The sequence below is a fragment of the Trachypithecus francoisi genome, unplaced genomic scaffold, assembly GCF_009764315.1.
Source record: "Trachypithecus francoisi isolate TF-2019V2 unplaced genomic scaffold, Tfra_2.0 Lachesis_group5, whole genome shotgun sequence".
Classification (NCBI taxonomy): domain Eukaryota; kingdom Metazoa; phylum Chordata; class Mammalia; order Primates; family Cercopithecidae; genus Trachypithecus; species Trachypithecus francoisi.
Window position 1 is genome coordinate 118,021,874 of NW_022681470.1, and position 144,179 is coordinate 118,166,052.

Genomic DNA, 144,179 nt, shown 5'->3' on the forward strand with positions numbered 1-144,179 from the left:
TCTTTTAATATATCACTTTTCCTACTGTTTTCTTGAGTGTCATTTTTATTGGCACTCATAAATGATTTTTTTCTAAATCTTTATGATTTCTTACCAAAAAATTGTGAGTTGCATCTGTTATATCTAGATTTTTTTATATCTACCTTTGTGTGTGTGTGTGAGGAAAGTTGCAAGAGCAAACAAAACAGAAGAAAAATTGAGATTCATTTAAACTAGCCCTAGTAAGACCCTGAAATTTTTTCCAATCACTTTCAAAATAAAAGAAGGAATTTACTTTGATATATTCATAAAAATAGTGTTCTAAAACCCTTGATTAAAATGACTAGAGGTTTTTCTATCTTTTCCAGAAACAATCTCATCTTTCTAAAATGGAAAGTGATCTCTTTAAAGATTTGGCTTATTGAAAATCAGTGTCATTTTGGAAGCTATCATATTGATCTAGCATTTATGTGCACTTTTTAATAAGCTGATTGATAGTAATGATACTAATAATCATAATGATGAGCTCACTTTGAACAGGTACTGAGCTAATGCCCCAACCATTCTCTGTGACTAGTCACACTCTATGATTGTAAAGTTTGTTGGTTCAGTTTGACTTATAAATGAAAGTCTAAGTATACATAGTAATGATTTTCAACACAAAGAGTTATTTTCCCTTCTAAGAATAGAGAAATAACTCAGTAATTTCACAGGCAGAATTAGATCTGTAGATAAAATGAAATATCCAAAGGATGAAACTATTATTACAATTTGGTTTTACAAAGTTCTAAAAACATAGTAAAAATGAATTTCAAATTTATTATATACAGATGAATGTGGCATCATTTTCCCAATACTATATTAAGAATTCTTCATTGACTTACTAGGAGTATAGCTCACCAAAGAATTTACTGCTGTTATGGCTTACAAATCCTGAAAACACAATGGGTTATTACCAAAGTACTTGACTTCCCCATGATTTTTATGACCTGAGAAATCAAGGTAAACCAGAAGTTAATTACATTTGGGAAGAAATAGAAAAAAAATAAGAGAAACATCTCTATTCCAGGGCCACATCTTCATTAAAAATGTTCTCCTTTTTAAAAATAGATATATTTTTTCTCTTATTTGTCTCTTTTATTATTATCTCAATTCATTTTACAAATAACTATCGATCTCTTCATAAGACATTCTGGATAATGTCCTGAGACTAAGGATTCAATAAAGAACAGATATTTCCCACAGTACTATGCTGAGTGCTAAGAAGTACAGAGAGTGCTAACAATAATCAGGGGACTTGATCTAATACTGAATAAATATTCATACAGGATCAGCATTTGAATTAATGTTTGAATGATGAACAGGAGTTAATTAGGAGAAGAAGTAAAAAAACGACATTCCAAGTAGAAAGAGAAGAATGTCTCTTGCACTGAAATTAAAGAACTAAAAAGATCTTGTTGAGATGCAGTAACTAAAAGATTATCATGGTTAGAGATCAGAAATTAGAAAGGAGAATTGAGTGAGTTAAGACCTCAAGTACAGGGTTACAAGTCTTGTTAAAAATTTTGGCTTTTTATCCTAAGGTAAGCGATGGTGGTCTTCTGATTTGAAAAGATCACTCTGATTCCATGGTAGATAATGGAATGGTTGGAGAAAGGACTGAAGTGGATGCTGATGCTGCAGTCAACCCCTCAATAACCAGCATAACTGCATGTAAGCTATTCTAAAAGTTAAAATTTCAACTAATAGACATGCTTGATGTTTTATTCTCTGAGAAAAGCTCTGTAACCTCTTGTACAAAAAGAAAAAAAAAAAAAATGCCCTTGCAGGAAAGCTGATATCCCACTATAAAACCCCTTTCAAATATCCTTTTTGAAGCTTGCAAACTTATGTCACTAATGTTTATCTTTTCACTCCTGCTGGAGGTAAAGATATATGTTTACCACTACCTGTTTACCAAGGGCACTCTCCTCTACTCCTCTGCTAACCATTGAAAATTCTTAAAGTGGTTCTCTGGTTACTCTCTTACAAAAATGAAAGAATATAATTCTGACATATTAAGAAACTAATATGACGTGGTCCCAGTTCCTGGCTTGTAATTACATTCTTTGCTTACATTCTGCAATGCATTTGTTATAAACAATAAAGCCTGGCTTTAAATTAAGAGTCAGTAGTCTTTTTACCATATTGCTGGAGGGAAAATAGGAGATTTTGGTCATTTAAGAAAAGGATTACTAGATAGAAGTAGAAAGAGAAAAGAACCCTGTAACCTCAGAACGTTGGGAGGTCGAGGAGGGCGGATCATGAGGTCAGGAGATCCAGACCATTCTAGCGAACACGGTGAAACCCCGTCTCTACTAAAAATACACACACACACAAAAATTAGCCAGGCATGGTGGCGGGCGCCTGTAGTCCCAGCTTCTCAGGAGGCTGAGGCAGGAGAATGGTGTGAACCCGGGAGGCGGAGCTTGCAGTGAGCCGAGATCGCGCCCCTGCACTCCAGCCTGGGCGACAGAGCGAGACTCCGTCTCAAAAAAAATAAATAAAAAAAGAAAGAGAAAAGAACATAGTGAAGAAATAGTTAGAAGGCAACAATCTAAAGTATTCAGTGCTTGATTTTTCCTGGGAAATGTAAGAGAAGAGGGTTTCAAACGTGCGCACCAGATTTCTGAACTGCAGGACTGAATAAATGGTAATACTAGTTCCTGAGTTCGGGAGTACTTATAAAAACAGGAGCTAACCATGCTAAGAACTGAGTTAAGAGCATTCCAAAAAAGTGCAGAAACACATACAAAGAGTCCACAACATAAAATAAAAATACAGGGCATATTCAATAAAATGACCAAAGACCAGACTACCTAAGGCTATGGGATTGTCAAGGGAAACGAATAGAACTGAGGCTGGAGAGCTAGGTTCATGTCGATAAGGTTTTGTAGGCTACCATGAGTAGTTAGAATTATTCTGAATGCAATAAAAATTTAACAGTTTTAAGCACTAACATTTTAGTTGGATTTAAATTGTATGAATATAATGTTGTGGTCTTTAGTAAAATGAAGGGAGAGAGTAAAATAATGGATATAGGAGATCAGTTGTAGGGTCCTTTTGGAATGCAAGGAAGAGACCATTGTGATCCAGATAGAGGAATGACAAGGATACAAAAGAAGTGCAATAAATCAAGATATATTTTGGAGATACAATTAATAGTCCATGCTAAGGTTTATATGAAGAGATAATGTTGTTGAGCTAAAAAGAGAGAAGTCAGAAAATATCCTAGGTTTCTAAGCAGTAAGAAAATAATGTAGCAAAAGTTTTATGCAAGGAAAAATGTGAAGGTTCCATTTTGAATATGTTAATTGTGAGATGTCTGTGGAACACGGAAATGGTGATAACAAGCATCTGATGGAAATATGAGACTGAAGTGCAAATTCTGAATTGAAGATACCTAGGTATTCACTGAAAATATTTGGTTAAAATCCATGGAAATGAATCCAATCACCTAGAGAAGAGAAGACAGAGAAAGAAGATAAATAGATAAAAGTTAGGACTTAGATGGAACAGAATAAGATGATCCAGTTAAAAAAAAAAAAAAAAACTGGAAAATTCCAATCAGTGAGACAGAAGGAAACCAGGAGAGTAGAATACCACCAACAAAGGAAGATAGAAAGAGAAAGTGACCCACCATCTTGAATACTGCTGTGAACTGGTTTAAGGTGAGGATAGAGAATATTGGACTGGTAACATAAATGTCATTCATGATGTTGATAAGAGCATATTGAATGAAATAATAACGGTGGAAACTGGACAGTAGAGAGATGCATAATCATTGAGGCTGAGGATGTGGAGACAGTGTGATAAAAAGAGATATTTAATTAGGAGAGGGAGCAAGGAAATGAGCAAAGAAATATACCCCGAAGAATATCTGAGGGCTGTCATTGATGTTTTCAGTTGGAAGACTGTAATACATGTAATCTAGGATGACTAATGCAGAAGAAAGGGAAAGACTGCTAAATCAAAAGAGGGAGGATAATCCAAAGTCCTCCAAAAGATAAAAATGGAATGGTATCATTAACATAAGCAGAGAAAATGGTCTTTCTTAGAATGAGGTGTACTTTCTTCATTATAATAGGAGAAAAAGAGGAAAATGCTAGGGGAAAATGCAGGACAGCTCTCCAAGTGGCAATGGACCAACCCAGTTTTTCCCCTTCTCTCACTTGTGCTTCTCAAGAATAGCTGTAGAATGAGCTGGCAATGCAACATCCTGATATAAGGCTCAGACTCTCTTACTGTGTCTCTTAGAACAGCATTTCCTTAAGTGCTTTAGCCCAGTGTATCATGTGATGCCTGGGTTATAAAACACAGGGCAGGCTTCTTTCAAGGGTTCCTCAGCTGTGGTACAAATAGGGCATATGCAAATGAGACTTCACCACTCTGGACAAACTGTGTGAGTCTTGGGAGGCTGGCTCCTCATGAACCCCAGGCTTCTGTGTCCCTTGATGCCTATCCATGAGCAATAAACCTGCTTCATGCAACTTTTTGCGTGCATGTTCTAAATCACTGGACTCATTCAAGTAGTAGAAACTGCAGTCCAAGATGCAGTGAACCAAAGTGGTACCAATGCATAGTGAATCTGCTTTGTGGCAGGAACACTTTATAGGTGAAAAGAATAGACAGTTTCTGAGTTGTGGCCTCTATGTTCTCATTTAAGTGTAAACAAAACAACTGAGAGTTATAAGGAAACCTAGGTGAGAGCTCTAATGAATTCCATATTTAAAGTCAAGATGAAGAAGAATGAATAGGTAGAGAATTGGGAAGAAAACCCAGACTACAAGATGTCGTGAAAGCCCTAAATAAATATCCATATTGTAGAATAAGAAAAAGAACAAAAAGTCATAAACACCAAGTCTAAGCAGTTAGAAAAAAAAAAATGAAAAAGAAGAAAGAATATAAAGTAGGAGAAGATTCCAGTGAGTTCAATAGAATTAAGAACTGTAGATTGTATAATTTAGGTTTCTTCTATAGTTTAATGTTATTAACATGAAAAGTACTTGCATATTATAAAAACCATACAACCAGGCTAACTTTGCATGGGAATCAACATTAAACCAGCAATTCCTAACTAACTGATAAAAACACTCTTTGGAAGAATTACAGAATGACAGAAATTAAAGGTAGACAGCTGGGTAAATGATGCTAATGACAACAAACATATTGGTTAAGATGCCTTTCTTAGTTCATATGTTAAATAAGTTAAAGTCAGTCTTCTGAAGCATAATGATGTGCTGACTGTAATTATCTTCTAAATATTCAATAATTAAGTGGGATTTTAATACTATTGAGCTTTTTTCTGAATTTTTCAAGTTGATTACTTATTGGAGCTTTGACTAAAAATTAATGAAATATAAATATTACTGTATATGTAAGAAAAGAAACACACTTGGCTATTGTTTTGAGGATACGCATTTAATTTTAAATTTTATAATTTTGATTCAACATGAATTGCAATAAATGGATCTTCAGCAGAGTTACTAATAGAAAATTGAGCTTTGCCATCATTAGAAACGTAGATTTTAATGCCTGTGCAATTGCCATCAATTTTATCTCCAGAAATGACATCACAGTATGTGCCAGCAGGAAGACCAGTTTGCAAAGTTGAAGAAAATGACCTGGAATAAAATATTTGAGATTTAACTTCAATACAATGAAACGCAGGAATACAAACTAACACAAATAAACAGCATAACTTTATGTTGTAGAACCCTAAGCAGACAAGGTCTCATTAAGAAGAAAACCCATATGCCTCTCTAGTAGGTGTAAATAGCTTTCTCAGGATCAAAGTGAACCTGACAGCAAACTAAGCAAGTCCCTGGTCAGTAGTGAAAATATTACCAGAAAATCAAAGTTGAAGAATATCAGTGAAGATTGGCAGGAACGGTCACACTTTGATAAAAGTGCTACCTTAGTAAAATCAAATTTGTTCTCAACTGAACTTAATACCAACTACTTTTAACAATTTAAAGGGTACTATTTTTAACCTCATTTTTTTCCCCATGAGGTTAAAAAGAATTTGGGGTGTACATACAAACAATCTAGCATTTCTATGAATAAGTGATAGTTTGAAATATAAATCTTTTTCACAAAAATTTATTTTGGTATTCTCATCCACAAAAGAAAGAAATTAAAGAACTAGACATGGGCTTTTTTGGCAGGAAAGAGATCGACTTGACTTATATATTTATTCATTTTTCATCAGTGAAATATAAGTTATATTAGAATGAGCTAAGTGTGAGTATCAGTTGGCCTTGGACAGAGACAATTCAACTGTTTGCAAGGAAGTCTTCTGAGCTATATGTTAGGGAATCATTTATACCACAGGCAAAGGATATAAGAATCACAGATGAAAGGCCAATAATGAGAAGTTTCAGAACTAAAACTCAAATCTCCTGAAGCAAATCATTAACCACAAGATATATATTATTTATATATATGCTTTAAAAATGTGATTTGTCACAAGGAGACAGAGAAGTGAAGAAAGTATACCAAAAAAATGGTAGAGCAGTCCTTGAGAAAAACAGTTAGAAATAAAGGTATTTTAATACCGAGGCAGCATTTTTCCATGATTAAAAAAGCAGGACTACAAGACATGTTCTTTTAATGATTTCACAATCCTTATATTAATTACTTTGTGTATTTTGTGGCATGTGTAGGTGAGCATATGCATGTTAATTCTATATATGTATAAGATACTGCAAGGGTACACAGAAAGGACTCTGCTTACAACAGAAAGCCCTGATGAAAAGAGGACAACAAAGGAGTAACCATCATCATTTTGCTTCTGCCCATTTTTGATCGCTATTGTCTTCTGGCTCCACCGACTAAATGATTTTTCAGATACGATAAAAAGTAAATGAACAGAAAAAAAAGGATGAATCAAGAACATACTGATAGAAAATATTATTTTTTAATTGATATTTACTTACCAGTCATCATTGTTGAAAACAATGAATCCTTTGTCTCCTCTTCCAAAAGCTACTTGGTTGCTCCCATTATCATACCAGTTTGTAAAAGGCTGACCATCCACTACATTGCGGAAAGCAACCATGTTCCTAAAAACACAGTAACATAAAAAAGTTGATATTCTTAAACTTCAACTGTTTTAAATAAAATGCTAAAGAAAGTTTCCTATTAGAGGACATGTCAAAATAAATATTCTCACCTTATTTGGCGCCATCGATGTTCACAGACCCAGTCATTGCCACAAGTAGTGTCTGGATTAATAGTAACTTCTTTAATTACTCCATTATCATTTGGTGGCCCAACCCAATCATTAACATCCTTAATTAGGGGAGGAAAATCAAATTTTAACATACATGTATTTACCTTTTCCTTCTCTTTTACACCAAACCCAACCTATCCTGTTACTTGTGTCTCTGCAGTCAGTGACTTGATCTAGAATCCAATGCCTTCATTAATTTTTATAGCCCTTTACTTGGTCTTCATCATCTCTCTATGCTCAGGTTCTTTTCTGCCATATTAAAAACAAAGGTAACAAATTTTTATACTCTGGTTTTCATTCCAAGGACCTGCAAAGGCTTCTTTGCTCTGTCACCCAGGCTGGAGTACAGTGTCATGATCATAGCTCACTGCAGCCTTGATCTCCCAGGCTCAAGGGATCCTCCCATCTCAGCCTCCCAAGTAGCTAAGACTGTTGGTGTGCACTACCACACCCAGCTCATTTTTTTTAATTTTCAGTACAGACGAGGTCTTGCTAGCTTGCTCAGATTTGTCTTGAACTCCTCAGGTCAGGTGATCTCGCCTGGCCTCGCAAAGTGCTGGGATTACAGCTGTGAGCCACTGCACCTGGCCTGCAAGGGCTTCTTAACATCACTATAAGCCATGCAATGTCATTGAAATGGGCAGGGCATTAGTACCAGAAACACCAAGATTAAAACATGCTCTATTACCAGTAGCTAAGAAAACTTAATCAATATGCATAATTCACTGTGTCTCAGTTTTGTCATTTGTAAAATGGGAATATTGTTTTTCTTTGCTCTAAAAATTAAGTAGTATATCTGAAAATGCCCTGAACGTGACATGTGCTAAATAAATCTTAGAGTCCTTCATGCTTCTTTTTAGATAAATGTACAAAACAATACATCTGAACATTTTTTATTAATTGACCACACTTTTAATATTATGTTTTTTGGATTGGCACTTTAAAAAATACAAATTAAAAAAAAAAATACAGTAACACTAGGACGGTTTTCAGTGTTAACCTTAGAATCATGTCATATGGTGAAAAGTGAACAAAACTAAGAATTTTTAGCATGCAGCAGTCCTGGCAAAGTGGAAACGTTATAGTAATAGGAAAAATAAAAATACTCTCTGACTCTTAACATCAGAAATAAGATCATTAGTAGAAATTATAAGAAGTTGGCTCGATATAAAAGTACACCTTCTAAATATTAAAGCTGTTTAACAATAGAATCAGTTGCCGTACAAAGTAGCGGACTTCTCAAACTGAAAGGCATCTAAAAGAAGCTAGCTAGATATCAGTGTGACTCATAGGAAGGAGGAATTTCTGCTTTAGACATAAAGTCTCTGATGCTGTTTCTGAACCCTTTAGTTTAAAAGAAAACCTTCTACTAGCTTTCCAAATATCTTTACATTCTTATTTCTCTGTTCATTTTTGAAACTACTCATCAGATTAATTTCTTTACCATACTCCCAAAAGTTTTTCTCATTCTTACCTTTCTTGGAATGCTCATATAATTTCCTTCCTCTTATAGGACACTTTGCCTATTTAACTTAGCTCAAATGACTCATTTCTTTGTATTCCATATAACATTTTAAAAGTACTTAACAAACATTTATGTTGTTCTCACTACGGGCAGATGATGTTTTAAGTTCTCTACAAGTGTTGGCATATATAATCTTGCTATCAACCCTGAGGTAGATATGTATTAGAAATACACATTTTACTCCCTGTATCTAGCTCTTATTTTTAAGTGTTTTCTTTTTTCCTGTTGGCTAGGGGGATGTTTGTCATATTTCTGAAATAGCTTGCATACTCTTTTTCAATGAGGAATATAAATTTTACTCCTTTAATATAATCTGCCTAAAATCAGAGCCCTGTATCAGGTTTACACATAATTAAATATTTGTTGAATAAATACATAATTAACAGTTGTCATATTAAGTTAGAACAAGATTGCCTCCTTTTTCTTGAGAAAAGGATATTTTGAACAACTCTAAAACTTACGTTTCCATTTTGAATATTTCTTGGCCAACGGTAGCTTGACATTACTCGTGTAAATCCATAAGGATGAGCAAGCATAAATCCAACTGCCATTTTATACAGCCTGAAAGTTACATAATTATATTATCATAGAATATCAGAATATTCTTACCATCATTAAAAGATGTGTTAAAAAAATAGAGAACTTTGTTTTCTACCTGGCGTCCCAGAAGGTAAGAATAGAGGCTCCTCCAGCCCCATGTCCTCGTTGATTGTCATGGTTATCCACAAAGACAAGTGCTCTGTCAGAAGGCATGAAACCCCAACCTTCTCCCCAGTTTCTATTTTTGAAAAATAAGATATAATTGATGTACCATTTCACAATTGTTTTACAGTAATTTAACTGTGCATCTCTTTCTGCAGGGCATGGCATCTGAAGATTAATTCTCTCTCTAATTAAATGGTTAGTCTGCAAGATATATATTTACACACACATATATATATACACACACACCATACACACTCACGTGTGTAATCTACATATATAGTCCATATTTGTATATACATGTATGGAATACTTATATTTATATTACAATACAAGATTTTTATTATTAAAAAAAGGTCTTTTAAAGGTTTCAGCACATTATAATTTAGAGGAACTCCAGAAGGATCAATATCCATATCACATTATACAGAATGTCAAACTAGATTAAAATAAGGCTTCAATACTGTATTGTTATCATATAAATATTTTAATATTTTAAATTAGTATAGGTAAATTCTATGGTATAGACACTTTGTACATACTTTATAAATGACGGGATTATTTTAATAATAACCCGGCTTTAAAAGATTATATGCAAACATCAAGTCAAATCTAGTATATTCATCTCATACTTAGATGAAAATTCCTAGGGAATGTTTAGGGTTCTGAGGCATACTGTCTTGTGACAGACACTCTAAATACAAAAGATGATTGATTTGAGTTTAGGGCACTAGAATACTTATCATTAAAAATTGACTCCTTGATAGTTGTCTGAATAAGAATGTTCCAGAAGATAACTCACACTAGGGTAGTCTGATTAATAGATCTATGAAATAATTCAGGGGAAAAGTTGTATTTATTTACTTTAAGTAAGACATCTTCTCTCCATCCCACTTGCGAATAACTGTGCCGAGTTTTGCACCATACTTGAATTCTGTCACCCGGCCATTTCCAAAGTAGTCACTGCTTTTAATTGGCTCACCACCCAGATCAATTACCTAGTAGAAATTTAGGAAAAAATAACATTTTTCATAAGGTCTTTAAAGCATTTTAACCAATAAGTTAATATTCTATAACAAATAGCTTAAGCTATTTGTTATTTGTTTTTATCTTGTTTTGTTTTGTTTTTCAGAGACAGGGTCTTGCTATATCGTCCAGGATGGTCCCAAACTCCTGGCCTCAAGCAATCCTGCCACAACCTCCCAAAGTGCTGTGATTCATGAAATCACAGCACGAGCCACCGCACCCAGTGCTATTTGTTATATAAAATGCTCAAAAGGGTTTTTTCTTATTCTTATTATCTCAACAGGTAATATTCTTATATTCTTTTTTTGATTAAGTATACACTACAATATTGAAAGAAACATAATGTCAAAGTTACCTGTTGTCCTGTGAGAATACTTATCTAATTTTTAGTCTTGTACATCAATGATAATAACAGCTCATACTAATACATTTACTATCTGACTGACATTTCTTGATAAATATAAACTCATTTCATTTCCAAAGAAAATAAAGACATAACTATTATCAGTATCCTACATTCTGTGTACCTCCATAAAACCTGTTGTGATAAAGAATTAGATATGCTGTATCTGAAGAAGAGGAGGTTAAAGAACAGTGTTTTATGTAAATGACTCAGTCCTTATCCTACAGAAATTCCATTTTTAATTGAATCTGCCATTAATTTTCTAATGAATAAGATGATATTTTATATGCATATACGTATTGAATGTACCTCCTGGTAAATGAAAGGTTTACTTCCTTGAGGAAACCAGTTACTGTTGAGATTATGCAGTTTGTCCAAAATTGCCTTTATGTCTCCAGGCCACATGTGCTTGGAAGCATCAAGTCTGAACCCTGCAACACCCATGTCAATGAGATTGTTCATATATTCGGCAATCTTGGAACGCACATAATCCTTCTCCAGTGCAAGATCAAGAAGACCAACCAGACGACAATCTCTGACCTGTTGAGGTAAAAACATTATGACCGATTCATAAAACCTCACTTTTCACCTGAGAATCCATTTGCTTATTCATGTATTCAGTAATTCCTCAATAGATATTTTATAGGGACTTCCTTGCATTGGGCACTGGGGATGCTCACATTCTACTATACATGTATCTTTGAAATATTTTCTAGTAGAAAATAGAGAATTTAGGAAATAAAGTTGATGAGCTTTTGAATTGGTTGGAAGATTTTTAAAAGTGAGCTTTTTAAAATTGTGCATTGATTAAAACTCAAATTAATATTTAAAAGTTTTTAAATATGGATTTGAGTTTCTTAAAGTAGTCAAATTTGTTAACCTGTGTCCCTAAGAGATCTAAATTAGTATTTAAACTGAAGTTCAATTGGCTACATGTCTATAATAAAAGGCATATGCCATTCTTTATTCAGATCACTGTCTTAAAAAAAATTACCTGAGTAGCATCATTATAGTTCTCGATATCTCCACTTGAAGTTTGACATTTACCATCATTAAAATCCCATCCAGAATATGGGACTGCTGGAAAGTCCCTACTTCCAGGGTTGAAATAACTTCCACAAGTACTGCTTGTTCCTGCACTCACACCATTACCACACATATGATTAATTACAGCATCCACATAAATACGAACCTAGAAAGCAAAGTTTCTACTTCAGTGTGACTTACAGAGAGGTAGACATTTAAAGTATTATTGATTAAAGTATATAGTGTGTTAATAAAACTCCAAAATATTTCATTATATCTTCTAACTATTTTTCTACAAGATCAAAAGTCAACTGTGAAAGGAAAGTAATGTGAACTAAACACCTATATTCATTCTAGACACTTGGTCAAATATTTATAGTAATGATAAATTGAGAGAACCAGAAACTACCGTAAATAGGAGGAAATGCAAAAAGCCCATTTTGGGGAGACAAAACTCAGATGAGACTGGAAAGGTTACTATTTTGGAAATGTCAGTGGGTCACCAGGAGAAAGCCTGTACTCCTACTTAGCAGTTGAAGACAAATAAGGTAGATATTAGTCTCAAATTATGCTGCTCGTTAAATAGAGAAGCGAGCTATTCACCACGAAAAACCCAGGAATTACTGATGGAAACACAAGTTACCTAAAAATGATAGTAAATATTGTAACTGAAATTATAATTTCTAACCAGAAAAATCTTTCCAGGAAATATGGTTATAAGGGTTAAAATTTGATGTTTTGCTTTAGAAGTAAATTCTGCTCTAAACTTTAACTTATCTCTTTAGTAGATAGAGAACATATACAAAAATATTTACAAAAGTTGAACATAAGACAATATTTAATTTTAAGTTTTAAAGCATGAAGTAAAATTAAAAAAAAATATAAAACATGGAAAACTTTCCGCTCAAAAGGAGCAGGAAAGAAGAGAGAAATCATTTTCCTATCTGTTATTTTTAAAGGAAACTAGAATTCACTTACCCCAACATTGTTACATCTAGTCACCATGTTTCTAAATTCATCTTCATTTCCAGATCTTGTGCATAATTTATAGCTAACTGGTTGGTATCTTTCCCACCAAGGTCTTGAAGGGTTGTAAATTGCAGCATTTTCATTTGGTGGAGAGACCTACAAATTAAACAGTCTTAATAAGCACCAAATTGTGTCTTACTGTATATCATTGGATGTTCTAGAAACTAATCAATAATATAAAAATATTCTTGAATCTTTGTATATGCAGCTATCTTTTGAAAATATTAACAGCACATTGGAGAATTCTCATTGAAGAAAGATTATCTCAGAAACAAAATATAAAGTTGCCAAAAATACTACATTGTTTTTTCCTCAGAAAACTGTTTTACTTAGAATACTTACCTGGGAAGTAAAATGTTGCCCAAGTTTCACAGATCAGATGAGAACACTATTTACTATAAGCACAGTGAATCCTGCAATTTATACTATGAATAATACCCACCTGAACCCCTCCAAATCCCTTGGGAGCTAAATATCGCTCACATTCAAGAGCAATATCCACCCATCGCCATTCAAACAGATGAACGATAGATGTCCGTCCTTCTTGTGTATTTGGGGAATACTGAGCCCAGCAGAACCCAATGGTTAAAAGCAACAGAAAGAACTTCATTTTGCTGTGAAGTTGTCAGTGTCCTTTCCAGAAACTATTTATATTCCTGTAAGAAGCACATTTTACAAAGTAAATATTAGCATCAATAAATACTGGAGGGCAAACTGTCTATTCATAATCTGAAAAGGTTTATCAATAATAATTTTAACAGGTGAAGAACATTAAAAAGTCTCTCATGGAAAGAACTTAAATGACCTTTTAGAAACTAATGTTTCTTTTTTTTTTTTTTTTTGCTTATGTCAGCACTTTTATTTTTCCTTACACAATGACATGTTGCTGTGGCCAAATGTTCTCACATAACAGTAGAAAACCAAAATTTGTTGTCATCTCTTTAAAGATCGAGAATTGTGTACAAAAAACTTTACATAAATTAAAAGGAGGAATACATTTACAAGTATAAATGTGAACTGCTTCCAACTGAAGGCAAGTAACAGCCCACAGGGTTCTGGCAGACAACATAAGCTAAGAAAGGAAACTGGGTCCGATGGCTTGGACTTTCCAACCCTGACAGATTGACAGGACAGAAGCAACTGGTTCAGGAGTCCTTGTCAGCTTCTAGATAAATTCCAGAACACTCAGTCCTGACACATTAATAACCTGCACAGATCAGAGACTGCTGGCCATGCAGACTCACCAAGCCACAGACTTGTCTTCCACAAGCACGTTTTTAGCCATGAAGTGACCAAGCCACATGTACTAAAGATTCAAATCCAACATATGTACAGATACCAAGGGGAACAGTTAACTTGAATGCAAGGTCAAAATCAGCAACCAGTTCTACAGTCCAGTGCTGATATCAGATACAAGCTTCAAGGACAACTTATTTTCCAAGGTTTATTCCAGTTTGGTGAGGCTAGCATGAGGTGTATGCATTTGCCAGGGGCAAATTTATACTTCTGAATTAACCCATGCAGCAAATTCTAGGCATCTGCTCACAGTCGATTTAGAAGCATTTGTGGTGGACGATGGAGGGGGCCAACTCGTTGTACCACTTCTTGCTAGTCCACATCTGCTTGAAGGTGGACAGTGAGGCCAGGATGGAGCCACTGATCCACACCGAGTACTTGTGCTCTGGGGGCGCGATCATCCTTGATCTTCATGGTGCTGGGTGTGAGGGTGATTTCCTTCTGCATCCTGTCAGTGATTCCTGGGCACACGGTGCCACTGGACAGCACCATGCTGGCCTACACGTCTTTGCAGATGTCCACGTCACACTTCATGATGGAGTTGAAGGTGGACTGAGTGGATGCCACAGGATTCCATGCCCAGGAAGTAAGCCTGGAACAACACCTCCGGACAGCGGAACCTCGTTGCCGATGGTGATGACCTGGCCATCAGGCAGCTCATCTCTCTTCTACTGAGAGGAGGAGGAGGATGCGGCAGTGGCCATCTCCTGCTCAAAGTCCAGTGCGACATAGCACAGCTTCTCCTTGATGTAGTGCCTGATCTCCCGCTCAGCAGTGGTGGTGAAACTATAGTTGCCCCTGGTGAGGATCTTCATGAGGTAGTTGGTCAGGTCCTGGCCAGCCAGGTCCAGATGCAGGATGGTGTGGGGGAGGGCGTAGCCCTCATAAATGGGCACCGTGTGGGTGACCCCATCTCCAGAGCCCATGACAATGCCAGTGGTGCAAATAGAGGCGTAGAGGGACAGCATAGCCTGGATGGCCACGTAAATGGCCGGGGTGTTGAAGGTCTCAAACATGATCTGAATAATCTCTCTGTTGGCCTTGGGGTTCAGGGGGGCCCTGGTCAGCAGCACCGGGTGCTCCTCCAGGGCCAAGTGCAGCTCCTTGTAGGTGTGATGCCAGATCTTCTCCATGTCATCCCAGTTGGTGACAATGCCATGCTTAATGGGTTACTTCAGGGTCAGGATGCTGCGCTTGCTCATGGCCATGTCACCCACATAGGAGTCCTTCTGGCCGATGCCCACTGTCACACCCTGGTGCCGGGGGCACCAACGATGGAGGGAAACACGGCTGGGATGTGTCGTCCCCAGCAAAGCCAGCTTTGCACATGCCGGAGCCATTGTCAATCACCAGCACCGTGATCTCTTCTTCCATTGCGACTGGTGGAGGAGTGGGACAGCAGAGTGGCGGGACAACATGGTGCGTGGGCTGACAGAGGTGACTGAGACCCTGTTTTTTTCTTACTGATACAATCTTAACCTTTACAAACCTCTGGCAGTGTGTACACATACACGCACACACATACACATATAACATAAATAAGGACAGTAAATATGTTTACACACATAAGGACTATATTTTTATATACATACACACACATATCTATACAGTCCTTGTGTATGTGGGCGTGTGTGTGTGTATATATATGTATATATATGTATGGTTTGGCTGTGTCCCCACCCAAATCTCATCTTGAATGTGGTTCCCATAATCCCCATGTGTTATGAGAGGGACCTGGTGGGAGGTCATTGAAATTGAATCATGGGGGCAGTTATCCCATACTGCTGTTTTCATGATAGTGAGTGAGTTCTCCCAAGACCTGATGGTTGCATAAGGGGCTTTTCCCCCTTTTGCTCAGAATTTCTCCTTCCTGCCATCAAGTGAAGAAGGATGTGTTTGTGTTTGCTTCCCCTTCCATCATGATTGTACATTTCCTGAGGCTTCCCCAGCCATGTGGAACTGTGAGTCAATCGAATCTTTTTCCTTTATATATTACTCAGTCTTGGACACTTCTTTATAGCAACATGAGAACAAACATATATATATATATATATACACCACAGTATATACTGTATATATATATAACAGTACATATATATATCACTGTCCACATATATAAATATATACTGTCCACATATATAAATTCTTTATATGTGTGTGTATATATATAAATCCTAATTAAATAAGGACTGTATTTTATTTCTGATATCTGTCACTAATGGAAAATAACAATTGAAACCAACTGAATTCTCAAAATATTGCTTTATCTGTATATTTTCAAATTTTTGTCTTGCTTCCATTTCAAACAGAAATATTACGTGATATTTCCATTTTTAAAATCAGCCCTGTTTCCCATCCTTAATTCAAATTTTTGGTTATTTAAATTTCTGCATTAAGATTTAAGAAAACATTTAAAATCTGAAAGCCTATGAATTGGAGAAACTAACTTTTTTCCCCTCGAGCAAGTCATGTGCTTAATATAGTGCATATAGTAGTAGGATTTGTGTTGGTGGTGGTTTTCTCCCTGTAGGCAAATATTTATTGCACCTGATGAAATGCTAAATAAATAAATTTGCATACCTTTTCCTTCTTAATGTAAGTGAAATGCTATGAAAGGGAGTAATAGTACAGGTAGGAAAAACTTCATCCATCCATTCAACAAGTGTTAACTGTGTGTCTGCTTTTTGCTAAGCACTGTAGGTGATGTTCAGGAGACAATGATAAAAAAGACAGGTTTCTGTTCTCAGAGAGTTTACATTCTAGTGGAAAGAAAATGTATTAGTAAATAACAGTAATAGCAACAGTACTAATAGTGATGATAAAAATAATTTCAGATAGCAATAAGAACTAGTATAAAATCATAAAATAGGGAGTGACTTTTCCGTCAGCATATTTTAGACTGGATGGTAAGGGAAGACACCCCTTAAAAGAGTGACTTTATGATGTGATTTAAATGATTAGAAGTGTCCAGTCATTTAGAGATCAGAGAAAGAGCGATAGAGGAAAGAGCAAGAGTAATGTCCCAAGAAAGGAAAAAGCTAATACATGAGACACATTAAAAAGAAATCAGTGTGGCTACAGCACATGTGATAAAGGGTGAGATAAAACGAGATGAGATCAGAGAGGTAGGCCAGATCATGCAGAACCTTGTAGAACATGAAGAAGGAGACAGCTGTTAAGGCTGTAACATGGGGAACTGAAAGACTAATAGACTTTAAAAAGAAAATCACCCTTGCTTCTGGGAAGAAACCAGATTATAGGAGGATAAGAGTGGAAAGAGGTAGATGTTAGAAGACTTTTACAGTGGCCCAGGAAAGAGGTGAGTGGCTTGCACTAGGGCATAGACAAGGTCTATTTCAGAGGTAAACAGGCAGTAGATTTATGAATAGGTTAGAGCTGAAAGATGAGGAAAAAATATTAAATATATAGGTATTTGGGGGTGATACCATTTTTTAACATGAGAAGAAATGAGGAAGTACCAGCTCTGGTGAAGAGTATCAAGAGAGCTGTGGATTTTAACTATTCCACTCTCGATCCTGATGCTCCCCTTTGGTCCTTCCCCCAGCCAATCCTGTGAACTCTATTCATTGCAAAACTAGAAGTTCCTCACATTTTATATGCAATGTCATACCTCCATGACTTTCCTACTGGTTTTCTTTCCCATATCATCCCCTTCCACATCCAACTTAATGTGGAAGCAACTAATTTTCCTTCCACATTAAGTTGAAACCACAACTTTATGAAGCTTACCTTTATATTACCAAGCACAGTTAGCTTCTCTGCTGTATGAAAGCTTTTTAATTTATATGACATTAAGCTATATTTGACTTCTATTGTAACTATATTATAAATAATTAACAATTTACTTGTCATTCTGGATCAAGCTTCTTGAAGGCAGACTTCATATCCAGTATTTCCAAATCCTAGTAAAATGATTGACATTGTCTTATGTGCTCAATAAATGGCTATAACATGAAAACTCTAGGTTCCAGGTATTGTGCAAAACATTGGCATAGCATGGGTTATGTCCTCACTGATTTTTTAAAAATCAATGAACTCTATATTAGAAATTGTTTAATACACACGACTCTAATCCCAGCAAAAGTGTTGTACACATGATGGAACTAAGGCCCAAAGAGATTGAGTAAATTGTCCAGGCTCATGTGGTAAGTTACAAAGACAGGATTTGATAATAAGTCTTATTGCAAGTCAACATTCTCTGTATTACACTAATGTTTCTCCTAGAATTCTAGAGTTGTGATGTCTAATGTGGTAGCCACTAGAAACAACTGGCCACTAACCAGTTGAAATATATGTAGTTTGAACAGAGATGAGTAACAGGTGTAAAACACACTCTGGATAATGTGAAAATAAAATGTAAAAAAATGTATATTTTTATGATGATTACATGTTGAAATAACATATTGTGACACATTAGGTTAAATAAAATTTACCATTAACATTAATTTCCCTAGTGTCTTTTTGTTTCTTTTAATGCAGTTGGTAAAAAATGTTAAATTACATATATGATTTACATTCTATTTCTTAGACAGAGCTGTTCAAGAAGTTATGTTCAGTTAGAGAAGGGATATATCCATACACAAAAACAAACAATAAAGTGAAAGATATGAACATAATTTTAAGAGGGTTACGAGTAAAGTGCTTCAGGATTTAATTGATAGGAAAAGTTCTTTCTGACAGATGGGAATAAGGGGAGACAAAATTGACTTGAAGAACGGGTTTGACATCAATGAAAAGAGATAGGTAAAATTACTTTTAAGTAAGAAAAATATGTAGAAGAGCAAGGAGAACGGCAAGAAGTCAATACAGTGTTTTAGAAATTTAAGTCAAGTGTGAGGGAGCCATGGCAGTTAAATTTGGAAAGGTATATTAGGGACACTCAAAATCAGGGAGAAGAAAAAAAATACTTTCCTCAGAAGGTTTTTTGGTTGTTTTAACAGGAAAGTAGTAATAAAAACTTTTAATTATATCAGATGGGCTAGAAAACAAAGAGATAGGAACATTAGTAAGCAGAGCAGTGATGGAAATCTGAACTTGGATTATAGCAGTAAGAATGAAAATTAGGGAAGTGTGATAGATTGTTATATTAAAGGGCATCCAATGAATGAAACTTCCCAGTATCCATACCTATATGGAGTCTCTTTCTAAATAGACTATGGAATTAGCTTGATATTTATTTTATCCAATGAGATATCAGCAAACAAGACAGAAGCAAAGTTTGACTGGGGTTTGCAGAAGGGAGTTTGATCTCTTGAAACTCTGAGATCATACATTGTGCTGTGAGCATAATTGGGATGAAAGATCACTTGAAGTCTAGTTGTCCCTAGTCATTCCAACAATCTGAGTTGACTCATCAGCTAATAGTTGAGTGATATGCCAGGAAAAAACATGGTATATATAGTCAGCCCTCCATATCCATGGGTTCCACATCGCCAGATTCAACCGCGGAAGAACATATTTTTAAAGAAGGATAGTTGTATCTGTGCTGAACATATAGATTTTCCTGTCATCATTCCCTAAACAATGTAACTGTCTGCATAGTATTCATATTACAGTAGATATAACATCTCTAGCAATATAGAGATGGTTTAAAGCATACAGGAGGATGTGCATAGTTTACATGCAAATACTATGTTATTTTATATAAGGCACCTAAGCATCTGTAGATTTTGGTATCCATGGGAGGTCCTGGAACCAATACCCCACAGATACTGGAGAGATGACTGTACAGGGCTTGGTACTATCTGTGGTTTCAGGCATCTTCTGGGGGTCTTGGAATATATACCCCTGGAATGGGGGGGAAATGTTTATGTAAAACAGACAGGGGAGATACAACAGACTTGGTAGAGACTGTACAGAAAATGGTGGTTAATCAGATATAAGAGAATAGCGAATATAAAGAGTGAAATGGGGACTCCGTGATTTAAAGTTTGGGTGAGTGTTAGAAAGGCCATGTCTTTATGACTGATGGTGCAATCTAAAGGCAGATTTGGTTTAGAGAAACCGATTAACTAATATGGGGACATACTGACGTAGAGGTACCACTTTCAAAACATATGGGTATATAAAAACAATAAAAAAAGATATGAAGAAAGAAGCAGAGAATTGGGAGTTTTCAACAAGCAATGATTGTCTGAGAAATGGAACACTAAATACTTAACTGATTTAGCACAGACACTGAATGAAACAGATGCTATCCCTAATCAACTACTATATAGAGGGCAGTACACACTGGCTGAATTATCAGGCCTGGAGAGTTGTATCCTTGAGGGCTGACAAAATACCAAAAAAGATGTTGGGTGAAGCCACCATCTTTACAAATGATGGGTTATAGGGAGGAGGAAGGGAGAATAAAGAGGTGCCTTCAAAGTAGCAAAGGGAGTTTTATTACCTGAGATGATTTTTAAAAAAACAAATAGGGAAGGAAAATTTGCAGGGAGTACAAGATACTAACTGGATACGGGTATCAGAATCTAAATAGAAAACTGACTAGATAGTGATACAGGGCTGATGGTGTGAAGAGTTGACAGTTAGAGAAGAGGGGCACCATTTGAACTTTATGCTTGACTCAAGGTTCCAAATGTGAAAATGTAATTGTTAGGAGTTAAGACAAACTATAAATCCTGACTTTTCCATTTATAACCTCTGTGATGCTGGAAAATAACCTCTCTAAATGTATCTATGAACTAGAAAAAGTAATATTTACCTGATAGAGTTATTGTGATTAAACAAATGCTGCAAATAAAGCTGTTATCCCATTGCATGGATACGGCAAAAGCTCAATATGGTTGATAGTTACTTTTGTATTGGTATTTTTACCTGGTCCTATTAAAAATCCTATCAACTCATACTGTCTTCCTGCTTTCACTCTACTAACACGTGGCCCTTCTGTCTTCCCATTCTACTTTTCTGAACTTCTAATGTTTTCTACTTCTCAGAATTATTTTCATTTCTACTAAAAGAATGGGCAGAGATGAAAAGGAATCACCAATATTTTATTCCTGCAATTTTTTCCTTCCTTCCCTCACACTATTCCCTCACTATTCAATAAGCAATAGCTTATTGGCTTAGGATTTCTGGCATATCCACGTTAGTTTTGAAATATACTTTTCATCTATGCCACATTAATAAACTCTGTTCTTGTAATAACAAATCAGCATTTTTCACAATGCATTTGGAATGTTGGTAAAATAAGGGATAATTTACAGACATAATTTAGGGAATTAGCACTATATGAAAGGTAGAGTTAAACACACATATAATAAGCTTCTAGTAAGATCAGGCATTGTCATATATTTTCTCATTCAATCTTAATTTTAACCTCAAACTAGCAATCTGAAGTGCTATATACCCCATAGGAGAAGCATTACAACAGTTAAAGTATATTTATGCCTTCTGAAATAAAAATCTGCACAAACAATTCTTGGCATCTTTGGCATCAAAAACACCAGCACCAAAAATAAGGATTTAAAATAGTTGTTATATCTACTTTCTGGAATAGTTATTCTAAAAGAGTTATCCTTAGAGAAGCTATCCAGTTATTAGTAACATACAGCATTATTGCCCATATTTTGTACTTCCTAGAATGCTCTACAAAGAGAAAACTTCCCTTTACTCTAAAGCTCTAATGGTTACTATAATGTGCCAAATGACATATCTTGGGAATTCCCTGAGAATATGAAATAGGACATTTGATAATATCCTGACAACAAAGCAATAGTCACTAAAGATTATGTGTATTTGGAGTGTCAAAACATATCCTCTCTTCTCATCTGGGCTCATATAAAAAAAAAAAAATATATCCAGTGTCAAGAACTAACTCAAAATTAGCCAGTTTCTGAGGGTCTCAAAAGTATTTTTTCAATCAATATCATATATGAGGTATTTATTTGACATCCATAATATACATGGCATTATAGGGAAACGGTTCTAGTGTAAATGCAGTATTCCTCTTAACACATCAAGTACCATAAATTTAATCCTTTAGCTTAAAGTTTACCTAAATCACACCAAAGCCATGACTTAAATAAAATGAAAGAGCTCTATTAAAATGTCAAGCAGAAAGTAGCAACTTCCAAATAACTTGTCTTTCTAGAGCTTCCTTTCTACTTATATAAGTATCAGTTATTTACAAGTTCTTTCCCCCAGCCAAAGTAGCCTCACATTTGTACCAGATACTATAGTTTTTAACATGCAAATGAATTAACACTGACAAAAAAAAGGACAAGTTATCTATTAATGTCACTCATAGTTCTTGGCCTAGATGCCTTATAAATATCTTTGGAAGTAATTTAATGTGATTAAAAATTACAACTGAAATACTTTAATGTCACATTTATGAACTTGATCAAGTTAGTTGTTTCTCTTACTAAAAAATAAAAAGTCTGAATTCCTCTGAGTTTTGCAATAAATTATGTACGATTTTCTTAAAATAGTAAACCTTCAACCACCAGCCCTTCCACCAACAGTTTTCTATTTTTCTTCTGAAAATAAAATAACAAAGAAAATAAACCTGAACTCAGGATAAATTGCATGTGAAGGTTAGAGGAAAGAAAGCACAGATAATCAAGTTTGCCTAACAGATCTATGAAATCAGAGACACCTTTTGAGCCAAGGTTAAGACACACTTTCAATATAAATAGTACATTTTGTACAGCACAGCACTGAAACATGATTTGTCAACAAACTGAAAATAGATTGTGAAACTCTATATCAAATCATGTGACAGAAACCACTTATTTCAAGACAAAAAGTTGGCAGAGCACTTACATGATACTCAAAAAAACATTAAAATAACTTACTACTTTAACTTCTTTCAATCAGCAATCTCCCAAACCCACAGTTCAGTGTTTTTACAATCATAAAATAACAAAATCTCACAGTTCTGGTTTTGCTTTTTCTTCAGTTGGAAAAAAAAAAAAAATGCTGACTTTAGAATTTTATAGATTTTCTATAACCTCTTACTTTCAATATGTGGCCCTACCGTCCTACTCCAATTCTCCAAATCAGATTTCTACAAGCAGTCTTCTCTGAACTCCAGTATTGCAACAGGTTGGTCACTACACTCGTTTCCTAAGCAAACCACTGTGTTCTCTCCTCTGCTCAATTTGCTGCCCTGCCACCTCTTCTTACTACACTACATCTCATCTGCTTTCTTTTTGTCTTCGTTCCTTTTTCTACAATACCCTCTCCCAATCTCTAATTTTTTTCCCTGAACCATTTATATTTATACCAATATATAGGAAATATATAGAGAATAAACATATATGGAATAAAATAACCTTAATAAAATAATCTTAAAAATAAAAAAATATATAAAATAAAATAACCTCCTTAATAAAATAACCTTAAAGACCAGATTGACATAGGACTGGGTTAAATTAGTTAAATGAGACTAGAATGTAAGCAAAGTCACAAAATCAAAAATTTAACTCTTCGAGATCAGCCTGGCCAACACAGTGAAACCTGTCTCTACTAAAAGTACAAAAATTAGCTGGGCATGGTAGCTGGCACCTGTAATCCCAACTACTCAGGAGGCAAAGGCAGGAGAATTGCTTGAACCCAGGAGGTGGAGGTTGCAGTGAGCCGAGATTGCGCCATGGCACTCCAGCCTGCTCAACAAGAGCGAGACTCTGTCTCAAAACAAACAAACAAACAAACAAAATTTAACTCCATGCGTCACCATCTACTAGATGCTTCACCATGAACATTTTTTTTCTATATGAACTTTAGAAAAAAATTAAAGTCTATGGATTTCATACTAGGTCCTCAACTAGAAAATGAGGATATTGTTGAGATATATATATATATATATATAAAATAACCACTAACAACATATAGTTACTATGTGCCATTTCCATACATTACCACTTTTACTTCTCACACATGCATACCCTACATGATAGAAATATGATTATCCCCATTTTTAAAATGAGAAAACAGAAACACTAAAAATTTATTATGGCCAAATTGTAGTACATGTTGGGACTGAATTTCAAAGCCAAGAAGCTTAACTCCACAGTGAGCTCTTACCTACTAATCAGTATTATATTCCCTTTCACTGGATTGTTAGAAAAATCAAATAAAATATTATGTGAAAATATTTTAAAATCTGAGTTCTGCTTAATCAGATTAATTTTTAAAAGATTAACAGTAGTAAAAATTCTTCAAAAATAATGTCTTGGAAGATTAAAAATACAGGAGTAATTTCAAAAATAAAAATGACTGTAAACTGGAATAGAACAGTGTCCAAGTATTCTAAGGTCACATTATTTGTCTTTGGCAGTGGACATAGGCATTAACTTTGGACTTTGAGAATATGCATGGGTATAACCAGTGCTAATCATTAACAAAACAGAAAGTGTGCCTAATTCCTGTGGTATAGGGTAAAAAAAAAAAAAAAAAAAAAAAAAAAAAACAGGTTAATAAAAATAATTTAAAAGAAGGGAAGAATACAAAAAATGAGTGAATAAAGTGAATATAGCAAACATAACAATAATTATATCCAATGTAAATTGATTGTTTCTGCTAAATGCATTTTCAGACAGATTTTTTTAAAAACAGAGATACAAAAAAGGTAAAGGTAAAGCTAGAACCAAATAACCAATGTAAATTCTAACCAAAGGAAAGAGAGTGTAGCTTTATTAGTATTGCACAAAGATCTAAGGCAAAATTAATGCCAAAATAAAATGGTTGTAGATTCATAATTAAAAATGTTTGACTCTCTGACTAGAAATTCAACAAATATGTGTTTACTTGCTTTATAACATGTTTAAAATTGCTAAAACAAAAAAATTGACAGTACAATAATCAAGAAGTCCACCATTATGAGAGAGTTTTAACAAAACCATATTAAGAACAAGCAGATTTGAACAAGTTTTAATTAACCTGACCAAATGCACATATGGAGAACACATTATTTTTTTAATTGTCTCTATATAGTCAGAAGTTGAGTCTTTTAAAGGATTGAAATAAAACAGAATATTCTAATTGGACTAAGATCATATAGCATGCTCTTGTTAATATGAAAATTTATTTCCAAGTATTTTGCTGTTATAAGAAGTGTTATAATGAACATCTGTATACATGTTTACACATGGGTAATTCTGTAGGCTAAATGTATGTGAAACTTGAAGCATATTTTTATGTGTTCATATTATGCAAAATTGCCCTTACAAAGGTATCAACTTTTACTCTCTAGCAGCAAATATTATAGTACCTTTTGCAACACTCCCACCAAAAATTAGTATTATCATAGCTCTAATTTTTGCCTAATAGATTAAAAATGATTTGTGTTTTTCCCAATTACTAGCAAGGCTGAACATCATTTCACATTTTTTTTTTTTGCCTATTGAGTTTTCTTTTGAAATTTGCTTCTTCCTTTTCCCATCTAGTTTTGCTTTATTATTTTTTTCTTATTGAATGTTTGGAGTTCTTATGTTATCATTTGTCATGTATTGCAAATATATTGTCCTAATAGATCACTGTTTTTTGAAGTCTTTCCATTGCAAAATTAAGTAATCATGGATGCTGGTAAGAATTAGGACAGTGCCAAGGTATGCCTGCATTATTATTTTTTGTACAACTACAGTCATGCATTGCTTAATGACAGGAGTATGTTCTGAAGAGTAAGTCTTTAGGTAATTAAGCCACTGTGCAAATGCCACAGATTGGACTTCCATAAACCTACATGGCATAGCCTATTCCTCCTAGGCTACAAACCCGTAAAGCATGTTATTGCACTGGATACTATAGGCAACTGTAACACAATGTACTGGTGTATCTAAATATATTTAAACATAGGAAACTTCCGATAAAAATGTGGCATAATAAACTTAACTGGATCACCATTATATATACAGTGCATGACTGTATTTACCATGCAAAAGGTTTTAATTTTTAAAGTGATTATTTGTTTAACTACAGTGGTTCCTCATCCCTCCATATCCATGAGGAATTGGTTCCAGGACTCCCCATGGATACTTAAAGCAACAACTGCTTGAGTCCTTCATATAAAATACAGTATTTGCATGTAACTTTTACATCATCTCAGATTACTTATAATAACTAATGCAACGTAAATGCTATGTCAAAAGTTGTTATATTATGTTGTTTAGAAAATGACAAAAAAAAAGTCAATACATGTTCAGTACAGATGCAACCATCCTTTTTCTTGTCTTATCCTTAGATCTTGTTTAATAAGATTAAAGACCAAGTGGTAAGGAAGATGGGAAAAGAGACAGAGGAACAATGTATTAATTACAACTTTTTTTTTTTTTTTTTTAGCTGAGGTCTCCCTATGTCACCCAAGCTGGAGTGCAGAGATGCAGTCGTGGTTCGCTGCAGCCTCAAACTCCTGGGCTTAAGTGATCCTCCCTCCTCAGTCTCCCAAGTTGTTGGGATTACAAGCATGACCTATTATGCCCCGCAATGGTATTTTTGTTGTTGTTTACAAAGTTAAATGCCATTATTTTTTATATTGAAATATCTTTTAATACTTTTTTTTTGAAATATTACTGATTACTTAGAACCCAAAGTCTGGAAACCATTGAACAAATTTATTCCAATAGTCTCTTTCACTGTTAACATTCTCTGATCCTATGTTTATTCTTCTCTTGGCTTTCTACATCCTAATGGAAATATGAAAATCAAAGAGCTTAAGGAAATTTTGTGGCTGTATCAATCAGGACAGAATAGGTTATTCTGCAGTAATAAAAGAAACTAAAATTTTTCAGTGGCTTACAATAACCAAGTTTCTCATGTTCAACTAGGATCAACAAAGGCATTCTTATTAGTCCTTTTGTAATGTCACAAAAACTTCATTTTGACACACGCTTTAGCAGTCGGGAAGTCCCCAAAGTAAAACATTATTTCCGCTCACATTTCACAGCCGAAGCAAATCACATGGACATTCCCAAATTCAACAGGATGGGAGTATTTCATTTGCAGGGAGGATCACTAATATTTGTGAAAAATAGTACACTGCATATATGAGATCAGAAATAAACAGGAAAAATAAAAGAATTTTCATTGGAGTGAACATTTGAAAAACAAGAAATGCGAGTTTAAATATATATATTTTAAAAGAAAAATACAATATATACAGAGCTTCCCACACTCAACCTCAGTCTCTTACACCTCCATCTTTTCCTTCGACAGCAAGACATTCAATTTCTTCTGAGTTTATATGATCATTTCTATGCATGTTTTTGTGACTTACGTCATCTAACGTTTCCTTAAACAACATATAACGGTCTTTTAAGTAGTTACCTTTTTCTAAGCTTTGAAAACTTTCATAAAATTGCTCACATCATCTTAAACTTTTGGATATCCAAAGATCCTGGTATATAAATACCATATTAAGTCCTATTTTATAATTTACAAAAAAATTAAAATAAATTTTATGTAATATATATATATATATATTTTGAATCCTCCTCCATCACCCAGGCTGGAGTCCAGTGGCACAATTTTGGCTCATGGCAACCTCCCCCTCCAGGTTCAAATGATTCTCCTGCCTCAGCCTGCGGAGTAGCTGGGACCACAGACATGAGCCACCATGCCCAGAAATTTTTTTTGTATTTTCGGTAGAGACAGGGTCCCACTGTGTTGGCCAGGCTGGTTTCAAACTCCTGACTTGACGTTGATCTGCCTGCGTGGGCTTCCCAAAGTGCTGGGATTACAGGCGTGAGCCACTGTGCCTGGCGACCTTTTTCATTTCTAATTGATACCTTTTAAATGGATACAACCGCCTCAAGTCTGTATACATTAGTCATAGATGTTCTAGTCTTATTTGATTTCCTATCTTTTTCTTCATTGCTTAGGCCTTGTACATGTTGGGTACAGGGTATATCTTTCCTGATGCTTTTTCAATGTTTTGTTTGTGTGTGTTTTAAGATTTCCTATTAGCTTTTATGTGGACGCTCTAATACCATTTGTTTTCAGAAAATATAGAGCGGGATATTTAGCAGCTTAAGCACTAGGGGTGAGAACTTTCTATTCCTCTTGAAAACCATCAGTTCTACCCCGTAAGTGTCTGACCCAGGGGGTTAGCTCACGTATCTACTGAATGATCCTACTGAGGTCATTATTTTTTAGTATGCATTACTAAAGATAATTAAATGTAATAAAGCATCTTACAGTTGACACATTAAAGAACTTTCGATTACTCACAAAAGGAAGTGCTGTCTTCTCACAGGGTAGTAAAGATAAACTGATTACTACAAGCACACAGCACAGTTCTTGTTGAGATTTCAAAATTCATTTACATAACCTTTCAGTCTCCTAGGTTCTCAATTTCTTGAATTTATCTCCTTCCATCATCACCTTGCCTCTAAGCTACTCCCATCTTCACATCCTAAAACTTACAATCACTAAGTACTATACTCTAATATTTTCAATTTCAGTCACCCCATTCTTATTTAAATCTCCCAAATTTCTAGTTCCTACCTCAAGAACTCCAATGCATCTTCAACCACACTGCAATCTACAATTGATCATACGATTTTCCATTGTCTCAACCTTATTTTCTCACTTCAATCCTTAACTCAGATTACCTTCCATATCCCTCTTTTATAGTCATTTTCTTAAATATAACAACATCTCATGACTGACTGTCTTACTCACCTAGGGAAATCTCAACTTTAAACTGAATTCTACTTATTCAGTGACAGCACCTATGCTGAACTCAACTGGTGAAAAACACAAAACCACGTTGACTGATACCACTTAAATAAACCACAGACTGCCTAAGAGTTTGTTTACTTTCCTGCATTCCTGGCTATCCATTTTACATCTCCTTGTCCTTCCTTAATCCTTCATGACTTCCTCCCTCTTTATGACCTTGTTTCCTAGTTCACTGAGCAAATATAACAAAAATTTGACATGCTACTCCTATCTACTGAACAACAAACATCTAGAACTCTATAATCTGCCCTTTATCCTACTGTTACTAATGAGCTGTTTGTGTGCCTACCTTTAAAACTAACCCTTCTATTTGTATACCAGATCTATGATTTCAGCAATATCCCTCTCTTTCCTGCATTGTTTTTTTCTCTCTACTGAATCAGTCCCATTAGCATACAAACCTGCTATATTATCGATCTTAAAATAAACAGTGTTTGGATATTACATTACCCTCCATTAACAACCCATTTCTCACATCCCCTTGAAAGCAAGACTCCTTAAGAGTTGTCTTCAATACTCACTATGTTAAATTCCTCACCAACATTCTCTTGAATACCTCCTCTTACTCCTGACATCCACCAAGTTTGTCAACATCAAGGTCCCAAATGTTGCTCTACCCAATGCTTAATCCTAAGAACTCATCTTTCCTAACTCATCAAGAGAGCTAATATATTTGATCACTCCTTCCTATTTGAGATACTTTCTTCATTTAGCTTCTAGTTATTCCTCCTTAGTCTTCTTTAACAGTTCTTTAACTATTTGATATCTCACCATTTGGATGCTCAGGGTTCACTGCTCCATCCTTCTAATCCCTATCTCTAATGTTCTTACTTTCTCTACCTCACAATGCTGTAAAAGGTAAGAAGCTATGATTCACAACAGCATTTTTACAGAAGAGCTGAGTCTTTTTGGGCAGTGCCTCTAAGGTACAGGTGTAATCACAGACTCAGGAAAGTATCTGTAAGAATAAATCAAATTAAAAAAAGAATGTTTTCCTACGTATATACAGCTGAAACTAATTTCATTAAAGGAACAGAATAATTGTACATGGGAAACATTTTCACCTTTGAGTGATGTTCTGACAGATGAAAGATTTGGGGGTACAAAAATGGAAGACTGTATTACGGCAAGGATACAAATTTTCTAAACTGGGATAAATCGCCCGCTTCCGAAAAACCAAAAGCCCAATAAAACTCAAAGCCAGACAAATATAAAATAATTACAAAAAACAAGATTGCAATAAAAAAAAAGTGAAAGCACGCTGGTATCCAGGTAATTACAAATACTGCCTTTTAATTTTTAAAGGCAGTATTTGTAATCATAAAAAAATTATAAATTTTATATATTTTTATAATACTATGTTTTCCTAGATGTGTTAAACCAGATAAAAAATACAAACACCATTTTATTGGAAAGAAACCAATTTATTATATTTGAGGAAAGACATTAAAATACATGTAATATATTTCCAATTCACTGATTTAAAGGCATATCAATTTAATTTTTAAATACACTTTCAAAGCTGTTACGCACAGTTCCATAGTCCAGGTGGTCAATTTCTTCCTCTCAAAGTTGGAAAGCACTTGAAGGACACACCAGATTCAAAAGAAACCTAAAACATCACAAAAGCCCATTAAAAATAATAAGTATAACACAGTTCATTAGTTTAAAAATAACTGAAAGCTGAACCATTTATATTTAGAAAATTAGTGAATCATGTCAGTATAACAAAATTTATCTAAATAACAGCTTATAAAGAAACTGATTTATAACATTTACAAAATCATTTTAACTGTGCCTATAGAAAAATAGTTACAATTTCAATATCTATAGGTTTTATACTTTTAAGATGATAATAACCAAGTTTTGAATTGTTTTCATAGAACTAATAATAGTAGCAGATTTTTCAACAAAGAAACACGGAGGCTCCAACCCTCTATTCTCCTAGTGATTAATATAAGGTTGGATGGCTAGGTTGCTACCAGGTACCTAACCATTTTACTCTAACAAAGCAGTGTCTAAAATGGCCAGTTCTTAGAATTACTAGGAAAATCTTTTCAAATCAGATTCTTATACTCCATTCCCAGAGATGCAGATGTATTGGTTCTAGGGTAGAGTATAGGTATTTTATGCATTAAAAACTCTTCTTTGGTGGTTCTCAACCTTGGTTGTACATTAAAATCTGTTTGAGAGGTTTATTCTAACATCTGTGCTACACTCCCAATACCTTCAATCAAAATTCTGACCAAGAGAACCAGGCATTAAGTTTTTTTTTTTTTTTTTAGGAGGGAGAGGGTCTCACTCTGTCACCAGGCTAGAATGCAGTGGTGTGATCATGGCTCACTGCAACCTCAACCTCTGGGGCTCAAGTGATCCTCCTGCCTTAGCCTCCCAAGTCGCTGAGACCAGAGATGGAAGCCACCACACTCGGCTACTTTTTGTAGGGACAGGGTCTCCCTACATTGCCCAGGCTGGTCTCAAACTCCTGGGCTCAAGTGATTCTCCCACTTTGGACTTGCAAAGTGCCGGGATTACAAGTATGAACCACTGTACCCTTTTAAAATTAGTATTTCATTCAAGTTCCAGATCACTGTAATGTGCAGCCAAGACTGAGAACCACTGTTCTTGGCGATTATGGTCATCAGTCAGTTGGGAAACCACTATTCCTATATAACTGCCAAGACTGTTTTTCACTTAATGCACTACCCTTAGTCAGCATTATGTGTTCTCCCCTCTATTACACTTTTCTTCTCTTGTTTAGAAAAAGAAAGGGGAAAGAAGAAAGATACTTCTATTGCTATCTATGTCAAAAGAGACTCACTTAAGACTTTAAATGAGTGGTCTGCTACTCTTTAGAATTTACATAGTAATCCAGACATCTTAATTTTCAATATAAGTACTTTTTAAAAGAAAAACATGTCCCTTGCCCAATTAAATTTTAAACACATTATAAATACCTAAACCAGATACATTATACAACAGAAATCATGCTATTGAATTAGGTTTAGGAAATATACAAATAGAAGAAACAAGACTGTATTCTGAGTTAAAGTAAATGAACACATTCTCTAAGTAAGTTGACCTGATTCACTAACTTTCCCTCAAAAAATTATATAACCTAAAGGACAGCACAGAAAATTCCACAACAAATCTAAAAACACATAAAAGATTTGTTCAATCTATACAAATAATTTTAGAAATATTTCATTTGAATAAAGTGTAAAAAAGTATTGCTTAACCTGGATCAACAGGTGGGGGAAGGACAAACATTTCTAAGAAAAAAACAAAAAAACACTGCCCCAAAAAGGATACGACAAGAAAGGATACACTTTGCATGACAGTATTACAGCAGTATTTACGCAGGAATGCTTCTAAAGAAGAACAGCAGAATGCAGTTTAATTTTTTTTTTCTTATTTTTCAGCACCAGATTTACAAATAAATGATTTTTTAAAAATACAGACTGAAATCCATCTTTTCTCTAAAGTGTTTATAGGACTTGTGACTACCCAGTATAGACATACAACACAATTCAAATATTCAAGCCATCTCAGAGGGACTAAACATTAAACAAAATTTTCTCTTATTTGCTCATATTTGTCAATTAAACACCAATTGTGATTGTGACCAATTTACTTCATGTTCTTTTAGTTAACAGAGGAAGAAAAATTTAAATAAAAAACAAAGGAATATATTTCCACTTATTTCTTGAACAATGTAGCAAATATTAACATTTAAAATATTTAATTCTACCATATTTAATCATCAAATTAAGTATGCACTAAAATTACTTGTTTTAAAGACAAAAAAGATGTAAGTCCACAAACATACATTGTTGTGAAGTGTGTTAATAATTTTATATACTCAGCACTGTAGAAATTTTTTTTTTTTTTGGTTGGATTCTTGCTCTGTCGCCAGGGTGGAGTGCAGTGGCGTGATCCCGGCTCACTGCAACCTCCGCCTCCCAGGTTCAAGAGATTCTCCTGCTTCAGCAGCCCACGTAGCTGAGACTACAGGTATGCACCACCACACCCAGCTAATTTTTTTATTTTTAGTAGAGACGCGGTTTCACCATTTTGGCCAGGATGGTCTTGATCTCTGGACCTTGTGATCTGCCCACCTCCACTTCCCAAATTGCTGAAATTACAGGGGTGAGCCACCACCCTCAGCCAGAATTATTTTTAATAACAGTTTGACCTTTTTTTTTTTAACTTTTATTTTAACATTTACTTTAGGTTAATTTTAAGAGTTAGAAAATGTATCTGTAAGTGTTTATTCAAGGAGTTTTCAAGCTGTGGTCTCTGGATCAGATGCCTCATGATTACCTGAAAAATCATTAATTTTGTAAATTTTCAGGTGCCAACAAGGGTGACCAACTTGTCCTGGCTTGCCAGATACATTCCCCATTTCAGCACTAAATGTCTGGCATCCTGGAAATCCCCTCATTAAAAGGAAAGTGTGGTATAACTAGCTTCCCTAGGTCCCCACATCAGACCTACCAAATCAAAAACTCTTTCAGGGAAGGAAGGAACCTACATATTTGTGTTTTATTAAGCTCTCCAAGTGATTATGATACATACTAGAGTTTAAGAACTATTGATTTACTATAGGCAGAAAAAGTTAAAAAAAGAGTAACTGGCATACTCCCTTTAAAAGATTCATTCTCCAAACTTAATTTTTAAGTATAAATGGGTATTAATCTGTAGTTACAGTTTTGAAGTTTAATGGGACTTAACTGCACAGATAGATATTTCCTTAAAAAATACATAAGAGATACCCAAATTACTACTCTATCAAACTTTTATTCTTAATTGTATCTAAATAATTAGTCTTGTCTTTTTATTACATTTTATTCACACTTACCTTTATTAATTTTTAACTCTTTTTCCTTCCTTAGGATCTTGTTTTGGTCTAGCAGATCGAGCAAACTGCTAATAATTTAAAATTAAGGTTTCCTTCATGAATATGCAAGTAATCTTTTCTAAATAATTCTCAAAAACGTTCTAATGTATGCTAAGAGTATGGTTTTTTAATTTACCTTGACTGTCTCCTGACTCCATGACTTGAGAGGAAATTAATAATTAACTTTTCCTTTATAGTCATTATTTTTTATACCTGGGCCTTTGTTTCTTTACCTATCTTGCTGATTTCTAGTTTGCAAACTGCATTGATTACTAAAAGCAAGATGGTTAATCAATGATATACTCTGGTTATTAAAATTCTCATGTAGAAATATAAATTACAATAAAATGATAAAATGAATTAGTTCTTTTATGACTCCAAATGTACTTCTGGATACTCTAGTCTCTTTGCATAACTGTGTACTTTTGAGCTGCATAAGTGAAACATTTAAAACTTGGCTGAAATTGAACAACTTCATGCGGCTGAAGCTCCTTTACTAAAAATCTAAATAACACTGTCATTTGACTCAGTAAGGTGGGTTTAACTGTAACTGAATGAATATCTACTGCTAGAATGCCAATTGTGGAAATTTCTTAAGGGTAACACGAAAATTAATTTCAGTTATACCCTTCTAAAAATTAGTTTTGAAATAGATGGATTTAAAGGATACAACCACCATGGGTTTTCCAAAAAGCACATATCCATTAGCTTCCTTTAAGGCTTTTGCTGCTGCTTTTTCATTAGGAAGTCCAATGAAAGCTTGTCCTTTCATACGACCTTCTTTCATCAAACGTATATCAAACCTAGAAGGAAGAAAACAGCTTTGATTCAAAGAATGTTAGTTTCAATGATGTGAATGAAAATGTGTTGAACAATTTAAAATGTTGCTATTTCAAATAAAAGTGACTAAAACATTTGATAGGCACATCAATTATTCAGTTTTCTAAAAACGTATTTCATGTTCTTGCACTAAAACTGATTCTACAAGTAGGTAGTATTTGTTTAAGATGTATTTTTAATTATTCTCAACTATCATAAAAGTATGTGATTTAAAAATTATACTACTAGTAATTAGAAAAGCAAACTTCCCTTTTTTTTTTTTTTTTTTTTTTGAGACGGAGTCTCGCTCTGTCACCCAGGCTGGAGTGCAGTGGTGCAATCTCGGCTCACTGCAAGCTCCGCCTCCTGGGTTCATGCCATTCTCCTGCCTCAGCCTCCGGAGTACCTGGACTACAGGTGCCCGCCACCACGTTCGGCTAATTTTTTGTATTTTTCGTAGAGACGGGGCTTCACTGTGTTAGCCAGGATGGTCTCTATCTCCTGACCTTGTGATCTACCTGCCTCGGCCTCCCAAAGCACTAGGATGACAGGCATGAACCATGATGCCCGGCTGCAATCTTCTTAAATTATTATTTATCTCAATTTTTTTTTTTTTTTTTTTTTTTTTTTTTTTGAGACGGAGTCTCGCTCTGTCGCCCAGGCTGGAGTGCAGTGGCCGGATCTCAGCTCACTGCAAGCTCCGCCTCCCGGGTTTATGCCATTCTCCTGCCTCAGCCTCCCGAGTAGCTGGGACTACAGGCGCCCGCCACCTCGCCCAGCTAGTTTTTTTTTTGTATTTTTAGTAGAGACGGGGTTTCACCGTGTTACCCAGGATGGTCTCGATCTTCTGACCTCGTGATCCACCCGTCTCAGCCTCCCAAAGTGCTGGGATTACAGGCTTGAGCCACCGCGCCCGGCCTTATCTCAATTTTTTAAGTGCCTTACAATCTAGCACCACCTGCTCAAGTGATTAAAAAGAAACAAAACAAAACAAAACAAAAAACACTATATAACCAAGAATGGAAAAATAGAAAGGATTAACAGCCAGTTATAAACAATTATAGAATTCATTATATTACTATGTTTTTTTTAATTTATCTATTTATTTATTTATTTTTTGAGACAGAGTCCTGCTCGGTTGCCCAGGTTGGAATGCAGTGGCATAATCTTGGCTCACTGCAACCTCCACCTCCTGGGTTTAAGTGATTCTCCTTCCTCAGCCCCCCAGGTAGCTGGGATTACAGGCGTCTGCCACCACACCTGGCTAATTTTTATATTTTTAGTAGAGATAGGGTTTCATTATGTAGACCAGGCTGGTCTCAACTCCTGACCTCAAGTGATCCCACCCACTTTAGCCTCCCAATGTGCTGGGATTACAGGCGTGAGCCACCACGCCTGGCCTAGAGTTCATTATATTATTATAAGCAATTACAGAACTTCCAAGTAGAAAGGAACCTCAATGATTATCTACTCAAAACCATAATTTTACAGGTGATGTCTAGAGACAGTGAGAGACTTCAAAGCAGATAGCTAAGATCTAAAGTCAGAAACACAAACCAAATTTTTAACTTCCTAATACAGTGATCCATTCCATAGTGTATTCATTTTTTTGAAATTTTTGAAAGAAAATGAGTCAAACGCTACTTAGAAAAATCAGATTGTAATTTACAACTGAAATATTACCTAATATTTAGTCTATGAGACTACCAAAATAATACAACATAAAAAACTATAAAAAAATGCAGTAAATTATTATTTTTTTCTTATAATCATGACTCAAAGATGGCAACAAAGAAAAAGACCTAGCGTTTTGCATGACCAGCAAAAGAAAAAATATTTTGGCATCCTGATAAGAGGTATTTGTCCCTAATGAATATAGAGAATTGTAAAACATGGTTTCATTTGTGTATACCTATCTAAAAAAACACATAGGACAGATAAGATTTTTAAAGTATTGACATCACTTGAAGACTAAAACAAAACTTAGTTACAGTCACTTCTTTATTTTATCTGCACTCAAAAGCCTCTTACCTTATCCTTTCTACTTCTTCTTACTTTTAATTTATATGACAGGGAGTCTTTCATACTTTAGAATTAACAAATACAGTATTGTAAAGAATGAAATTCTAACTCCAAACATTAGCTGATACGGTTTTGCCCTGTGTCCCCAAATCTCATTTGAAAAATCTCATTTGATTTGTAACTCCTACATTCCCATGTGTCATGGGAGGAATGCTGTTACAGGTGACTAAATTATATGGATGGGTCTTTCTTGTGTTCTCGTGATAGTAAATGAGCCTCACAATGTTTGATGGTTTTAAAATAAAAGGAGACTGGTGGCATTTTGCCCCTGACCTAGAGATTTATGGAATTTTGAACTTGAGAGAGATGATTTAGGGTATCTGTTGGAAGAAATCTCTACGCAGCAAAGCATTCAAGAGGTGACTTGGGTGCTATTAAAGGCATTTAGTTTTAAAAGTAAACACCATAAAAGTTCAGAAATTTTGCAGTCTGACAATGCAACAGAAAAGAGAAGAAATTCAAGCTAGCTCTAGAAATCTGCATAAGTAATGATGAGCCCGATGTTAATCCCCAAGAAAATGATGAAAATGTCTCCAGGGCATGTTAGAGGTCTCATGGGAGCCCCTCCCATCACCTGAGGCCTAGGAAGGAAAAGTGATTTCTAGGGCCGGGCCCAGGGTACCTGTGGTGTGTGCAGCCTATAGGGACTTGGTGCTCTGCCTCCTAGACACTGCAGCTGTGGCTGAAAGGGGCCACCATAGAGCTTGGGTGGTAGCTTCAGAGGGTGCAAACCTCAAGCCTTGGCAGCTCCCACATGGTGATGAGCCTGGCAGTGCAGAGATGTCAAGAACTGGGGTTTTGGAGCCTCCACCTGGATTTCAGAGGATATATGGAAATGCCTGGATGTCCAGGCAGAAGTTTGCTGCAGGGATAGGGCCCTCATGAGCTAGGGCAGCGCAGAAGGAAAATGTGGGGTTGGGGTCCCCACACAGAGTTGCTACTAGGGCACCACCTAGAGGAGCTGTGGTAAGAGGGCCACTGTCCTCCAGACCCCAGAATGGTAGATCCACTGACAGCTTGCACCATTCACCTGGAAAAGCTGCAGACACTCAATGCCAGCCCATGAAAGCAACTGGGAGGGAGGCTGTACTCTGCAAAGTCACAGGAGTGGAGCTGCCATGGGAACCCAACTCTTGCATCAGCATGACCCGAATATGAGACACGGAATCAAAGGAGATCCTTGGAGCTTTAAGATTTGATTTCCCCGCTGGATTCTGGACTTGCATAAGGGCTGTAGACCCTCTGGTTTGGATGATTTTTCCAGGGCCCATAGCACCCTTGTTTTGGCCAATTTCTCCCATTTGGAATGGCTGTATTTACACAATGCCTGTACCCTCATTGTATCTAGGAAGTAAGTAACTTGCTTTCAATTTTACAGGCTCCTAGGCAAAAGGGACTTGCCTTGTTTCCAATGAGACTTTGGACTGTGGGCTTTTGAATTAATGCTGAAATGAGTTGAGACTTTGGGGGACTGTTGGGAAGGCAGGATTTGTTTTGAAATGTGAGGACATTGAGATTTGGGAGGGGTGAGGGGCAGAATGATATGGTTTGACTCTGTGTCCCCACCCGAATCTCATCTTGAATTGTAACTCCCACAATTCCCATGTGTAGTGGGAGGAACTCTGTGGGAGGTGACTGAATTATAGGAATGGGTCTTTCTTGCACTGTTCTCATGGTAGTGAAGGAGTCTCAAGATCTGATGGTTTAAAAAAAAAAAGGGAGTTTGCCTGCACAAGCTGTCTTTCTTTTTGCCTGCTACCAGCCACGTAAAATGTGAGACTTGCTCCTCCTTGCCTTCTGCCATGATTGTGAGGCTTCCCTGGCTTCGTGCAACTGTGAGTTTTCCATTAAACCTCTTTCCTTTGTAAATTGCCCATTCTCAGGTATGTCTTTATCAGTAGTGTGAAAAGAGACTAACACATTAGCTTTTATAACATTTATAAATCACAACCCTCTCTTTTGCTTTCACAAAACTGGAAGCCTTGCTCAATGAAGTTCTTTTAAAAGATGACAATTTACTGTCAGAGTAAGAATCTAAAAAGTTTTGCCTCACTGCTATACATTCCTGGATGATTCATTGAAAGAATCGTTTGCAAAGCACAGTCTTTGGATCAGAAGCTTCAGCATCATCCAGGAGCTTTTCAGAAACACAAATTCATGAGTCCTACCCATGAAACCTAGAAAATCAGACTCTCTGCAGGTGGGCCTATAAAACTGTTTTTCCAGGCTCTCCAGGTGATTCTTGTGCAATGTTAAAGTCTGAGAACCATGTATTTAGAGAGAAGATTAAGGTCAGAATGTATCACAGGCCTGTTTCTACAAAGAGTTTTATTAGAACACAGCCATGAATATTCATTCAGGTTTTATGGCTGCCTTCATAATACAACTACAAAACTGAGTAGTTCCAACAGACACAGTATGGTCTGCAACAAAATAAAAATACTAAATTTTTACTATCTGCCCATTTACGGAAAAAGTTTGCTAACTCCTAGTCTAGACATCTTAAAAGATCAATAGTGCAACAGCATAGACCAACTTTTTCATACAATTTTTATCTCTAAAAGGAAAATGATGGAATTAAAATAGTAAATTTGTAACAGATAAAAACAAAACATAATTTAAGATTATATTTTACTGTCACTTACATGATCCGCTGTGTTTCTGATGAAAAGTCAACATATCTTCCAAAAATATATTTAAGGTCCTAGAATTTCAGTAAGAAGACAAATAACAAAGCCAGGGGAAAAAAACTGTTAATAAATAAATAAATACATCAATATATCAATAGAAGAGGTCATACTGGACTAAGGTGGGCTTTAATCTAATATGACTGGTGGCCTTTCAAAAGGGAAAATTTGGACACAGATACTCACAAAGGGAGTACGCTATGTACAAAGGCAGAAATTGTGATGACGCTGCCACAAGCCAAGGAAGGTGAAAGATCGCCAGCTTCTGCATACCAGCAGAAGCTATGGGAGAGGCACAGAACAGATCTTTCACTCAAAGCCCTGAGAATGAACCAATCCTGCCACACTTTTGACTTCAGTTTGCCTCCAGAACTGTGAGACAACACATCTCTGTTCTTTCAGCCACTTAGCCCTAGGAAATTAATACATACCCCAAACTCTGCCTCAGTATTTACTGCCAGAGAAGCCAAGCTATGAGAATATTATTTTAACAAAAAATTAACCTGGAAATACTAAACAACAATTTATCATGCCCTGAAGCACAGTAAAAAACAAAAAACAAAAAAAAACAAAAAACACATTTTTTTTTTTTTTTTTTGAGACGGAGTCTCGCTCTGTCGCCCGGGCTGGAGTGCAGTGGCCAGATCTCAGCTCACTGCAAGCTCCGCCTCCCGGGTTTACGCCATTCTCCTGCCTCAGCCTCCCGAGTAGCTGGGACTACAGGCGCCCACCACCTTGCCCAGCTAGTTTTTTGTATTTTTTAGTAGAGACGGGGTTTCACCATGTTGGCCAGGATGGTCTCGATCTCCTGACCTCGTGATCCGCCTGCCTCGGCCTCCCAAAGTGCTGGGATTACAGGTGTGAGCCACCGCGCCCGGCCAAAACACATTCTTAAAGGTAGTTTCACACAGACTTTAACACATCAAGTATAAAATCTTCAAATTATTTTCATTTACATGAAAAAAAATCAATTTATACCTACCTTTTCTTGAACATGTTTAGCTAAATTCTTTACATAAATTCTACAGTTTGGTTCACCAGGTTCATAACTTCTGAAAACTGAAAGTGTTTCCATTTCTTATTAAAAAACAAAAAAACAAAGATATAAAATTAAAATATTTTAACCAAGTTTTTAAATATAATTATCATATTCAAATATAACTGTTAAATAGACAAATTAAGCTTTATGAAAATGTTAAAACCATAAAATTAGTAACAATGTTACAAATGGGTTTAAATATACTCACTGAAAATCTGAATTGATTATATAAAAAACTTTTTTATATATAAAACTTTTAAGTTTTTATACATATAAAAAACTTTTGTTTAAAAAATTTCAGACTTCTAGAGTAAGTAAAATTTGTCCAATAAAATATCTACTATTAAAACTCCATTAAGATGAGTCATGTTATAAAAAAAGGGTGAAGTATATATGCTAATTGATTTGGGTAATTATTTTGCTTAAAGTGAATTTCCCAAACCATCAGCCACCTGCATATTTAAATGCAAGAATGAAGTAAGCACAATATCAGGCATCTCGGACAAACCATGGCCTAAGAACCCCTGTATAGCTCCTCTCCTTTAATGTCAGTAGTCTGTTCTAGAAAATTAGATAGATGTTTTGTGTAAAAATCCTAGCTGGAAGTCTATTTCCCATTACTGTAGGAAAAATTATGTACTACACATCAATCTAAAGCCTCTAAATATTTTCTGACAATATACTAAAACAGTAAAAGTCTTTGAGAGGTAGAAAACTATCGTGTTAGGATATAAAATCCTAAAATCATAGATTTCTAATCACCATTTTTTAAAAATAATCGCTTTGTATGTATGTCAGACACAGTATTTGTGACAGTCTATTGGCTGCATTTGGAAAATATAACCCCAGACTTGTAGGACACACTGACTTACTTTAAATGACACATAAAAGTTTTAGGAATGAAAACAAAAATTTTTCCCAAATACAGACTGGAAACACTGTATGGAAAGAAACGTTCCTTCCACTATAAAGTATGAGTATTTAAAAAAAAAACAGAAGAAGTGATTACAAACATTAATCGGAGAGATGTTCTAAAGTATGTGCCTTAAGGTAAATGGCATGACAGATTTGTTTTGTTTCTGTAAAGTCAAAGATATGTAAAATGGAATATGTGCTTAGTTTATTTCGTGATATTACCTTCTCTAGAAATTCTGCCCTTTTCCAATTCCCTTCTGGAAATACATTCCGATGGCATTTCATCAGAGTCTTCTTTAATCTCCTCTGTGATGTCCAAATTAGGTTTGGGGAAGATTTTTCCAAATCCTATATTGGATGCATCAACTTCAGTAGCAGGTAAATCTAAGAGTTCAATGTTAACATTAACCATAAGAATCTCTCCTTTAAAAACAGTTTCTGCCCCCTCCCCCCATTTTATATTTAATAATATATCTTTAGGCATTAAAATTCTTTGGTGTTTCTCAATATACTGAAAGAAGCATATGTAAACATTTTCTTTTTTTTTTTTTTGAGACGGAGTCTCGCTCTGTCGCCCAAAGTGGAGTGCAGTGGCTACCGCCATTCTCCTGCCTCAGCCTCCCGAGTAGCTGGGACTACAGGCGCCCGCTACCTCGCCTGGCTAGTTTTTTGTATTTTTTAGTAGAGACGGGGTTTCACCGTGTTAGCCAGGATGGTCTCGATCTCCTGACCTTGTGATCCACCCGTCTCGGCCTCCCAAAGTGCTGGGATTACAGGCTTGAGCCACCACGCCCGGCCAGTAAACATTTTCTATAAAGGTTCAAATAGTAAAAAAATTGTGTTAAAGGGTGACTAGCCATGAGATAAGAAAAATTTATAAAAAGAAAAATGTTAAATAAACGCACAAAAAAGGTGCTACCTGAAAACGCACTACATTCACACTCACCATCCAACACAGGAATGAAAACTAGTCACAGTTTTTCACTCACTATGTTTGCAATACTTACTAGAATTCTATCCTATATTCACACAAGTGTTCAAAGATATATATACAAAGACATATTCCACTATTTTCTGTAATAGTAAAAGAAGGGAAACAACTTCAACTTCTATGATAAAAGCATGATAAAATACTGACAAAATTATATTACGGTCTATTATACAGCCAAAAAATGTAAAGTATATGATTATATTTTGACATAGTAAGCTACCCCAAACTAGATTGCAAACTTCAAAAAAGAGACCATGGCAAACTTGTCCATGGAGGCTGCTAGATAACAAACTTTCAACAAGTCACTACTGAGCGAATGATAAATACCATCAAAACATAATGTTCATTTAAAAAATAAGATAGAAATGTGTCCATACATGTACAGGATAAGGTCTGGAAAGATACACACACACACACACACACACACACACACACACACGAAGGATACACACACACACACACACACACACACACGTACGTATATACACATAACAAAGAGCTAACGGTATTTGCCTCTAGGTAGTAGGACAGAAGAGAGTGAGGTTTGAGGTGTTAACTTTTTAACAATTTTACTTTGTTTTGGTTACATTCCGATCAACTGGGATTATTTCAGAAATTTCAAAATAAAGACTTAAAAGAACAAAGGAACACCATTATAATATCAAATTCGTGATTAAAACAAGCAAAAAAAATCTGTAATTTCAATACTTTTTTTTAAACTTAAGAATAGCTTTCTTGGCAACAATCGTCCATATCTTTTGGATTAAAAATATATACATTTACATTAAATCTACAACTCACAAAACAGTCACATTGCTTGTTTTCTGACCAATAATATTAGTATAATTACACTAATAAAACCATAGGCCACCACATGAAACAAGCAATGAAAAAGTCAATAAAATATACTCCATTATATTTTTAGTGTAAATATCAGCAAAAAGCACTAAATTTCATTCTAGAGGTCATTACTAGCAAAGGGTAACAGTGACAATCTCGCCATTTACCATCAATTTCTGTTATATAAAAAAGTTGAAAGTGGATATTATTCCATGATTTTGAGGAAACACTAATTGCATATTTTAAATAATGTTGACAAATACTAAAATACAACACATTATATGTAAAACTTAATTCTAACACAAAAAGTTGATTTCAGCATGTGAAGTAACTAGAATATCCTTACCATGATTCTTTTCCTCACAATTTTGTTCCTTCTCTAAATCTTTCTTAAATGCAGCTGGCATGTCAGTAGATATATGGAATTCAATTCTTTTATTACCTACAGGTTGTGGTTGGTCAAATACATCCGAAGGTAACAGCACTGGATGTAAGCTGCTATTTAAAAACAATCATAGCATTAGTTTGTAATTGCAAATAAAATCCTGAGTAAAATATTATTTCAAGTTTACTTTAAATTGTAAAAGTTAACACTGACAAAGGATTCACTACACTTTTTATATTGAATAAAGTGAGTGACTTAGATTTATTAGTTTAATAAACTTTAATGCTCTCATATAGTTGACTAAGAAATTATTAGTTTACACATAAAAAGACTGAGGTTCAGCAATGTTAATAATTTGTATAAGGTCATTCTGGAAATGACAGAAATTTGATGACTATTGATTCTAAACCCCAGGATATTTACCAATATGCAAAATAGTACATTCTATGTTTGATATTTTAAACATATAGATAACACCAGATTTTGATGACTTAAAATTGTCAATAGTCACATTAAAACCATGAAAAGAAACAGACGAAATATTGATAACTTATTATTTCTCATTATATCCAAAATATTATTTCCACATATAATCAATATAAAAAGTTATCAAGATATTTTACGTTATGTCTTCATACAATTTTAATGTGGCTCACATTAATTTCTATTGTTCAGTGTCACTATAGAGATTCAAAGGGAAAAAAAGGTAAAATAATTCAAACATGTATAAAACAAGTATCATTTTACTGACAACTTCAGGACTATAATAAAATGTGCAAAACACAATGGAAAGGTAACATATCTACTAACATTCTTGGATAACTATGGCTTGACCCTTATCCCAAATCTGCAAATTCCTTAGGAAGTTTATTACAAGATAAAGTAGTGCAAAAGGAATTCTTAATTTTTAAAAATATCAATGGCATTCCAATGGCTTCTTCAATAAATTCAAACTTCACAGCCTAACATTCAGGGGAGGTTTCAAATCTTTCTAGCTTTCTCTTTCATCATTTCTATTCCTAGTCAATAAATTTTCTTACCTCTGGAAGCTTTCCTTTTATTTTTCCATTCACATGGGTTACAGTTTCCCTGCCTAATTTTTGTCTCTCCTCCTTAAAGGGCCAGCTCAAATGTCTCCTCTCTCTTACAACCTTTCCAAATTTCTCAACTGGCTGTGGCTCGTCTTTTCTCACAACCTTTTAGTTCTTAGTTTATATTTCCTATGTCATGTATTATAAATGCTAATGCAATAATCATCTGTACATCTGGCTTATTATCCTTAAGACTATTAACTCACTGTTTGAAAAGACAGCATTAAACTTTTGAAGCATGCTTTAAACTACACACAATATTTAGCAGAGAACCTTACCATGCATTCAACAAATACTTAAAGGCACTCTGGTGGGTCCTGTGTGCCAAGAAAAGATATGTGAATTTTTATCTGCTGGGTACTTTTTAAATAAAAAATGTCTGATATCAGGTGATGGAGTTAAGAGAAACTAAATAACTGTATATAAACACACTCACGTTTATATTAGTGACATTTTTCACTAATATATTACACTAGTGACAGTAATGTCACTAACAAAACTGTAAATGTACAAGGAGAAAGAGAAAAGAAATGGTAAAAGGAAAGTAAATGAATTTTGTTTTGGATAATATCCTAAGTGCCTATAAGATATTCTGAGTCTGCAGACAGGAAGCTGGAATAAAATACATTAAGGCTTAGGACAGAGAAGAGAGTACTGGTCAACTGTGAGAGAACTATGAATATTTATAAATTTGGCAACTAGGAAGCCAGTGGTAAACCAAGAACACTGAAAGGAAACAAATGCCAGCTTGAAGAATGATGTGAATTAACCAAGTAAACAAAGTACATACAAACAATCCTCATTTCATAGTTCAAATAAAATTACCTGTGTGAAGGACACAAAGGTGTATTCAACATATCCTTTATTTTTCTCTTTTTTCTCACATGGCGCTGCTTTATTGTTTTAGGTCTTTTGGGCTGAAGATTTGCTAGTTCCATTAATTTGTTCATTCTACAATGAGGAGAGGAATGATAAACAAAATTTCCTTTCTAGAAGCATAGCTATTTACCACTGTTTCTATTAAAGTTAAATTTGTTATTTTGGTGTATAATTTAAATTTTAAAATGTTTTACTTATATAAAATATATAGGACACCATCAATTAAGAGATAATCAATTTGATAAAAGCTCAAATACTAAATTACCTTGCTCAGCTTTCATCTTACTTGGAAAAAATTAAAAATAGACTTAATTACATGTTATCAATTTTTAAAATGTATGTCTCATCATAAGCAGTTGCCCAAATAAAATGGCTGAACTTCATGCCAAACAGTTGAACAAGATACAATAATAAAATTGATATAATATTAATGTTCTTAAATGATTTTTATTCATATTCTAATTATTAAACAGAGCCCGGACTGAAATATGTCATTTAAAAGCTTTTTGTGCATAACTGTTGCAAATCAATCATCCTATAAATAAAGTAACTTAAATTACTTGAGAACAGTTTTCAAATACTGTACTATGCTCTGAAGTAGTTTCAGGAAGTGATAACACCTTGTACATAGCTTTTCTCCATTAAGAGTATGAATATTTAATATTAAAGACAGATCTTGTCTAGGCATTTCTGTATCATCTACAGAGCAGGAACTTGGAAACCGCTAGTCCCAGCTCTACTTCTCAGGGTTATATTTATAAAATTTGAAAGCAAAATAAATATATGCACATAACAAAACACAAAAGAGAGGAAGGAGGGTATTGTTCAAATAAGCTTTAAACCTTTTTCCCTGAGGAAAAATGAAAACATATGCTATAAATTTTTAAACCCTTTTAAAAAACCATGGTTTACCAAAAACTTATGAAAAAATTGAGTTATTCAAAGTATATGTCTACATTTATAAATTGCTGACCCGAAGTACACCAAGCCTCTACAAGAGTGCTAGATATATATTCAGTAATCAATAATTATTTGCTGAATAAGTGAATAGTACAGGTTGAGCACTCCTTATCCAAAATGGTTAGAACCAGAAGTACATCGGTTTTGTAATATTTGCATATACATGAGATCTCTTGGGGATGAGACACAACTTTAAACACAAAATTCATTTACGTTTCATATACAACTTATACACAAAAGACTGAAGATAATTTTATATAATATTCCTAATAATTTTGTACATGAAATAAAGTTTGTGTACATGGAAACATCAGAAAGCAAAAGTGTTGGCTGGACATGGTGGCTCACACTTATAATCCCAGCACTTTGGGAGGACGAGGAGGGCGGGTCACTTGAGTCCAGGATTTTGAGACCAGCCTGTGCAACATGGTGAAACCCTATCACTACAAAAATATGAAAAATATTAACCAGGTGTGGTAGCACATGCTTGTAGTCCCAGCTACTGGGACTGATGCGGGCAGACTGCTTGAGCCCGGGAGGTTGAGCATGCAGTAGGCCATGATTACATCACTGAACTCCAGTTAGGGCAAAAGAGTAAGACCCTGCCTTAAAAAGAAAAAAGAAAGGAAGAAAACAAGCAAAGGTGTCACTAAGCCAGCCATATGTGGTATCATACTGGCACTCAAAAAATTTCAGAGTTTGAAGCATTCTGGATTTCAGATTTAGTTTAGAGGTACTCAGCCTGTACCATTTTTGTTTTGTTTAGGTCTTGTTACATTTCCTGAAGATAACAGAGAAGCATGAAACTAGAGCTTGGTACATGCAAAGGCTATGTTCTCTCTCAGGACTCAGAATTACTGGCAGAATTCCACACTACATCCTTTAATGGAAACCTAAGTAAACAAACAAAAAAGGGTTTGGCCAGTTTATTATAGCATTTCTAATTACTATCATTATTTTTATAAAGAAAGTGAAGTTCACAGAGGTTAAGTAATTAAACCAGAGTTAACACTCTATACTATTCTTTTTCTTTTAGCAACAAGTTAAAGTAATCATCTATCAGGAACTGCCAGCTTCCCTAAACGTCTCTGTCCAAGACAGATACTGTAATCACTCCCATTTTGTAATTTCAGCCCCACCTATGCCTTGATTTTAACTCTTCCCTTACAAAGAGAATACACTGCACATTGTGCCACTACTTAGGGGACACTGACTCAGTCAAATTGCAATTATTTGTGTATGCTGCTCAGAGTCTCTGCTTGGGTTCTGCGTCATGCCAACCACTCACTCCTCCTATATACCACTTCTTCTGTGCATAGTCACCTAAGATTTCAATCATTTTACCATCAGAGTCCTGCAGATAGGGGTTGACAAACTACAGCTCAATGACCAAATCCAGCTAGCTGCCTGATTTTATAAATAAAGTCTACTTGGAATAAGGCCATATCAACTCATTACGTATACTATCCATGGATGCTTTCCTACTCCAAGGGTAGAACTGAGTAGCCACAACAGAGACCACGTGTCTCACAAAGTCAAAAATATTTACTCTTTGGACCTATAAAGAAACCGTTTGGCAACTCTTGCTCTAAGTCAGGCTGTGGATTATATACATGAACATTATTAACAATGTACTATTGTTTGTCAGAATCCTTAAATAAAATACGAAGATTGTCAAGAACTATCAATAAAAAGAATAATTCATCTGCAGTAGTTACTATGAATAGTTTTGTATAAAATCCTAAAGAATTGCTCTAGAAATTATTCTGAGGTAAATAAAGTCCGGAAGAATAAGCATCTGTCAAAACATGAACACAATCGAAGCTCATTTGCAGTAGTTATGTTCTAAGGTTACCATAAACACTAAATCACTGTCCCTAGGAAAATTCAGGATTAGGTTCCTGGAAGCCTTTGTTTACAACATCTTGTCATCTGATCAATACATTACCTTGTTTAATATATGTTTATGTCTAAGAACACCTTACTTAACATACACTATTGAATCATTAGCATTGAACTCACAGTCAATACCACCATAACTCTGGCCTGAAGGAAAACCATGTATTTTCTCCATCAGGCATGACGTAACCTACTTGAGCTCAGGAACACTAAAGAGCACTTCAACACCATGCTCGAGGGCCATTTTAAACACAAGAGTCACAACAAAAAAACTCAAAAATGTAAAAAAAGGTAGTGCTGAATAGACCATGAAGAGGATACTTGTTTGTAGTATGAGAACTGAAACAAAAGGCTCTTAGAGGGTGTCTTTATTTGACTTCATCTGGGAACCTGTGTGCTGACTGACTCAAATTTTTCACCACATGGCTCAATGTCCATTTCCATCAAAAATTTTAAAAAGCACATAAAGGTCAGGCTTGGTGGTACATGCCTGTAATCCCAGCACTTTGGGAGGCTGAGGTAGGCGGATCACCTGAGGTGGGAGTTCGAGACCAGCCTGACCAACATGGAGAAACCCCATCTCTACGAAAAACACAAAAATTTATCCAGGCATGGTGGCACATGCCTGTAATCCCAGCTACTCGGGAGGCTGAGGCAGGAAAATCGCTTCAACCTGGGAGGTGGAAGTTGGGGTAAGCTGAGATCACGCCATTGCACTCCAGCCTGGGCAATAAGAGCAAAACTCCGTGTCAAAAGAAAAAATAAGAATAATAATAATAAATAAAAAGCACATCAATTATTGATTTTGGAGTCACAAATAAATTTTAGCACAATTCGCAAATACAGAATCCACAAATAACAAGGCTTGAACGTAGTTTATAATACCATAATCATCAATCTAAAAAATTATGCATAATCCAAAAATTTTCACTTAGGTCTTGGTATCTATTCTCAGGTCTTAATTTATAGCTGCTATATATACTTGAGGTGTTGGGGGGCTGAGGACAAATTCTAATCACCCAAAACTATGAAGAATTATAAACACAAAATCTAGGGAGAGCAACAGTCTCTTTCTTACATTCTATGTTTCTTGGAAACTAAACAAATATTTCATGTTACAAACCTCTGTCGGTCCTCATCATCAGTGCTTTCATATTCTGATTCTACACTAGATAATTCCTCATCCTCGTCTGGCAAAGGAGGTTCCTCAGGTGGCTGAGGAGATGTGGGTGGAAGAGGTGCATGCAACGGCATATAGTCTTCATACTAATTAAAAGAATAAAACAAAAATACTATGGCAGTCTAAAATATTTATAGAACAAACTCCATTTGAATACTTCATTCTCATTTCTATCACATTTTTTAACACATTCTACACATATTGAGGGAACACCCTGTATGGCAGGATCACTAGCTGATCACAAAATGTGCCTCTTCTTCCTTCACCCTCAGCTGAACTAAATTTTCAAAGCTCCTTTGTAGTTATAATTTTCCCTTGTAACTGAGTTATAGCCAATGAAATGAGACAATCAGAAACTCCCACATATAATTTTTTCTTCCTGATCTGCAGACTGTGTAGCAATGTCTTCATCAACCTGGGAAGGCACATGGTCAAAACAATTCAGGTGTTTTTCATGGCTCAGTAGACCAAAATATCCCTCTGCTCTACTTTTGGAAAGGATGTGACATGACAAAAATCATTTTTATTGTATTAAATGACTAAGAATTTATTTGTTAACAGCAGTTAGTATAATCTTAATTAATTCTCCAGTAATATATCAAGCACTGAGTAGGTGTTGGGGTTACAAAAACAAACAAACAAACAAAAACAACAAACAAATCCTAAAGTTAATAGTACATACATTAGAAAAGCAGCAAATCTCAAACCAAATTCTCTTCTATTCATATATGAACACTCAATGTATTAATAATTTTGCATTGCTATTATTTATAAATATACTAAGAGTACTATAGCAAAATAATAACTAAAATTATTCAAGAGCAGGTATAGCCTACTTCTAAATTACTGACAGATTTGCATAGTCAAGTCTAATAAAAATACCAGCACCCTTTTTCGTCTTTTGCAAACAAAGCTCTATTTGTGACAAAACCAGAACAACGAAATCTTTAGGTAATCTAGTTAAGCGTAACTACCTTATAGGATGGCACAATGTTTTGGCTCAAAAAACTTAACAATGCTGGAAGAAATGATAGTCTTTATTGCCAAAAGCATTTCTTTCATATTCTGGCTTTTCCTCACTTAAAGTTCTCAGTTATTCTATTATCATCATATTACTTTATATCTGTTCCTTATTTTCAATGTACATCAGAGGTTGCTACAACACCTGTATAATTCAGCCTCAATAATCCCATTCGGGAAAAGAAATTTTAACTTGAAAATTCTAAGAGCTGTCTTACCATGGGAGGTCGCGCAGTAATTGGTCCAAAAGGTGTGGGCAAATTCATTTTATTCATAAGATGAAGGACCTTAAAATGGTAAAACATTTAAATTCACATATAAATTGATTCAACTCACATCTTGTATTTTACGTACTAAGAAACTTTGCAATAACACTATTTATTAATTGAGTGTAAAGGAAGACCTGCCCATCTCTTGACTTTATGATCTCTGCATAAGGTAAAACAAGGCATTGGTGTATCTCAGATTAATCTTCCTAAAATGTCAATTCTACATGTTCAATTAGTCCCGTTGCTAAGAATGTAATATTCTTGCAATATAAAACCTATTTGAAATGATTTTGTATCTTTACCCCAATTATTGTAAAATTATAAAACAGAGAAATACATTAAAATACATCTATACTTTGTACTTCAAAAAAATATGTTATTACTGCCAATATTTTTAAGCAATTGCTCAGGGGTCTGAATCTCTATTTAATGGTGTATTCTAAATAGAGAATTATCACAAATTACATTTCCCAAACTAGCTTCTGTTTATTAGTATCCACTTATACTATACCTTATAAAAGTCTTTACTTGAAAGTAGTAAATATTTAATTACATTTAAAGTACTGTATCACTAGCTGTCTAGAATTAGTCTGATTACTTTTATGAGAATCAGCATGAAAAATAAAATATCAAGCTATATAAACAAGTCCTTTAAGGAAACATTTTATTCTACTTACCTGTACATAGAACTTAGGCACACTTGCCAAGGCATTTACTATGTTTGCAAGGATTGTGCTAGAAGGTGGTGGGTACATATACTTGAGGCATGAATTTAAAGGAAAAGTCAGCCTATAAAATAAAAAAACATTTAAGATGCTTATGTTTTAATAATTTCATATCACTAACTCATTTTAGGTAACCTGGTAACAAACACACTGCTCAAATGATGCAGTACTATTAGATTTACCTTGTTCCTAAAAGATCCAAAGTACATTTAAAAAGAAAAATAAGCTACTGTTTCTTGGCAGAGGTTTACCTTGTATCTCTCAACATTTCAAGAGATGCTTTCTCTGCACTGAATTCAGTGACAAACTCGTAACTCAAAATGTGATTCAACATATTAAAAATATACATGACAATAAATATCTTTGTTTTTAAAATTATCTTAAATTATCTTATTTGCAATAAGGTATCTGTATATAACACGATATACAATAAGCAATAACATCTGTATATCACAATATATAATAAGATATCTGTATATCACAATACACAATAAGCAAAAAGCAGTAAGACATCTGTATATCTGTATATCTGTATACAACACAGAACAAAAGCAAAAGAAAAGCAAATAAAAACGCTAACCCATGGTTTGGTGCAATTCCATTTTCCACTGTTAAATAACCAAGTTCTTTTTTTTCTTTATCATCTTCGACAGGGTCGTCAGACCTGGGACATACAGAATCAAAGTTAATCTTACCTTTCCAAAGAGTGAAAAACTGCACACACAAAAGATAAATTACCTTTTCAAACATGTCATTATAAAACAGTTTGACTAAAAAAAAAAAAAAAAACTTTCAAGTACTTCTCAAGCAAACACCTATAAATGGGAAGGGAACTAAAATTAACCTTCACTGAATCCCTTCTGTATTATTATTACTACAGAAGTGCTGTAATAATAAAATTATTATTCAGCACTACACATTTCCATTTACTCTTCATAGCAAGACTATGAAGATGGCAAAATTGTCACTGACCAAAAATAAAACTAAAGTTTACATGGTATAAAATGGTGGTAATCAAATGTCATTAATGTGTGTCATAATCAGTTGGAGAGTTTATTAAAACTCATAGACTTCTAGAGCATTTTCCCATCCCTTCCATCCCTCAATGAAGTTTCTGATTCAGTAAGACAGGGTTAAAAAAGCTCAAGGTTCTGTAGTTTGATCAAGTTTACAGATGATACAGCTGATCTAGGGACCAAACTCTGAGAACTACTAGTGTAAAGCAAATTTGTCAAGGTGTACTACAAAAAGTCACAGCTGGAAACCAAATGCCAGTCTTGATCTTATCACACTGTGTTATCTCTGATACAAAGACATTATACTAGTTATTTTCCCTCCATTGAAGGTTGAAGATGAATTCATTTCAGCCCACTCCCTTCCCATTTCACACTGATTAAACTGTAATATTAAATCTGGTTCCTAATGTACAATTAGGGGCAAAAATAAAGATACTGTTTTACTGTGCTAGATTTAATGGAAAAATCTGTCACTACTCTTCCAATTACTTACTGGCTAGTCTGAAACCAATACAATAACTATATAACTGATTAAAAAAAAAAAAAAAAAACTTCAAAAATGTTACAAAATGTATTATCTACATACCTTTTTTTTTTTTCAGAGCCTGAAGTGGGACATGGGGAGTGAACTCGATCTTGTTCTTTTGCAAATTCAACGACCAAAGTATGACCTAAAAGTTTCAGCTGATGGAGTCTTGTCAATGCCTGGAGTTAAAAGAACAAGAGTAAACATTTCACAATTGTACTAAAAATGATCTGTTAGAGACCAATGTTTACACTGTGGGCGGCAAGCCACCCAGGTGCCGAGGCAAGAGACTGGGGACATGAGCCGTTCCCGTATAATAAAATACATAAAACAACAAGAGCTATAGTAGATCTAGATCACAGATATGATTATATATGAATGTCATTAATCATTAGTTTGTAGCAATTACTCTTTATTCCAATATTATAATAATCCTTGCTCTACAATTATAACCTAGGAAAAACCGGCCATACAGAGATAGGAGCTGAAGGGACACAGTGAGAAGTGACCAGAAGACAAGTGTGAGCCCTCTGTCACACCCAGACAGGGCCACTAGAGGGCTCCTTGGTCTAGCAGTAACACCAGCATCTGGGAAGATGCCTGTTGCCAAGCGGACTGCGGTCTAGTGGTAGTGTCGGTGCCAAGGAAAAACATCGGCTACTTAGCGGACCAGGAAAGGGAGTCTCCCTTTCCCTGGGGGAGTTTAGAGAAGACTCTACTCCTCCACCTCTTGTGGAGGGCCTGACATCAGTCAGGCCTGCCCGCAGTTATTCAAAGGCCTGTCTCCCTCTGATGCTGTGCTTCAGTGGTCACGCTCCTAGTCCACTTTCATATTCCATCCTGTACACCTGGCTCTGCCTTTTAGATAGCAGTAGCAAAATCAGTGAAAGTACTAAAAGTCTCTGATATGCAGAAATAATGGCATAAGTGCTCTCTCTCTCTCTCTCTCTGCCTAGGCTGCCAGGCAGGGAAGGATTCCCTGTCCAATGGACACGCGACCCATGTGACCTCACCTACCATTGGAGATGGCTCACACTCCTCACCCTGCCCCTTTGTCTTGTATCCAATAAATATCAGCACAGCCTGGCATTTGGGGCCACTACTGGTCTCCGCGTTTTGGTGGTGGTAGTCCCCCAGGCCCAGCTATCCTTTACCTCTGTCTTATGTCTTTATTTCTACAGTCTCTCATCTAAACACATGGGGAGAAAAACCCACCGACCCTGTGGGGCTGGTCCCTACGTATACTTTTTTTTTTTTTGCCAATGCTGTAAACATTTCCTTGACTATTTCCTAATTTATTTTTAAACTCAGGCTATCAAGCCTTTAGTACTTATTAAAGGACTACTTCCTACAACTGAGGAAAATAAAAATCTGGCTAAATCCCACTTTATGCCAGCTCTGCTTATACCCAGGCAGCTGAAAATGGCTGAAAACAAGCTAACAAATTTCCCTGGCCTTACTTTCAATTTATAACAGCACCACAAATTGTAGGGTGACCTTTAATGATACCACAAAATTACTTACTACAATCGTAGTCTATTTTTCCCATCTATAAGAGAATATTTTGTACTTTCTCCTTGTTCCTTAACCTCACAATATTTTTCTGGCATTCCGTTAGCCTAGCACCTGGTTTTCTACTTTGAGACAACTGAAGTGATGACATGAGACTATCAGATTTCCACTATAACTCCCCATCTACCAGCATATGCACGCCAAAATTCTATGTTCTATCTGTTATAATCTATTAACTATCCACATTCCTATCTAAATCCAGCTGCCTGACTTATATACTAAATTCCATCCTCTCATCTACTCAAGGGTCTTTATTTAGCTATGCTCTGGAAATGTGTGTGGTGGGGGGTCTGGGGGGTGCTCTTATTTAAACTGTTAATTTTCTGTCCTCTATTGGATTATCCGTATCAGTACGAAAACATGCTCCTATTTCTCCCATCCTAAATTTGCATTATTAGTTTTGCAGTAAAACTCTGTAGAAGTTATATAAACCCTCTACCTACAACTCCTCTCTGCCTATTCAGTTTCAAAACTATTTCAATCAGGTTAATGCTTTAATAAGTTTAATGAGACTGCTTATCACAGACAACAAATTTTGTATTGTTGGGCTAATGATCAACTCCTAGTCTTCACTTGATTGCATTTAACATAGTTAATCACTTCTTCCTTGATACATGTCATTCACTTGGCTTCAAGACTTCATACGTTCTTACAATTTTCTTCCTAGCTCACTGGTTTCTACTCCTCCATCTCTTTGACTTGTGCCTTCTCTCACATTCTTAATGTTGGAATGCTCCAGAGCTCTCGTCCTGGTCTTCCTCTCTATCTCAACATATTATCTTCATGATTTAATCCAGCATCTGCAGTTTAAATCTATATGCTAATGATTCACTAATTTATAATTTCAGTGCAGACTTCTGTCCTGAAGTCAAGGAACACATATTCAAATAATAGATAGTGCCCCATAGGTTTCTAACAAAAGTTTCAAAATCAACATTTCAGAAACTAAACCGCTTAATCTCTCCCCCAGACAAAAATGTGCTCCACCAGGAGCCATCTCTGTTTCAGATGATGGCAAGTCCATTCTTCCAGTTATTCAGGTCAAAAATCTTGTAATCATCCTTAATGCTTCTTTCCCTCATTCCATATCCAAGGCATTAAGAAATCCTGTTTGCCTATACCATAAAGCCAAAGTCATCAAAACAGCATGGTACTGGTATAAAAATAGGCACACAGACCAATGGAACAGAATACAGAACCCAGAAATAAACTCAAATACTTACAGGAAACTGATCTTCCACAAAGCAAACAAAAACATAAAGTGAGGAAAAGACACCTTATTCAACAAATGGTGCTGGGATAATTGGCAAGCCGCATGTAGAAGAATGAAACTAGATCCTCATCTCTCACCTTATACAAAAATCAGCTCAAGATGGATCAAGGACTTAAATCTAAGACCTGAAACCATAAAAATTCTAGAAGATAACATCGGAGAAACCCTTTTAGACATTGGCTTAGGCAAAGATGTCAGGACCAAGAACCCAAAAGCAAATGCAACAGAAACAAAGATAAACAGATGGGACTTAATTAAACTAAAAAGCTTCCGCAAAGCAAAAGAAACAATCAACAAACAGACAACCCACAGAGTGAGAGAAAATATTTGGAATCCATACATCCAAAAAAAGGCTAATATCCAGAATCTACAAGGAATCCAAATGAATCAGCAAGAAAAAAAACAAGCCCATGGGCTAAGGACATGAATAGACAATTCTCAAAATAAGACATACAAATGGCCAGCAAACATGAAAAAATGCTCAGCATCACTAAAGATCAGGGAAATGCAAATCAAAATCATGAAGCAATACCTCCTTACTCCTGCAATAATGGTCATAATGAAAAAATCAAGATATAATAGATGTTGGTAGAAATGTGGTAAAAGGCACTTCCACACTGCTGATGAGAATGTACACTAGTACAGTAAGTATGAAAAATAGTGTGGAGACTCCTTAAAGAACTAAAAGTAGACCTACCATTTGATCCAGCTACTGAGTATCTACCCAGAGGACAATAAGTCATTATACAAAAAAAATAGTTGCACATGCATGTTTATAGCAGCACAATTTGCAACTGCAAAAATACGGAACCGGCCCAAATGTCCATCAATCAATGAGTGGATAAAGAAGTGAGATATATATATATGTATCTATATATATATATATATGAAACATGGAATATTACTCAGCCATAAAAAGGAACAAAATAATGGCATTTGTAGCAACCTAGATGGAATGAGAGACCATTATTCTAAGTGAAGTAACTCAGGAATGGAAAACCAAACATCGAATGTTCTCACTCCTAAGCAGGAGCTAAGCTATGAGGACCTAAAGGCAGAAGAATGATACAATGGACTTTGGGGACTCAGGAGAAAGTGTGGGAGGTGGGGGTGAGGGATAAAAGAATTCACAATGGGCATAGTGTATATTGCTTGGGTGACAGGTACATCAAAATCTCAGAAATCATGACTAAAGAACTTATGCATGTAACTAACCACCACCTGTTCCCCCAAAACCTACTGGAATAAATACAATAAGAAATCCTTGCTTCTATCGTCAAACTATATAAAGAATCTAATCACCACTAACCACTACCATTGTGGTCAAGGCAACCATCAATTCTGGACTGAATTACCACAACATTTTAATGGATTTCCCTGTTTCTACCTTTCCCTCCCTTCAGTCTAGACACAACAGAGAAAGCAATCTTTTGAAATATGTCAGATCAGGTCACCCCTTGTTCCAATGGCTCCCTATTTTACTGACAGTAATCTAAATTCCTTACTATAATCTACATAATATAGAGTCTATGACTTCTCTGACTTCAAATCCAATGATCACTCCCACTGTGTATGCTCCAGTCACAGTGGTTTCCTTGAACAACATGACAGGCATGGTCACATCCTAGAGCCCCTGATCCAGCTGTTCCTCTAATTCAAACATACTTCTCCCAGAAATTTCATTAGCTAAGTCCCTTCGCATCCTTCAAATTGTTGTTCAAATATAACCCTAACTACAGCCTGACCTCTCCCCACTTAACACTCCCGATCTTATTGCTCTACTTGTCCTTTTTCCATAGCATTTATTGTCCTCTAAAATATTAAAGATTATTTTGTCTCCCCTTTTGAGACTACAAACTATAATCATCTTTGTTTTTGTTCACATATAATCCCAAAACCTAAAACAGCATCTAGCACATAGTAGGCACTTAATAGTTTTGCAACACATGAAACTACAAGCCTTAACCAGGGACCGATTTTGTGTAAGACAATTTTTCCACAGGCCGGGGTAGGGGGTGGGGAGATAGTTTCGAGATGAAACTGATTCACCTTGGACCATAAGGCATTAGTCAGATTCTCATTGAGAGTGCAACCTAGATCCCTTGCATGTGCAGATCACAATAGTGGCCAAGGCACTGCTGATCTGATTGGAGGTGGAGCTCAGGCAGCCATGGGGAGAGGCTGTGAATAGAGATAAAGCTTCCTTAGCTTGCCAGTCACCTCCTGCTGTGCGGCCCAGCTTCTAACAGGGCATGGTTGGGTACCAGGCTGTGGCTGGGTACCAGTTCGTGTCCCGGGGTTTGAGGATTCCTGCCTTACATCGTCATACAAAGTTAGTTTTAAAATGCTTCAATAATTTTCAAGACCCTAAATGAATGTTAGACCTATTCATTAACAGTGAAGCTTGATTATCTGAAATGAAGGTCATCTAATCTGACTTACTCCAACTTTCTTCCTCTCAAAATGGGTATCACGTAAGTTCTTATTCTCAAAGATTTATGGCTTTTCACTTTTAATGTTAACTCCTCCTACCTAACTTGGCTACTTACTCTGTTCTTGAACATTTCTTCCTTTGTTTCTTAATCTATCACTTTCCAATAAGGCCAAATGTTCTCTAGCCTAAAAGCCCTATCAATACTGCCATTAACCTCTTACTGCTTCCTTTCACTACAAACATTTTCAAAGACAATGACTGGCTCCATGTGCTCTCCTCCAAGTTATTTTTGACCCTAAAACAATGAGTTTTTCATTCCCATACTTTATTTATAATGTAATATGCTATATTTTTAAAAAGACTTTTTTTCTGGAAAAAAACATTACCTATCATTATAAAAGTACATATTAATATAATATGAAAGCCCTCTGTAATCCTACTCTCAGAGAAAGATGTTTTTAACATTGTGGTGTATAGTTCTGTCATATTTTTTTCCTGTGCATATGCTAACATGTATACTATTCATTTCAAAAAATCTGAGGTTACATCATACCTAATCTTTTGCAACTTTATTCATGTACTCTATCTGGGCTATCATTCTGTATTAACACATACCGTTTGATATCATTCTCAGACAGCTGCAGTACAGTATATGGACATAATGCGATTTAAGGCTTCCCTTTCTTTTACCAATGAGAATCTGGGTCATTTCTATTGTTTCATGGCGAAAAGACTTTAATAGATGTGTTCATTCCTCATTTTGCATCATCACAGGATTTCATCTTCTTAAAACATACTTCTCTTTGCATCAGTGATAATTTCCTTTCTAGTTCTCCTACTTTAACTGCTCCTTCCCATTCTTCTCTCCTAGCTTATTATCCTTTGGGCAATCATATCTATTCACATGGCTGAAGAATCTTTCCATTCTTCACCTTGCCTCAGCTCTAGACTAATATTTTTAAATATTTCCACAAAAGTAGCCCAGTGACCCCTCCAAGTTAATAGATGACATGTGAATTCATCATATACTTTTGCAAACATTCTCTGGATCCTCATGTCAGCTAATGTAACAACCCAAATAACTCAATCCTCAATCCAAATATCCTGAACCCGTCTCTCTTAACTCCTATATTATAAAACCTACAAACTCAATCTCTATTGAGTATATATCTACTTCCCCCTTTGTCTTCTTATTGTCGTCTTCTTTATTCTTGCCTTGGCCATTATAACGGCCTTCCATTTGGTCTTCTACCTCTAATAATTCTGTGCATCCAATCCATGATATGAACTATACCAGATATCTTTCACAGGCCTGATTATATTATGAGCCAGCTCAAAAGTATCAAGTGCACACCTACTAAAGCAAACTCAATACCTCTCTCCCAGACTCAATCTATTTTTCAAGTCTCATTTCCATCTCAACCCTTAGCTCCTGCTCCACTTATAACTTGCAACGCCTCACAGCTTTATTTCGTGTTCCCCAAACCCCGAAGGCCCATCTCCCCTTGTTTCCTTCTGAAAAAATACAATTATCATTAGACTTCTAGCTAAAAGATCACCTCCTTTGTGAATGATTCCCTGGAACTTTAAAGAAATGTATATTCTCCTTTTAACACTTGAAACATCTTACCTTGTAACAGTTAGAGATATTTATCAATCTAAATCATTGAGAAATTGTTACTTTAATTACATATGCAGTTAGCTTTGGTTTATAGATAATCTACTAAAGGACTGGGCAATATCCACCAACTAACAAATCAAATGTAGTCTGTGGGGGAAACTGTTGGAATACAAACGCTTTTGCTTCTTAAAAACCACAGTTTAACATTATCTGAACCAAGACTGGATAAGAGGATACTTTTGACAACTTTAATAGTCGAGAAAAAGTCATACCTTTATAGCTGCTTTTTCATTAGGGAATGTGGCAAAAGCTGTATGTTTCTGAAACAGAGTTAAGGTACAAATTACTTCCAATATAATTTCAGTTTCTCATAAAGAAATCTGACATTTTACCAGTGGAGTAATGTGACATGTTAATAAAATCATGGGAAAGTATGAAAAATCAAGACCATTTAACTGATTACTAATTTCAGTCCAGTGGTTTTCAACATTTTTTGAGCCAGACTTGAGATGAAAGCTATGCAACCTCTATCATATAAAGACACATGTTTTATACACGGAAATAGTTCAAAAGACCAAAAGTTTAAAGACCTCTTCCACACAGAGGGTCACTTTTAACCAACTAAAAATGTATTTCCTTCATTTATGACAGACCTAAAGATTTTAAACTTTTCCTCTATACATAACAATGCACAGTATAAAAATTCACCAACAGAGAAATCGTTCTTCAAGGTGCATATTTCCTTTGTGCTTTATCTTCGTAATAATGTTCAATGGGAGAAGCATATTTTTAAACATAAAGATTTTAAAAACCATCAGAAAAGCAACACAAGTCAAGAGTAAAAGAAACACTACGCTAAGGAAGAGCTCTGGTCAATGTTTATTAAAAGTTACTTTAATAATTATATCGCACACTCTAATTTTGTCTAATCTGATCCACGATGACCTAACGTACTTAAATTGAGCCTTTTTTTTTTTTAATTTGAGGGTATAAATGACACTTAAACTGATCAAAATTGGCCTTTCTTATAATTCAGTAACTCTCAGCATGGGCTGCACATTAACATTAAAATCACCTGCGGAAACTTTAAAACCACTGATGTCTTGCCCCATCGCTATTCCTATTTTAATGAAGAGAAATCAAAACATCTTTGGATATAAAGCAAAACAAAGTAATTGTGTAAATTCCTACATTGGTAGTTTTAACAGCCCTAAAAAATTGTTCCCTAAAAGATGCCATCGGGAAATTTTTATGAAAAGGCTCTTTTTCTAGTTGAAATTCTGCATTTAATTTACTCAAGTCACCAATGCAGCTTCTCTATTTTGATGAACGATTTAACATTGGCTTATAAATGAACTAGGACTTTTAAAAATCCCTTGATGCACATTTGTAAGAATACGCTGAGTCCAGAAGCAATAACCCCAAATTCAAAAAAGTTGTGAGGCTCTTAGGATGGATTGAAAACTCAATATAACTAAGCTAATTTCCATTCTTCTGCTTTGTCGTTCACCATTGCCCTTTTCTGCAGTGCTATGACTAATCAGGACTCAAGCCGATTAAAACTTCACTTCGTAGAGCAGATATTTTGATACAAAAGAGGTAGGATGGGGTAGCTCCCATCACACAAGTGCATCTTCCCCACTCGTTTCCGCCTTACTCCTGTCAGCGCTCCCCCTCCCCGGTCGCTTGCCAGAGGCCTTCCCGGGAGACTCCGGCGGGGCGCGCCCTTACCAGTCGCCCCTTATCTGACAGGACGCGCACGGACTGCGCCCCGAAGTACTTCAGCAAGTCCTCTTTCTCCTCAGCGGTAAGCTCAGCCGGCAGGTGCCTGACCAGAAGGGTTCGGTCGCCCCGAGGCGGGGAAAGCGAGGAGGAGCTCGTGCATCCCCTTGATATCGCAAGCGGCTGCTCGGGAGCTGCCATTTTCCTTGGAGAAGCAAAACAGAAATCGTGGGAAGAAGTCTCAGTCAAAATCGCAGCATCAACACAAGCTGGGATATTTTTTCCGCCTCGCGCTAAGGATTCTGGAAACCAGGAAATACCGAGACAGAAAGTTACCTTCTCGCGAGAATTGCGCCGCGGAAAAGCCGCAACCCTTCGGAGACTGGGGGAAGGGCGCGGTGCTAATGACAGTAAAGCAAAATGATTTAAATTCCAGGTAGCTCCGGAAAGACTTACAAGCGAAAATTGGCCCAGAGAAGTGCGAGGGTTACCACAAGTTGTCAATCGAAGAAGGAAAGAAGCTGAATGCTCAAGGACACGAGGACTCACGACTGCGCATGTGCGGGCTGGGCCAGTCACGGGGCGGGGCGGGGCGCAAGGAGGGGCGCGGCGGCGAGAGCTGTCAGAAGCTGCCCGCCCGGCTGTTAATCCCTGGCCTTGGGAAAGTGAATTGGCCTGGATATCAAGTAGGACAACTTGGGTGTCGAAATACTGGGTATGTTCTTAAAGTCTTTCGATGGTAAAATCTAAAGATAGCCAGTTCTTCAGTCAACTTATTAGACACCATGGGGAGGATAACTCAGTTTAAAGGGCAAAAAGTTGAGACTTTTTTCTTGAATCAGTAGGCATTTAGCCGAGGGATAGGCACCCGCCAGGGTTCATTTCACAGAAATGGCAGCCTCTGGAAAGAGGTCGCGTAATAAATTATAATGTGTGTGTGTGTGTGTAGGTGTAGGTGTAGGTACTTTTCTCCTTATTTTACAGCTGAGAACACTGATGTACAAAGAGGTTAAGTCACACAGCTATAAAATGGAAGAACTAGGATTTGACCCTTGGTGTTCTGACTTGGGGTCTACATTCTAATCCACCGTTCTGCCTAGATTCTGAATGGAGTAAGGTAGAGATCATCCCCGGAGGGTCAGAAATGTACCCCTTACCCCATACAGAGAGGTTGTTGAGAATTCTAAAGAGAGGTTTTATTCTAGATGTAGCTGCTACAGGCTGGAGAACCAGAGTTCCTCTTACAGCTCTTTTTGCCACTTAAATAAATGTTAGAGATACAGCAGTAAGCTGTATACCAATGGTCTGCTGTCATCCAGCATTGGTTGGGGAGAAGGAGAGGGACAGATACTAATGAAAACTTAGAAGACAAACATGAGAAGAACCTTCCCCCCTACACACACACCAAAATACCAGATAGGCAGAGCCAGACCATGTAGACGCTGTAGGTTTGTTAGGAGCCCTATTTATTTGAAGAACATTTAGAAACTGACAAATTCTTTAAATAGGTGTGTGTTGAGGAGTGAGACTCAAAGTTTAGGTATGAAAATTTCTCTGGTTGCAACGCGAAAAATAGAAGCGGAAAGGCCAATTGGACTACTGTAGAAGTCTGGAGAAAACACTGCCAGAAATAGTTTGGTGAAAGTGGACATGTAGAGAAGGAACTGGAATTGATAAATGTTTTAGAAGTAGAATTGATAGGAACTTGCAGACGAAGAACAGTAAGCAAGGATGAATTCTGGATTTTTGGCTTAAGCTCCGTATATTATCCATCTGTAGATGATGATGCCATTTACTGAATGTGAGAAGATTGACCAAGTGTAAGTAGGTTGGAAACTGTAATGGGACCTTGGAAATAGAGGAACATATATTAAGTTTAAGGTATCTATTCAGTATCCCTGTTTCAAGTAGGAAGTTGAATGTGTATGTTTGGCATTCTTGTGAAAGGTCACCACTAGGTATGGCATCAACCTATTTATATCCGAAGAATGACAAAGGGTATAGATAGAATAGTGCCCAGAATAGCGTCATGGGACATGCAGATGTTGAGAAGTTGAGGCGAGGAAGAAGAACAAGACAATTCCTGCCCTCTCAATGCTTACTTTCTAAAATTAAGACAGAATAAACATGTAAATAAAGTTCTTTCAGAGAATAATAAATGCTTTGGAAAAAATAGGGTAGTGATATAAACTGATTGGAGTGGTCATGCTGTTTTAAACACTGTCCTTCACTGACTTTTTGTGTGTGTCCTTTGAAGACTTGTTTGGCGCTTCTAGCAAGGGAGCACTGCTACGTGTATGCCCTTACGGAAGAATCGTCCTCCTCTATTGGGGACAGTCATCCTCCTCAGCAGAGTGTGCAGCTTTGGGAGAGACATATATGGGGCAGTTAGGAAGGAAGGGGAACCCAGCTAGTTAGCCAGATAAGCCAAATCAACTGTTGGGATTAGTTGATGACAGGTACCACAGCAAAATCACCCTCACATCCTCCCTGTGACTCTTATGTTTAGTAAAATGTGCCACATATAGTGCACATTCTGTAAATATCTATTCAATGAATGAATGCATGAAGGAATTCACTTTTATATTCACCACTGTCTCCTACAGTTAGGAATTACTACAGGGGCTATCAGAGTTTAATGGTCATTATCTACGGTAATTCAGGTATCATGACTGAGTGGAATAGTTACATGACAGAATTTTATTTTCTCTCCACTTAATTGCTTTTAGTTGTACTAAATGAAATCTACCTTATCCTTTCCATGACAATGTGTCAGGTAGAGGTCATAATTTTCTAGTCACTTTCAGTTGCTATCAGTACAGTTGGTTTGAGATGTCAAGTTCAAACTCCATTAAGGTGTCTCCTCTTACACTCCCCTCATATCAGGCTTGACCTAAAGGATTGCAGGAATATGTAGTACACTTTAACCTTTTCTGTATCTGAGTGTAGGTGTGTGTGGTCGTACCTGAGAAGCACCTTTCTCATTCCCTTCTCTTTGTCTAGCCCAGAAGTTCCCAAACTTTTTCAGTTATTGGTGCCTTTATTGTCTCAGCAGTTTTTTTCTAGCACCCCTTGATACCACCTTATTTCCTATTCTACTCCGGTTTTCCAAGAAAACCACCGTGTTAGCCAGGATAGTCTCATGATCCACCCACCTTGGCCTTCCAAATGTTTTATATAAGAGCAGCAGCCGAAAACCCAGCTTTTCAAAGACATGACATTCTTAAAAGGAATTAAACAGTATCTAATGTTCAAATTGAGAAACATCTCAAGCTGGTAGTTCAGGTAGTGTCTGGTAAACAGTGAGTATTGCTATGTTTCCCTCAAATATTTAAAATATCCCATAGTACCTCTACAAGGTGGCAAGGGTAGCTGGAGCACCTTAGCACAGTTTGAGAACCATGAATTTAACTCATTTTTAGCCTTAATTTTTCTATATTGGGGAATGGGAGGAGGGAAAAGTACTGGAGCTTGGGCGTGTCTGACTTCACTGAGCAATTGTGGATTCTTTCTCTCCTTCTTGTTCTCAGGGGTTCTGTGTGTTGATGGAGGTCCCCGCTAATGTGGTGGTTTTCTTGGATTCATTTTCATCTTCATCTTCCTCCATGTCACTGAGTACCTTCTCAGACAGAAACACCTTTTTTACTTCCTTTGGTTTGTGTCCCTAATTTTCCTCACTTGACCACGTAGCTATTTGTACTTCCCTATTACATCTTACCGTTTACCCCCAAACTCCCTATTTTTCCTCATGAAGACAGGAAAACCCTATCCACATGAAGATAGGGTCCTATCTCTGGCATGCGTTGGAGAACCACAGTAAGGAGAAGGGTTGATCCCAGTATTTGTCCTGGCTTCTTGCCAGAAGCATTCCCCTCACCCTCCACAGCCAAGCTTCTAAAGAGAGAGACATAATTATTCTTATTTCTTCATCTCCCATGCACTCCAAAGTGTGCTCCTACCTGACTTCTGATCCCATCAGTCCACAGGGTAGTTCTTGTTAGGGTCACTAGTTACCTCCCAGTTACTAAATCCAGTAGGCCTTTTCAGTTCTCATTTTAGCTTTTCAGCAATGCTTGGCATACCTGACCACTTCTTCGTTGAGACACTATCTTCCCTTGATTTCCAAAACGCACCACTTCTCCTACTGTTCAAGCTCACTTTCTCTCCTGCTTTACTCCAGTAAATCTTTGACTCCATGCTTTCTCCTATTTCCTGTCACCTTGAATCCTTCCCTTTTTTTTTTTTTTTTTTTTTTTTTTGAGACAGACTCTTGCTCTGTTGCCCAGGCTGGAGTGCAGTGGTGCGATCTCAGCTCACTGCAAGCTCCGCCTCCCGGGTTCACTCCATTCTTCTGCCTCAGCCTCCTGAGTAGCTGGGAGTACAGGTGCGTGCCACCACGCCTGGCTATTTGTTTATTTATAGATACATGATTTCACTGTGTTATCCAGGATGGTCTCGATCTCCTGACCTCGTGATCCGCCCACCTCGGCCTCCCAAAGTGCTGGGATTATGGGCGTGAGCCACCGTACCCAGCCCCCACTTTTATTCTTAAATGGTGACCTTGCTTCATAATCTCATTGGGGAAATAAAAATGAACCAAATAATAGAGGTTTCCCATGTCTATTAAACCTAACTGTATCTGTGAGTCTTGGTTAAGCTAACCTCTTTCTTGGGAAGTAAATCTCCTGCCTTTCATGTACTTTACTGAGCCTTTCTCATCAGTATATACAAATATGATTATTTACCTTTTGTTTAAAAAACCAAAAGCAAATAAAATAATTTTTAAAAATTCTCTTCACTTTCCTCTTTGACTACCATTTGATTTCTTTCTGTTAATAGCAAAACTCTTGGAAATGGTGGTTTGTATTCATTGTCTCCAATTTTCTTCTCCCGTATTCTGTTTAGAATATTCCAATCAGATTTGTATCCCAATTGTTTTTCTGAAATTGCACTTCTTGAAGTCATCAGTGACCTCTACACACTGCTAAATCCAGTGGTCATTTCTTAGATCTTATCCTTCTTGATCTATAAGCACTGCTCACTAAACACAGTTGTTTACTCTGCTGTAGAAACAAACAACCCCCTACAAACAACCAGTAAACCAAACTCGCTTCATTTGGCTTACTGAGGACCATACTTGCCAAGTTTTTCTCCTATCATTGTGATCGCTCTCTTTGTTTCTTTTGCTGATTGCTCTTCATCTCCTTGACTTCCAAAGGTTGGAATTTCCCATGCTTAATCTTTCTTTTTGCCCTACCTGAGGTCATCTCATTCAGTTTTATGGCTTTAAGAACCATACATTGATGACTACCAAATCATATCTTCGGCCTGAACCTCGTCTCTAAACTCCCAGTCCGTATATTGAACTGCTTACTTGACATTTTCTCAATGTTATATAATAAGCATCTCAAAACTAAGAGGCCTAAAACTGAGCTCTTGATAGTATTCAAAAATTTTCTTTCAGTTTTTCCTATCTCAGTTACCTGTGACTCCTCTGTATCTTTTAGATCTCATGCCTTGACATTCCGTAAATTCCCTTTATCTTACCTTCAAATTATATTCAAAATTTGACCATTTTTCACTGCCCCCACTATTTCTACCATCCTTGTCCAAGCAGCCATGATCTATATGGAATATTGTCATAGCCTCATGACTGATCTCCTACTTTTGCCCTTGCTGTCTGGACAACACAGTAAGACTCAACAATTATTTCATATATTCCTTTACATTTCCCAACTCTCTTATTGTAATTTGGGACTATATGATTCATTTTGGTAGATGGGGTGTTAATTAAAGCGACATGTGTCAATTCCAGAGTATTGCATGAAAGATTGGATATGAAAACAGTGATCATGTAGGCCACATATTGAGGTGGTAGAACCTCAAGCTAAACATAGCCTAGAATACTAACTCACCACATCAATGACAGCTCCCCGCAGAATCACTTCACTCCCACCAAACTTTGCATCAAAGTAGTAAATAACTTTTTTCTGTTAAAGGTATTGATAACAGGATTAATTTTTACCATGCAAAGTCCATTCTAACATGATTAAAAATATATTGCATCTTCCATGTATTTTTATCACAGAAGCTAGAGTGATTCTGTTAAATCTTCAAAACTCTGCAGTAACTTTTCCCCTCACTTAGAGTAAATGCTGAAGTTCTTTTGATCTGTGAAAATTTCCATGATCTGACTCCTCCAGTATATTATTTTTATGACTTGATCTATTCTTCCCTTCTTCCTTCCCTCTACTGTAAACACACTGACCTTCTGGCTGTGCTTGAACACTTCAGACCCATAACTAAGACCTTTGCCTTTGCCATTGTCTCGTTCAAGGATGCTTTTCCTACAGATATCTGCATGCTTAGTTCCCTGACTTTCTGCAGATGCTCAAATGTGACTTTCTCATTAAATTCTTCATTGTCAGTCAACACCATCTCTGCCTCCTCTTTTCTCTTGCCATACTGCAAACAAACAAAAACAGCAACGACAAAACTGAACACTAGATTTTTCAGTGTTTTTGTTGTCACTGTGTAATAAGCCATCCAATTACTTGGTAACTTAAAACAACCATCATCAAAGTCTTTTCTTTTTTTCCCAAGGTAGAATTCATGTCTTCATTCCATTTGTTATTGTAATACTTTTCACCTCTGCTATAAAAGTTATCATAAATATACTTTATTATAAATAATTGTATACATAATTTCATTATTACTAATAAGCTCCTTGAAGACAAGAATTTCTATATTCATCTTTATATCCTCCAAGCATTAATGTAGTACCTTACAAATAGATTAATGATCATTGAATGTTGAAATATGTATTAATGAATATTTGACTTATGTTTTAAAACATGTATCAGTGAATACATTAATGTTATTATCAAGAAAACAAAAAACACTGCTGACAACCAGGGATTACATATTCAGCAGTTTGCATGATGACTTTAGGAAACCAATCTAAAGATTCCTAGGCAAAATGATCAGAAAGTTAAAATGTCAATACTATTTTTGTTATTTATTGATAGATTAGATAATATGTGGATCTCACACATAGTTATTTGTAGACTTAGTCTCTTCCTTTAAATAACAAGTGAACAGAGGCAGGATTTATGTGAACTTTTGACTACTGCAGGGGTAATCAGCCTTTTCTACTGGAATATAACTTGCTTGTATCTGCTGTTCTGAGATGGAACCTAGAGAAGATAGAGAAATAGCACCCAAAAAATATTCCTGTTCTAGAATACTTTCTTAACTCCATTTATAATTTGGAATCCATTTGGATAGCACTTTTTTTTTTTTAATGTATGCAACCTGGAAGGCTATTTTTCTTAATATAAACCTATACATTCATGTTGTGGGAAGTCAGGGACCCTGAACAGAGGTACCAGCTGAAGCCGTGGCAGAAGAACATAAATTGTGACGATTTCATGGACATTTATTAGTTCCCCAAATTAATACTTTTATAATTTCTTACACCTGTATTTACTGCAGTCTCTGAACATAAATTGTGAAGATTTCATGGACACTTATCACTTCCTCAATCAATACTCTTGTGATTTCCTATGCCTGTGTTTACTTTAATCTCTTAATCCCATCATCTTCTTCATAAACTAAGGAGGATATGTGTCGCCTCAGGACCCTGTGATGATTGTGTTAACTGCACAAATTGTTTGTATAGCATGTGTGTTTGAAAATATGAAATCTGGGCATCTCAAAAAAAGAACAGGATAACAGCAATGTTCAGGGAACACCAGAGATAAGACTTCTGGCCACCGGTGAGCCAGACAGAACAGAGCCATATTTCTCCTCTTTCAAAAGCAAATATCAATATTGCTGAATTCTTTTTCTCAGCAAGGAACATCCCTGAGAAAGAGAATGTGCCCTGAGGGTATGTTTATAGACGGCCCCCTTAAGGCGGGCCGCCTTTTACGGTTGAAGTCGAAGGGATGAAATAAGCCCCATTCTCCTGTAGCGCTCCCAGGCTTATTAGGACGAGGAAAATTTCCACCTAATACATTTTTGTCAGACAGGTTGTCTGCTCTCAAACTCTGTTTCCTGATAAGATGTTATCAGTGACAATGTGTGCCCGAAACTTCTTTAGCAATTTTAATTTTGCCCCATCCAGTGGTCCTGTGATCTCTCCCTGCCTCCATTTGCTTTGTGATATTTTATTACCTTTTGAAGTATGTGATCTCTGTGACCTACACCCTATTTGTGCACTCCCTCCCCTTTTGAAAATCACTAATGAAAACTTGCTGGTTTTATGACTCGGGGAACATCACGGATCCTGCTGACATGTGACGTCTCCCCCGGACACCCAGCTTTAAATTTCTCTCTCTTGTGCTCTTTCCCTTTCTCAACCCAGCTGAGTCATTTAAGAAATAGAAAAGAACCCATGTAACCATCGGGAGTGGGTTCTCCTGATACATTTAAGTATTTATTAGTTGATATGGTTTGGCTGTGTCCTCACCCAAATCTCATCTTGAATTGTAACTCCCACAATTCCCACATTTTGTGGGAGGAACCCGGTGGGAGGTAATGGAATCATGGAGGTGAGTTTTTCCCATGCTGTTCTTGTGATAGTGAATAAATCTCATGAGATCTGATGATTTTAAAAAAAGAGTTTCCCTGCACAAGCACTCTCACTTTGCCTGCTGCCATCCATGTAAGATATGACTTGCTCCTCTTTGCTTTCCGCTATGATTGTGGGGACTCCCCAGCTATGAGGAACTGTTAAGTCCGTTAAACCTCTTTTTCTTCCCAGTATCAGGTATGTCTTTATCAGCAGCATGAAAATACATTAGTCAATCAAAAAATTAAAATGTACTAAACATTTCAGAAGATGCCTAGAGAAAGTGTTTCAGCTGATAAATGGTACTGGCATAGTTGTTTTTCTGTAACATGACAATGCTAGATTATCTTCTGTCAGGTAAAAACTAAATTACAGACAAATGCTGAAGTATCAGAAAATACAGCTGTTACCAAAAAATTGGAAAAAGAAAGACAAATTAATAGACAAATATGTTTAAAGAATATAAACAGGTATTTTTACATAAAGGAAACCTGAATGGCCCATTATCATATGGAAAAGTGTTTAACCTTACTAGTGGTAATGGGAATGCCAATTAGACCCACAAGAATATACCATTTCTCAATTCTCAAACTGGAAAACATTATACATAGCTATAAAATTTAATGTTGGTGTGCACCTGAGGGCAAATGTCTGTCACAGGCATTTAGAAAAGTAAATCTTAGTATTTATTTGGGTAAATGTTAACATACTTTTTGATCCAGTAATTCTGCTTTTCAAATCTATCTTATAGAAATAAAAGCATCTGTATACAGATGCTGTATACAGATGCTGAAAGGTTGAATTAGCTGAACCTTTCAGCTAACAGGGCTACCAAAAGAAAATCCGAAGACAAACTTTTTATTTTACAACTTCACCATGCTTTATTGGATCTCCTTCCTCTGCAGCCACCCTTGGCATTCCTATTTATTTTTATTTTAAAACAATCTATTATTTATAATTAAGATTCACTTTCAGTTCAGTTTTTAATACTAATCTCACTTCTAAATATACACCCTTCTCTAAGCTCAGGGAACTTAGGGTGGGGAAGGTGATGTAGTCTTTTCTTTCATTTTCTTCATCTCTTTGTGTTTCTGCTTTAGAATCCACTAGGAAAAGTAGTTCTGACTTTGCTGTTGATGTCCTACCAAGGCAGCTCACTGTAGTTGTCCTTTTGAGGGCCCTGTAGCATTTATGCCATATAGTTTCATGATATCAGTAATATACTTGCTGGTTGACCACTTATGATTCTTCTTCAGTTCCTGTCTCTAACCCCTTTGAGTCATTCACCCCAACAGATAAACCTCTTGGGTATGGCCTATATGCATAGAGAGTCCAGCTACCTCCTACAGTGATTTGCTGGTCTAGATGTCAATTATTTTCCAGAAAATCTCAAACTTCTTAGTACTAAATTCCAAGTGGCCTAACCAAATGGCAATTTCTCCCTTACTTCACTCTCTAAGTTCCTCTGCTCTCCTCCTTATTCAGTCACGAGATAGGCATGCTCATGACTCACAGCAAAACCAAGGTATTAAAATTAAACTTTAATACAATATATTAAAAGCTATAGTGGTGTAAAAGCATAAAATGATTTCTTTTGTTAATTAACTCCAATGACAGCATTGAAAAATTTTGTTCTGTAAAAATCACAAGCTATCAGAAAGTTTGCTTTTTGAAATTATGTTAGTGAGACAGGAACACCCCACTATTGCCTGAGGAGCTAAGCTATGTGGGTACTTTGACACAGAGAAACAGCCTCAATTTTCCACCCAGGAGCAAAGCTGCAGATAATGTTTTTCAGGTACAAGATTCCATAGTCATCTTAACTTTGTAGTGTTCAAGGAAACAGAACCCTATACCCACTTCTTAGTCCAGGCTTGATGCTAATACAGCCAGGCTGTTCTTTCAGCCTGTCAAAGAACTATTCATTTTAATTTTATTTAAACCCCACCTTACTCTTAAATGAATCAGAATGCTGGCTCTTCCTTCACCTGTTTTGGCAAAATGCCCCATCAATTGTGTAGTCTTTTTTTACTGCTGCAAAATGATAAACTTACCTTTGTCAGACCATAGATGTGTCATAGTCTGGTGGTCTTTGAGCAGATTTATTAATCATGCCTGAATAACGTTTTCTGTGCCCAACACTCTCAAAGGTATTAAAAAGACATGTATCACAGTAGATGAAAACCAGCATGTAACTGAGTTGTTATAGGGCTGAATGCTGCTTAAGAAAGTAAAGAAATAAAATAAAGCAGAGCCTAATTTTTGTCTCCTGAATCCTTTAAGTGCCTCCATCTAGTTGACTCCTTATGTTTTACACTTACATTCACTTTATGCTACATGGAAGCTAAACTATACTTCTTTAAGACACCCACATATTTTTGTCTTTCTATACTCAAATATGCCGCATATGCCACACCACTAATGATTTTCTTGATTCTCATCTAAATATGACCTTTCATTTGATTTTCAGTAAACTCTTTGGCTTGTTATGACCCATATAGTTTCCCTTTTATTAAAATTATTGGAAAATGTAATTTGGTTGACTTTTAGATTTCATCATATGTCTTCATCATTTTCTCTTACCTGGAATGTTCCAGTAGACTCTAGATTAGTTTCCTTGCTTCTATTCTAGGCACTTTACAGTCTGTTTTCCTCACAATAACTCATGTGATTTTTAAAAACATAAATTACATGACATTACTTTCCTGTTTGCAACCTGTAATTGGCTTCCCATCACAGTTAGAATAAGACCTACAGTCCTTCTCTTGCCATATAAAGCCTTTCTTGGTACTTCTATTGTCTTATGTCCTACTTCTCTGCTTCATGAGCACTCCCCATTAGTCATTCTTGCAGCAGTGGTAGTGGGGGTATAAAATAAAAAAAACTAATCTCTTCAAATGTCCTTTATCTCTCTAACATTCCTCTTCCAGATGCTCTTATCCCTCATGTTTATTCAGTTTTTATGCAGATGTGCTTTCCTCAGAGAGGACTTTCATGCCATCTCTGGAAATAGCATTTCTCCTCACCTGGCCAACACTAATAACTTAACCTTGCCTTATTAATTTCTTGTAAAATAGCAGCCTAGAAATGTATGTGTGTGTGTGTGTGTGTGTGTGTGCGCGTGCGTGTGTTAGAAGCTCTATGAGGTAAGAGTTTTTGTCATGTTTGCTACTTTGTTCACCTGCCAAAAGTAGTACCTGGCACATTATAGGTATGCAGTCAGTACTTTTTGAATGAGTGAATAAACAGATGAATAAATGAATGAATGAAAGTTATCCAATCATATAGTTACCTTGCTTGTGTTTATCACACTATTAAACTTTCAGTTTTATATTCAGAAGTGCCTAAATCACAGATTCGAGAGTCAAAATATCTGAGACTTATATACCTGCTCTGTTGTGTGACCTAGGAGAAGTTACTTAATCTGTCTTCCTCAGTGTTCAAATATAAAACATAGAGTTAATAATATGTATACCTCATAGGTTTATGAGTATCAGGTGAATTAATGTGGCACAGAGTGCTATAGAAGTTGTTATATTTGTTATTTTTACATTTAATTGGTGATTATTTGAATAATATCTATCTTCTTCACTAGACTTTTGGGAGCCATATTAATTTTTATCCATCACTTTATCTTCAAGCCACAGTTCATAATATGTGCTCTATAAATATTCTTAGAACTTTTTTATAAAAAGCTGATTTCAGTTTTGAGATCATGCTTGCACGTATGTTTGAGTGCACTGGACCTATTTTCATATTCTGTAGTTACCAGTCATTGTCGCTAGATGGCAAGTTTGTCCTAGCCAAGGCAAAATGTTTTAAGACCAGAAACTGAAGGGTAGCCCTAAATAGGGGAAAATTTTGTGTATGTGTTTTTATAGACTGGTAGGATGATAAAGCCTTTATTTACTTAAAAATAATAATTTCCTGTATTTTATTCTTTTTCATTTCATTAGGTGCTCTACCCTCCCGGGGAGCTTATCTTTTGTATAGTGATGCATTTTAGCATTACTGTCATGCCATTGACCCTTTGTTACTATATTCACACATTTCTATTTAAAAAGCAATGTTTAAAAAGGTCTCTTCATGTATTCTTTATCAACATATGTTTCCCACGTCTTTCAAAATCATACTTTTTACCTGCCGGTTCCAAAATATGTTTTGATTTTGGCTAAGACATAAGCTAACCTTTTTGAGCAAGAACTTGGTCTTTTTTTCTGATTACTAGCCACCCTATATTGATGTGAAGTATATGTCCCTTTTGATTCTTTTAAACTCTCAATGGACCATCTTGGAAAAAGAAACTGTTAGGCTCAATGCTATTGTACCTGTCCAACTTCACCTTTGTTTAGGAAAATTATCAAAAGGCTCCTGGTATAAAGGAACAAAAAAGAGTGTTAAGTAACCTATAAATTAGATAATCAATCTTTAAATGATCATCTTATTGAATTATTACAATTATCTTTATACATATAAATTTCTTAGAATTGGTTAAATGTACCTATATGCTTTGGCAAGTTAAATTTACCAAAATACATTAAAATTGTGGGCATGTAAACAAACATAAATAATGGTACTTTTAATATGATGCTGATTGTTTTTAGTACAGCAATATTTACAAAGAATCATTATTTTCTTTTTGCAAGTTAACTACTGAATAAAATAGACCTAAAAAATTAACTATTTTTTAATATATTTTTTTCTGTGCCTTGATGTGTTATAGGATAAAAGAAAGAAATGTGGTTACTTTTCTTACAACTGCTAAAATACTTCTTCCCTCTTTTCCTCTTGTCTTAGTCCATTTGGACTGCTATAACAACATACCATGAACTAGGTAGCTTATAAACAACAGAAATTTATTTGTTATAGTTCTGGAGCCTTAGAAGTCCAAGATTGAGGCACCAGCAGACTTGGCATCTGCTGAGTTTTACCATTTCCTGATTCAAAGATGATGCCATCTCACTATGTCATCACATGGTAGAAGGGGCAAGGCATCTCTCTAGGGCCTCTTTCATAAGAGCATTAATCCACTCATCACTTAATCACCACCCCAAAAGGCGCATCTCCCAATATTATCTATCACCTTAGGAGGTAAGATTTCAACATAAGAATTTTGGGTAGGATACAAACATTCATACCTTAGTACACCTTCTTATTAAGAAAAGTGATTATCTTGGCTATACGGGCCCTTTATTTTGTTCCATATGAAATTTAAAGTAGTTTTTTTCTAATTCTATGAAGAAAGCCAATGGTAGCTTGATGGGAATAGCATTGAATCTACAAATTACTTTGGGCAGTATGGCCATTTTCACTATATTGACTCTTCCTATCCAGGAACATGGAATTATTTTCCATTTGTTTGTGTCCTCTCTTTTTTTTTTTTTTTTTTTTTTTTTTTGAGACGGAGTCTCGCTCTGTCGCCCAGGCTGGAGTGCAGTGGCCGGATCTCCGCTCACTGCAAGCTCCGCCTCCCGGGTTCACGCCATTCTCCTGCCTCAGCCTCCTGAGTAGCTGGGACTACAGGCGCCCGCCACCTCGCCTGGCTAGTTTTTTGTATTTTTTAGTAGAGACGGGGTTTCACCGGGTTAGCCGGAATGGTCTCGATCTCCTGACCTCGTGATCCGCCCGTCTCGGCCTCCCAAAGTGCTGGGATTACAGGCTTGAGCCACCGCGCCCGGCCTGTTTGTGTCCTCTCTTATTTCCTTGAGCAGTGGTTTGTATTTCTCCTTGAAGAGGTTGTTCATGTTTCTTGTAAGTTGTATTCCTAGGTATTTTATTCTCTTTGTAGTAATTAAGAATGGGAGTTCACTCATGATTTGGCTCTCTGCTTGCCTATTATTGTTGTATAGGAATGCTTATGATTTTTTCACGTTGATTTTGTATCCTGAGACTTTGCTGAAGTTGCTTGTCAGCTTAAGGAGGTTTTGGGTTGGGTTTTCTTTTTTTTTGAAAGAATCTTACTCTGTCCCCCAGGCTGGAGTGCAGTGGTGTGATCTCGGATCACTGCAACCTCCGCCTCCCGGGTTCAAGCGATTTTCCTGCCTCAGTCTCCCAAGCAGCTGGGACTACAGGCGCGTGCCACCATGCCTAGCTATTTTTTTTTTTTTGTATTTTTAGTAGAGACAGGGTTTCACCATATTAGCCAGGATGGTATCAATCTCCTGACCTCGTGATCTGCCCATCTAGGCCTCCCAAAGTGCTGGGATTACTGGCGTGAGCTATGATGCCCGGCCAATGATGAGGTTTTCTAAATATATAATTATGTCATCTGCAAACAGAGACAATTTGACTTCCTCTCTTCCTATTTGTATACTCTTCATTTCTTTCTGTTGCCTGATTGCCCTGGCCAGAACTTCCAATACTATGTTGAATGGGAGTTGTAAGAGAGGGCATCCTATTGTGCCTGTTTTCAAAGGGAATGATTTCAGCTTTTGTTCATTCAATATGATACTGGCTATGGATATGTCACAAATAGCTTTTATTGAGATATGTTCCATCAATACCTGGTTTATTGAGAGTTTCTAGCATGATAGAGTGTTGACTTTTATCAAAGACCTTTTCTGCATCTGTTGAGATAATCATGCGGTTTTTGACATTGGTTCTCTTTATGTGATGGATTACGTTTATTGATTTGCATATGTTGAACCAGCCTTCAATCCCAGGGATGAAGCCAACTTGATCGTGATGGATAAGCTTTTTGATGTGCTGCTGGATTCAGTCCGCCGGTATTTCATTGAGGATTTTCGCATCGCTGTTCATCATGAATATTGTCCTGACATTTTCTTTTTTTGTTGTATCTCTGTCAGGTTTTGGTATCATGATGGTGCTGGCCTCATAAAATGAGTTAGGGAGGAGTCCCTCTTTTTCTATTGTTTGGAATAGTTTCAGAAGGAATGGTACACAGCTCCTCTTTGTACCTCTGGTAGAATTTGGCTATGAATCCGTCTGGTCCTAGGCTTTTTTGGTTGGTAGGCTATTCATTACTGCATCAATTTCAGAACCTGTTATTGGTCTATTCAGAGATTTGGCTTATTCCTGGTTTACTCTTGGGAGGATGTATGTATCCAGGAATTTATCCATTTCTTCTAGATTTTCTAGTTTTATTTTGTGTAGAGGTGTTCATAGTATTCTCTGATTGTGGTTTGTGTTTTTGTGGAATCAGTGGTGATATCTCCTTTATCATTTTTTATTGTGTCTATTTTATTCTTCTCTCTTTTCTTCTTTATTAGTCTTGCTAGTTGTCTATCTTGTTAATCTTTTCGAAAAATCAACTCCTGGATTCAATGATTTTTTGAAGGGTTTTTGTGTCTCCATCTCCTTCAGTTCTGCTCTGTTCTTAGTTATTACTTGTTTTCTGCTAGCTTTTGAATGTGTTTGCTCTTGCTTCTCTAGTTCCTTTCATTGTGATATTAGGGCCGGGCGCAGTAGCTCAAACCTGTAATCCCAGCACTTTGGGAGGCCGAGACGGGTGGATCACGAGGTCAGGAGATCGAGACCATCCTAGCTAACACGGTGAAACCCTGTCTCTACTAAAAAAATACAAAAAAAAACTAGCCGGGCGAGGTGGCAGGTGCCTGTAGTCCCAGCTACTCAGGAGGCTGAGGCAGGAGAATGGTGTGAACCTGGGAGGCGGAGCTTGCAGTGAGCTGAGATCCAGCCACTGCACTCCAGCCTGGGCAACAGAGTGAGACTCCATCTCAAAAAAAAAAAAAAAAAAAAAAAAGATTGTGATATTAGGGTGTCGATTTTAAACCCTTCCCATTTTCTGATGTGGGCATTCAGTGCTATAACTTTCCCTCTTAACACTGCTTTAGCTGTGTCCCAGAGATTCTGGTATGTTATATCTTTGTTCTCATTGGTTTCAAAGAACTTCTTTATTTCTGCCTTCATTTCATTATTTACTCAGTAGTCATTCAGGAGCAGGTTGTTCACTTTCCATGTAGTTGTGCGGTTTTGAGTGAGTTTCTTAATCCTGAGTTCTAATTTGATTGCACCGTGGTCTGAGAGACTGTTATGATTCCTATTCTTTTGCATTTACTGAGGAGTGTTTTACTTCCAATTATATGATCAATTTTAGAATAAGTGCTATGTTGTGCTGTGAAGAGTGTATGTTCTGTTGATCTGAGATGGAGAGCTCTGTAGATGCCTATTAGTCCCCCTGGTCCAGAACTGAGTTCAGCCCTGAATATCCTTATTAATTTTCTGTCTCAATCTGTCTAATATTGACAGTGGAATGTTAAAGTCTCCCACTATTATTGTGTGGGAGTCTAAGTCTCTCTGTAGGTCTCTAAGAACTTATTTTATGAATCTGGATACTCTTGTATTGGGCACATGTATATTAAGGATAGTTAGCTATTCTTATTGCATTGATTACTTTACCACAAAGCTGTAGGCATCACACTACCTGACTTCAAACTATACTAAAAGGCCACAGTTACCAAAGCAGCATGGTACTGGTACCAAAATCGATATATACACCAATGGAACAGAACGGAGGCCTCAGAAATAACACTACACATCTACAACCATCTGACTTCAACAAACCTGACAAAAACAAGCAATGAGGAAAGGATTCCCTGTTTAATAAACGGTGCTGGGAAAACTGGCTAGCCATATGCAGAAAACAGAAACTGGACCCCTTCCTTACACCTTTTACAAAAATTAACTCAAGTTGTATTAAAGACTTACATGTAAAACCTAAAACCATAAAAGCCCTAGAGGAAAATCTAGGCTATACCATTCAGGACATAGGCATGAGCAAAGACTTCATGACTAAAATATCAAAAATAATGGCCACAAAAGCTAAAATTGACAAATATAATCTAATTAAACTAAAGAGCTTCTGCACAACAAAAGAAACTGTAATCAGAGTGAACAGGCAACCTACAGAATGGGAGAAAATTTTTGCGATATATCCATATAACAGAGGTCTAATATCTAGAATCTACAAGGAATTTAAATTTACAGGAAAAAAACAAACAACCCCATCAAAAAGTGGGTGAATGATATGAACAGACACTTCTCAAAAAAAGACGTTTATGTGGCCAAATAACGTATGAAAAGAAGCTCATCATCACTGGTCATTAGAGAAATGCAAATAAAAACCACAATGAGATACCATCTCACACTAGTTAGAATGGTGATCATTAAAAACTCAGGAAACAACAGATGCTGGCAAGGATGTGGAGAAATAGGAACGCGTTTACACTATTGTTGGGAGTGTAAACTAGTTCAATCATTGTGGAAGACAGTGTGGCAATTCCTCAAGGATATTGAACCAGAAATACCATTTGACCTAGCAATCCCATTGCTGGGTATAAAACCAAAGGATTATAAATCATTCTACTATAAGGACACATGCACACGTATGCTTATTGCAGCACTATTTACAATAGCATAGACTTGGAACCAACCCAAATGTCCATCAATGATAGACTGGATAAAGAAAATGTGGCACAAATACACCATGGGATACTATGCAGCCATAAAAAATAATGAGTTCATGTCCTTTGTGGGAACATGATTGAAGCTGGAAACCATCGTTCTCAGCAGACTAACACAGGAACAGAAAACCAAACACCACATGTTCTCACTCATAAGTGGGAGTTGAATAATGAGAACACATGGACACAGGGAGGGGAACATCACACACTGTGGCCTATCGGGGACTGGGGGGCAAGGGAGGAAGAGCATTAAGACAAATATCTAATGCATGTGGGGTTTAAAACCTAGCTGATGGGTTGATAGGTACAGCAAACCACCATGGCACATATATGCTTATTTAACAAACCTGCACATTCTGCACATGTATCCCGGAACTTATATTAAAAATTTTTTAAGTGATTATCTGTTACTTTATTCTACTTCTTAGAATGTCTTAAAATAAATATTAATTTATTCTAGCATTGATATTTTCCAAGTTAACCCAAACATAGCTGAGATGCTACCATTAGCAATGTTGTCAGGGATTCAAACATACTGATAGTCTCTCTCAGGTTAAATGATTCAATGTACAAGTAAACATTTATTGATAGTGATTTCCTGTATTACGGAAGACTTGTAGGAGACTTTCATTGACTTCTACTTCCTCTTTATTTTTCCTACCCCATTTCCAACTTCTCTTTCAAATCTGACTCATAAATTTATTTTATATCCAACTTAAGAGGATATTAATGACATCATCTAATATAATGAGAAGGCATTATCCCAGGTACATTTTTTAACTGCAAATATCTGAGATTTTGTCACTGTCTCACTTTTTAAATAATGATTATAACTGAGTTGAAATTATACATTACTGTTAACAAAAGGTAATACATAGTTATTATTGAAATTCTATACTGATTCACAAGAGAAAAAAATGTAACCCTAACAACTACTGATAATCTTCTAACAACTTAGTATAATTCCTTCTACTCCTTTCTCTTCCTATATTATTCATATATATTTGTAAAAATTGAAGTTGGCATTACCATTCATATTGGTTTGTAATGGTTAGCAATGTTTAGTTAACTTTTTTGTGTGATTATACGTTGTTCTTTAAATCATGTTTTATAGGATTCTGACATTGCCTAACACTGTGTATCCATGTATCTGTACCTCCTGTGACATTATATTGTTGTATCTACCTATGGGTTTATACTTCTTCAGAAGTAATCTAAATTTCTCTTCTGTGTGATTTCAGAAGGCTTAGTCTGCAAAATGATCTTCACTTCAAATGTCACCAAGTTACCCCCAAATGCTTATATGTCCTACAAATTTGTGTAGGTTGGTGATTGCCATCTTAGTTCCCTGCTTTTCTTGCTTTACATTCCCCTCCTCTGCCACTTTTTGGTGGATGTAGCAATCGTGTTTCAAATATGGATGTGGGTGCATTCCTTAATTTTCTCCCTCCTTTACCTCAGCATTTAACAATAATGTATTAAAGACAGGGAATAATAGAAGAAAGTTTCAATACATCTTTAAAAATAAAGCTTGAAACTAGGTATGAATACTCCCAGAGTTTATAGTTAAGTCCTTTTTGGTGTTACATGGGTATCCCATTGGCCCCTTCTCTCTTTACTTTATGCTTATAGAATTTGCTTCTTATTAAAAAGGAATGCCTTTGAGAAAGTTTGTTTTCCTAGAGGTTCAAGTCTCAATTCCAAATCCTTACTTTCCATCACAAATTTCCTTCCTTCCAAGATGACTGACAGTTGGAATTCCAACTCCCTTTGGAAAAACCTTGACTCCTATTAATATGAATAGGTCTTGTTCTAGAAAGCACCACCAGGGAATATCCAACAGGGTATACCCGCTAGGACACAGTATCATTCTACACTGGTAAATTTCCCAATGTGGAAGAATACCCTGTGAGGGAATTACAGCTGAATAATCCAGGCTGGGCTCCAGCAACCTCAGTCCTGCTCCTAAAGAATCTCTCCATTTGCTTAAGCTCAAATTTTACCTTCTCACCTTTATCTAGTGTCTTGTTTTGATTTATTCCTGGTGTAACTCTTTGAATAAGGATAGGCAGACAAAGGAGACAGATATCATATCTCTGCAAAATGAATACTTTTGAGAGACATTGTCTTAATCTAAATTTAACTAAGATCTATTCTTATAAAAGAAGCAAGCAACATTAATGCAACTTCTCATATGGTAAAGAAAGTATTTACAACATTATGTAAAATAGGTAACTCTTCATCTTTTTACATTTTTATCCCAAATTAGGATCTTTGCTTTACTTTTTTTAACCAAAGACTCATTAAATTGTTTCTACATTCAGAAAATAATGAAAAAACACCCCACAAACTTAAAGCTTTCTTCTGCTTCTGTCAATATTTAAAAAGCTTTAACTACTTTTAGATAGCAAGTTTTAAATAATCTTAGCTAGATTGTTTATTGTGTTTAATTAAGTCAGAGAATAGCTATTTCTTTTTTTTTTTTTTTGAGGCGGAGTCTCGCTCTGTCGCTCGGGCTGGAGTGCAGTGGCCGGATCTCAGCTCACTGCAAGCTCCGCCTCCCGGGTTTACGCCATTCTCCTGCCTCAGCCTCCCGAGTAGCTGGGACTACAGGCGCCCGCCACATCGCCCGGCTAGTTTTTTGTATTTTTTAGTAGAGACGGGGTTTCACCGTGTTAGCCAGGATGGTCTCGATCTCCTGACCTCGTGATCCGCCCGTCTCGGCCTCCCAAAGTGCTGGGATTACAGGCTTGAGCCACCGCGCCCGGCCGAGAATAGCTATTTCTTAAGAGCAAAAACAATATCTTATACTATTCTTGGTAATTTTTATGGCATACTTAACCAATATAAGGCTAGCATCTAGTCAATATTTGCTAAATAAAAGATTTTGGTCTGTATAGTTATTCAGTAACACCACAATTACCTAAAATTAAACAAACTAGCAGCCTATCCTGTATAAAATACAACTTAGAAAGAAAAATAAATAATTGGCAAAAGTCTCTGAGCAGTGCAAATAAACATAAAAAAAAAGTAATGCAATAAAGCTTATCCCATATATGCAGAACTTCTCCCTACCCTACCATTTCTCAAACATGGTTTGAATTGGGTTACCTCACCCTACTTCAAGGCTAAACTCATATTGGCTTGGAGTAATCATGATCTGGTAGTGAGCATGACTGCTGATCCAATCAAAGTACACTTCACAGCTTCTGTGGTGAAAATTCCAAGACAGATGCTCTCTTCAACACTGAACTTGAAATGACCAGTATCTTGAAAGTAGCAAGATATTTTGCTAAAGGAGAGAAGATGGCCTAAGATCAGGGTCTCTGAAGGGAGTAGAGCCTGAAAATGTATTATGGTCAAGTTTACTTTCTGTCCTGGGAATAACTTTACCCATATGATAGCCAGTGTCTGGATTTTTTTTTTTTTCTGTCCTCCAACTTTGTTGAGTTTCCTGTCATTGCAATCAAAAGAATCCTTACTGATTGATTTATTTATAAGTGACTTGATTATTTATTTAAATTCATATCTTTAGTTTATGAGCAATTCTAAAAACCTCTGTTTTGTGGATTTCAAGCAAACACTAGAAATGGAAATTTGAAGGAGAATGGTGGGCAGGCCCATTTTCGTTAGTAAACCATCCAGTCAGTCAGTGTTTGTTAAACATACGAGGCTGGAAGATTTATGAAGGCATTGGAACATGTCTTCCTTATGTATGTCTTTGTCCTCATCCTTAAAAAAGGTCTTGCACATTGTACCTGCTCAATTAATATCTATTGAATAAATGAATAAAACAATTATAATTTAGTATAAGAATTTAGTATTATAATTTACTATAAAAATCAGGATTATTGTTTAAAATATTTGATAATTAAAGAAAAACAGATATATGTGTATGGTTAATACATGAGATAGTATAAATGGGTGAGAAAAAACTCTTATTATTAGTTTGTGATCCTAAGAGATTACTTTATTTATCTGAACCTCATCTGCAAAATGTAAATAATATAATGGTGAGCTAATGAAGTTCTGTGAGAATGTAATGAAATAATTTATGTAAAGTGCCCCATTAGAGTTCAGTGTATATTAGCTACTATTGTTGTAATGAATAAATCAACTTTGCCTTAATTTAATAATGCTTGGTTGTTACAGTGTTGTTATAAAATTTTAAATTTTTATTGAAAACTAATTTTTTTTCCTTGTGTACATAATTTTATTATCAACATCAATATTATAAGCTAAGTAATTTTAAGAGGGCATGGCAAACTTGGTGAGGGATAAGCATATGTTAATAAATTTGCACCTCTCTTGAGGTCACTGATTACAAAGCTTGTTATCTTTCTTTTTTTTTTTTATTATACTTTAAGTTCTAGGGTACATGTGCATAACGTTTATATCATGTATAACTCCCCAATGCAATCCCTCCCTCCTCCCCCTCCCCATGATAGGCCCCAGTGTGTGATGTTCCCCTTCCCGAGTCCAAGTGATCTCATTGTTCAGTTCCCACCTATGAGTGAGGACATGCGGTGTTTGGTTTTCTCTTCTTGTGATAGTTTGCTAAGAATGATGGTTTCCAGCTGCATCCATGTCCCTACAAAGGACGCAAACTCATCCTTTTTATGGCTGCATAGTATTCCATGGTGTATATGTGCCACATTTTCTTAATCCAGTCTGTCACAGATGGACATTTGGGTTGATTCCAAGTCTTTGCTATTGTGAATAGTGTCGCAATAAACATACGTGTGCATGTGTCTTTGTAGTAGAGTAATTTATAATCCTTTGGGTATATACCCAGTAGTGGGATGGCTGGGTCATATGGTACATCTAGTTCTAGATCCTTGAGGAATTGCCATACTGATTTCCATAATGGTTGAACTAGTTTACAATCCCACCAACAGTGTAAAAGTGTTCCTCTTTCTCCACATCCTCTCCAACACCTGTTGTTTCCTGACTTCTTAATGATTGCCATTCTAACTGGTGTGAGATGGTATCTCATTGTGGTTTTGATTTGCATTTCTCTGATGGCGAGTGATGATGAGCATTTTTTCATGTGTCTGTTGGCTGTATGGATGTCTTCTTTTGAGAAATGTCTGTTCATATCCTTTCCCCACTTTTTGATGGGGTTGTTTGTTTTTTTCTTGTATATTTGTTTGAGTTCTTTGTAGATTCTGGATATTAGCCCTTTGTCAGATGAGTAGGTTGCAAAAATTTTCTCCCATTCTGTAGGTTGCCTGTTCACTCTGATGGTAGTTTCTTTTGCCGTGCAAAAGCTCTTTAGTTTAATGAGATCCCATTTGTCAATTTTGGCTTTTGCTGCCGTTGCTTTTGGTGTTTTAGACATGAAGTCCTTGCCCATGCCTATGTCCTGAATGGTACTACCTAGATTTTCTTCTAGGGTTTTTATGGTATTGGGTCTAACATTTAAGTCTCTAATCCATCTTGAATTAATTTTCGTATAAGGGGTAAGGAAAGGATCCAGTTTCAGCTTTCTACTTATGGCTAGCCAATTTTCCCAGCACCATTTATTAAATAGGGAATCCTTTCCCCATTTCTTGTTTCTCTCAGGTTTGTCAAAGATCAGATGGCTGTAGATGTGTGGTATTATTTCTGAGGACTCTGTTCTGTTCCATTGGTCTATATCTCTGTTTTGGTACCAGTACCATGCTGTTTTGGTTACTGTAGCCTTGTAGTATAGTTTGAAGTCAGGTAGCGTGACGCCTCCAGCTTTGTCCTTTTGACTTAGGATTGTCTTGGCAATGCGGGCTCTTTTTTGGTTCCATATGAACTTTAAAGCCGTTTTTTCCAATTCTGTGAAGAAAGTCATTGGTAGCTTGATGGGGATGGCATTGAATCTATAAATAACCTTGGGCAGTATGGCCATTTTCACGATATTGATTCTTCCTATCCATGAGCATGGTATGTTCTTCCATTTGTTTGTGTCCTCTTTGATTTCACTGAGCAGTGGTTTGTAGTTCTCCTTGAAGAGGTCCTTGACATCCCTTGTAAGCTGGATTCCTAGGTATTTTATTCTCTTTGAAGCAATTGTGAATAGAAGTTCATTCATGATTTGGCTCTCTGCTTGTCTGTTACTGGTGTGTAAGAATGCTTGTGATTTTTGCACATTAATTTTGTATCCTGAGACTTTGCTGAAGTTGCTTATCAGCTTAAGGAGATTTTGGGCTGAGACGATGGGGTTTTCTAAATATACCATCATGTCATCTGCAAACAGGGACAATTTGACTTCTTCTTTTCCTAACTGGATACCCTTGATTTCTTTCTCTTGCCTGATTGCCCTAGCCAGAACTTCCAACACTATGTTGAATAGGAGTGGTGAGAGAGGGCATCCCTGTCTTGTGCCAGTTTTCAAAGGGAATTTTTCCAGTTTTTGCCCATTCAGTATGATATTAGCTGTGGGTTTGTCATAAATAGCTCTTATTATTTTGAGGTACGTTCCATCAATACCGAATTTATTGAGCGTTTTTAGCATGAAGGGCTGTTGAATTTTGTCAAAAGCCTTTTCTGCATCTATTGAGATAATCATGTGGTTCTTGTCTTTGGTTCTGTTTATATGCTGGATTACATTTATTGATTTGCGAATGTTGAACCAGCCTTGCATCCCAGGGATGAAGCCCACTTGATCATGGTGGATAAGCTTTTTGATGTGCTGCTGAATCCGGTTTGCCAGTATTTTATTGAGAATTTTTGCATCGATGTTCATCAGGGATATTGGTCTAAAATTCTCTTTTTTTGTTGTGTCTCTGCCAGGCTTTGGTATCAGGATGATGTTGGCCTCATAAAATGAGTTAGGGAGGATTCCCTCTTTTTCTATTGATTGGAATAGTTTCAGAAGGAATGGTACCAGCTCCTCCTTGTACCTCTGGTAGAATTCAGCTGTGAATCCATCTGGTCCTGGACTTTTTTTGGTTGGTAGGCTATTAATTGTTGCCTCAATTTCAGAGCCTGCTATTGGTCTATTCAGGGATTCAACTTCTTCCTGGCTTAGTCTTGGGAGAGTGTAAGTGTCCAGGTAATTATCCATTTCTTCTAGATTTTCTAGTTGACTTGCGTAGAGGCATTTATAGTATTCTCTGATGGTTGTTTGTATTTCTGTGGGGTCGGTGGTGATATCCCCTTTATCATTTTTTATTGCGTCTATTTGATTCCTCTCTCTTTTCTTCTTTATTAGTCTAGCTAGCGGTCTGTCAATTTTGTTGATCTTTTCAAAAAACCAATTCCTGGATTCATTGATTTTTTGGAGCGTTTTTTGTGTCTCTATCTCCTTCAGTTCTGCTCTGATCTTAGTTATTTCTTGCCTTCTGCTAGCTTTTGAATGTGTTTGCTCTTGCCTCTCTAGTTCTTTTAATTGTGATGTTAGAGTGTCAATTTTAGATCTTTCCTGCTTTCTCTTGTGGGCATTTAGTGCTATAAATTTCCCTCTACACACTGCTTTAAATGTGTCCCAGAGATTCTGGTATGTTGTATCTTTGTTCTCATTGGTTTCAAAGAACATCTTTATTTCTGCTTTCATTTCGTTATGTACCCAGTAGTCATTCAGGAGCAGGTTGTTCAGTTTCCATGTAGTTGAGCGGTTTTGATTGAGTTTCTTAGTCCTGAGTTCTAGTTTGATTGCACTGTGGTCTGAGAGACAGTTTGTTATAATTTCTGTTCTTGTACATTTGCTGAGGAGTGCTTTACTTCCAATTATGTGGTCAATTTTGGAATAAGTGCGATGTGGTGCTGAGAAGAATGTATATTCTGTTGATTTGGGGTGGAGAGTTCTATAGATGTCTATTAGGTCCGCTTGGTGCAGAGATGAGTTCAATTCCTGGATATCCTTGTTAACTTTCTGTCTCGTTGATCTGTCTAATGTTGACAGTGGAGTGTTGAAGTCTCCCATTATTATTGTATGGGAGTCTAAGTCTCTTTGTAGGTCTCTAAGGACTTGCTTTATGAATCTGGGTGCTCCTGTATTGGGTGCATAGATATTTAGGAGAGTTAGCTCTTCCTGTTGAATTGATCCCTTTACCATTATGTAATGGCCTTCTTTGTCTCTTTTGATCTTTGATGGTTTAAAGTCTGTTTTATCAGAGACTAGGATTGCAACCCCTGCTTTTTTTTGTTCTCCCTTTGCTTGGTAGATCTTCTTCCATCCCTTTATTTTGAGCCTGTGTATGTCTCTGCATGTGAGATGGGTCTCCTGAATACAGCAGACTGATGGGTCTTGACTCTTTATCCAGTTTGCCAGTCTGTGTCTTTTAATTGGAGCATTTAGTCCATTTACATTTAAGGTTAATATTGTTATGTGTGAACTTGATCCTGTCATTATGATATTAACTGGTTATTTTGCTCGTTAGTTGATGCAGTTTCTTCCTATCCTTGATGGTCTTTACATTTTGGCATGTTTTTGCAATGGCTGGTACCGGTTGTTCCTTTCCATGTTTAGGGCTTCCTTCAGGGTCTCTTGTAAGGCAGGCCTGGTGGTGACAAAATCTCTAAGCATTTGCTTATCTGTAAAGGATTTTATTTCTCCTTCACTGATGAAGCTTAGTTTGGCTGGATATGAAATTCTGGGTTGAAAATTCTTTTCTTTAAGAACGTTGAATATTGGCCCCCACTCTCTTCTGGCTTGTAGAGTTTCTGCCGAGAGATCTGCTGTTAGTCTGATGGGCTTCCCTTTGTGGGTAACCCGACCTTTCTCTCTGGCTGCCCTTAAGATTTTTTCCTTCATTTCAACTTTGGTGAATCTGGCAATTATGTGTCTTGGAGTTGCTCTTCTGGAGGAGTATCTTTGTGGCGTTCTCTGTATTTCCTGAATTTGAATGTTGGCCTGCCCTACTAGGTTGGGGAAGTTCTCCTGGATGATATCCTGAAGAGTGTTTTCCAACTTGGTTCCATTTTCCCCCTCACTTTCAGGCACCCCAATCAGACGTAGATTTGGTCTTTCTACATAATCCCATACTTCTTGCAGGCTTTGTTCATTTCTTTTTCTTCTTTTTTCTTTTGGTTTTCTCTTCTCGCTTCATTTCATTCATTTGATCCTCAATCGCTGATACTCTTTCTTCCAGTTGATCGAGTCGGTTACTGAAGCTTGTGGATTTGTCACGTATTTCTCGTGTCATGGTTTTCATCTCTGTCATTTCGTTTATGATCTTCTCTGCATTAATTAGTCTAGCTGTCAATTCTTCCACTCTTTTTTCAAGATTTTTAGTTTCTTTGCGCTGGGTACGTAATTCCTCCTTTAGCTCTGAGAGGTTTGATGGACTGAAGCCTTCTTCTCTCATCTCGTCAAAGTCATTCTCTGACCAGCTTTGATCCGTTGCTGGCGATGGGCTGCACTCCTTTGCAGGGGGAGATGCGCTCTTATTTTTTGAATTTCCAGCTTTTCTGCCCTGCTTCCTCCCCATCTTTGTGGTTTTATCTGTCTCTGGTCTTTGATGATGGTGACGTACTGATGGGGTTTTGGTATAGGTGTCCTTCCTGTTTGATAGTTTTCCGTCTGACAGTCAGAAGGACTGTCTGTTGGTCTGTTGGAGATTGCTTGAGGTCCACTCCAGACCCTGTTTGCCTGGGTATCAGCAGCAGAGGTTGCCGAAGATAGAATATTGCTGAACAGCGAGTGTACCTGTCTGATTCTTCCTTTGGAAGTTTCCTCTCAGGGGTGACTCCACCCTGTGAGGTGTGGGGTGTCAGACTGCCCCTAGTGGGGGATGTCTCCCAGCTAGGCTACTCAGGGGTCAGGGACCCACCTGAGCAGGCAGTCTATCCGTTCTCGGATCTCAACCTCCGCGTTAGGAGATCCACGGCTCTCCCCAAAGCTGTCAAACAGAGTTGTTCACGTCTGCACCGGCCCCCGCTGCTTCCCCTATTGGACTGCAGCTGTGTGCTGTCCGCAGAGGTAGAGTCTACAGAGACAGGCAGGCTTCCTTGAGCTGCTGTGAGCTCCTCCCAGTTCGAGCTTCCCAGCGGCTTTGTTTACCTACTTAAGCCTCAGCAATGGCGGGCGCCCCTCCCCCAGCCTCGCTGCTGCATTGCGGATGGATCGCGGCTGTGTTAGCAGTGAGGGAGGCTCCGTGGGCGTGGGACCCTCCCGGCCAGGTGTGGGATATATTCTCCTGGTGTGCCTGTTTCCTTAAAGCGCAGTATTGGGGTGGGGGTTACCCGATTTTCCAGGTGTTGTGTGTCTCAGTTCCCCTGGCTAGGAAAATGGATTTCCTTCCCCCTTGCGCTTCCAGGTGAGGCGATGCCTCGCCCTGCTTCAGCTCTCGCTGGTCAGGCTGCAGCAGCTGACCAGCACCGATTGTCCGGCACTCCCTAGAGAGATGACCCCAGTACCTCAGTTGAAAATGCAGAAATCACCGGTCTTCTGTGTCGCTCGCGCTGGGAGTTGGAGACTGGAGCTGTTCCTATTCGGCCATCTTGCTCCGCCCCCCCTAAATTTTATAGTTAAATTTGACACTAAGTATATTCAGTCACATTTGGATTCACATATTCATTATTATTAAGTAATCATATCCAATTTTCACATCAAATGTTTCAATTTAAGAATGTTACTGGCAGATAGTTTTATAGAATGCCTAACAACAACAATGTTGAAAATCTTCATTGACTTGTCCAGCTGTACTTTTTTATAGCAGATACAATTTATTACAAAAGAAATAGAACTAGAGCTAATTAGAGCTAGAGTCATAAGAATCAAGAACATTTTAATAAAAGAAGACAACAACTTATTGAAAGTATTCAACTAGAGCTAATTAGAACTACAGTCATTAGAATCAAGAACATTTGAATAAAAGAAGAATAAGACAACAAATTATTGAAAGTCTTCACTTCTGCTAAGTAAAAACCAAAGAGAGCCTGAGAATCATCTCATTAGGGCTTTTCCAATTAGAAAATTCTAAATAAACACAGAGTTAGTACAAAAGATGGTGAAACAAAAAAACAATTTGCATCTTAATTTACCCTAAGTGTGCTTTAAGTATATTCATGTGTTGTATTTTTTCTTTTGTGTTAAAAGTACATATCAGAAAAGTAAATATTCAGGAATCAAGTACTACTTTTGTCCACTGTTACCTGCTATCTTAATTTCTTTTCTCTTGCGTTCTTATACTGTTATAGATACAAAATACAAGGTGAGTATCTCGTATCCAAAATGTTTGGGGCCAGAAGTGTTTCAGATTTTAGATTATTTTCTGATTTGGGAATATTTGTGTATACATAATGAAGCTTCCTGGGGATGGGACCAAAGTTTATAACATTTATTTGTGTTTCATATATACTTTGTACATTTACCCGAGTGCAATTTTATACAATATTTTTAATAGTTTTGTGCATAAAACAAAGTTTGTATACACTGAGCCATCAGAAAACAAAGGTGTCACTGTCTCAGTCACCCATGTGGACAATCTGTGATTGGTTGCCATCACCATCATCCTTGACTCTGAGTTTATGTGCTACCAATAAACAATTGTTTTCTTACACTTATTTTCACATAGATACTTAATAGTAAAAAATAAAGGCATACCATTAATACAGTAAAGAAAAGTAATGTGTTCAGGGTAACTAAGGAGCACGGTAGCATCAACAGAATAACTGTATCAGCTATTAAACAACAGCAACAACAAACAATTGCAAGCTTTCAGTCTCTACCGACAATTCTGCATTTTGATTAATAGGTTACTGTACACTGTTTTTTTTTTAAGTTGAGAAGAAATATTAGAAGCAGATGAGAGACCAAGAAGTGAGTCTTTGGGATGAGGGTTTTTTCTTCGGACACATCTGCCTCATTAACAATGTTTTTTGCTTTAGAAATCCCGTTTATATTTTATAAACTGACATCATTTCTTGTTCTGTTATGACTGTATGCTTCTCTAGTCCTTCAACAAGCCCATACACATTTTTATGATGATGTCTGTAGGCACTTTTTCTGTAGTGTTAACCTTATCTTCATTGTTATTATTATCATGATCACCTTGATTCAGAATCGTTTTGGCTACTTCACCATCAATCAATCAATAAACAATTGGAGCCATATTATCAGTGTTCAAAATGTCTTCAATATCCACTTCTTTCAGCTTACTGTCAGACTCTGATGCTGTATTTTTTTTTGCATATGTAAGGAAGTTAGATTTTCTTTTTCACTTGGCATGGAAGTACTTCAAAGTCACCACCTAGTTCATGGTCATCATTGAACGTAGTCACAGGCCAGAGGTTGTGCTAGGCATGCACAACTGTCTTTAGTTACTATTTTCCAAGCATTGGCAACAGAATATAAGACATCCTTCATGCTGAAGCCTATCAAAAACTTTTCCAGCCCTCTGTTCACTGCTGCTAGCATGCTGTTCAAGAAAGTGCTTTTGCATTTACTGTTCATCTATGTAGACCCTGGTATCATGGCTGAATTAATGAAGTCACCTTTGAAAGAAAATACATGACATGAATATTATTTTGATGAAAGTTTTAGCTGGAGGATGAGCAGAACAATTGTCAAGGAATAGCAAAATCTTGCAGTTGCCATTTAGTCCAGCATCCCTACAGTGAGCATGAGCCACTATTACAAAATTTTTATGAAACCAATCAGAAAAGATATTTCTGTTGATCTATGCATTTTTGTTAGCATAATAATGGACTGGCAAGAAATTCACTCCTTGAAAGCAGTCAGGACAAAAGCTTTTGCCTATCACGCAAGTCTACCTATATGCATATCTGCTACAGTAGCACATCTTAGCAGTTATTCTACACTTGGCATCCTTAATTCCTGTAGGGGCCATCTCATCGGTTGTAGCCACCATCTTTCTGGGGTAATAATATTAAAACAGGATTGTTTCCTGAGCATTTTGGACATGTTCTGGCATTAGATTTTCATCAGCAGTGACCTTGGCAAACTTGTTAATGAATTGAATTTCTTTGCTGTTTTGTGATCAACAGAGTTTATCTCTAGAAATGTTTAAAAATGTAATGTCATGTATTTTCTTAAATTTATTCAACCAGCCTCTTGAATATTCACAGTTCTCTTCAATTTTCAGGTAATCATAATGAATTTTTGCACGTTTCTTGATCAGCATAACATTAAGCGGCCTGTGTTCACTGTGATGGTGATAGATGCACTGTTTCAATACACAACTGAAATCTTCATTTTTTCGCTTTATGCAGTGCTTTTCTATTTTTTATTAGCTGCTGTTCACTACTTTCAGCACATAACTTCAAGCATTTATTGTTTTATCTCTTCAGGTCATATATGGTTATCCTTGCCATACCATACTCTTCTATAAGAATATTCACACTTCCAGCACCATCTGATTTCTCTAACAGCTTGACTTTCTGTGCTATAGAGAAACATAAATGCTTCCTCTTTTTTTTTTAAAATCACTGCTACCCATGTGGGTATCCACAGGTCTTTTTGACATTTTAGTTGTATTTTCACTTAGAAGAGAATTTAAAAAAAATAAAGAAGGTCACAGTGAATAATGCTTGTGAGTCTTGGCCCCATGTGGAGCATCATGGAAACCTGCTGTTGGCACCTCCCATTTTATTACTGTTTGTGAGTATGCATGCATAAGGAAATCTGGGCATGTACAGAAAAGATGTATCATGGCTGAAGGGAATTGGGAGAGTATTTGCTCTCCTGGGGATGATGAATAAACTTTGTGTTGTATGACTGTGTTTTGACTGTAACATGTCACATGAGGTCAAGTGTGAAGTTTTTTATTTGTGGCCTCATATTGGCACTCAAAAATTTTGATTTGTGGACCATTTGAGATTTTGAATTTTTGAATTAGGGATGTTCAACCTGTGTATACATGACACACATATACATGTATGTATATACATATGCATGTATATACTGGAAATGTAAATAAATAGTTCAATATTTATAGAAAATTAGGTTTTTGGTGATTTTTTCACCTGTATGGTGGATTGAATTATTTGCTTTAACCCCTTTCTGAAATTATTTGCCATGTAACCTTTTAATTCCACCCATACACACAAGAAAATACTCTTCCTTCATTACACTTTGATGTTGAGCTCAATCATGTGACTTGCTTTAGCCAATAAGATTTTAGAAGATAAGACACAATGTGTTTTTGTGAATGCATCCTTACCCTCCAGCTCTTTGCCATTACCGTGAGAATAATAATCCTGGCCAGCTATTGGCTCCATAAGAAGAATGGCAAACGTGTGATGCCAACCCACCCCAGCAAAAATTAGAGACATTTTAAAAACATCCCTTTCAGAAAATCTTCTGGATTTTCTTTCTTTTTTTCTAGGATGGAATAGATGCCTCTTCTCATATCTTTGTAATTATTCTCTCCATAGTTTTATCACTGAGTTTACCACAATATACTAAGATTGCTTTTTTCTTTGTTGTAATCTTTCACCAGACTAACTTTCTATGCAGCTGGAAATATCTCAAAATAAATATCAAATAAATTAATTATTTGAAGGGACTAAGTCTAATATGCAAAGTGAAATTATATTCACATTGAAATGATTCAATAAGATCTTATAGTCAATTGACTGACTTGTCCCAGTTTTTACTTCCTTGTAATAATAACATATGCCTACATCTTTGTCATGTGTCAAGGTAGAGGAAATATTTCAGCTCTTAATTTTGGACTTAGACATATGCCTTGCAATGGCCAATGAACTATTAGCAGACATAACACAAGTAAAAGACTGAAAAATAACGCAACAGTTGAGCCTATCCTCGGGCTTGTTATTGTCATGTGCAAAACATGTCCTGGGTAACAGATTAGTCCAACTGGGCCAAGAAAAACACACTAAGAGAACTTGGATCTAACTTATAATTTGGAACAAAACTCAGCCTAAATCAGCCAGCCTCTAGTAAGCACACGGATTTATGAGGGAGAATCAATGATGGTTATTTTTTGCCTCTCAGTTGCAGGGTGGTTTGTTACAAGAATGACTGTGGCAAGAACTGATACTCATCTATAAAGAGATTTTTTTAATTCATGCAACTAATGAATCAATCTCAGTTTATTTTGTATCCAAAGAGAAATTTCCTTAATCAAAATGAATCCAGAATGTCTTATTCACAAAGTTAAATTGAATCACCATATTAACAGATGGATGGCCACAATTTTAATTAATTTTAACTGATAAATAACATTACCTACTTCTTCCACTAAATATTTACATAGGTATACATACACATGTATACATGTATACATTTATACATCTACATAATTATTAAACTGAAGTTTAGGTATGTGGTCAATACTGCTGCATATGTATGTCCCATCTTCTCTTTTCTCCATTTTTCATGTAGTTTCTCAAAAGGCCATCTGGACTAAAGAAGAGGGTTCCCAGTCTCCCTTCAAGCTAAGTGAATTTGTGTACTGGACAACAGGATGTCAGAAGACATAATCTCTGCCACTTGTATGTAATACCTTAAAGGAAAGGCAAATGCTGCTTCTTCCTCTTTTACCTTTTTACTATTATCCAGAATTTGGATAGGTGGTAGTAAGCCATTTAAAAATCGAGATGAGCAAAACACTGGATAAAAGAAGGCTGACTCTGATTACTTTGTATAGCACAGCTACCATATTAGCTTGGGATTTTAACTCATGTGAGAATAAATGTCTGTCTTGTTTAAGCCATTGCTAATACTCTATATAAAATGTATGTCATAAAAATGCAAGGTATAGATCCTGTTCATTTGAATTACTCTAGGTGGCCTAATTTTTTAATTAAATATTTTTAAAACTTGTAAAATTAACAGATGTTTGTTAATGCACTTGTTCATTGAGTAAAAAATATAAATTTTACTGTCTGCATTCTCCTGTCTAGAAATTATCATGAGTTTGGTACTATTATTGCCTTGCCAGACTAGGCTTAGTTGTCCTTACCCTACTCCCAACTGTGTAAGGCATTAGATGTCAAATATATGTCACCAAAGATGGTGGTGGCAAGCAATTCAAGGGTTTTTCACTCTCAGGCATAGGAAAAGTGAATTTGGGGACCACAAACAAGAAGAAGGGAGAAGAGGGGAGGGAAGATGGAAGAAATATATGATAGAATACTACCTGCTGCATTTTTGAAGGCTGAAGGTGAACTAATATTGTGTGTCTTTCCCTGGTAGGAATAGGCATTGGAGATTGAAGCTGAGATCAATAGCAGGCAGGGGCAGCATGGCTTGCACATGATTTATCTGTTAGGCATAGCAGAAGTGATTGAGACAGGGATGGTTATCTGACAGTTTTTTTTTTTTTTTTTTTTTTTGCACGTTCTTTTCTGTTAGTGACTTATTTCACTCAGCTCTTTCTCACAGGTGGGTGTAAATCTAGTTCAAATTTGATGTTGCACTAAAATTATTACATTTAAGGAGAATTGTAGAGGCTGGGCCATTTAGCCCGAATATATGATCAAACCTTATTCTGGATGCTTTTGTAAGAGTGTTTCTGCATAATAGCAATGTTTACATCTGTGGATTTTGAGTAAAGCAGATTGCCCTTTGTAATGTGCATGGGCCTTATTCAATCAGTTGAAGGCCTGGACAGAACACTGATCTAAACCACACACACACCACACACACACTGTTACACACACACACACACAAACATATACACATCTTATTGGTTCTACTTCTCTGGAGAACCTTGACATATAGGGGACATACCAAAGTAGTTACTAGATATGAAGTATATTCATATGCATTTTCTAGAAGAAACTTATACTCTACATAAAAGTAAAATGATGATGGTGATGAAAATGATAATTGCCACTAGATACTTAGATTATATTATAATTCACTTTAAGAATTCACAGTGTTACATTGTCATTAACACAGTGCCTGCCATCTATCCTGGCTCTTATGTATTATTTATTAATTTATCACACAAAGCTATTGTGTATAGTGACTAGTTGAACCATAAATAAAATAATTTACCATGACAAGTAAACAGGAATGTTTACCCAGTAAGGTTTACCTTCAGTTTTGTCTGCAACTAGTGGAAAATTCTGTCTTGTATTAATGAATAGATTCAATGAAGCTAGCCAAAGCACCTGCCAAAAACACCTTAAAAATGTTTCTTTTATGGAACTTAAAAAAATTAGTGTTCAAGATGTTAATTCAAAGTATTCAGGGAACAAGCACATACCTTGTGTTAAACAGTATTTATATGAAAGTGGGAATTCAAATTACTGAGGCTTAATTGTGTGAAGGTAGCTGGAACATATAAATAACTTTGGGGTAAGGTGTTTGGATAAGGCACTACTCAAGCAAAGACCTTCTTTCTCTCTTTCTTTCTTTCTTTTTTTTTTTTTTTTTTACTTAATGAAGTATCTTTCTAAGTTTCCTTTTAGAGAAATGCTTTCTAAAAGGGTATGGATACTTTTCTAATATACCATGGATAACAGGGAATGACAATAATAATGATGGCAGATACTTATAAATATGTGGGTCAAAAATGACTATTCTCCGAGTTTTAGGTGGAAGCTTACTCAAGATGGGATACGCCATGAAAATCTTTTCCCAAATATTTGGGTCTTCCATATTGATACCCATCCTTACTGCCTGTCTCACAGGGAAAGATGACTTAGGTAAATACCCTTCTTATGCTTTAATTTCCATCCACTCCCATTTCATCAAGGATATTGTTTCACAAATTACTATTTTTTTCTTGGCTTCCTTTTCTTGCTCTTTGCTGTCTCCTTCAAAAAATAAATGCATGTATTCAATTTCTCCTGTCTTAAAAACATCTCCCTTAGTTCTGTGTACCCCAACTACACTCAGTCTTCATCTCCCAACCACGCTTTTTGTCAGGGCTGTACAGGTTTGCTCTCTCGGAGACTTTATTTAGTCATTCAGCCTTAGGGATTAGTCTCTGAATACATTATAAAATTTAATTCTTAAGTATCTGACAAAATACATGTAGATATTTCCTACTCCTAATTTATAGATGTGGAAACTGTGGCTGAGAGAGGCTGAAGGACATGCTGAAGGCAGCTGGAATCCAAAGCCTGCCCACTAGAATGTGGATGTTGTCATCCTCGTCTAAAATGTTCAACTGGTGCTCATTGATTGGGTGCCTACTCTGTTACTATGTATCAGGCACTATCAAGCTTTTTACCTATTTTTTTTAGTCCTTATGACATTCCATATGAAATGGGTACTCTCATTTGTCAACTCTGTAATTCTCTCAAATTCAAAATGAAATGGTTTTTATAAAGTTGTGAATAAAGTGAACACTACTTTTTTCTTTGTATTTATTCCCCATATTATTTATTGCTTCTGAGCACTCTTTTTGGAGGAAGATGTCTTCGTGTCTTACATATATTTGTAACAGAAAAATTTGAAAAATACGTATATAAAGGAGAATGTAAAAATCAACAATCATCCTACTATTCAGATGATTACCATTACCATTTTACTGTATATATTTTCAATTTTTATCTGGTACACATTCACACACACACACACACACACACACACACACGCATATTTGGAAAAGCAATATCTTTTTTCCTCACCCATTGCCAGGTACATAGTTGAGATCTTTTAGGCATGTTAACAAGAGAAAAGCATGTACATTTATTTAATGTAAGTTTTACATGACATTAAAATCACATTCATGCCTTTTGGAATGAAGACCCAAATAAACAAGAAAAATCTGTGTATTTTCTGGTCAGCCATGGGGAACTATGATTGGAAGACAAAAAGGTATAATCTAGTAAAAAAATGGGGGAAACAGCAAGACACGTTTGTTCAGATTCTTCTTGGCATCTCTGTGCCTTCAGACATGAGAACATTCCTTTCTTCCAAGAATAGGGAGGATCCTTTTGGAATGAGAGCCTTATTACTCACTTTGAAGGAAAGTCAGGTAAGTTTTGCAGCCTGCTGCAGGGGAGCAGAGTGGGAGAAGGGGTGCAAGTGACCCTCTCGCTTCTGCTGTTCCTGCAAATACCAAGGTGCTATATGAGGTAGCATATTCTAAACTCCATCATAAATAGATAGTTGTTTCACAGAATGACTCTTCTGTTAGATATTTAACCAGTAGCTCTATTATTGGATTTTTAGTTTGTTTTTGAAATTTTATTTGGCTATTTTAAAAAATGCTATGGTTTTCCTGAGGATAATTTGCCAAAAGTATAATTCCAAGTCAAAAGTTACTCATATTTTCATTTGCTTTTTTAACATTATTACTTTTTAAGGTTTATTTTAGGTTCACAGGTACATGTGCAGGTTGTTATAGAGGTCATTGTATGTCACAGGGGTTTGGTATATGGATTGTTTTATGATACAGGTAATAAGAATAGTACCTCAAAGGTAGTTTTTTGATCTTCTCCCTCCTCCTACCCTCCACTCTCAAGTAGGCCCCAGTGTCTGTTCTTCCCTTCTTTGTGCTCAGTGTTTAGCTCCCACCTATAAATGAGAACATATGATATTTCATTTTCTATTCTTGGATTAGTTAACTTAGGATAATGTCCTCCAAGTTCTTCCATGTTGCTGCAAAGGAAATGGTCTCATTCCTTTTTATGTCTGCATAATTTTCCATGGAGTATATGTACCACATTTTCTTTATCCAGTCTACCACTAATGGGCATTTAGGTTGATTCCATCTCCTTGCTATTATGAATCGTGCTATGATGGACATATGCATGCATGTGTCTTTATGATAGGTTGATTATATCCCTTTGGGTATGTACTCAGTAATGGAATTGCTCAGTTGAATGATAATTCTGTTTTGAGTTCTTTGAGAAATCGCCAAACTGCTTTCCAGAATGGCTGAACTAATTTACATTCCTAACAGCAGTGTATAAGAGTTCCTTTTCTCCACAACCTTGGCAGCATCTGCTATTTTTTGACTTTTTAGTAATAGTCATTCTTACTGGTGTAAAATGGTATCTCATTGTGGTTTTGATTTCCATTTTTCTAATGATTCATGGTATTGAGCATTTTTTCATATGCTCATTGGCCAGGAATATGTCTTCTTTTGAAAAGTTCTGTTCATTGCCCACTTTTTAATGAGGTTGCTTGCTTTTTGCCTATTAATTTGTTTAAGTTCCTTAAAGACACTGGGTATTAGACCTTTGTCATATATGTTATTTGCAAATATTTCCTCTCATTCTCACAGAGTGGACTGTTTATTCTGTTAATAGTTTCTTTTACTGTGCAGAAGCTCTCTAGTTTAATTAAATACCATTTGTCAATTTTTGTTGAAATTGCTTTTGGCATCTTTGTCATGAAATCTTTGCTAGGGCCTATGTCCAGAATGCTTGACCCTCCTTCAAATCACCTAAGCAAAGTCCTTGCTAACACCCCCTTACTCCAAAGTTCTATAGTTCTCCATATTATCCCTTCTTTCTCACTGCAAAAAGTTAGAACCCTAACTTGTTCAACTATAAGTGTGTTTCTGGTGGTCTTTGGCTGAAGACCATTGATCACACATAAGAGTTATCAACCTACTCAGATTTTCATTACTTTTGTTCAACATCAATTATTATCCCTTTTACCAATAGTGAGGGTACTTTTAAAATGTCATAGCTAGGCCAGTCGCAGTAGCTCACATCTGTAATCCCAGCAGTTTGGGAGGCCAAGGCAGGAGGATCACGAGGTCAAGAGATCAAGACCATCCTGGCCAACATGGTGAAAGCCCATCTCTACTAAAAATACAAAAATTAGCCAGGTATGGTGGCATGCACCTGTAGTCCTAGCTACTCGGGAGACTAAGGCAGAAGAATTACTTGAACCTGGGAGGTAGAGGTTGCAGTGAGCTGAGATTGCACCACCGCACCCCAGCCAGGGTGACAGAGTGACACTCAGTCTCAGAGGAAAAAAAAAAAAAAGAAAGAAAGAAAAGAAAAAAAGTCAGCTTGTCTTTTAAAATTAAAACTTCAAAAACTATATATAGTTTTTATAGCTTCAAAAACTTCAGCTCTGTGTTTTTATTTTTTATTTTTTTTGATTTAGTGATTGCCATATGTGTTACTTTCTGTTTAATATCTTTCACTTATTGTGTTTACCAAACAAATGCTCTTGGTTACTATTTAATTTACTTAAGTTCATTTAAGAGATCATTAGAGACACATTTGGAATTAGAATGCAACATTTAATAGCATGCTGAGATAGTTAATGGTTTGTGATTTCAGAGTACAATGCGTGAACTTTAAAATGCTGTATTTTTTAGCAGGACAAAATGTGATATAGTTATACTAATTTCCATATTGAACTACCGCCTAGAAGAATTGCTTAATCACCAGTTCCAAGGACAGTAATATTAACAAGATAAACATTTAAGTAAATGGAGCTTTTTAGTACTTTGCTATCAATTGCAAATTCACTTTAATTTGGAAACTTTTTCATGAATTCCTTTTTCGCTTTTTTTCTAGCTTAATTAAACTAGTTTTGACATTTTTTTCTAAACTGTTATATCAAAATGTCAGGGAGTGGAAAGAAATAATACCCCTATTGTACATGTTATAAATAAAATGCTTAATCTATCAAATATCAATTTATGTTTATCTTCTACTCTGTCATAAAGTTTATATGTAACATCAATATGATATCACCTTTTTATGTTTAGGTAATTAATAGTCTAGGTAGACAATAATAAAACAATATGGTCAATGGAACTGTGAATATTTCATGCAAAGTTAAATTTACATTTCTATCAACTAGATATTTTTAACTATTATGGATCAACAATACCATGGGAAGCAAAATAAATAGGGAAATACTCTTTTTCTTCAAAATGCTTTTAATAAGACTTAGTTATTCTAAGTTAACTGGAATTTGAATGTGGGGAAGTAATTGAAAATAATAATCACAAAACCTAATTGAGCACTTACTATTAATAATGGATTGTTGAAATGCTTCATATGTATTAATTCGTTTAATGATCACAAAAATCCTCTAAGGAAAAGTAACATGACTGCTAAGTGCCAGCCTAAACCATAGTCTCTCTTCCTTCTCAGCTGACAGACATTCTTCATTTTCACTGAAGTCAGAAGTGGTCATGTGACTAAGTTCTAGCCAGTGGAATATGAAAATGATCTGTGCTCCTTCCAGGTCTGGCCCATAAAAGCCTCCTACAAGTGATCCTCTACGCTCCTTTTGCTCTTATGGTTGACAGAAATGAAGATGTTTCCTAGGATGTCCTTGGAAGGCCTAGGTTATAAATGAACCACCACTGTCTTTGGTCATTGAAACTGAATCTCTGTTATAAAGTCAAACCTAATTGTAACTGATATGGTTCTAACACAACATATATGAAAAGGTCTTTTCACTCTTAAAGCAATCTTAAAATTACATCTCATCATATTTTATACCATATAATTTCACTGTTCATCTTCTCAGGCTTTCTTGCTACAGACATTTAGAATTATATATTATTATATTTCTCACAACCTATAACCGAGTACAGTGTAATAAATATATTTAGATGTATCAATAAATGCATCAACAGGGATTTACTGCATATATTCTCTCTAATTTCTAAAGTACCTTGAAATACCTAAAATATTTTAAATACTAAAAGACTCTAATTTCTAAAATACTTGGGAGAGCTAAAATACTTGGAAGAGATAAATACCAGAGATAAAATAAAATATCAGCATAAAATAAGTACTTAAAAATGTAATTATAGACCAGATTCTTGTAGAATGCTTGTCCCCTTGTGTTTAAGAACAGAGAATGACTTAGTTTGTTAAGAAAAATTGTTAAGGATTTAAATTTGACATTTCAGTTTTAATCAGAATGTTCCTTTTGTTCTTTAATCTCTAGTCTCTGTTATCTATAAATTGTGTAGCTACTTTGAAAAATTCTACTACCTTTGATTGCTTCTGTGTGGCGTACTCAGAGTACAAATAGTGTTACAGTAACAGCATATTCAGAAAACAAAAATATTAAACAAGCAATTGGAGCAAACAGTATAAATATGAAGAAGATTTTAAGAGGATACATATCTTAATGGTCACTCTTCAAAAAATTATTAGTTGTTTTTATGCTGGAGATATAAAGATCCAATTGAATTCAAATTCTAAACTTTGTGTAATCCTTTTCAGCAGATTTTACAGGAAAGAGTAAAAGATTGATAACTAAATGATCCCAGTTTTTGAAATTTGCAATACAGTCTTGAATCTCTAATATAAGGCTTATTATTATTTCTTTACAGATACAGAAAGAACTGGGCATATTTTCACGGTATACTATATTTCTTCAAAACATAGAATAATTAAGTTCAATGATGAGTGTAGGATGTTAGGAGGAGGTCTGAATATAAATATGACGCACAAAAGGTCAACTTTTGATTAAATACAGCTCATAAGCTTTTATTTTGATTTTTTGCATATGAGTTAGTAGATAGTATGTCTCTTGATAGCACAGTAGCAGGATACTAGCTATCTCTATTCCATGAAGTTTGGGAATGCTAAATATGTTCCTGTTAAGTATGCAAAGCTATAGATAGTGAGGGTGGTGAAGGGCGTGACAGTTGTGTTTATATAATCAGATAAGCAATGTAGTAAATTAGGATACCACATTTCATCAAATTGAAGATACTTATTTTTTCCAAATATTAACATATCTGAAGCTAATATGTATCGTATAACTATTGTCAACTAAGTGTCAATTGTGATGTAATAGTAGGTGCCTGTACACACCTAAACCTGGCATAGCAGTTTATATTTTACTCACCTCATTAAGTTACATGTGTTGTTGGAACTATACCTATTGTTACTATACACTTAGTGATGCACTTGAAACCGGAAAAACTGCCAAATCCATTGAAGTAAATAAAATAAATTTGAAAGCAAAAAGAGGCTGCTATGATCATATTAATGTATTACACAAGATAGCCATTGAGTATTGAAACATCAAGCTGTTAACAGTCTGTTGTCTTTGAACAGATGCTACTACAATTTTACCAAAATGTAATTGAATTAAGAAAAAATAAAAGTATGAGCTTACTAAAATAGAAAAAAACACTGGCATCACAACTTTTAGAATGGGTGTCAGCAACTTGAAAGAAAATCTTGAAGACTATGATACAAGACTCTTTTAAGAAATGCTGCCTTACCAATTATTTTGATGGAGAGAGAACAATATTGTTTTGAAAACCAATAGAGTCAGACATTAACAAGGTTTTTAATAAATGAATTAAATTCTTTCACTAACATTTTTCTTATGTGATATATGTTAAAAACCTGTCTAAATACAAAATAATGTTTTCAATAAAACTGTAAGTGAAAAGGCATTTATCACAATATAATTGGGAGCATTTTGCTAATGTTGTATAATAAAAGGTAGTGGGACATCTTATAATCAATAGCTTTTGGATTAGATAAAATACAATATTAAAATTTCCACAAAGGAATTGTACAGTATTTTCGAGGACTTTCTTAAAATCATAACTCTAAGGTTAAGGATATGTATTATTTATATGTTAAAATATCCATATATTGGTTGTTTCTCTGCCCATCTTATGTTACAAAAGAATTAGGCTATGTCTCATTGAATCTGCCTCACCCCACTTATCTAATAGAGGGGAAGAGCTACTTCATTATCAAAATCATGGCTTATAATGATTGAATACTTGCAATTATTGAGCACTGAGCTAAGTGCTCTACATGGGCTACCCAATTTATTCCTGGTAAGGATCTGTATAATATATAATTCCAGTATGCAAATTAGGAAACTGAGGCTGAGAGAAATTATGCTCGAAGTCACTTACTTAGTATGTAGTGAAGCTGGATTTTGAATTCAGGATATCTGGCTCCAGAATCTGTGCTCATCACCACTGTACTATACGGAGAGGCTGTATTGAGTAGTGATTAAAGGATAAACTCTAAAGCCTGATTGGCTGGATTAAAATTCTATTCTGCCATTAAACATTGTATGATCTTAGAGAAGTGATGGAGACTTTCATTTTGACTTATCTCCTCAACAAAATGTCTATAAAAATAGTAATGGTATTTTCCTCATTAGAAAGATATAATATTACATAAAATAATATATATAAAGCATTTAGAACAGTGTCTGGTGATTAGGGTTACCTACATGTTAGTCACCTCTTTGTATTATGAGTGGCCAAAATAAAAGATTATTTGCCCTGAAGCAAACAACTTGGAGGTTATAGAAAAATCAATCGGGGGTTTTAAACATTTTCTATGGCCTATGTTTATTTTTACCTGGACACCAAATAGGATGGGTCTTTTCCAATTGTTCTATTTAATTGAACAATTAGAATTAAAGATAATCATTTCCCTTAATGAGTTTTCCTATAACCACATTAACCTTACTCTTTAAATTGGTGTTCAGTGGACCTATTCTCACTGATGGCAGCAAAGTCACATGTAAAGTGATTGTTATATTCCCTTCTTATGGAGCTAGATATGGCTACTTTAAAGTTTGCTTTACATTGCTAACGAGTTTTTTAAAAAGAGAAGAATGCCAAGAAAGATTATAAGGACTCTTTGAAAATCACAAGGACAAATTACATAGTTGTAGAGACTATTGCTGAAATGTCTTTAATGTTGGATTCTTGTTCTACCAGTTATCTTGTTGAAATAAACTCTTTTTTTTTTTTTTTTTGAGACGGAGTCTCACTCTGTGGCCCAGGCTGGAGTGCAGTGGCTGGATCTCAGCTCACTGCAAGCTCCGCCTGCCAGGTTTACGCCATTCTCCTGCCTCAGCCTCCCGAGTAGCTGGGACTATAGGCGCCCGCCACCTCTCCTGGCTAGTTTTTTTGTATTTTTTAGTAGAGACGGGGTTTCACCATGTTAGCCAGGATGGTCTCGATCTCCTGACCTCGTGATCCGCCCGTCTTGGCCTCCCAAAGTGCTGGGATTACAGGCTTGAGCCACCGCGCCTGGCTGAAAAAATTCTTCTTGAGAGAAGTAAGTCATTTGTCTTAGCTCTAAAAATTCCCTAGTATATCATAAATGAAAAATCACACAGTGACACAGATCTGTATTTTAGACCTGGTTCTGTTCATTATTAGTTATATGATGTTGAACAAATTGTTTAACCTTTTTGTTTACTGTTTCTTAGTAAGAACTAGATTCATGTCTATTTTATAGGCAGTTGTGATAATTAAATGAGTAGTTAATATCAAATGTCTAGTACAGACACTCAAAAATAGTTATTCTTTCTACTCTTCCCTCACTTTCTTATGCCCATTCTCTGCCCCAGGCTTTTCCAAGAAGTAGGGCCACTGCTAGAATACATGGAACACTAGGAAAATATTTTTTGGTGGTATTTGCCATTGAAATAGATAATTTGATTTAAAAATTTGCAAAATTCATAGGTCCCTATAAGGCATGATGATGATGATTTAGAGCAGTGAATAGAGAAGAAGCAAGTATATTTTTATAATTGCCAACAGTGTATAAGAGGATTCTTCATAGTGTTCAGGCACTATCCTTTCTCATTTGGATTGAGGAACCATTTCTTTTTGTTCTTTATTGTCAAAGTGCAATTCTTGGATAATTTTATATCTCTCATTACAAGAAAAAGGCAGCAACGCTTATTACTCACAATGGCATGGCTGTTTAGAATCTATTACTATTAAAGCAATGCAGATCTTTTCACCTCTGCAATTCTTATACCACTTATTTAATGCTGGTTAATTATTTCTTATGGTTCCATATCATCCATCATGCTGCTGCGAATACTGGCTTACAATGCCTTTCTCAAATAATTTTCCTGGTAATGATACTCATGCAAGTCTTACTCAGAGCAAGCAGAAAAGTAATGATTACTTATGTAACATAATTATAATTACATAAATTATCATTACATTTTCTGCTCTTAGTAAATTGACTACTAGGAATTGAATAGTATAAACTTAGAACAACTGATTTTCAACCATGTCTTCTCTTGAACTCCTAGGCAATAATGACTGTACTCCTAAGAGATAATCTCTTTCAATGTAGACTGCACCCCTGCCTACACATACTGCCAAAAGTGGGGTTAAAACATAAGGAGCCGGTTGGCAGTACAAGAAGAGTGGTCCTATTGGCTGTTCCTCACCTGGCAACTCTTAAAATTTACCCAGAAGAACATGACATTACTACACAGATTAAAGACAATAGAGAACATCAATTGGAAGAGCCCATTAGCATGACAGAGCTATCGTTTCAAAAGCCTTCTAATGGGCACCACTGGGCGATAACATGTGATGTGGAGTCTGCAGAAAGGTACGATGACAACTCTGGGTGCCACTGGCAGAGATTCACAGAGTAAAGAATGTTGACTGCTATTCCCATATCGCTTGTGTATTGTTGACACTGCAGTTAAAATATGTACAAAGGATGGCCCATGCACAAAGACATACATAGAGTCCAAGGCCAAGATTTGATGATAAACCAATGGTAGCCAATAGCATAGATCTTGGCTTGTGTTCAACACAAGTGAGTCATCGAAAATTATCATATGAGTATGATTCTGGGGCCAATTGCACAATATACCATTAAAGAAATACTACTTCAGCCAGCAGGAGTGAGTCATTTGCTAAGCCATGTCCCAGGACCAGGGCTCAGGCATTGTTAGTATAGCTGAAAATCTCAGACTACTCACACCATTTCATCAAGACCTCAGGTTTGGAGAACACTCAAAAGGGGAAAAATAGAGACCGTGGTCCACGTGGGTCCTGGTCTGGACTTAGGATGCCTGCATGGTCCTGGCTGGTTTCAAGAACCAGAAGGGAACTTGGGAAATATTAGGATGTTAGTCCAGAGTGTGGAAACTTTCAGGTGTGGGGCTTGCAATAAGGGTCCTATTTGTCCTCTTCTAAGGGTGATTCTCTACAGGAGTTATAGTCTCTCTGAGATTCTTGAGTAACATAGCAAGGATCATTCTGTTGGTTGCTTTGACTTCCAGAGTCTTATATAAATTTATTGACATAAGCCATTCCCCAGGACATCATCAAAATAGTTAGAATATCTCAAGCCAAGTTGCAGTAAGTAAATGTTTTCAAAAGTTTAAAATCGTATCTATATTCTAGCATCTTTTGCAGCCCTCCTTCACCCTCAGCCTCCTTTCATTAACCATTATAGGTGTTAATGTTATCAGGAGTTTCAAATGAGTGGGGCTACAAATGGATCCTTTGCCCTATATTCACAGGTATTTTTCTTCGGAGATTTCATCAAGCTATCTCTTTTATTCTTCTAATTGATTTTTGGCATTTTGTGCCTAGCATCTCCTAATCATTAACACAGATGCATTCTTGGCTCTTGACAAACATCTTGGCACCAAGGATTCAGCCTTTATGTTTGGCAAACATAAATATTACATATCAAGCCTTGTTCGGTTCATAATATGTCACTGCTAACAACTCCAAAAGAAAAGAAAGCTAAGAGAGTTAAAAAGTTCACAAATAAGCTGGTAATGCAATATATTGAAGAGTAAAAATGCAACAATGAAAAGAATGAAAAGGAGAAATCAGCTGAAAATATTTTTGATTACTCAGCTCTACTTTAATTAAGTTGCTTATACTACAGTTCGTCAAATTCTGTCTCACTCTCCTCACCTTTAAACCCAACTCAACCATGTAAGCTAGTTTTTAAAAATTACTTTTTAAACTCCTGTCAGTTCTTCAGTGATTACTTTTTGCACTTCTTTTTCTTAATGCTGTCTCTAGGGACTACAGTACAGATCCTTAATTTGCCATAGTCTGTTTCAAGTTAATATAATACTGTGCTGCTTCACGAGAAGAGTAATAACTTTACAACAGTGATATTCCATTTGCACTCCATTCTTTTGCGTATTATTGTCATATACTTTAAATCTACATATGTAATAAACATCACAATAGAGTGTTCTTATTTCTACCTTAAAATACTATTTTGAAGCAAATACAGTTGTTTACTTTTAATGTTTACCCACCAGTTTACCATTTCTGGTGCTCTTCATTTATTCTTGTATGGATTTCTACGTAGTGTCATTCCTCATAAACCTCAAGAACTTCCTTTATCATTCTTGTAGAGTAGATCTGTTGATGACTTATTTTCTCAGCTTTTGTTTATTTGAAAATGTTAGCATCTCAGCTTCATTTACATGGGATATTATCGCTTGATATAGACTTCTGAGTTCTTTTTTCTGTTAGCACCTCAAAGATGTTTCATTGTCTTCCAGATTTTCTCTTAAAAAGTTAGCAATAATTCTTACTGTTCTTTCCCTGTATATTTGTTTGTAGGTGCTTTTGAAATATTTGCTTTTTCTCTGTTTTTCAGAGGTTTGACTATAAGAGTTGCACTGTGGGTCTGTTTGTATTTATTATTCTTTGGATTCAATGGACTTCTTGAATATTAACTTGATTTTTACACCAAATTTGGGAAACTCTTTGATGATGGTTTTCTGAAATATGTTTTCTGCTGTATTTATTCTGTCCTCTAAAATTCCTAGTAAACTGCTTGATACTTGCTCACATGGCACAAAGGCCCTGGTTATGAATTTCTTTTCTCTATTCAGTCTTCAGATTGAATAATTTATTTTGATTGTATTTACCCCAGTAACTCTTCATTCTATGATATCTAATTTGTTATTAAATCAAAACTGTATTTTTTCATTTTAGATATAATACTTTTCAACTTTAGAATATCCATTTGTTTATTTTCTATTCCCATCCTCCAACCTGCTCACTCACTATGCCAGTTTTTCAGTTATTCCTCTTCGTACTTCTTTTTCTTAATGCCTTCTCTGGGGATTACAATATGCATCCATTATCTCCAGCTTGCTCACTCACTGACCATGTATTTCATTAAATCTTTGAACAGAGCTCCCGTAAGCCCTTGTCTGCTAATTCCTACATCTGGGTTATCTTTGGGTTTGTTTTTATTGGCTACTTTTTACATTCTTGATGTGGATTACCCTCCCTTGTTTCTTTCAAGTATAGTAATTTATAATTTTAGTAGACTTTGTGAGTGGTTCAGTACATAATACAAAGTCTAGATTAAGTGGTGTTCCTTTATAGGGTGTTGAAATATGTTCTGGAAAACTGTTAAATCACTGGTGAATTGTATGTATGTTTCAGGAATGGTTTTATTTATTTATCTTTATGGTATAGTTCTTACTCTAATGGGGCATCAGTACTCATGAGACGTAGCCTTTCAGAACTCAAGTAATTGACCAAAATTCTCAGTGAAGTGTCTCCACTGTACCTGGATTATAACTCCAGTTCGTTGCAGCAGTCTGGCACCATCATTCAGTTTTCAGACCTGTAGGAGGCAATCTCTGCTAGACTATGCAGGGCCTCACATTTTGCTTCTACCACTTAGCTCCTGACCAAAAACCAGCAGGTAATCCTCATGAATTCTTATGGGCTTCCTATCTGTTAGGTCTCCCCTTTCTGGTAACTTGGCCAGCAAGTTCTAACTGTTTCAGCAGCCCAGAATTCTGATCTCTTCCTTCTCAAGTACTGAATAAATGAGTTCCACTTTATTGTACAGTGTTCAGAACGAGTACTGCACAATTTAGATTGTAAAAAACTAAAGAAGAATTTTCAGGAAACTGAAGTTAAAACCCACCAAAAGTCACTATTTCTTGTCCAGTTTCTAGTTCTGAGCAAGTATTCATATGTGAAACCCATATGTGAACACTACGGCCATTATGTACAGTGAAGATTCTTCAGTTTTTTTCTTTTCCCTTAAGACACCTATAGCTATTTATTAGGATATCATTACACTGGAGAAAGGGGAATATTCAAACGTTTTGAAGATGGTTTGATTCTGGGTCTGAACTGACATTCGTACCCAGGTACCCAAAGCATTATCATGATTCTCTGTTAGAGTTGGGGCTTATGGTGGCCCATAAATAGAACCTTGGTCCAGTTCCATTTCACAGTGGGTTAACTGATTTGATGGACCCACTCAGTGGTCATTTCTCTAGTTGTTGACATGAATTTTAAACGGAGACACTTAGTAGTTGTTAGACCTCTGCCTTGATTCCTAGTGTATAGATAAAAGCTAACATATTAGGGGAGATCAAATGCAAGTCTTATTACTTTTCTACCCATGAGGCATCAGCCGGAACTATTTTCCAAGGCTTTAGAGAATGTTGAATCATCAAGAAAGGATTCTGCATATTGCTGTATCAAAACATGGAAGACTATTCACAGCAAAATAGGTATGGTAGTAGACACCTGCATATAGGGTCTACACAATGCTTCATCCAAAAGCTACCAGTCTGATAAAAGCAATGCAACAGAATTTTGAAGCTGGGGTTCCAGGTTGGAGATAAATTCTGTCAGGATGGATAGCCGTCTTGCAGAACACAGTATAAATAAATGCTAAATAAATTATAGTAGTTGATACTTTGTTGTCTATGGCTAAAATGTATATTCTTAAAATATGGGTGAAAAAATGTGAAGAGCGAAATAATGAGCAAAAGTAGGAGTGGCTTGATTTATCATCACTCTCAGCTACCCACTTGAACATGTACATTCTGTTCTCACAATTTTGGCTCTTTGACTTTAGACATTCCAGTGGACAGAGTAGGAATTCTTCCACCAGAGGTAAAAATAAACGACTCAATTAATTCTAAGTTATGGTACTATACAATGACTTCTGGTTCCCTGTACCAAGAAACTTGCAGGAAAAAAAAAAAAAAAAAAAAAAAAAGCATCACCATTGACTGTAGTAACAGGGCTAAAGCTTTTCCATTAGCATCTCTCTTTTACTTTCCTTAAAAAAATGATCAGCTAGAATATTAGAGGAGATATTACCAGACAGGGTGAACTTATTATACATATAGAGTGGATTTGAGGGGATTTAAGTGGACTGTAGTAAATAATGCTGTATTAAACTGCCTAGATTCCCCTTTCAGTACCAAGATACTTAGTACAGGGATGCCAGCAGGGTTAGTTTCTGATAGTTCAGTCTTTCCAAATTTCCCTTAGAACAAGGAATCTGCCTTACTATCTCTGCAGGGGCAGCCTTCATCCAATGACTGATTTGTGTCCAGCAAGAAAGTCACTGCCCTGGCTGGGTGCAGTAGCTCATGCCTATAATACCAGCACTTTGGGAGGCTGACACGGGTGGATGACTTGAACACAGGAGTTCAAGACCAGCCTGGGCAACATGGCAAACCCCGTCTCTACAAATAATTTTTAAAAAGTAGCCAGGCATTGTGGCATGTGCCTAGGGTCTCAGCTACTTGGGGGACTCTGGCGGGAGGATAACTTGAGCCCAGGGAGTTGAGGCTGCAGTGAGCTGTATTCAAACCACTGCACTCCAGCCTGGGCTACAGAGAGACCCTGTCTAAACAAACAAAAAAGTTACAGCTCCCTTTTACTAAATTCCATACAACTTTGAACTGACATCCTTGTTTCAGAGCTTTTTGTATGATGGACTGAAGCCTTTTGTTACTTTATAATAATTCAACTTCTTCCACTGCCCAACATTATTTTATTTAGTCATTCACAGGTGTGGTTACACAGTGAACCCTCCTAATAAACTTTCTAGATGTTAATTCCTCTTTCAGTCTTGTTTTTTGGGGAATCTAGTCTAACATTTACAGATTGTATTATTGTTTAATGTTTTAAAGTTACAACAAGAGAAATAGGAATGTCGCAACTCAATTACTGTGTGAAAAACACTTGTTTTTCATCCTTGCCAATATAGTTAGTTTAATATTTTTCAATCTGGTATGTGGTATCTCAATTTTGGTTTTATTTGCATTTCTCTGATTGCTTATAATTTCAAGCATAATTTTACATGTATGAAGTGATTGGATCATGGGGGCGGTTTCCTCCATGCTGTGCAGGTGATAATGAGTGAGTTCTCATGAGATCTGATGCTTTTGTAAATGGCATGTTCCCCTGGTCTTCCCTCTGTCTTTCCTGCTGCCTTGTGAAGAAGGTCCTTGTTTCCCCTTTGCCTTCTGCCATGAGTGTAAATTTCCTGAGCCCTCTCCAGCCATGTGGAACTGTGAGTCAATTAAACCTCTTTCCTTTACAAATTATCCAGTCTAGGGTATGTCTTTATAGCAGTGAGAAAATGGGCTAACATAATAAGAAAGAAAGAGAGATAGATACAAAAGAAAGAAAGAAGAAAGAGAGAAAGAAAAAAGAAAGGGAAGGAAGGAAGGAGAAAGAAAGAAGTCATTGGATTTCTTTAGAAAGAGAAGGAAGGAAGGAAAGAAAGAAAGAAAGAAAGAAGAAAGAGAGAGAGAAGGAAAGAAAGAAAATAAAGAAAAGAAGGAAGGAAGGAAGGAAGAGAAAGAAAAGAAAGAGTCAAAGGAAGGAAGGAAGGAGAAAAGGAGGGAGGAAGGAAACAAGAAAGGAAGGAAGAGAAAAAAAGAAAGAAGGAATAGATTCCTTGAGGTAAAACAGAACTTTTGTGACCATTAAATGGAAATGTTTTCAAGACAATTACATAACAGATATATGTGAGGCGATATCATTAATGCATTAATGACTCTTAATTCAGGGTATCCCACCTTAACTTAGGCTAAAAATAGAAGACAGTACTTATGGAAAACAGCACTCATGTAAGTCAGTATCTCCCTGGCCAAGGATCAATTGTATCACATGAAGTTATTGATGAAACTTCTGCAGTATAAACACACTCACAATAATCAGGTTGTGAAAATTTGTGAGAATAATTTAGTATCAAAGCTCTAATTTAACTAGATGTTGTAGAACTTTTTTGCATTAAAAGTAATGGCAAAAACCACAATCACTTTTGCACTGACCTAATAGTTTCCCATCTCAGAAATAACTTGTAAAAACAGTATACCCCACATAAGTAAGTAATATTTTTTTCTGAGCCTGGTAGAGTTAGAATTTCCATCCTATGTTTTATAATCTACACCACATGAAATAGAAGGACCACAGGGGTTTGAGATCATTACCAGAGTGATAGGAAAGTCATGCTTAACTTATCTCTAGTCTCATACAACTACTTTCCTATAGCCGCGTTTGACTTCCCCTTTACATGTCTATGTCATTGACTTTGTCCAACAGGGCAAGAAGACTTCCCCCAATAAGTACTTTGATGTGCAAGGACAGATGTAGAAAGGAAATGATGTATTTCCAGGAGCAAAATAACTGACACTAACTGTGGCCAAAATCAGCAAATGAGAGATACAGATTTATAATTATGTATTTTTATGATGATACTCTTCTAGCCATTTTTGGAATTTTGTCACTCAGTTAATAGTTCGATTCTACAACATTCCAGAACAGATCATCAACATTATAGATGTCAACATTTTTGTTAATATGAAATGTATGCTACATAAAAGCTTTATCAGTTTCATCAGTTAGCTTTTGCTTTATCCAGCTTAAAATGTCTATGTATTTTGTTTATAATTCCAAGCTGGTCTCCACTGAGCAGTTCTTCTGGTCTGGGCTAGGCTTGGCTAATCTTGATAAACCTTTCACAAGTGTCTGTGATATTTTTGTGTACTGACTAGCGCTGGCTCCTTTATGATGGTTTTATGAGGAAAACTGGAATGATAAGCTTCTGAGATAATTTTGGCCTTTCACTACACTAGTCAGAGCTCATTCATGCAATGGTGTCAGAATTTCAGGAGCACAAAAAGAAATTACAAAGCTTCTTGAAGTCCATTCTTGGAATTTACTGAATAGTACTTCTGGCATGTTCTTCTAGCCAAAGTAAACCACTAGCCATGCCTGAATTCAAGAGACAAACCACTTCACTTTTTTAAAGAAAGAATTGCAAAAAACTGTGGCGATTTGTGGAATTTACCACATCAAGTAACCTGCGCAAAGAATTCAAATCAGATATTTATCTCTGATGTCAAAACTTTAACAAAAATGAAAAAATTTACACAATCTTTAGATGTTTTAACCACAAATTTAATAATCCCTTATAGCTGGAAATAAATTATTTGACTTTATATAACTTATCCTGAATTTTTGATATGAATAATTATTTCAGTCTTTGTCAGAGGAAATAGAATATAAAAATATCAATATAGATTATAATATTTCTTATTAGTGCTCATAAATAGTGTGGAAAGCAGGACATTGGCTGAAATCAGATTTTGGATTACTTATGGATTCTATATATCCATCTTATCACTATCATTAATGTAAAAATTTGTGTTATTTATAAACTGAAATAGATAACAATTTTGATAATTTTAATAATGTTGGATTAAAAATGAAAATTTTATGGAAACCCTCGAGTGCTTAAGTAGAATTTTTCTTTTTCTTTCTTTTTTTTTTTTATATGAGACAGAATCTCACTCTATCGTTCAGGCTGGAGTGCAGTGGCCACAAAGTGTGAGGTGAGCAGTGGGTGAGTGGGTTAAACTTCATCTGTATATACAGCCGATCCCCATAGCTCACATTACCACTTGAGGTCCACTTTCTTTGAGATCTCAGCTCACTGCAACCTCCACCTCCTGGGTTCAAGCAATTCTCCTGCCTTGGTCTCCTGAGTAGCTGAGATTACAGGTGTATGATACCACAGCCAGCTAATTTTTATATTTGTAGTAGAGATGGGGGTTTCACCATGTTGGGCAGGCTGGTCTCAAACTCCTGACCTCAAGTGATCCACCTGCCTTGGCCTCCCAAAGTTCTGGGATTACAGGCATAAGCCACCACACCTGGCCTAACCTAAATAGAATTTTTTATAAATTAACAAATAAATGGAAATTCTGAAGTGTTAGAACTAAACACAAATTAATCCTTTAGGTTTTTGCAAAACTATAAATTTAATTTAGATTGGAATAATTAAAGGCTGTTCACACCTGCAACTTCATCATCCTGTATTTCTAATTCTTCAAGCACTACATTAAAGGCTTAAAAGATAAAGTTCTAAAAAATAACATTCTCCAGAAAATTGTGTTTACCAATATAGCATAATAAATACTGTATGTTTTATGGAATATTACATGTTCTTAAAAATTACATAATTTAAGTATTCATAATTTTTCAACAGAGAAAAATCAAGTGTACATTAATTTGTATACCTATTAAAATACATTATTTTTTAAATTGTATGAGTATAAATATTATACAAAAAGCAGTTGTAAGTTGTTATTTTCTACTATTTATTGCAGTTGAAGAATGAAGTAAAATGAAGGAGGGTATTCAAAGATGTCTAATTCCAAATGTGGATTTAAAGGAATTCACCTAAGAATACATAGGGTAAGGCTCTAAAAATTTAGATGGAGAAAAATAATGTCTAGTTCAGAAAAAAACAAAAGGAAAAGATTAACATTATAGCTTTTTAGAGATTAAAGAAACATATTGATATGAAAACTGAGCCTTGGACCCACTGAAGTTTACAAAACTAGTGATTTGTGGGTTGGAACTCAAATTTCACAACCTTAAGTCCACTGTTTTTTCTTTAATATGATATTCTAGAAAGAAGTGGATAAATAAGCTTCCATGTCTTTGTATCACATTTTAGAAGGTCTACCTCATTTATCCATTTTATTGTTATTCTGTAGCTTGTCAAAGTTTTGATGATTTTTAGAAATTATTTCTAATGATAAATGTCAAAAAACTGGGAAAAATCATGAATATCTATGTAGCTGTTGCCTCATAATAAAAAAAGGTGAGTCAGTCTCATCTTCTATTTCTCCCACATACATGCATACAGATACACACACACACACACACACACAGAGCACACAACCTGAAAATGTTAAAGATGCTTTTTTTTTTTCTCATCTCCGTTGGGGCCAATGGCCACCCAACCCATATATCTTGAGTTAATTTTAGAACTTTTTTTCCCCACTTGATTTTCACATCAAAAAATGTAATTGATTCTACATCCTTTCTAACTCTTAAAATGAAACTTTCTAAACAGCTATTGGCTCTTATCAGGCCTCCTAAATGACCTCCCAGGCTGTTTTTGCCCTCTACTAGCACCACCTCCCTAATCCACCTTTATAATCTGAGTCGCACATTCTACATTCTCCCAGAGTATCCTAAACTGCAGTCAGACTGTACCATTTGCTCTTCCTCCAACGAACCATGCTCACTCATGCCCGCATGCCTTCGCTCATTCTATATCCTATGTCTGGAATACCCTTCTCCACTTCCACTGCTTGATAAGAACTCAGCAGTGGTTTTTTTTTTTTTTTTTAAGACTTAACTCAGTTATGGTTTCTTATGTTCCAAAAATGGTTCCATTAGCACAGGGGTCCCCAACCCCCAAGCCACAGACCAGTAGCAGTCTGTGGCCTGTTAGGAACTGGACCACACAGCGGGAGGTGAGCAGTGGGTGAGTGGGTAAAACTTCATCTGTATATACAGCTGTTCCCCATAGCTCACATTACCACTTGAGGTCATCTTTCTGTCAGATCAGTGATGGCACTGGATTCTCACAAGAGCGTGATCCCTATTGTAAACTGCAGGCTGGGCATGGTGGCTTGCACATGTAATCCCACCAATTTGGAAGGCCAGGGCAGAGGGAACGCTTGAGGCCAAGAGTTGGAGACCAGACTGGTCAACATGGCAAAACCCCATCTCTACTAAAAAAAATTGCCAGTCTGGTGATGTGTGCCTGTATTCCTAGTTACTGGGGAGACTGAGGCAGAAGAATGGCTTGAACTTGGGAGGCAGAAGTTGCAGTGACCTGAGATTGCACCACAGCACTCCACCCTGGGCAACTGAGCAAGACTCTACATGAAAAAAAAAAAAAAAGTGAACTCTGCATGCAAGAGATCTAGGTTGCCCGCTCCTTAGGAGAATCTAATGCCTAATGATCTGATATCTGTCACTGTCTCTCATCACTCCCAGATGATACCATGTAATTGCAAGAAAAAAAGCTCAGGAATCCCACTGATTATATATTATAGTGAGTTGTATAATTATTTCATTACATATTGCAATATAATAATAGTAGAAATAAAGTACACAATAAATGTAATGTGCTTGAATCTCCCAAAACCATTTCCCTACACTTGGTTCATGGAAAAATGGTCTTCCACTAAACTGGTCCCCAGTGTCAAAAAAGTTTGAGGACCACTGCTTTAGCAGCAGTAACAATATCTCCTTATACAGAAGATGTTCTTATAAGACAGTTGGGTCAAATCAAACTTTATGAAATGCTCCGAATGTTTCCATAGCTACAAGAAACAAATATCCCTTGCAAGATATGGATATAGAAAAAGAAAACTGGTTACAGGAGGTAAGTTGTACTTCATTACATTGTGAATAAAATCTATTTTAGACTTTTTCTTTTTTTCTTCTTTCTTTTAATTTTTTTTATTTCTATAGGTTATTGGGGAACAGGTGGTGTTTGGTTATATGTGTAATTTCTTTAGTGGTAATTTGTGAGATTTTGGTGCACACAACAGCTGAGCAGTATACGCTGCACCCAATTTGTAGTCTTTTATCCCTCACCTACTTTCCACCTTTTTCTGCTGAGTCCCCAAACTCCACTGTGGCATTCTTATGCCTTTGTACCCTCATAGCTTAGCTCCCACTTATGAGTGAGAGCATACGATGTTTTCCATTCCTGAATTACTTCACTTAAAATAATAGTCTCCAATCTCATCCAGGTTGCTGTGCATGCCATTAATTCATTCCTTTTTATGGCTTTTTATGACTATTATTTCATCATGTGTATATATATACACTAATTTCTTTATCTACTTGTTGATTGATGGGCATTTGAGTTGGTTCCACATTTTTGCAACTGCAAATTGTGCTGCTATAAACATACCTGTGCAAGTATCTTTTTCAGATAATGACTTACTGTCTTCTGGGTAGATACCCAATAGTGGGATTTCTGGATCAAATGGTGGTTCTACTTTTATTTCTTTAAGGACTCTCCACACTTCTATCCATAGTTGCTGTACTTCCTACCAGCGGTATAGACGTGTTCCCTGTCCACTGCATCATGCCATGATCTATTATTTTTTGATTTTTTGATTATGGCTCTTCTTGCAAGAGTAAGGTGGTATCGCCTTGTGGTTTTGATTTGCATTTCCCTGATCATTAGTGATGTTGAGCATTTTTTCATATGTTTCCTGGTTTCTCTTCAAATCATATAAATCTTTCACCTTTTACTATTTTAGGCTTTTTCTATCCCCATTCTATTTCATTCAAGTGTGTTGGATCATATTGACGACAGACAAATCTCAGTGTTGTCAAACTACTGAATACCAATCAATATCTCTGCTTTTAAGAAACTTTTGCACCGTACAAGACTAAATATTTATTCTAAGTGCTACAACTCCAAATAATTTTGAAAAATTATGTATCACACACATTCTAAATTGACTTCTAAATTTTTTATTATAAGCTGAAAGTTTAATAAGTTGTAAAAGTGTGTAATTGCCATTGTGTATTATAAACCCTTCATTTTTTTTAAAAAATCACACTTTTACTTTAATAACATGAAAAATGCCTTGGCAATTTTTTTTTAAAGAAACTTTTTTTTTTATTATTATAGTTTAAGTTCTAGGGTACATGTGCATAACGTGCAGGTTTGTTACATATGTATACTTGTGCCATGTTGGTGTGCTGCACCCATCAACTCGTCAGCACCCATCAATTCGTCATTTATATCAGGTGTAACTCCCAATGCAATCCTTCCCCCCTCCCCCCTCCCCATGATAGGCCCCAGTGTGTGATGTTCCCCTTCCCGAGTCCAAGTGATCTCATTGTTCAGTTCCCACCTATGAGTGAGGACATGCGGTATTTGGTTTTCTCTTCTTGTGATAGTTTGCTAAGAATGATGGTTTCCAGCTGCATCCATGTCCCTACAAAGGATGCAAACTCATCCTTTTTTATGGCTACATAGTATTCCATGGTGTATATGTGCCACATTTTCTTAATCCAGTCTGTCACAGATGGACATTTGGGTTGATTCCAAGTCTTTGCTATTGTGAATAGTGCTGCAATAAACATACGTGTGCATGTGTCTTTGTAGTAGAATAATTTGTAATCCTTTGGGTATATACCCAGTAGTGGGATGGCTGGGTCATATGGTACATCTAGTTCTAGATCCTTGAAGAATTGCCATACTGTTTTCCATAATGGTTGAACTAGTTTACAATCCCACCAACAGTATAAAAGTGTTCCTATGTCTCCACATCCTCTCCAGCACCTGTTGTTTCCTGATTTTTTGATGATTGCCGTTCTAACTGGTGTGAGATGGTATCTCATTGTGGTTTTGATTTGCATTTCTCTGATGGTGAGTGATGATGAGCATTTTTTCATGTGTCTGTTGGCTGTATGAATGTCTTCTTTTGAGAAATGTCTGTTCATATCCTTTGCCCACTTGTTGATGGGGTTGTTTGTTTTTTCCTTGTAAATTTGTTTGAGTTCTTTGTAGGTTCTGGATATCAGCCCTTTGTCAGATGAGTAGATTGCAAAAATTTTCTCCCATTCTGTAGGTTGCCTGTTCACTCTGATGGTAGTTTCTTTTGCTGTGCGGAAGCTCTTTAGTTTAATAAGATCCCATTTGTCAATTCTGGCTTTTGCTGCCGTTGCTTTTGGTGTTTTAGACATGAAGTCCTTGCCCATGCCTATGTCCTGAATGGTACTACCTAGGTTTTCTTCTAGGGTTTTTATGGTATTAGGTCTAACATTTAAGTCTCTAATCCGTCTTGAATTAATTTTCGTATAAGGAGTAAGGAAAGGATCCAGTTTCAGCTTTCTACTTATGGCTAGCCAATTTTCCCAGCACCATTTATTAAATAGGGAATCCTTTCCCATTTCTTGTTTCTCTCAGGTTTGTCAAAGATCAGATGGCTGTAGATGTGTGGTATTATTTCTGAGGACTCCGTTCTGTTCCATTGGTCTATATCTCTGTTTTGGTACCAGTACCATGCTGTTTTGGTTACTGTAGCCTTGTAGTATAGTTTGAAGTCAGGTAGTGTGATGCCTCCAGCTTTGTTCTTTTGACTTAGAATTGTCTTGGCAATGCGGGCTCTTTTTTGGTTCCATATGAACTTTAAAGCAGTTTTTTCCAATTCTGTGAAGAAACTCATTGGTAGCTTGATGGGGATGGCATTGAATCTATAAATAACCTTGGGCAGTATGGCCATTTTCACGATATTGATTCTTCCTATCCATGAGCATGGTATGTTCTTCCATTTGTTTGTGTCCTCTTTGATTTCACTGAGCAGTGGTTTGTAGTTCTCCTTGAAGAGGTCCTTTACATCCCTTGTAAGTTGGATTCCTAGGTATTTTATTCTCTTTGAAGCAATTGTGAATGGAAGTTCATTCCTGATTTGGCTCTCTGTTTGTCTGTTACTGGTATATAAGAATCCTTGTGATTTTTGCACATTAATTTTGTATCCTGAGACTTTCCTGAAGTTGCTTATCAGCTTAAGGAGATTTTGGGCTGAGACAGTGGCTTTTCTAAATATACCATCATGTCATCTGCAAACAGGGACAATTTGACTTCTTCTTTTCCTAACTGAATACCCTTGATTTCTTTCTCTTGCCTGATTGCCCTAGCCAGAACTTCCAACACTATGTTGAATAGGAGCGGTGAGAGAGGGCATCCCTGTCTTGTGCCAGTTTTCAAAGGGAATATTTCTCGTTTTTGCCCATTCAGTATGATATTGGCTGTGGGTTTGTCATAAATAGCTCTTATTATTTTGAGGTACGTTCCATCAATACCGAATTTATTGAGCGTTTTTAGCATGAAGGGCTGTTGAATTTTGTCAAAAGCCTTTTCTGCATCTATTGAGATAATCATGTGGTTCTTGTCTTTGGTTCTGTTTATATGCTGGATTACATTTATTGATTTGCGAATGTTGAACCAGCCTTGCATCCCAGGGATGAAGCCCACTTGATCATGGTGGATAAACTTTTTGATGTGCTGCTGAATCCGATTTGCCAGTATTTTATTGAGAATTTTTGCATTGATGTTCATCAGGGATATTGGTCTAAAATTCTCTTTTTTTGTTGTGTCTCTGCCAGGCTTTGGTATCAGGATGATGTTGGCCTCATAAAATGAGTTAGGGAGGATTCCCTCTTTTTCTATTGATTGGAATAGTTTCAGAAGGAATGGTACCAGCTCCTCCTTGTACCTCTGGTAGAATTCAGCTGTGAATCCATCTGGTCCTGGACTTTTTTTGCTGGGTAGGCTATTAATTATTGCCTCAATTTCAGAGCCTGCTCTTGGTCTATTTAGGGATTCAACTTCTTCCTGGCTTAGTCTTGGAAGAGTGTAAGTGTCCAGGAAATTATCCATTTCTTCTAGACTTTCTAGTTTGGTAATTTAATGCCTACTGTACTAAGTTGTCTAGAGTCCTTTGAAATCCTTGTTCAGAGCCATTTTGTTGTGGTAACTCTAGGAAACTAATACAGATTTTGATACTGACAGTAGGGTACAGAGTAGGCTGCTGTAACAAACAGCTAAAAAGGTGGAGGTGGCTTTGGAATTGAGTACTACTGGGTACAGCCTAGAAGACTTATGAAGCGAATGATGGAAAAATCCTAGATTGTCTTGAAAAGACTTGATAAAAATAAGGATGTTAAAAAAGATTTTGCTTAGGGCTCAGCTGGAAATAAAGAATATGTTATTAGATGTAGGAAGAAAGGCAGGCTTTAGTATAAATAGCAGAAAACTTGGCTGAATTATATTCTGTCAGTGGGTGGAAAGTTAACTCATAAGTTATGAACTCGAATACTTAGCTGAAGAGATTTCCAAGAAAGTATGGAAAATGTGACCTGGTTTCTTTCTGCTGCTATAGTAAAACATGAGAGGAAAGAAATAAATTGAGAAAGGAACAATTAAGCAAATGGAGCCAGAATAATAATTGCTAATTTAATATTCTATATAAAATATTTTTATTGTATCAAACTCCTTCAATATTTTTTGAATTATTTTTTAAATATATGAAAAATAACACTAATTTAATTAGCACGATCTTCATTGTCTAACAAATCAGTCAAATTCTGCCTACTCTTTGTTTATAAGTCTACCTTTATTTTAAAAACAAATTAAATGTGTTACTATGTGTATTTCGATCATTCCAGGTCAGAATTGGTCAGATTGGTAAATAGATGGATTAAGTATGCGATCTGCCATAAGAGTTTGAAATAAAGTGAAGCTACCTTTAATATTTTCCTACAGATATTCTTTTTGCTTTGTTTCATGGAACTTATTCTAAGGAATTATGCATTTTTGGTGAGAGTTTGAGGGATAGAAAAAGTGACATCATTAAACAAAATTTTATCATTTCTGCAATATATCTGAATGCACTCTACAAAATATCTGAATTCAGAACATCTTCTCATCATTTAGACTACCTTGTATACACTGCTAAATTATCCTTATCAGATTATTTATATTTTTATATATCTTCTCTCTCCCTCCAAACCCTTTTTTATAACAGATTCTTATATTCAGAATACAGATCTTCATGACACTCAGGCAAGAAGATCCAGGAAGTACTTCTGTAATCTTAAGTTTGTAGTATTTATGTATGTGATGTGCACAGGGATGCTTAATACATTATTTGGGGAAATTTCCTTTATGCTTAAAACATTGTATAATATTTAAAATTTTAATATTGATAAAAAGCACATACAGAAGTGTACCATCTTAAACAATTTTAAGTGTACAGTTCAGAGGTGCTAAGTATATTCTCATTGTGATGCAACAGATTTCTAGAACGTCATTATTTTGCATAATTGGAACTCTATATCCATTAACTACTCCCCACTTCCCTTTCCCTGTAGCTCCTGGCAACCACCATTCTACTTTCTTTATCTATAAATTGGATTACTTTAGATACTTCATATAACTGGAATCACATTTCTGTTTTTGTAACTAGCTTATTTCACTTAGTATAATGTCCTCAAGGTTATTCTATGTGTTACATACATGTAACAGGATTTCTTTCCTTTGTATAGCTGAATAATATCTTATTGTGTGTGTAAATATCACACTTTTTATTTATTCATCTATCAATGGATATTTGGATTGCTTCCAACTCTTGGCTATTGTGAATAACGCTGCTATAAAAAACACAATCTGCAAATATCTCTTTGATATTCTGCATTTAATTCTTTTAGAGGCGTGCCCAGAAGTAGGATTGCTGGACCGTGTGGTAATTCTATTTTTAATTTTTTGAGGAATCTCCACACTATTTTCTATAACCACAGCACAATTTTACATTCCCACCAGAATACACAAGAGTTCCAATTTCTCTACATGCTTGCCAACACTTGTTCTTTTATTTTCTTTGTCAGTTTTAATAGTAGCCATTCTAATGAGTGTGAGGTGATTATGCATAACTTAAAAATAAAAATATATTTGGGAGGCCGAGACGGGCGGATCACGAGGTCAGGAGATCGAGACCATCCTGGCTAACACTGTGAAACCCTGTCTCTACTAAAAATACAAAAAACTAGCCGGGCGAGGTGGCGGCGCCTGTAATCCCAGCTACTCGGGAGGCTGAGGCAGGAGAATGGCGTAAACCCGGGAGGCGGAGCTTACAGTGAGCTGAGATCTGGCCACTGCACTCCAGCCTGGGTGACAGAGCGAGACTCCGTCTCAAAAAAAAAAAAAAAGAAAAAAAAATATAGTAAATGTCATTTTCTGTATTCTATTGAAAAATGCACTAGAGTTAATAACATAATTAGTGAAATGTATGTGGCATGCATAAAAATAGGATTCCATTTTTAACGGCAAGATTAGAAGCAGAATATTTTTAAAAGACATAAGACAGAATGAGTACTTCCAAGATTTTTCAAAATTCTGACTCATTACTGTTGTGTGAATTTTAGTAGAATCAGTTTCTTTAACACATATAAAGCACTTATTCTGTGTCAAGCACTATTCCAAGTGCTTTTCAAATATTAAGTTTTCACTTGTACTAATTTTTCTATGATGTAGATATTTTAATGCTCATTTTACACAAGAGGAAATTGAGGCTTAGAGGGAGTACTTAGCAAGTAAATGGGAGAGCACAAATTCATTTAATTCTGACTAAAATTAACTTCATAAAGCCAAGGGTATTTCCATCATATCTTGTTATTTTCAAGAGATTCTGCCTAATTTTACAGGGAAATACTTGTGTTTCTTAACTGTATTCTCAAATTGTCAAGTTCCTCCTTCTGAGAGTAGGCCTACCAAGGTAGAAAAGCATACATTGAGGGTTGGAGTTCTGCTAGCCTAGTGGCACAAATAGAATAGTCAAGGAATGTAAAGTATTGACAAGAGAGTGTTTGAAGTGTAGGGCCATGTGTAGAGATGCCAGTGAACATGAGGGCCCAGTGAAGTCAAAAATACTGGAAGTAGATGAAAGAACAAGAGTTTGGAGTCAGAACAATGTGATGTATGAATTTATAGTTTTCGGGTGTTCATTAGAATATCCAGTTTAACTAGAGAAAAATAACATCAAAACTAGAAAGCTTATTTAATTGATTTTTTTTTTTTTTTGGCTGACTTGAGTAAAAGAAAGTTTTAGAATAAAAGTCCAAAATTTAATTTAATTACATGTAGCAATATTGAAATATTTCTCAGTTTATTTGTGTAAACTTGTCAAATGTAATATTTCAAACAGGGATACTTTAACTTGTGTGGACTTACCGAAGTGTATTGTCATTTGAAAACCATGCATTATTAACATATTAAGAAAACAACAGTGTACAACCTAGTCTTAGAAATTCAAATGTTCCACAATTACTCATTTGTACTATTGTTTTAAAAGTAAGTCCTTGTGAATAAGAAAAAACATACTGTCAAAGCTCTGAGGTAAGATAGAATCATATTTTTTGCTAACTTTCCATATTCACATACTTTTCAGAAAAATAATCTATAATATAATGTTACCTTCTTAATTTTACGTTATAAAAAGATTAACATGACATACACTTTAGGGTTTTCTGCTTCTAAGCTATTTCTTTAAAGTTTATTAATTCTCTTGACTAAATCAGCTAAGATCTTGTCAAGTATTAGTTTGTTTTGAAATTAGACTCCACAAATGTATATACGACCATTACCTTTTTTTCTTGAGCTTAAAAATTTAAAATATAGTTTGGCACTGAGGGTCTAAGATATTTTAAATTTAATAGTACAATTATACCACTGCTCACTGAGTAAATCTGAGTCTAGAGCAGCTACCTAGGGATTCCATGCTATTGTTGTGGTTGACCTGTAGAGGTCACTATTAACAGACAAATGAAAAGCTTTTTGCCATTACAGGTTAATATAGCTAAATTTTAATTTCTGTCTGCTCCAAATTAGCAGAAAGATTATAACATTACCTGACACTAAGCCATTATAAAAATGTAACACAACTTTAAAAGTATATTTTTAGATAATTAAATGATTAATGTAGATATTACTACCTGAATAAATTATCCAAATCATATGATTTCCTAAACTTCCAATCTCCATAGTTCCTTAAGCAAATTGACAGAAGAGAGACTCTACTGAATTGAGTTCTAATAATTTTCGACTTAATTATCTTCTTTAGTATTTAACATAAGAATCTATGACAAACAAAGGGAAACCAGACCTTGTTTGAATTCTCTGAACATCAGATGTGTTCCAGGAAGTGTGAATTTCACCCATTGAAAAAAAAAAAAAAAAAAAAACTGAGCAGAAAACACTAAAAAAAAGTGATATAAAGTAATCAACTTATAGCCTTTTCAGTTAGATGGCAACCAGGTGGGTATAGGTAGGGAAAGAGCAAGACTGTTCAATAGAAAAACCACCCTTACCATGAATGCCAGTAAAACGCCCTCAAAATGAAGGGAATCTGTCATTTTGTGTAAATTCTCTTCTGCTTCCATAAACACAGCCGTAATCAATTAAAGACGAACTTGTGAAGGAGCCATTGTTTGCAGTTCCATTCAGACATTGCTGAGTTGTCTTTTAGACTGCCCGTGCGGAAACACTGGTAAGGTGATGAGAAAGTTCAAAGCACCTAACTTTTCAATGTGGATTTTGTTCCTTAGACTTTATTTTATCTTTTTATTCATTAACAAAATTGGAGTGTCATATATGTGTTGATTTTTGCTTCTGGGAAATGAAGGGGGTTTAAGAACATAGCAATGCTTGCAAATACTCTAAAGATACAATTCCGTGTGACTTTCAGAGAGCCATGTCTTATACATGAGTTCCAGAGGAATCAGTGTTAAAATGCTTGTTAAGAAAATAAGTAATATTACCTCATCAAAATGATCTTGGTAGAAAGTGAGAGTGTTTTCTGTGACATCAATAAATCACTTATTAAATTTTCCATGATTGCCATTTTATTCTTGTTCTCAGCCTCTTTCCTATGCTCCTAATTTGAGTGAGGCCATATTATTGGCACTGAAGTTATCAATGTCCAATCTTGATTGCTGGATTTGGGAGGCTGGTGGAACTTTACTGAAGAGGCCGATGTAATACTATGTTCAAACAATTTGGCATAAATGATTTTTTTTAAATTAACATAATAATGATGAATCATCATTAAATATTTAATGCTATTGATATGCACGAAACTAGGAGTAAACAAACTTTTTCTCTTTCTCTCAGACATAAGAAAAAAAGTTACTTAGTATTGAAAGTAAACCCTTAGATGCTTTTCTAGGCAGAAATGGTCCAAATGTCTTCCCTACCTGCCTAAAGAATAATCTGGAGTAGGCCTGGATGAAGTCCCATTCAACAATAGTTAGCTAGATATTCAAGCCAAATATAAAAGTTTATAAAATGGAAATGAAAAAACAAAGTATTCAACAAGAATATGTTTTCTTGCCTAAGACTTCTTTACTTTTCTAGATCAAATATAGAGAGCAACTCTCTTTGGGACTACAATTTAATAAAACTGCTGTGTCTTGTCCCCATTATGTGTGCACATAGGCTCTCTCTCTTCTCCCTGAGTGACATGTCTGGGGAGGTTATAAGGAAAAGCCTTAGTGCCCAGACCAGCCACTGTACAGATGACTCAGGACACCTTCACTAAATCCATTCATTACCCTGGCCCTAGTGGGAGTTACAAGCAAAGCCTGCCAATTAGATGTTGGTAATGTGGACTCTGCTTTAGGGAATTGGGTAAGACTGCCAGAATTCATTCCTGAACTTTAGCAGCCACAAAAGAGTATTTTTCTGTCGTCTGAAACTGATTCAAAACCGGGTCCCAAAAGGACAAGCTTCCTTTTGTGCACCATCTATCCTCAAGTCCAACGACTACTAATGTCACAACATCGGGTTTAGCACAGGATCACAGGAAACATCTGATGAAGGAGGAGAGAATAAAAACAGTCATCCTTTGAGTTGATTAACTTCTGTTTTACTCAGTTTTCTAATTTTTGACTATGCTTTTTGGAAAAGTATTCTTTGGTAGTTCACCACAAATTGATGGTGTTTTATTGTTAAATGAGCGATTAAACGTGTGACATATCAGAATCATAGAAAAGCTTTACAAAATCTTTAGATGTTGAATTTAGCAATAATGTCATTTCGTATTCTGGGCTGCTTATCCTTGCCTTGAAAAAACATTTCCAAAGTCCTATTCTGAAGCTGTATTGGCATCATTATTTATTTCTCTGTTAATAAACACACGTTAAGTGGAAATGCTTTGCTTTCAAGTCCACTGACATTATCATTGTTTTATTTTTATTTTTTATTGTTTTGCTTTTTATTTTTACAAGTTAGTTTGGATGCTTGGGTGATGATTTGAAATTGTTGAGGGGCAAAGGTAGATTTTTTTAATAAGGATTCTGTGAACTTAAATATCTTATTAGTATAATGAACAAATCTTGGAGAATTTCCAAGTCATTTTGCAGAAAATGAGAGAGAACTCTAAACAGTAGGAATTTCAGATAGTAAAACTGCTAGTCAGTCCCTGTAGACTCAAACAAGAAAGATTTGACTCTGTATCAAGGTGATTTTTTTCTTTTTTTCTTCCTAAAGCAATGTATTCTTTTGGCTTCTAGTCCTAATTTTACTTTAGAAATTATTTTAATATGCTTCAGACAGGGGCCTTCTGTCCAGGTCTTGAATATAAGTACTGTATCTTTGTTTTGTATTCTTGTACAAATATATTTTATTGGAAATCTATTTCAAAATGCTTGTTAAACATATGGACTTATTCACATAAATGCACTCTAGTGCTGTAAATGTAGGGGCAGAAGTTGGAACAGAGGAACCTATGTGTCCTGCTCATGGCAGCAGCTCGCTGTTTGGGGAGAGAGGTTTTTCTTCATCAGCTCACTGCTTGTGCACACGCCGCACTTCATACATACTTACTTCTCTCTGCTGTGACATGCAAGCACAGATACGCACACGCACAACACACACACATACACACATAAACCCGTCAATAATTTAAGGGAAAAAACATATTAGTCATAAAGCTTAGGAGTTGAAAGTAAGCAAGTAAGGCCAGGATAGTAACTGTTCAGAACTTGAATGAATTGCCACAGTTTTTACCAAGTAACTGGCTGGCCTTCTCAGGCAGGCTCCAAATTCCTGTTGAAATGAAGACTTTTTTTCCTGGACTAGGACTGGCATTCCTGGGAAACAATGGCCCTTTTCAAATAGGCTCTGAAATTTCACAGGTGAAGGGAGAAGGGCAGTCATTTGATCCCACCCACAAGAAGCCTGTTAGTATTTTAAAAAGTGAAGACAGAGCCTATCATGGAAATACAGGCAAAGCTGGCTAGTGGCTAAGAGCTGCAATCTAGACCCACAGTTCTACAGATGCCTGTGAAATATGAATCAATTTCAATGTTCTGTCTTCGACTCACGTTGCAACTCTGTTTTCTAGATTTTCTAAAGAGCAGAGTACAGAACCACTGAAATTGAGTTTTGCTTCGTATTACATGTTCTGGAAGAGCAATACAGAAGTTTAATTAAATTAGGGTGTGGTATTAGAATCTATAAAATAAAGAAAACATCTACTAATGTTTATGTGTGTGAATATATACATATATAAATATATTGATATATAATAATTTTGAAAGAGATACAACATTAAAATACCAAATAAATATACAAAACACACATATATAATAAATATAATATGCAACCTAATGTGATAGTTTTACCTTGCATCCCTTCTAATATATTTGAGTTTGGTCTAATTATGTTTTAATTCAGTAATTTAAAGATTTAAAATGCTGAGATAATTTAAGAAATTCTTTATAAAAACAGACTATATCCAATTTGAAAGAATTTGAGCATATTGATTATTGTAATTATAATTAATCTCGTGTATTTCACAGCTTAAACTTTTGAGAATAAATTCACAGCTATTTTTGAAACTTTTATTTGATCAGATCTCTCTGTGTTTAAGATACACTATGGGTTTTAGTACTCTGTTTCATGTATAGAAAAACCAATGAATGTTCCAATTGTGATATTTATCATTAATCAAATAGACAGAGTTTATTAGATATACCTTTCTGCAAGTGACTACATCATTCCTCTTTTAGTCTTTGCAACGATCTTGATAATTGTTCGAAGAATGTTGATGTACCCAGTATTTAGCTTAGTCCTAACTTAAAGACTTATTTTAGATGTATATTACTGAAGACTCAGAAAACACTTATTTTTTCCTTAAAGGCAAATAAAAAAACTATTTATGAAACTATTATTAAATGATATAGGCCTTCTCTAAGAAACACAATTACCTAATCTTTTTGTAGCAGTATAACATTTTGATATGTTTTTCCTATTTTGGTTACTACATGGTGTTCTTTACCCTACTCCCAATATCTACTAATTCTAACCCCAGTTCTAGCAGGAAGGAAGCGGGGTTTTCTGAGCTTATATCTTAGAAAAGAGATGAAACATTAGCCAGGCGTGGTGGTGCACACCTGTAATCCCAGCTGCTCAAGAGGCTGAGCCAGGAGAATCGCTTGAACCTGGGAGCCAAAGGTTGCAGTGAGCCTAGATCGCACCACTGCACTCCAGCCTGGGCAACAGAGGGAGATTTTGTTTCAAAAAAAAAAAAAAAAGTAGCAAAGAAAAGAGATGAAACAGTAAAACAACAATAAAATTAAACTATTGCCTTTAAAGTTTCAGAAGCGGCCGGGCGCGGTAGCTCAAGCCTGTAATCCCAGCACTTTGGGAGGCCAAGATGGGCGGACCACGAGGTCAGGAGATCAAGACCATCCTGGCTAACACGGTGAAACCCCGTCTCTACTAAAAAATACAAAAATCTAGCCGGGCGAGGTGGCGGCCACCTGTAGCCCCAGCTACTCCGGAGGCTGAGGCAGGAGAATGGCATAAACCTGGGAGGTGGAGCTTGCAGTGAGCTGAGATCCGGCCACTGCAGTCCAGCCTGGGCGACAGAGCGAGACTCCCGTCTCAAAAATAAATAAATAAATAAATACAGTTTCAGAAGCAAAGACGTAAATAAAAAATAATTGGAAACAGACACATATGCACAATAAATGATAGAAGGAAAAAGCCACGTTCTAATACTTAAACTTGTTATCTATCAAAGCCAGCTTTTTCAAACCCACCAAGAAAATTTCCTGGGTTGGAGAAAGGACAAGAAACAGAAGAAGAGTATTTAGATGTTGGCATATTATTTGAAAAGAGCTCTTAAATACTTTGTTTTCCCAATGCCTGGGTTGTGTTTGGTGATTAGCAATACAACAAATACATAAGCTTAAGGTTCTAGAATTAAGACAACTAGTTTCCCTAGTGGAACTTACAGAGTTGTCAAGCTTTATACTGTCCTTCTCTTCCCCTACCTCCAGCCATGTCCCCTTCCCCATGTATGGAGAACGGAAAGAGTAGAGATGGGTGAGGTCTGAGATACAGGCCTAGGGTGGCTTCTCAGAATCTCTTGTCCCATTAATAAAGCCTAGGGAGCAGCAGAATGTTTTCCCGGTGAGCTGAGGGTAGCATAGACATGGCACAGAGAACTAACAGATTGGAGGAGAAATTATGTTAAAGAGGAGGATGGTGCAGCTGAAATCTGCAATCACTTCACACTAACTTCCAATGTGAAGTACATGTTGATCCTAGGCTACAAAACTGGACAACATGTTACTATCCTGAATAGTTGGGCAACTGTAACACAGTGGTAAGTATTTGTGTATCTAAACACATCTAAATATAGAAAAGGTAAGGTAGAATACAATATTAAAATATTATAGGACTACATATATGTGTTCATTGCTGACTGAAGCATTGTTACAAGGTGCTTGACTTACTTGTTATGAGGTACATGACTTACTTGCAGTGTTTGTAAGGAGGACTAGTAACTGAAATGATTGAGATTACTCTAAATTGACCAACTTTATTTCTACTGCCCAGCAAAATGGGAGCATATAATAGAAATTAAGTGGATTTATAATAAAATACAGTTAGTAATTTTTCACACTTAAGTTTTAGAAACTAAAAGTCATACCTTCTATACTTATTACAAAGAATAAAGTTCAGAAGAAAATATCTGGCTAGGTGCAGTGGCTCACGTCTGTAATCCTAGCACTTTGGGAGGCCAAGGCGGGTGGATTGCCTGAGAACATGGTGAAACCCCATTTCTACTAAAATACAAAAAAAAAAAAAAAAAAAAAATGGCCAGATGTGGTGACATGCACCTGTAGTGGCAGCTACTTGGGAGGCTGAGGTAGGAGAAATGTTTGAAACCGGGAGGCGGAGGTTGCAGTGAGCCCGGATTTCGCCACTGCACTCCAACCTGGGTGACAGAGCAAGACTCTGTCTCCAGCAAATAAATACATACATACGTACATACATACATACATACAGAAAAGAAAATATCTAAGTACCCTGCCAGTTAATCTAACAAAGCTAGTTTTATTGCATCATTTGTCTCTGCTTTCCTATAAACTCATTAGAACTCATGTTGACACTTCCAGACGTTTAGTGGTACCCCAAAGCCTTGGCAGCTTACAGTTTGCTGCAGGCTACTATCTGGATTCTTCTTGCTCTTGTTGTTCCAACCAGCAAATATCGAGTTACTTGTAAATATGGGCACTGCAGACACCTAAATCTTTAACTGTAACTGGGCCTTTTCTATTTATACCTAAATTCTAGTAATTCTCACCAGTGATGCTGTCAAAGCTAACATCCTTCATTCTGATCCTGCATGAACCAATGAAAAAAAAAGTAGAAAATAAGAGAAAAAGAAATGGATATTCTAAGTATTTTGCAAAGATCTCTTATTATTATAATTGTCTCTTAAAATAGACCCAAATGTTTCTACTTAGCCTCATCCCTCTTATGCTTCTTGTGTTTCCGTTACTATGAATACAATTCATTTCTGTTTTTCCCTTTCTCTCCTGGCTAATAAGTCATCTGTAATTCAATAAGCCCTACTTCAACTATCAGTCTCAAGGCTATTTCTTGAAGAGGATTACCTTGCAAGAGTAGAAATCTTAAGCTCTTTTTTGGGCAATTTTTTTTTGTTTGTTTGTTTTGTTTTTGTTTTTTGAGATGGAGTCTCACTCTGTCACCCAGGCTGGAATGCGGTGGTGTGACCTGGGCTCACAGCAACCTCCACCTCCCGGGTTCAAGTGATTCTTCTGCCTCGTCCTCCCAGGTAGCTAGGACTATAAGTGAGTGCCACCATGCCTAACTAATTTTTGTATTTTTAGTAGAGATGGGGTTGCACCAAGTTGGCCAGGGTGGTCTGGATCTCTTGACCTCGTAATCCACCCCCATCGGCCTCCCAAAGTGGTAGGGTTACAGGCGTGAGCCACTGTGCCTGGCTGGCAATTTTTATTGTATATTGTGTTTTCTGATGCAAACTGAATTCAATTTTGTAAAACACAGCTATTAGGTTATTTGTAATATACTTGACTCCCAATTGTTAGAGGTAGGTAAGGGATATAATCAACATCCTATAACCTTGCTGCCAGGTCACTGTGAAAACACATATTTTGCTAAACATAGGCATTTTTTCATAAACAGCCACGAAACACTCCCAATCCTGTTCTACAGGCCACGAAGTCCTAGTTCTCAGTCCCATATACTCTGAGAATATCTTGCACAAATATTCACTTGAGGCAAATGGGCAATGCTTTAACTCTCCAGTCAGTTACATGACCCATAATACTCCAGAATCACTGACTCAGCATGAACCATTTAAGAAGAAAGCCTAGGGTATCATTTATAAAAAGTGCAAGATTTACAGATTCTTATAACCTGTTCATACAAACTGGGGAATAGAATATTTGTATAACATTTTAGTCAGTCCACTTATCTGATATCACCAGTGAAGTTCAATTTAACATTAAGCTTATTAATAAATATCTGGTGTTGATTAGTAATAAAGATAAATGAAGTCTATCTAGGGAGAAGACTTTGCATTAACTTGTAGGAAACCACTCCTGGAGGACATAGGCCAACTAACTGTTCTAGAGGACATGTTGAAACCAACACACATTTTAATCACATTTTCTGTAATTAATCATGTTAAAAGAAATGATAAGCCAAATATAATTTATCTTCTTTTTTCCTCACACAGTTTACTAGTATTTTCAACTTAGAAGAACATAACAAAACCATTAAAAATATATTGATATTTTATATTCTTCAGGCAATTCCTTCCTTTTTAACATAGAGGAAATGTATGTAAGAATGTATTTTTTCCTTTCTTCTTTCTTTTCCTTTCTTTCTTCTTTTTTCTTTCTCCTTTTTCTCTTTCTCTTTCTTTCCTTTTCCCTTCCTTCCTTTCTGTTTTTAAAATCACATCTGTCTGAAGAATGGATGTAAAATAACTAGCCTTATAATACAGATAATTAAAGTAAAATTGGTTGTTAATGACTAAGTTACACAGATAGTTGCTGAGTTTTGTTTTATTTAGTCATAAAGTTATTTATTAAATATTAGTCTATTTCTATTTTGAGCCAGATCTATTATCTTTCTAGAAAAATGGGTAATAATAAATGTAATAACAACAATAACCAAAGTAGCTAAAATTTGTACAGAATTTTTTACTCATTTGTTACTGTAACCTTATGAAAACAAAAACTTTATTATCTGTATTGTGCAAATGAAGATTCCAATGCCTAGAGAGTGTAACCGCAAGTCCAAAGTCACCCAACTATCAAATGGAGAAGTGAGGAAGAAATGCATGTCTATATGCCTCTTAATTCCTTAACTACTATACTGGGCCATATCCTATCCACTCCCAGTTTCCAGCCCTGAGCCAGCTTTCCCTTTTGATCCACTTATAGATTCTGCTGTATGTGTCATGAAGAATACATAAATAAATAAACCACAGACTCTCTTTAGGTGGAGAATACAATTTGATAGGGAGCATAAGACGTGTAGCATATACACAAATATATATATATATATATAAAATACAAAGCAAGAAGTAATACATTGTTGTTTACAGATTGTTGAGATAAGACAGAATGAACAGATTGTTCAATCAGAACAGACTGTTGAGATAAGACTTCTACATTTTTACTAAAGTGATAATACAGTAGCTTTGAAATGAACATGGAATGGATTCCACCCTTTGCCTCTTTGTTGAATGTACAAACAAAATTCCGAAATCCTGTTTTCTGATTTTTGGAACCTTCAGAAAATTCAGGGTCATTTAAAAAACTGTCAGAGTGTACACACAGAAGAGTAGATGCTTGGAGGAGAACTTCTCTGAAAACAATAATACTATAAACCTCATTTTCTTCTCTTATGAGATGAATAATGTGGACTTGGAAAAAGGAGGTTTCAATAAGACCACCTAGGAGCTTTATATGTGTTTCCTGATATTGGAGGGTCTTGAAACTTGGAGTCAGACACTTGCCTAGTCTATTTAAAGGGTAAGAAAAGGAGTAAAGGGATGTCTATCTGCTTGGTGAAGAGCCAGGAGAGTATTGCTGCTGCTTTCAGACTGATATGGTCTCCTAGAGCTTGTTGCGGTAAAGGATGTGTTAGTGGAATAAATACAGGGCCCTGCAGGGAAGATAACTGAGCAGAAGCCATTTTAAGGGCTTATCAAGAGGATCAGCAGGGATTGCTGAAGGACTCCTGTAGTGTGAGATATTGTGAATGAGATCCCCAGGGAAATTCGGGGCTGAACTGGAAGCATCCAGCCAGGAGATTGAAATGCCACAGCTATGGAAACTTCCAAATCCAATCCACAAAAGCATCTCATAAGAGAATAAGCTTTGACCCTCATGTCAGGCACAGAGAATATGGCACAGTCAGCAGGAAAAAAACATTTCATTCTCTCTTACCATTCCTGCTTACTTTTACCCTGGAGAGTTCTGAGAAAGCAGCTACTCAGTGAAGGAGGAGGTAGACATGTGAAGGAAAAGTGTAGATGACAACCAACCATTCTCATTGTGTTGAGGAAGGCAACTATAGGCCTTGGCTTTGGAAAGAAGTCACAATTTAAATGACTATTGAAACATTAATTAATAATTTTGATTGTATATGTTATAATTATTGAATTGAGATGTGTTTTGTGACTTAAGGAGTCATAAACTACTTACTACCTAAAAGTAAGCTGGAAAGTAATAAAATTTAAGCAATTTTCCACCCAGGGGCAGGAAAGATTAGCCACACTGAATGAATTTTAAGTGAGTATTGGAGATAAAACAGAATTGTGATTTGAACTTATCTTACAAGTTTCATGTTCAACATACTAATTATATATCTTATAAAGATTTCACAAAATGCTGTGCAATCACAGCTAATAGATTGACCGACTCTTGTACCAAAGCAATGTCGAGTAATATAAAGATTACTCAATAAGGACTCGCTGGAGCATTGTTTTATTTTTAGCTCCCTCATCTTTTTTGCTGGCACCTTATCTAAATTTCACAGTGTTTCTTAATTTTAGCTTCTTTACATGTAAAAATGAATAAAAGTGTAATAATGCAGTGTGAAATGCGTTTTGCTTCAAATTAGATGATATAAATCAAATACAGTAATGTAATGAACACATTATAACACTAACTGCAATACATGTGTAGTATTAATATTATTAAAATAATGCAACCACTTTTTTAGTGGAACTTATAAACTCTATTTTATTAGACAAAAATATTTTTTTTAGCCCCCATATTGGTGTTCATATGCATTTCAGACATTTTTGTGAAATACGCATACATACAACACACATAGTTTACTTATAATTTTTCTTGTTATACTTTATATATAAATGTATTTATTATATCTTACTTTGTTATTTACACATTTTTGCACTTTAAAGTGGGAATTTTGTCTCAATTTTAAGGCATATATAGACTGAGAATAAAATAAGTGACAAAATAAGTGACCAGTCTGTATATACTGTATACTAATAATACATATAGTATATTATTAGTGAACATGAATATATATACACATATATACATAAACACAGTACAGAATATACGTAAGTGTGTATACCTACTGGGCAGACATATATGCTGACGTGTATAGAGTTGTGTGTAAGAATGTGTACATAGTTTAATTCTCACAACTCCATGAGATTTATGATATTATTTACTATATTTTACAGATGAAGAAACTGAGATGTGGAAAATTTAAATAACTTGGTCATGGTCACAGTGCTGGTGAACAGTAGGGCCCCAACAAAGTAGCACAAGTTTGTCCTCTTATATTTATACTCTATATTCAGTTGGCCCTCCGTATCCTTGGGTTTCACATCCACAGATTCAAACAACCATTGATCAAAAATATTCAAAAAATAAATAGTTAAATACATAAAAAATAACTACAACAATAAACATAGAAATAAAAATATAGTATAACAACTGTTTACACTGGATTTTCTTTGCATTAGGTATTATAAATAATCAAGAGATTATTTAAGTGTATGGGAGGTTGTGTGTAGGTTACATACGAATACAGTGCCATTTTATAACACAGACTTGAGCATCTAAAGATTTTGGTGTCTTGGGCGGAGGGGAAGGTTCCTGGAGCAAATGCCCCTGCTGATACCAAGGGATGACTGTACACTTTATTCCCTTCATTGAGAGAGAAGGCTACAATACAATCAAGTACTAATTACAAAGGAAGTTACTACAAATCAGCTTTGGAAATGTCAGTGTTTATATATGTGAATGTTAATAACTCAGTTAGAAATAGGGAGTTGAAAAGACCTGCCAAGGTAATATGGGTCCTCATGAATGGAAATGGATTTCTTTCCCGCTTATAATTCAAATGAGAAAGATATTAAGAACAATACCAGTACAACTTGGTAAGTTCCCCTTTCAGCTTAGGGGACATAGAGACTCACAGATGTCTGATTTACATCTAAGAAATCAAAACAGCAAAGTTTGACTGAAGCAGCTTGTGGCAGCATAGCAGAGGATGCTGGTAGAAAGTAACTGCACTCTCACTGAGATTAAACTAAAGCTGAATGTTTCCTCTGCTCGAGATGTCAGGTCTTACAATAAAAAGTCTGCAGGGGTTGTCTTAGACCCATTATCAGACTCTTGTCTAAAAGGAAGAGGAGAGACCACAAAAGAAAGATATGGACAATGAGAATATGTATCATAAGAAACTATCCAGTAGCTAGGTTTTTGCACTCATCAAAGGAGCCATTGGTACAAGACCTCAGTGATTGGAGATCTCCAAGGAACCCACAAAGTGATCCCTGAAACAAGTGATAGATGCAGGAGGAAGATAGGGAGTTGGTGGTCCCAGAGAAACACTTGGTCCCACAAGTGTTTACATCAGATGTTTTCATGCGGGGAGTTTGTTATACCAGTTTAAAGTTTAGGGAAAATTACAAAGAAGCTTCATGCTTATGCCAGCATTTCAGAGCGAATGGAAAGAAACAGATTGACAATGGCCTTATTCCATAACAGTGACTCAAATGATAAAAGAGGAAAAAGAAAATATGCACCTGTCCTCCAAGATCTTATAGTTCTGGCTAGGGAAACTAGAATCTTCTTAACTGTATATAAAATACTACACCAGGTAAAATACAGCTTTAATAATAAAAACTTCAAATAAAATAATAGAGTTGCAAGCTCTTGATTTAGTTCAATAAATTCAATTTTCTTCGTATTTATCTTATGAAGCAAACAAAAATAGATGCTAGTTGATTCTTTTCTGTTTATTGATTTGTTTTCTTTATAATGTTGTTTACCTATAAAAATACAGTAATTTTTTATTTTGCTTTTGGCGACATTTTCTTTTTTTCAAGAATTCTTTTATCTTAATTAGAAAATCTGTTTACTATGATCTTTCCATATGATTGTCCAGAACTTCAGAACTGATACACATCTTAGAAGTCATTTATCACAGCACCTTTATTTTAAATATAGATAAACTGAAGAGCCTAAAGGTTAAGTGACTCACAAATGCCAGTAAAAAAGAAATGGCAAGAGTCAACATCTCCTATTACCCAGACAATTGTTTTTCATGTAGTATGCAATATTATATTGCTTCTCTGAACACAAGACAAATTCATTTTGGGGAGAAGAAAGAATGATGTAGTTCTAGGTAACCATCAACACAAAGATAAGATGGATTTACATTGCTTCAGTGCCTTTATTTGATAAGTGATATCAAACATATCATTTAATAATTTCAAAATTAACAGGCACTAAAAGTGGGTTAGGTTCTTGTTAGAAGTGTTTAGAAGGAACAGCCAGGCAAAAATACGCACATGGAATTTTTAATGATATATACCTAGGAACTATCAGTGTTGGTTTAATGATATGTATCTAGGAACTATCAGTGCTGGTTATTTTTACTGACCCCTCCTATCCTCTTGTTGGTCCTGATAATGAACAATTGCAAAATATTTTTGAAGTTAATTTTCAAATTTATTTTTTAAATTATTTTCGGGCATTCAGTGAGTCTGGAGAAATATTGGGTGATTAGAACGAATAATAATTAGAAAAGAACAAACCTCAGCCTCACTGTGGGTGACAACATAAGTCTTTGTGTTGTGACTTCTCCTGTGTAAAGACTATATCAAATAGCCTTGGGTCAAATTGTTTTTTGGAAGAAGGTAGAAAATAGTTGGTCACCAGCTATGTGATTAGGTTGTCTTAAGTACAACTGGGACCATTTAGAAAATGACCACAGCAACTCAGGATGAGATTTTTATTGTAGTGTCCAATTATTACAAAAGTGCAGATTGTGGGTCCCAGAAATTTAAGAGGTCTTTGCCCTCAAGTGGATTGTAGTCTAAAAAAAGGAAATTAGACCTTATTTTGTATTTAGCATGGTACATAAAGACAGCAGGAGGAATATCATATTTGCAAATACATTTGTGATGTAGGCCATTCTGGAGATCAGATTTTTCATGCTTGTTAAGAATGGAATATTTCTGAGGACTCTGTTCTGTTCCATTGGTCTATATCTCTGTTTTGGTACCAGTACCATGCTGTTTTGGTTACTGTAGCCTTGTAGTATAGTTTGAAGTCAGGTATCATGATGCCTCCAGCTTTGTTCTTTTGACTTAGGATTGTATTGGAAATGCAGGCTCTTTTTTGGTTCCATATGAACTTTAAAGCCGTTTTTTCCAATTCTGTGAAGAAAGTCATTGGTAGCTTGATGGGGATGGCATTGAATCTATAAATTACCTTGGGCAGTATGGCCATTTTCACGATATTGATTCTTCCTATCCATGAGCATGGTATGTTCTTCCATTTCTTTGTGTCCTCTTTGATTTCACTGAGCAGTGGTTTGTAGTTCTCCTTGAAGAGGTCCTTTACATCCCTTGTAAGTTGGATTCCTAGGTATTTTATTCTCTTTGAAGCAATTGTAAATGGGAGTTCATTCATGATTTGGCTCTCTGTTTGTCTGTTACTGGTGTATAAGAATGCTTGTGATTTTTACACATTAATTTTGTATCCTGAGACTATTTTGAAGTTGCTTATCAGCTTAAGGAGATTTTGGGCTGAGATGATGGGGTTTTCTAAATATACCATCATGTCATCTGCAAACAGGGACAATTTGACTTCTTCTTTTCCTAACTGAATACCCTTGATTTCTTTCTCTTGCCTGAAACAGAACAGAGTCCTCAGAAATAATACCACACATCTACAGCCATCTGATCTTTGATAAACCTGAGAAAAACAAGAAATGGGGAAAGGATTCCCTATTTAATAAATGGTGCTGGGAAAATTGGCTAGCCATAAGTAGAAAGCTGAAACTGGATCCTTTCCTTACTCCTTATACGAAGATTAATTTCAAGATGGATTAGAGACTTAAATGTTAGACCTAATACCATAAAAACCCTAGAAGAAAACCTAGGGAATACCATTCAGGACATAGGCATGGGCAAGGACTTCCTGTCTAAAACACCAAAAGCAACGGCAACAAAAGCCAAAATTGAAAAATGGGATCTAATTAAAGAGCTTCTGCACAGCAAAAGAAACTACCATCAGAGTGAACAGGCAACCTACAGAATGGGAGAAAATTTTTGCAATCTACTCATCTGACAAAGGACATCTAATATCCAGAACCTACAAAGAACTCAAACAAATTTACAAGAAAAAAACAACCCCATCAACAAGTGGGCAAAGGATATGAACAGATATTTCTCAAAAGAAGACATTCATACAGCCAACAGACAAATGAAAAAATGCTCATCATCATTCGCCATCAGAGAAATGCAAATCAAAACCACAATGAGATACCATCTCACACCAGTTAGAATGGCAATCATTAAAAAGTCAGGAAACAACAGGTGCTGGGGAGGATGTGGAGAAATAGGAACACTTTTACACTGTTGATGGGATTGTAAACTAGTTCAACCATTATGGAAAACAGTATGGCGATTTCTCAAGGATCTAGAACTAGAAGTACCATATGACCCAGCCATCCCATTACTGGGCATATAGCCAAAGGATTATAAATCATGCTGCTATAAAGACACATGCACACGTATGTTTATTGTGGCCCTATTCACAATAGCAAAGACTTGGAATCAACCCAAATGTCCATCAGTGACAGACTGGATTAAGAAAATGTGGCACATATACACCATGGAATACTATGCAGCCATAAAAAAGGATGAGTCTGTGTCCTTTGTAGGGACATGGATGCAGCTGGAAACCATCATTCCCAGCAAACTATCGCAAGAACAGAAAACCAAACACCGCATGTTCTCACTCATAGGTGGGAACTGAACAATGAGATCACTTGGACTCGGGAAGGGGAAGATCACACACTGGGGCCTATCACAGGGAGGGGGAAGGGGGGAGGGATTGCATTGGGAGTTATACCTGATGTAAATGACGAGTTGATGGGTGCAGCACACCAACATGGCACATGTATACATATGTAACAAACCTGCACGTTATGCACATGTACCCTAGAACTTAAAGTATAATTAAAAAAAAATAAAATAAAATAATGGAATAAGGTATTTTGAGCATATTTGTCCCTAGAAGAATAGATTTGAAATCTTCAGTTTTTCCAACACATAGTTTAGGTTTTGTTTTACAGACACTCCTCTATTTAGTAGTTAAGAGAAAAATAAAGCTTAGCATCTACCAGGCCACTTTCATTTGTATGTGTGGAACTGGCTCATGCTTTGCTGGAATTCAGCTCTACCAGACTGGTGTTGTACTTGGCTAAGTAGCATTTTTATTTAAACAAATGCAGAAATTTAAGAAAAGTAAAATACAGGGTTTACTGTATTCAATATATTTCAGGGGAAAAAAAGGCTTATAAAGCTAGTTATATATCTATTCTAAATATTAGCTACAGTCTAAATAGCTCTTTTTATAGTCATGGCAGATAAATAATACTGAAAAATTAATCTATTAGGCTGTTATATAATACCCATTTTAATGTAAAATATAGAGATTATAAGATTTAAGAGGAATACATCACATGCTTTGTTTCAATAAACTCATATACAAGAGAATATATAGCGGCATGCCTCCCTTTATTGTGCTGCACAGATATTGCATTTTCATACATATTGAAGATTTGTGACAATTCTATAGTAAGCAAGTCTATCTGTGTCACTTTTGCCAATAGCATGTGTTCCCCTCACTTCATGTCTGTGTCTCATTTTGGTAATTTTCACAATATTCCAAAATTTTAAATAATTGCTAGGTTTGTTTAGTAACCTATAATCATTGATCTTTAATGTTACTACTATAATTGTTTTTGGGGTACAATGAACCAGGCCTATATAAGATGGCAAACTTAATGGATAAATTTGTATTGTGTTCTGACTTCTCCACTAGACCAACAGTTCCCCTGTCTTTCTGCCTCTCCTAGGGCCTCCCTATTCCCTAAGACAAAATGATATTGAAATTAGTCCAATTAATGATCCTACAATGGCCTATAAACGTTCACGTGAAAGGAATAATTACATATAATTACGTCTCTCACTTTAAATCAAAAGCTGGAAATGATTAAGTTTAGTGAAAAAGGCATGAATGCTGAAAGCTGAGATAGGCCAAAAGCTAAGCCTCTTGTGCCAAACAGTTAACCAAGTGGTTACTGAACAAAAAAAAAGTTATTAAAGGAAATTAAAAGTGCTACTCCAGTGAACACATGAATAAGAAAGGAAAACAGCCTACTGTTGATATGGAAAAAGTTTCTGTGGTTTGGATAGAAGATCAAACCAGCAATAACATTCCTGTAAACGTAAACCTAATCCAGAGTAAGGCTGTAACTCTCTTTCATTCTATGTCAACTGAGAGAGTTGAGGAAGCTGCAGAAGAAAAGTTTGAAACTAGCAGAGATTGGCTCATGAGGTTTAAGGATAGAGGCTGTCTGTAAGCTGAAACAGCAAGTACTGGTGTAGACGCTGCAGTAACTTATCCAGATCTAGCCCATATCATTGATGAAGGTGCCTACAATATGCAACACAAGAAAGCCATCTACTGGAAGAAGATGCCTTCCAGGACTTACATAGCTAGAAAGGAGAAGTCAATGCCTAGCTTCAAAGGACAAGATGACTCTCTTCTTGAAAACTAAGGCAGCTGGTGACTAAGTTGAATGTTTATTTGCCTAATTTACAAAAATCCTAGGGCCCTTATGAATTATGCTAATTCAACCTCTATGTGGACTCTATAAATGGAACAATAAAACATGGATGACAGTACATCTGTTTACAACATGGTTTCCTAAATATTTTAAGCCCACTATTGACACCTACTGCTCAGTGAAAAAAGATTCCTTTCAAAATATTACTACTTACTAACAATGCATTTGGTCATCCAAGAGCTCTGATGGAGATGTCCTAGAAGATCAATGTTATTTTCATACCTGCCAACAAAATGTCCATTCTGCAGCCAATGGATCAAGGAGTAATTTTGACTTTCAAGTATTTTGATTTAAGGGGCCAGGTGTGCTACCTCATGCCTGTAATCCCAGCATTTTGGGAGGCTGAGGCAGGAAGATTGATTGAGAGCCAGGAATTTTAGACCAGCCTACACAACATAGTGAGACCTCATCTCTATTAAAAATAAAATTAAAAAAAAATAGCTGGACATACTTGCATGTGCCTTTAGTCTCAGCTACTCAGGAGGCTGAGGTGGGAAGATCATTTGAGCTCAGAAGCTCAAGGCTGCTGCAGTGAGCTGTGATCACACCACTGCTTTCCATCCTGGGTGACAGAGCAAGATCCTGTCTG

The 144,179-nt window shown here is 36.0% G+C and overlaps 2 protein-coding genes, 1 long non-coding RNA gene and 1 pseudogene across 9 annotated transcripts; 1 reads left to right on the forward strand and 3 right to left on the reverse strand.

The window, feature by feature from the left end:
* Positions 1 to 5,418: 5,418 nt before the first annotated feature.
* LOC117076362 (pancreatic alpha-amylase) lies at positions 5,419 to 30,625 on the reverse strand. 2 transcript variants are annotated; one of them, XM_033199760.1, is made up of 11 exons: positions 30,499 to 30,625; positions 13,406 to 13,619; positions 12,913 to 13,059; positions 11,903 to 12,100; positions 11,218 to 11,448; positions 10,344 to 10,477; positions 9,433 to 9,555; positions 9,239 to 9,338; positions 7,193 to 7,311; positions 6,957 to 7,082; positions 5,419 to 5,642 (listed from the first exon to the last, which is right to left on the reverse strand). In XM_033199760.1, the coding sequence occupies exons 2-11, from the start codon at positions 13,571 to 13,573 to the stop codon at positions 5,453 to 5,455; spliced, it is 1,536 nt and encodes a 511-aa protein (XP_033055651.1). In that variant the 5' UTR covers positions 13,574 to 13,619; positions 30,499 to 30,625; the 3' UTR covers positions 5,419 to 5,452. The 2 variants fall into 2 exon arrangements, with proteins under 2 accessions (XP_033055651.1, XP_033055652.1); XM_033199761.1 differs by lacking the exon at positions 30,499 to 30,625 and adding an exon at positions 14,208 to 14,365.
* Positions 14,417 to 15,839, reverse strand: LOC117076363 (annotated as a pseudogene).
* On the reverse strand, positions 30,369 to 62,368 carry RNPC3 (RNA binding region (RNP1, RRM) containing 3). Of its 5 annotated transcripts, none has more exons than XM_033199757.1 (16): positions 62,267 to 62,368; positions 61,820 to 62,015; positions 60,361 to 60,408; positions 53,249 to 53,367; positions 52,227 to 52,310; positions 51,599 to 51,710; positions 50,871 to 50,939; positions 49,576 to 49,718; positions 45,540 to 45,665; positions 43,585 to 43,736; positions 41,630 to 41,791; positions 40,436 to 40,530; positions 39,412 to 39,470; positions 34,536 to 34,668; positions 33,827 to 33,894; positions 30,369 to 32,336 (listed from the first exon to the last, which is right to left on the reverse strand). In XM_033199757.1, exons 2-15 carry the CDS (start codon positions 62,009 to 62,011, stop codon positions 33,832 to 33,834), a joined length of 1,557 nt encoding a protein of 518 aa, XP_033055648.1. In that variant the 5' UTR covers positions 62,012 to 62,015; positions 62,267 to 62,368; the 3' UTR covers positions 30,369 to 32,336; positions 33,827 to 33,831. The 5 variants fall into 5 exon arrangements, with proteins under 5 accessions (XP_033055648.1, XP_033055649.1, XP_033055650.1 ...); XM_033199758.1 differs by having other exon boundaries at positions 43,585 to 43,733; positions 61,820 to 62,112; XM_033199759.1 differs by having other exon boundaries at positions 41,630 to 41,755; positions 61,820 to 62,112.
* A 33-nt stretch (positions 62,369 to 62,401) lies between these two features.
* On the forward strand, positions 62,402 to 105,415 carry LOC117076364. Of its 2 annotated transcripts, none has more exons than XR_004434343.1 (3): positions 62,402 to 62,525; positions 95,115 to 95,224; positions 105,405 to 105,415. It is a non-coding gene; the product is annotated as an uncharacterized LOC117076364 (long non-coding RNA). The 2 variants fall into 2 exon arrangements; XR_004434344.1 differs by lacking the exon at positions 105,405 to 105,415 and adding an exon at positions 101,762 to 101,855.
* The last annotated feature ends 38,764 nt before the right edge of the window (positions 105,416 to 144,179 follow it).

Bases quoted from the DNA above. Each gene is read 5' to 3' on its own strand.
- RNPC3 (XM_033199757.1), bottom strand. From the start codon at position 62,011: ATGGCAGCTCCCGAGCAGCCGCTTGCGATATCAAGGGGATGCACGAGC. The intron at 49,719-50,870 runs GTAAGACAGCTC...TCTTTTAATTAG, and splicing joins TTACTGCGCGACCTCCCATG to TATGAAGACTATATGCCGTT. The intron at 39,471-40,435 runs GTAGGTATAAAT...CTGAAATTCTAG, and splicing joins CTAAACATGTTCAAGAAAAG to GACCTTAAATATATTTTTGG.
- LOC117076362 (XM_033199760.1), bottom strand. From the start codon at position 13,573: ATGAAGTTCTTTCTGTTGCTTTTAACCATTGGGTTCTGCTGGGCTCAG. The intron at 9,556-10,343 runs GTAAATAAATAC...TTTCAAAAATAG, and splicing joins GAGAAGATGTCTTACTTAAA to AAACTGGGGAGAAGGTTGGG. The intron at 7,312-9,238 runs GTAAGTTTTAGA...CCCCTAATTAAG, and splicing joins GAAATATTCAAAATGGAAAC to GATGTTAATGATTGGGTTGG.